Source organism: Poecilia reticulata, chromosome 5 (genome assembly GCF_904066995.2).
Source record: "Poecilia reticulata chromosome 5, P_reticulata-male-v2, whole genome shotgun sequence".
NCBI lineage: Eukaryota > Metazoa > Chordata > Actinopteri > Cyprinodontiformes > Poeciliidae > Poecilia > Poecilia reticulata.
Window position 1 is genome coordinate 32531634 of NC_088834.1, and position 136295 is coordinate 32667928.

The window sequence follows — 136295 nt, forward strand, 5'->3', positions numbered from 1 at the left end:
CAAAAACTTAGAATAATAGCAAGCAAAGATTTCTGACATGCGCAAATAAGTTTGTTTTGCAAATAATTTTTTTCACTTCATGAGACAAAAATGTGTGATTTTAATTTTTAATAAAAATTTTTTTAAGCAAAACTCAGTAGGCTTTTCTCATGGTGACATGCATTAACAATTACATTTTTGCTTTTTTTTTTCTGCAGTTCCACAATAAAGTTTGATGCAGCTCTGCTTTCCTGAATGGACCATCTTCATCTTCACTGCAAGTGTAGCAGACAGGAAGCTCTTTGTTTATAGATTACAGTCCACTAAAATGTTGCATTGTGCCCTTGTTTATATTTGTAATAGTGTAATTCTGTAAAGACAAAATATGTCTGGTGGTCTAGCTCTGATTTACATATCTTGCTAAATTGCCGGTTTGAATATTGCAATACTTTCCTATAACAAAATAGACCTGCAGAAAGAAATTACTCATAAAATATCTTACATATGCATAGTTGTATGCTCTATGTAGAGATTTTCCTTAGCTTTGATTGTATATCTCACACTTTTGTAATTTATCATTGTTTATTAAACTCTGAAAGCTGAGAGGCTTTGTTAATATTCTGTCCTAGAATGCGGTTAGATGTGCCCTTTTTTTGTTGAGCACCTGCCCCTTTAGTGGTCTCTGCACGGCCCTGCTTAACCTGCAGAACATATGAAAGTAAACTAAGTCAATTTCAGCTAAATTTGTATCCAGATTGATCAAGTAGAAACTGACAAGAACCGGATGAAACAACAAAAATGAAAACAAATTTATTTTCCAATACAAGATCAAAATGGTCCCACACTGCGGAAACATTTCTTTTGAAGCTGCTCCATAGCTGACAATGTTCTGTAAAAGATCAAGAATTCATTTGGCAAATGCATTTGACAGATTGACTGATCTGCTTCCTTATAAACAGTTTGGCGCGTTAATGTTATTTCGAAACAGTTTCTGTATCGGTCACGTCACTTGCTGAAACCAATACGCGCACCGACACGGGTTGTTGGTCTGTGGGCTTGACGCATGCGCCGGCGCATCGGTGTTGCCGGACCCATCACTAAGTCAAGTGATTTCCAAGACGGTGTTTTTCAACCCGGGTCCTCAAGGCGAACTGCCCTGCATGTTTTAGACGTTTCCCTGCTTCAGCGCACATGATTTCAATTGATGGCTGATGAACAGACTTCTGCCGAATTGCAAACATCCGAATGGGAAACATGTAAAACATGCAGGTAAATGTGCCTCGAGGACCAGAGTTGGGGAAACAACCAGAGTTGTTGACTTTACATAAAACAAAACAAAGCAAAAAAAAAAAAAAAATCTTGTCTCAGTTCTTAAACATTCCCCGAACCCATAAGAATGACATATAGTTATATGCAACTTTGTGTGCGCGCGCGTGTGTGTGTACGCGCGCGCGCGTGCGTGCGTGTGTGTTAAGGTTACATTTGCTACTTGCCGTATGCAATTAAGTGTTTCCAATAAGCTTTAAAACTATAAAACATTATTCCGTTGAAACGAAGCAGAAAGCTTTTACTGCGAAAATAAATCGGTTTCGATTCCGGTCTGCTGCTGCTGCTGCTGCTGTCTAAAACCGGTCCCTCTTTTGACTGAGCTGGATCATCAGGTGGTCGCTGGCTGACTGGCCGAACTGATCCCAGAACAGGCGGGTTTTTCAGCACCGCGGTCAGCTCCGAGCCCTGTCTCTCCCTCCTGCAGGCAGCGGAGCATCAATACATCATACATCTGCGACCCCTCCCCTTTTAAATGTGCTCTCCTGATAAATCCTTCTTATCTGTCACACGCTGCTGGAGTTACAAGGATTTGAACATCACGCAACCAACAAGACTCAACAGTATTTCCGGGTTTTTTTTTCTTTTCCTTTTTTCAAGCAGGGATCGACTGCAGATTTCCCCCCACCAGCAGCCTGTGGCGTTAATCAGGCACCGTTTGTGCCTCTTTCCTTCTGTGGCTCCAATTAATGCAGTTTTATTTAGCCTAACAGTAGTTTTATTTTAGACTCCAGCAGCATGTTGGATCCGTCTTCCAGTGAGGAAGAAGGGGATGAGGTGGTCGAGGTGGAGCGCAAAGAGGTGACCGCCTCGAAGAGCCTCGGAGGAGCCCGACGGCCACCGGGCCGATCCGCCGACGATCATGGCGGCGGAGGGCTTCAGCCCCGGGGCCGCGGCAGCGCCGGTGGCCGACCCTCCAGCCCCAGCCCTTCGGTGGGCAGCGACAAGGAAAAGGAGGACCTGGAGAAGATGCAGAGAGAGGAGGAGGAGAAGAAAAAGCGGCTCCAGCTGTATGTGTTTGTGATGCGCTGCATTGCTTATCCGTTCAACGCAAAGCAACCCACCGACATGGCCAGGAGACAGCAAAAGGTAAGACGGGCACGAGAAGAGAGAATAAATCTTCTTTAGTTGTGTGATTTAGATGGAAGCTGTAACACAGACATCACATGACACCAACTGTTGCTTCCTGAGGCGCACCATGTTGCGTTTTACATCAAAGGGGGGAGGGAAGGGGAAAAACATCTACTTCCGTTAGAAAAATGTTCCAGTCACTAATGAATCCTTTAATACTCCTCAGTTGTAACGCAACCGATAAAAATCAGGAGCTTTATTGACTATTTTTTTGCTGAGTGAATACAAACAATACAAGACATGCCTTTTTAAAAAAAAAAAAAAAAAAAAAAGCTAAATTGTATCCAGGAGCAAGTCTTGCTATTAATGAGAAAGACCTAACTGAAAAACAAAAAGGACAAGCAGCAGCAATAAAGGGAGAGAGAAGGTAAGGGAGACAGGATTTGCATTCATTATTTATTTATTTATTTATTTTACTATGCACTCTATTCATAAACCGTGTGTACTTGTAGCAGCAGAGTTTCCTCTACCTATTAGTAGCAACTGATATGGACAAGAGAGTGATCTTTGCCACACCAAGACATTCTGGGCCCAAAATGTTTCAATATTCAGATGGACTGTATTTTGGAGGCTTCGAAAGTTCAAACAAACACCAAAATATACGACTAGTACCGTTAAAAGGTAAATGTCACAAAGTGCTTTGGAACAAAAGAAAACTCAAAAGTAATGTTAAAAAAATTAGTTTCTCATTAAACGAGTCAACTCATCGACAAATTTGAAGCTTGGTGGGAAAATTCCAGAGCCTGGGTGGATCTGTGGTCAAAGCCCTACTAGCATTAAGCAGCAAAAGAATAAAACATATAAACAGAGTAATATTTAATTGTTTAAAGTATTGATTGAGCCATTCAGCCACTTGTTGCTCCAGACCTAAACACTGCAGATGAATACCAATCCCACCTCAACACAACTGAAGGTAGAAGTGCAACACCTTGATTTTTAAGTCATTGGTAAAGGAAAACTGTGAAGTTAAAACAAAATTTTCAGCATCATCTCTTCGGTATCAGGACCATTGTAGGGAACAGGACCAGTTATTAAAGAGCACTGGCTCCTGTTGGCAACTCAGGAAATGGCTGATGACAACAAAGGGAAAAAGTGAGCAGAATATGAATACAAAGATGATTTTTTTTGTATTCATTTTGTCATTGATGTATGTCTACAGGAAATCTGAAGTAACTGAATTCCTCTGGACAGATTTCACATCATTTCTAGTCAGCAGCATCCCGAGGTGAGGCAAAATAGCCAATCGTGTGTGGTTGCTAGAGAAAAATAATAGCTATTTGGCCAGTCAGCATCGCTGAATTTAATGCATTTGGAGTGCTGAAAATTTCATTTTTTCATTCTTTGGATTCCTATGGTGAAAAAGTTGAGGATGGTAAGCACGACCACCTGAGCTTAAACCAAAATTTCCATCTTGAATGACAGAGAAGAGGCGTCCAGAGACCAGCATTGATGTTTCGTCACATGACTTTCATGTGCTGAACGTGTCGTTGATGTAGAGTAGAGTGGATGTGGGTTTATTTTCCTGAAGCAAATCACCAGCTCCTTAGCTTTATCCACATTCAGGACCAAGTTGTTGTTGCTACACCACTATGTCACTTGGATCAACAATCTGACAAACAGACCACAATTTGTGACTGAAAGGTTGTGTGTCTGACCAGCACTGGAGCACCACAGGGCAGTGTACTCTCACCATTCCTTTCTGCTCTGAACACCTCAGACTTCCAGAGTCCTGTCATCTGAACACAAGTCAGATGACTCTTCACTGTTGGAACTGGACAAGAAGCCAAGTGCAGAGACTTGGTGGACCATTTGTGCATGATGTGGGAACAATCGTCTCATCTTAAACGTGAACAAAATAAAGGAGACAAAGCATGTCAAACTTCACCTGGACAACAGACTGGACCAGAAGCCTCTAAGCAATAGAAGCTAATATCTACAGCAGTGGTTCTTAACCTGGGTTCGATCGAACCCCAGGGGTTCGGTGAGTCGGTCTCAGGGGTTCGGCGGAGCCTCTGCCACGGAGATAAAGACACACTTGTGTAAAGTCAGAGCTGCAGAGGAGCCCTGATTGAAGGAGTTCCACTCAGCATGGATTTGAGCTTGTGTCTTTCAGCAAAACTCACCGTTTTTATCAAATTCTATAGTGTAAACCTGCTCCTTAGTCGCATCTTTTCGGTGACGTCAGGGTGGTTGGTAACACAGCTAATATAATTACATTACTAAATCAGAATACCGCCAAATATTTTGTGTGTTGGTGGGGGTATGGGGGAATAAGAAGGGTTCGGTGAATGCGCATATGAAACTGGGGGGTTCAGTACCTCAAAAAGGTTAAGAACCACTAATCTACAGTCTTTGCAAGCAAGTCAAGCAGACTCCTATTCAAGTATTGGTGTCAGCACTGCACTGTCTTTTGACTATTTTAGTTATGCTCTACCAACAAATAGGTGCATTTTTGCTAATAATGAGAAGCAACATTCCACAGAAAAATATGCAATTCCATGAATAATTAATATGCAGGGTTCTACTGTATGCATTTTCTTCGAACCAGTTTTAGAAATGTTCTCCTGGAATGTTTTAAAACGTTTGATAAAAATCTTTCTGACTTATAAACAGCTGCTTGCTCTGATCATGTCTGAGAAGGTCGCTGGGAAACAATTACAAATGTTCATTAAACAAGTTAGACTTTTAGTGACCATAAAACCCCACTACATTACATTGAGCATTACATTCAGCAGCAGGCTCCAGAAATAGATAGGTTTTTCAGTGAGCTATGCTGAATCAGCTATTCCTCTAGGCACACGTGGTCAATAGGTTCACAGCTTAAAGAAGAAGAATCTGACAGATACTGTCAGATGTTTATTTTGTAGTTGTTTGCTGATCTCTGATTCAGCCGCAAAAGACCAGTCTGTTAATTGGCGTCACATTAGGAAATGACTTTCACGGTGCGCTGAAGCAGCAAGCAAGGTGTCGACACTTTGTGCAATCAGAGCACATTGTGCAGCTGGGTAAGACAGCTCACAGACACACTTCATTAATACAGACACCGCAACTGAACCGAAAAAGTTTTAGTTATTTTTTATTAGCCTTTCTTTGTGACTAAGAGCCAATATTACACTTGTAAATTCCAGCATAAGCCATAAACCGTTAACCGCATAATGCCAGCCTCGGGCTGCACAATGCTCAGACTGTCAGGACTGTCTTCTCCCTGTAAGTAAGGCGTTACTGCAAACAGTTTTCTAAAGCTTCCCCCGAACTAAGGGCAATATCTGTAAACCAATCTGTTTTGGAAAGGCATTGATTGATTGGAGTAGTTTTACTTCAAGTTTTTTTTACTTTACTTGAGTAATATTGTGAACTATTGCTACTCTTACTTGAGTAGATTGATTTTTGTATTGAAAGAAATGGACCTCAGAGATTGGAAACATTCAATTCTTAAATTTCTGCTACATATGAGTGAATGTTTATGCTAATCTCTGCATAATTACTCAGTGTTTTCTACGCCACTGTTTACATCAGTGTTATTTATATTGTATTAATAAACGTGGTTATTTTATTTGAAAGGTAACATGAACAATTGTTTATGTAAATATATTGAATTAAAAGCCTGACTTCGCTTTCCCTCCCCAAAATAAGCCATTAGATATGCACCTAAAAATATGATGGTAAATTATTATATTTACCCCATTTCTCAGTAAATACACACAGAAACTGATATTCCGGATTGGTTCCTCTTCAGATTGAGAGCAGACGGCCTCTGGATATCAAATACAATGTGGGGTTTCAAAATGAAAGCTTTTAACAGGCTTTGAGATCAAACGTAAGGGCTGTTGTATTCACGATATCAGCAAACATAAACCGTCTCTTTTTTTTATTTATTTTTTTAGAACATTACAATATCACCTATAACTTCCTCTGGTTCCTCTTCAGAGGAGGAGTACAAACCCCATTTACTCTTGAAACATTTCCCTCATGTCTGAAGTGGGACATAAAAGTCAAAGCTTTGTGATAAGTGGAGCATTATTAAGAGTTGGGCTCAAAACTTTTGTACATTCTATAGATAAATGAACACTAAAAATATATTTTTACATTGTGCCCAACATGATTTTTCTGATAGAAGGTATAACTGCAGTGGCAATAAATCCCACCATTTTTAATGAAAAAAACTTAAGTTGTTGAAAGGCCCATTTCCAGACCATGGCTACATTATTTTGCCATTTCATGTTTTTTATTTAATATGCATATGTAAATATATATAGGCTACATATATATATTTTTGTTTGGTAAGGGGATGGAGGCATCAGGGTCTCCATATGGAACCAATAGCAGGGGGGAAAAACCAATACAACTGGGAATTTTAGTGGATGTTTGCAAAAATCTTCTCTTAAAATTTATTGTTGTGGTAATAAGTCAGAATTCTCATTACAGTAGACATTTTTTGTTGATTGTTGCTAATACAAAATGTTTGCCAGCTATTTTAACAAGTGTTTGATCGCTTAATTTTCTGTTGGAAGTGACCTGTCTCACTCTCACTGAGAATCAAACTTCTTTTTTTAGGAAGAAAATCACATTAAATCTAATTCTACCGAGGGGTTCATGACATACAAATAGATTTTAAAACTTTATTTCAAACTGTCTATGACGGATGAATGAGAGAACTATGTGATGTGGGCGTTATGAACTCAGCAGGTTTAGAGGGCGAATTCTGAATATTAAGCCATTATTTCAACAAGGCCAGACAGAATTTTAAATGATTATTGTAGAGAATGAACAGGCTGAACCAGAGGCAGGTATTGCGGTGTGTAAACATTAAATTACAAATCTGAAGCTAACCTTCATTTAAAGCAGCATTCGAGTTTTTCACCTGAACATGAATACAGTTAGCCATTTAACCTGCCGGTGATCATAATGTTGTGCATATGTGTGTATGCATGTGTGTGTGTGTGTGTGTGTGTGCGTGTGCGCGTGTGTGTGTGTGTGCTAGGGGGATGCTGGTCCTTGTTTGCACTTGTTGCAAGCAGCAGTTCAATAGTACGTGCATAATTCATGAGAACAGCATGTCGGTTGCTAATAATGATGAAAGCCTTTTTAGTTGGCCTGTTGCGTTCGTATGCAAACACACTCCCACACAGCGACACACACACACACACTCGCAGCACACATGAATGGGCGCCGTATGGTTTTCATGAATGCTGATTCTTACACATATTCACTCACACAATGCAGTGAGAGCGAGCGCTCTGCAATCACGGCTGGGGTGAGTCGATGTGCCAATTGAACCTATTCAGACTCTAATTTGTAAGAAACGTCCGTCTTTGCAGCATCATGAAGCTTTCATCGAGAGAGGCGTTTTGAGAAACCTCGATCACCTCTGATGTAACTTTTTGTGACGTCGACTTTGTCCTGCGATTCTGCTGCTGAATGAGAAACGAAGAGTAATTTAACGTACGACTATTAAAAACGCATTTGCTGGTGTGACATACAGCAGAGTTCCTCTATCAGAGTTTTGTGCCTGAACATCATTAGGGTTGAAATTGTAGCTTTTAAAAAAATCTGCAACACAATAATTTTACAGACAATTAAGATGGATACATAGTTTCTTTAATGTGACCCAGAAATGTTGTAATGAGACATCAGTTAAATCTTGAAGCACAAGGCACTATAGGTTGGAGATCAACTAATATTTCACTTTTAGACCAAACATATTAAATGTCTCTGAACAATGTGAACATTGTTTTGTCTTTTTCTGAAAGCATTTCAAATTACAGGTTTCCTTCTGTTTACAAAAAAAAACGAGAACCGTGTCTGCTCTTTATATCTGATTTTGAAAAGCATGGCTGAATCTGCTGAGCAGAGGAATTAAGAGGCAGGCAGATTTAAAAGATTTCTGGTTTAATCCCATCTCTGTCACTGTTAGATGAGTAAACTCTATCTAGATCTCAAGCTCTACTCGGTGTTGATGACATCTGTTAGAATCCTGAGATGTTTTGAAGTTTGTTTGGTCTGTATTCCTTAGTGTCTTTTTTTTTATTAGATCAGTCTCGTCTCGAATCCAACAAATCAACCCTAAATCATACAAAAGAATAAAACGAGCATAAGAAGCAAAAGAAGTAAAATAATGACAAAAATAGTGTTTTCAGTTGCTTTTCTTTTAGAAACCTCCAGAGTCAGCAATGCAAAGCTGTAGGAGAAAACTGTACCACAGCTTTGGGGCCTCTGACTGAGCTTAACCCTGGCCAACTCATGTAAAGTAACCCATGTTTTTGAAGTAGAAGTAATATAATACAATGCTTGCAAATAGGAGAACTTCATACTATACCATCCAGTTTGTGTGGAATTGTGTTCATGGTAAAGTACTGCCTGGAAACGTCTTCACCTCACAACAAGATTAGCAGAACAACAGAATGTAGCACCATGAAATAGAGGATTTAATGATTCAGATCATCCAGCGAATGGATGGACATTTGACTTTTACCTCTGTACCCCTGAAGAAAGACACCCAAGACCTACAAATAGGTGAAATGAAATGGCAGAAAGGTTTGGGTTTGTCTGGGCTTTCACATTGCTTGAGAAGCCTTAATGTTTCTGGACAAAACACTGAAAAGGTTAAATTGGGTGTATGTTCGTTACTTAATTCCTATTTTTTGGGTCATGATTTGTTTTGTTATTTTTGAAACGTAAAATGCTTTCTGCATCTCTCAGATCAGCAAGCTGCAGCTTCAGACCGTCAAAGATCGCTTTCAGGCATTCCTCAGTGGAGACACTCAGATTGTGGCTGATGAGGCTTTCATCAACGCTGTCCAGAGCTACTATGAGGTGAGTTTTACAGCAAAGCTGGCTTTCTCATCCCTCAAATTTAACATGATTATGTTTCAGATTGGATACCACATTTGTAAGCTGCACAGATATGAACACACACGCACACACGCACACACGCACGCACACACGCACACACGCACACACGCGCACACACACACACACACACACACACACACACACACACACACACACACACACACACTCCCCTCCAGGGTGTACAGTTCAGGTCAGGTGTACATTTTTATTTGCTGCTTTTTTTTCTAGAATGGAAATACACTCTACAAAAGAAGGATGTGTTCTGGAAACATGCACAGATCTCAATTTGTTTAGGGCACATTACAAAAAAAGTAAAGAAATTATATTGATTTCAAACTGTTTGCAATCCAGCCCATTTCATTTGACATAAATGCAACTTTGTCCAAGGATGTTCAACTTAGATTCAAATCCAATTATGTGTAGTCTTTAGGGCTGCAACTAACTGTGGTTATACTTGTCAATAATTCTATCATTTATTCTGACAATAAATCAATTATTCAGTTAAAAGAAAAACCCTTTTAGACAGGAAAACAGACACTTTATTGAATAAAATGCAATAACAGCATTCCTTTAATAACTTGATAGGTATGAACTTACTTGAAATCTCAAGCGTATAGCTTTAGCTTATTGTAAAACTGAGAGGCATAAAATGATAGTAACAGTGAAGAAAGACAGAGAAAAGGATAAACTAAGGCACTAAGACACTAAGAACATAATAACGAAGCGATATTTTGTTTTTCTAACTTGATTTCAGATCTTCCTGAAAAGTGACCGTGTGTCCCGCATGGTGCAGAGTGGTGGTTTCTCGGCGAGCGACTCTCGTGAGGTTTTTAAGAAGCACATCGAAAAGCGCGTGCGCAGTCTGCCCGAGATCGACGGCCTGAGCAAAGAGACCGTGCTGAGCTCGTGGATAGCCAAGTTCGACACCATCTACAGAGGGGAAGAAGACCTCCGGAAGCACCAGCAGAGGATGACTGCAAGCGCTGCCTCCGAGCTCATCCTCAGCAAAGACCAACTGTATGAAATGTTCCAGCAGATTCTGGGGATCAAGAAGTTTGAGCACCAGCTGCTCTACAATGCCTGTCAGGTTAGTGCATCAACACGCCTGTTTGTTTACTGTCATTACTATTCTCCAAAAGAAAAAAAGTAACTAGTGGTGTAATTGCCATTATAAAAAATCAGTGCTATTTATTTTAGATTTATTATTTTTTCCAAAATAGTACAAGATCAAAAAATTGACCTCACAGATTATTGTTCTCCAAGAGGCTCGTCTTAGTCCATGCTTAAGTAGGACATCCTGCCAAACATGGTGGCTCACATTCACACTGACTCATATTGCATTTAAAATCCATCCATCCATCCATTTTCTTCCGCTTATCCGGGGTCGGGTCGCGGGGGCAGCAGCTTCAGAAGGGAGGCCCAGACTTCCCTCTCCCCAGCCACTTCTTCCAGCTCCTCCAGGGGAACCCCAAGGCGTTCCCAGGCCAGCCGAGAGACGTAATCCCTCCAGCGTGTCCTGGGTCTTCCCCGAGTCCTCCTCCCGGGACACGCATTTAAAATTCTGAAGTAAAAGACTCGAGACTTGACTTGAACTTTTAATTTTTATTTTGTGCAATGAAGAGTGAAAGGAAGCTGGTGTGTGAGTTACAAACTGCAGCTGTAAAAGGATTTACTTGATTACCAGTGTATCTTTTTAAGAAAAGAAAATGAGAAAAATAGAAGTGACTCGGATAGGTAGCTAGAACTGATTACCGGTTTGGAAAAGTAATGTGTTAGATTTACTCTTTACTGAAGAAAGTGGGCATATTAGAGTAATGCATTACTAAGTAGGTATTAGATAAATTAGTTAATGTTTCTAAGTAACACATTGTCAGTATCCCTTACACACAAATGAGAATAAATGAACTAAGGATTAGCAAATGAACAATAAAATACTACAAATAAACAATAAAAAGAAAACAAAACCACTAACTCTTAACCCTTTTACTCAAATTCTAACCTTAACAAATTCTACAAAGGTCAGAATTGAAGTCTGAAGTCTGAAGTTTATCTTCAGGAAAATAATTTAATTTAAAAAATGAATCTAGAGGCTTCTAACTTAAATTTTGTGAACGACAGTCTTAAATCTTACCTTGAAGGTTACATGAACTCAGAAGCTCGACCTCTGAAGAAGCAGTGCTGAGAGTTGAGGCTGCCTCATCCTGCATAGCGTATCATTATTATGTGGTGCCTGATTTGCATGTCTGCGGCTTCCAGCAGTTACACTTGCATAACAAATCAAATTACAAACTAAGCTTTGTGAGATAGAGCACATTTCACGTCAGTTCCTGGCCGTTTAAGGTTTTGATTTCAAACGTAAAAAACGTTGGCTTGAAGCCAACGTTTTTTACGATTCAAAAAGCTCAACTGGCTCAAAGCAGGCAATACATATTTAGGTCATGTTCTACAGTTATTTCTAATGTAATTTCACCAACTCAAGAACATTGGCACATTTAATGGTACACATGGTTTGATTCCACGTTACAGCACACACATAATAGACACAAGCAGTAATAAACATTAAAAAAGAGAAAACGGCGGTTGACACAGTAAATAATAGTAGTAATTCGTAATGACAGCAAGTTTCTACATGTTTATGTCTCCTGCAATCAAGCGTTGTTTATGGTGAGTCTGCGCATTCCCAGTGCAGTTTGTCATGTCTCCGCTGGTATTGCTGCTGATCTGGAGAAATGCACTGCTCCCGACCAAAAACAACCAATCAGAGCCAGGCCATCAGTCAACTTTGTAAATGCGTTGGTAGGTGTGCCAATGGCAGAGAAACAGCTTACCATTAGAGGAAAACTGTTTATCTGCTGTCATTTGTTGTCATGCTAACTAGCTTTAGCATTCACGACAGGCTCTGCTGACGGGGAGACGCGGTAGCGAAGCAGAGAGCTTGGGAATTGGGACTGAGCGACATGCATGGGTATGATGGACAGCATTAAGACCCGCCCCTTTTTTCTCATTGGTTGTTTCTAGGTATCATTGGGAACACCGCGAGAATGCACAGGAGCTAGATTTATTTTCACAAATGATCTGTCTCAAACTACACTGTCATGACATAGTGACAGTTTGAATGAATATGTAAAAGTGACATACTGCAGCTGTTAAGACATGGGGACGTTGACAGCTGTCCTGAACGTGTTGATATCTTAAAAATTGCCAAGATCAGCGCCTGATGAAATCTGTCTGTTACATAGCTTGACACAAATGAGTGGGAAAACAAATGTGGATAACAATTTTCCTCTTTTTTTTAAATCTTTTTTTTAATTCTTTTTTTAAAATATTAATAGCAAGTGTGACTCAGTTGAAGTAAGCATCCCGCTGAATTCACCTCGTCTTGTTTGCCGAGGGCGTTCCGTTTAGCACAAAATAACAGGGTGGATGATGAGTCGGTTGTCCTGTTTAAGCTGGGGTGGTGATTTCCAGAGGGCTGGCAGGAAGGAAACTGCAGCAATTATAGGAAACAATAAAGTTCCAAGTACATTAATGAGATGTTTGCTTTCCAGTCATTAGTGCACATGGGGGAAAAAAAGGACTGGCATTTAAGGTGCAAGAACTTGATTCTGCCTATTAATGTAAAGCAATATATAAAACGATTGGCTTCTTAAAAGAAGAATTTTTTACTGCAAATACAGACCGAAACTCTTCTGGGTTTAAGAAATGACCATAATATAATGTTGAGATGCTTTCTCACAGCTGTTTCAAATAGCTCATATAGCTGATAATGCTTAGTTTAGCTGCTCTACTTCTAGACTCCCATTTGTAAGACCTGGTTTCAACTCCTTTAAGCTACAAAAAAAGTGATTTTAGAAATTATTCCTCTAAGCAATAAAAAAAAATCCTTTGCCATAAAAGCTTATGGTCACTCTTTGTACTTTGGCGACATGCATTCTGCTAAATCTGTGTAGCTATAGTGTGGATATATGTGACCGTGGCTGCAGCGTGTTCAGAGCTCAGGCAGGTAGAAGCCGAGGGGATGATATTTGTGTCCCTCTGTCGGCTTCCAAATGTGATTTGGTGTGGATGTGTTTGAAGAGGAGCCAGTTAAGCTTCCTTCCCTCCAAGGCCTTCCCCAGCATGTCCCTGCTCTCATTAGAGGAGTGACTGCTGTCTTGCCTCTCTGCAATAGGCCAGATGGTGAATGTCTTCATAGTCGAGCCCCAGAGGGAGGAAAATCTGCTAAGGTGTCTACGCTGGCTTTTCCCCGTTTCCTCTTTATCGCCGAACAGAGCAACGTTGCACAGCATGATCTGTTTTACGCAGACTATTCCATCGACTGCAGCTTGTTTCAGAGGGAATGTTTTACTGTTCCAGTGTTTTGCACGTTCGTTCTTAACAACTTCTGATTTTACATCAGACCTAGTCAAAACTGAATAAATACGCACTCCCTGTTTACCACCTAGATGTTCCTAAACTAATCTGAGCTCCAACAGCTAATGATTTATTTGTTCATCTCTCTTTTGTGAAATAAAGATTTTAAACTAGAGGTTATGATTGATGTTATGCATTTCATGATGTTTCAGTATCATTGTGTAGCATTTCCCCACCTCCCTAAAATAATGGATTAAGTAATTTTTTTGCCAAAAGTTATTTTCAGCGGAAGGAGGAAAAAAAAATCACCACCTCTTTATTTCCAAGCAATGTTGTAGGCAACAAAAAAAACAAAACACTTTTGTCAAAAATTGACATAGGCCATTATTTTAGGAGTGTGACAATTTGCCTTTGGTTGGCCTTTGGCAACTTATTTACATCCAATCCAAACAAAATATTAATGTTGGGTGCAATACCAATATTGGACTAGGCCCATCTCTTTAAAAGCAACACTGTTTTTTAACTGGTGCTGTTATTGGAGTGTTTTCACAGTTTCATTATCCAGAGGCACATTAGAAGGCTTAACGACGACGGACTTTAATGTTAAAACTGCATGCAGATTTTTTTTGTTAATATGAATGTCTTTTTTAACTTGTTTGCTGAAGTCACCATTGTCTTTTGATAAGACTGCTCTCTCTTATTGATTTTGCATTCAACAAATGCTTTTAAGTCTATTGAAGATTTGAACTGGCCTAATGGCATAATGCATCTGACAAAAAGAAAACAACAACCTCACTGTTCTCTCTGTGTTGTTCTGTAATTTAATTTGTATCTCAGCCTTTGTTACCATTGTTTACGGAGACTAGGCTTATGGAAAGATGCATGCACTGTCCAATGGCCAACCCTGCTGCTTTTTCAAGCAGAGATTTCAGCCTTTAAAATCACAGTTAACTCAGGTATTCTCTGGTCTTCTGTGTCAGTGGCAACGCCAACATGGCTGCACAGTGCATTCACTTATATGGCATAAAACAATGCATGAAAACTGTTTTAGTGGACAATAAACAACAAAACATCAAAGCTCGCCTAAATGCACTGACATCTGACTTAGTGTTATTTAACCCAGTGAGCATCGAAACCAAAGTTTTTTTGTTTCTTTTCATCTTTTATTGTTTAAACTAAATAATAAACCTGAATCCCATTTATCCACAAACAGTAAATTAACACAAACACAAAATAAGAAAATAAAATGGTGTGAAAACGTGCATCGGATGTAAATGGTACATTTTGACGCATAGATGTAATGCGGATCGGTCTGTACACAGAAAACACATGCAGATATATGGGCCACTTTTCTTCTCACACAAAAAGGAAACGGGTTTGGATCAGCTGTCCTTTTCTCCGAACGGTTTAGATTCGGTGATTCTTAAGGTGGACAAGACGATCACACATCATGATCGCCTTGTCCAGTGTCAGATCTATAGTATCTGACACTGTAGATCATATCTTCTTTATGAATCGACTTTAATAGATTAGTTTATCTGTAGAGGCTGTGAACTGGTACTCTAGTTGTTTATCATCTCCAAGTAACTTTTTGTACAAGTTTTCTTAATTCAGTCCAACAACCACAACCACTGTTATTGTAGATTGATTGCCACATATGTATTTTTGATCAACCCCTTCATCAATCTTGTTGGTAGTGAAATCCACCCAACATATCATGACTGCTAGCTACAGCGCTGTAAGATTTCACTAATTCAACTACAGACTCCACCCTTCAGTCAGCGCTTCACTCCTGTCGTTACTGTTTATCTAAGTGATGCGATACTGTCATTTACTTAGATGTCGACTGAAACTTTTATTTGTTTTTCATGTTTTCCTTTGTTGGTGATAATGCGGACCACGTACTGTCCAGAACATGCAGTTGCTGTTGCTCTGACTATGTGCATATTTGTTCTGATAACACATGAAAAGACCAAATAAGCTCTGACTATACTTCATTAAAGAACAGATGGTGTCCTGGTCAAACAGAGACCTTGAACAGTTTGAAGTCAGTCTCTCTGCTTCCATTCAGCTGTGCACGTGTGGACGTATGTGAAAGGAAAATGTTTGGTTTCTAATGATTCTAGTGCATCGAGTCATGTCTGAAACATAGCTTCTTGTGGAGGCTACATGTTCGTGCACAACCAAAAGAGATTCACAACTTGAAAACTGCTGTACCTACTCCCCACACTTGTTACCATGGAAACTGTATCCAAAGGCTAGTGTATCCCTTTAGTTGGCTAATGGAGGAAGTAATAGATGTTTTTTGTTTTTATAAAATCATTTTCAGTGTAGCCTGGTAATAAGTGACATTTGCTGTTGTTGAGTGTAATTTACTTTTAGTACAGTATGATTAAAATAGTGTTTTTTTTGTTGTTTTTTTTAAATTCATGGACATGAATGTGATTTTTAGTGGATGTCTAAGCAAACTGCTGCATGTCTGTGTTTTCCCAGCTGGACAATCCTGATGAACAGGCGGCTCAGATCAGAAGGGAGCTGGATGGACGGCTGCAGATGGCAGATCAAATCGCTCGGGTAAAAGGAAAAGACAGATGAGGGTTATGAAGGAAGATTAACCTGTAAAATGATAAGAGGCAACTGTAGGAGTGACCCTTAGTTTTACATGTATGATAAAGTTATTGGAATTCATTTGTATGCTTAAACGTAATTTGCATTTGAGAAGACTTTCTCCTGTTACATAATGTAGCAGTGTAAACACTTAACAAAATAAGCTAATTTGCTTTATCATTACTCAAGGACATTAATTTGATGTCCTTTGTGTAAAAAAAAAAGTCTAAATATTTTACAGACGTTTTTAAAGGAGAAATATTATGTCAGATTCACTTTGTTTTTAGTTTTACATCGTGCCACAGTGTTATTCCCTCATCAAAAACCCACCTGGAGTGTTAGCTTGATTCTTTAACAGATGTTTTAGAAATCCCCAAATCCTTTAATCTCCATGACAACCATTCAGGTGTGCAAAACACCTGAGTGGACCTTCAAGGACAAAGCTCCTCCTCAGAACTGCAGTTTCCAAGCTTCCAAGCTTCAGCCTCACAGAGCTCACTTCCCTCCTGACTCCACCTCTCAGCTCCTTCAGACTAGCCAGCAGCAATTAGCAAACACCTGGCGGAACTGGGCATCTGCTGAGCGCATTACATGAGTTAATTCTCAGTGTAGCGCTGGTAAAAATGTCATTCAAGGGTTAATGGAGAAGCAGTGCTGTGATCACTTCCTGAGGGCGGAGTTTCAGAATGAGCAGGAGTTCTGTCTCTGCAAGAGACAGACAAAAATGTCAAATGTCTTTTGAGTCATACTTGAAATATAACATTTTTAGAACAACTAAAGGTAACATAGTTACTTGATTGTGTTGCAAAATGATACTATGTGACTGGAAAACACATAATACTGCCCCTTTAAAAACTGACATGTAATGCAAAGCCAATACTGACAGAACAGGATGGACATAGAGACAGGAAGGTCCCTGAAATAAATGTAGACTATATCATTTTACAAGAATTGATACAGAATGCAAGTTGGTGATTAAATTCACGATCTCCTGTTTTGCTAAGCTCGGAGGAAGGTTTCCAAGGTTCGTTTCCAGAGAGATGGAGGCCATGTACATCGAGGAGCTGCGCTCGTCTGTCAACCTGCTGATGGCAAACCTGGAGAGCATGCCGGTCTCCAAGGGCGGCGAGTTCAAGCTGCAGAAGCTGAAACGAGGACACAACACCTCCATTATGGACATGGGTCAGGAGGATGAAAATCTGCTGTCCAAGTCAGACGTGGTCCTCTCATTCACTCTGGAGGTAAAGCACCTACCGCAGAAAACACTTCACAACTAAGCACTGAAATGCTTAGTTGTTTTGAAATAACTATTTCAAAACAACAATTTAAACAAACTTGGGGAAAAAAATAGGCAAGTTCAGAGACGAGAGACTTGAACTAGACTGTGTTTTTTTTTTTTTTGCTTAAAGTCTTAAGTGAGCTTTATCTTCCCTTCCTCCTGCTGTAGAGGAGCATCCTCCTTGGCTCTGTGTCTTTAGAGATTGTGATGACCTCACTACGCTTGACCTGAACGTTTTTTTCCCTCTACGGCAAGCGAGTCGTTCTTCTCCACACAGACTTCTTAATTTGTTCTTCAAAGCTTTCAGCTTTTAAAACGATCCCCCCACAGAAGCTGCTGGTGCCACTAATTGAGTTATTTACATCACCCTGAGCAGTCAACTTCCTGCAGATTAAATCAACTATTTCCAGAAAAAAAAAGGTTTAGAAATCCTTACATTACTAAGTACTTGTTGAGCGCAGTGCAAGTATATATGCACTCACCAAAATGGAAGAAAGGATGCATGAGAAACTTATGTAACTAAGTAATAAAGTAGTGAAGTCTCTACAACTTGTGTTTTGTTACGTGGTATAATACTATTTCATCTCTCTGGATGATTAACATTATTTTCCAGGTGGTGATAATGGAGGTTCAGGGTCTGAAGTCCTTGTCTTCAAACAGAATAGTTTACTGCACCATGGAGGTTGAAGGAGGACACAAACTGCAGACGGACCAAGCTGAGGCCTCCAAACCAATGTATGCACAATGCACAACTAAAGAAAGACGACAATCACAGCTGGAAGGACACTTAGTTCATTAAGATTGCATTCAAATTCATGATATGTCAGAGCAATAAAAGAGATAAAACATTCAAGGAAGTAAAGACTTTTGATGAGGGAACAGTACTGCATCAGAGTCCCACATAAGATGTTACCTATCATGAAGAAAAATCTAACTAAGACAAAACAGTGGGATTACAACCAGGAGACAGAGTATAATGTACAGAATGGGTAGAGTAACACAGACCCATTCTAGGAAGGGTTGTTAGAATAAGAATGAGGAGAATTTATTTCATGTATTTATTTGTTTGATGCAAACCCCTAAAAAAACAACAGAAAGTTCAGACTTCACAGAAGAAACTGGCCCATATATTAAAGATTCATTAGGAGTTTATTTTGACTAAAACCCTGAAAGTCCACAGAACTTCTTCACATGAAGAATGTGAAGCTCAGTGGACTTCATATGAAGTCCACTGAGCTTCAGATGAACAGACTATTAACAATAGATTAACAGAGAACAGCCTAGGGGGTAAGTTGGCATCACTAACCCTGAGATCCACCGTTTACCGCACAGACTTAACTTAATAAATCTGTTCTTGTTTGTAGTTGGGGAACCCAAGGTGACTTCACCACCACCCAGCCTCTGCCTGCTGTGAAGGTGAAGCTGTTCACTGAGAGCACAGGAGTGCTGGCTTTGGAGGATAAGGAGCTCGGAAGGGTGGGAGAACATTTCAAGCACTGGATTCATTTTTGTTTCCTCTCACACAGTTCGTCTGACTCGCAGCGTTTGCATGTGGCTGTTTCCAGGTTGTGCTTCACCCGACTCCCAACAGTCCCAAACAGTGTGAGCTCCATAAGATGGCAGTGTCTAAAGGCTGCCCAGACGAGCTCAAGATAAAACTAGCCATCCGCATGGATAAGCCACAGAACATGAAGCATTGTGGGTAAGTGGCAGTCGGGTTCTTCGTGTTGATGCCCCCCATCGGTGCGATCAATTTAAAGCATTTGTTGCGTCTGTCAGATTTCCATCTAAATACTTAAAAAGAAGTCTTCTGTGATGGGAATTCTGGGCTTTCTGTCCCTTTCATTTGGAAAAGTAGATTTTGGAAACAAGTTCTCATGTCTGCATTAGTTCAGACTGTTTCTTTTATTCATTTATATAATTTATGTCATTCAAGAGCAGTCGGTAGGAGTGTTCAGTATTGATAAAAATATATCTGGGTTTTTTTCCCCCCACTTTTGTGGCTTATAATTGAAAATATTTATCTGTGAGCTCAAATCACAAAGACTTCATTTTATTTCAATAAAGGTTATAGTAAAAGATGAATCATTTACCTTTCATATGGATGATAATTAATATCAATTTATTGACAGTCACTTAAGAGGTCATATTTATTACTATAATTTATCACATGTATTTCTTTAACCGTTTAAAACAGTAAACAGAATATTGTGTTGAATCAACATACAGTAACCCCCGGCAACCCTGCAACGATAAGCAGATTTAGATAAGTGATCAATTATATTTGAACCCCAAAAAATGAGTGAAACCACTCAGATTTTAACTGAAATGTGTTTCTGATGGGAAGTGAGGCAGCCATCTCTGCTAGGATGAACAATAGGAGCAGTTTTGGAAAAAAAAAAAGTGTTTATTAAAAATTATTCATGCCCTTCTCAACAAATCGTAGAAAACCTTACATTGATATAACAATAATAAATTTTTGGAATTGCTCATCAGCTTCTACATGTTTCCAAAAGAAACATGTAGAAACTGATGAGCTGCTACAAGAGAGAAGCAAATCTGGACCTTTGCTTCCCTCTTGTGGTCACTGATTGCTAAGTGGATGATAGTTGGTACATTTAAAAGTGAACACCTGTAGCTCAGTGTTTTACAACATGGATAGAATTATATATGTAGATTTAATGTTTGCCACTGTTGTTATGTAATTATTTTGGGGCACTTTTATGATTCTTGTGAGATTAACAGCCATTTTCCAAACTGGTTGTTTGTTTGGAACCAGAACACAAAGATACAGGGCTGTCATGTTTAGCTAAGCTCATGTTCAACCAACTTCCCAGCCTTTCTGCCAACAGAACAGACTATTTTCTTAGTTATTTCTACTTGTTTCGTCGAACAAACAGGAACAGAAGCATCATCCTCTTGGCTGGTGCAGATTGGTGTTTCATAATCTATTTATTTAATCTGTTGGAATCTTTTTTTCTTCCTGTTTAGCTGATGATGGATGTTCTTTGTTTTTGGATGTAAACCCAGTTTCATTTGACTGACCTCTCACAGTTTGGTCCCAAACACTGAGTTCTGTTGTTTCACTTTGCTCTAGTCTATATAGCTATTTTTAAAGAATTTTGCTTTGAATGTATTGATTTTATTTATTTTTTTGCTGCCTTTTAATCTCTCATATTGATTAGCCTAACATGTTTTTTGAATAGCTTTCTTCAGAAGGATACTTATTCCTCTCTAATCTAGTTTGGTGGCAGCAGATGTATAATAAATTAACTTGTAGTTTTACTAAATATCAAATCTTTTGTAATAAAAAAATTACAATGTGCTGTTAGAAAAATGTTGGGTTTGTAAGAGGCCGTGTATCTCCTTGCAGTGGCAGTATTCTGCCAGAAGAGGTCAGTGTTTGCACTAGTATTTTCACCTTGGTACATTGAATCTTTGTTGAACGTTGATAGCAGCATAAACTAACGCCAAAACAGCTTCACAAAAAAATTACTGTAAAACATTCTGTTAAATTCATTCCTTTTTTTTAAATTATTTTAAAAAACATTCTTTTTTTCCCCACAGGTATCTTTGGGCCATTGGCAAAAATGTGTGGAAAAGATGGAAGAAGAGATTCTTTGTCTTGGTACAGGTAGGCATATTTATGTTTTAGAAAAGAAAATATGAAAAAAGAAAGTATTATTATTATTAATAATAATAATTATAATTAATTAATACTAATAATTATTATTGTACCTAAAATGTTTGAAAGAAGATTTTGAAAGCTGCATCTCCAAATCATGAACACTGTCAAGGTTCTGATAAAAATGATATTTGATACTGATAAAAACTGACGACACATGACGATTTCTTCTGCTTGTTGTCGCGGGGGCTGTTGAGGCAATTTGCTGCTTCCTGGTTACGACCGACTAATTAGCATTGAAGTTTTTGCTCAATTTAAATTGCAGCCACACTGTAGTCTGATCATTATTCCCCCTTAATCGGCTATGGCAGACAAAACGTTTGATTAAGAAAAACTGGAAGCAAGTGTTTATTTATAATAGGTGATGATTTTTTGTTTGTATCGTTTCGTAGGTGAAGAAAATAACCAAAATTTGCCCTCTAACAATGTCTTTAAAAAAAAAAAAAGAATTGACAAAGAAGCAGGGATGCCTTTGACATGAGTGCTGCTTTATGCAAAGGAAATTTTTTGCCAACCACATGTTGTGGTGCGCTGTGAGAAAGAGAGATGCAGCCAAGCTGTCTTCTTTTGGTTGTCAGATGAATGATGGAGAGGTCAAGCAGGCTTTTGTCAGGAGATAGTTGTGGGGGGAGGGGGGGGCAGAAGGGTGTGGGAGATGAGGTGGTGGAGGCCATTTCCTGGTGGCTCTGCGTTGGGAGGTGGGCAGCAGGCAGTAGAGAAGGGGGTGGGCGGCAGTAGGCCTGTCTCCTATGCGTTAGGAAGGATATGTCTCAGAGCTACAAGTTGACAGGGGATTGACAAAGTCGAGTGAACACTAGCTGGTCTAACACTTGGAGCTACAAAAGCCTGAGCACCGCCAACTTGAAGCCTCTCACTTGCTCGCAGCTAAATATATAGCAAGTGACAAATACTGGTCAATAGACTGCACACTCATGTGTATGTGTTTGTTTTTATGTCTGTCTTTCGATGTGCATGAAGTTTGAATGGCGACACAAAGACCGCCGTGTGTTTGTTGGGTTGCTGTGTTACAGAGCTAACGACTCAGCGGATATTCTTTTGGCCACCAAAAAATCCAGAGCTTTATTGATTGCACAATTTGTTTGATTCAAATGTGTTAACTTTATAAAAACGTTCAACTCTGACAAAGGCAATATTCATTGTTAAAATGTCACAGGTAATTTTCTTACATTTTTTTTCTTTTTAGCTATTTCTAACAGTGATAAGGTTCATGATGTTGTCTGTTGCATATGCTATTTATTTTTACATGTCCAGTGTAAAAAAAACAAAAAAAACAAGGTGAAGCCAAACTGATTTGCTTTCACAAGTGGAGCATTACAGCCTTCATTGCAGAGCTCCTCTTGATGTATTTACAAACATTTTTATTAGAAATTGCATTGGGTTTATTTCAAATGAAATGGACAAGGAGACTGTAGAAGTCTGCTTCTACACCTGCAGAAAGAGGGATAAAAACAGAGAACTGAGAAACCATATGTGCATATTTAACAATACCAACACTGTCACTGAGCCTGTGATGAATTAGTACTTGGTACTAATTCATAGAAGATGTATTTAGAGGCAAACACTGCCCAACAAAGTGTCTCTGTAAACCTTTGAATCTGGACAACTCTTTGTGTGCGTATGTGTGTGTGAGCACGCTTGTGTATATAATATTTCTCCATGACAACGTTCTATAATGGGTGTGAAGAACCACAAACTGGGTCCCTAGGACTCAAGGTATCCTGGTAAAAACCAGCTCATTTTCTACGCTTTGCTTTGTACAGAAGGTTTGGACTTTTGGCTGCTGAGAAACAATTGCTTCCTGGAGTCGTGGACTGTGTTTAAGTTTTACATTTTTTCCAATTGATAACGTTTACCCGTGATGTATGTAATGCCTCTGTTCAACAATTTGAATCTGACCAGAAGTTGCTGGCTCTTCTGTGAAGAGAGAAATGCCGATCTGTTAATGTTAATTCAATATTTGGAAGAATGACCAACACACACCGAACGGCTTCGTTCAGTTCCTCCTCTGGCATTGCTAAAATTACAGTAAAACAGCAGAAAATTAACGTCATCGTTCACAATTTTTCCTTCTGTTCACTGATTAGCCAGGTTGAAATTCTTCTGGAGGAATCCAAGTTAATCAGAGAAAGCTGTGCTGTAAGCGAGATTTGAATCGAATGGAATAGCGCAGGAAGGCGATGTCAGGCTAGACCTAAGGAAGGCATTGGGAAAATTAGAGTCACAGACATCCAGAGGTCTCCTGGAGCACGGGGGTCCCTGGAGGATCACTGCAGGGACAGCTGCCAACCCCACACAGAAGGGAGCAAAGGAGAACTCCTGGGGAACCACACAGCAGCCGCGGCCTCTACTGCTCTTCTAGCAGCTTACACTAGCACTGTCTCAAGGTGCTCTATACACCAAACCCGATTGTGACCAGAGGTGGCTCCGACCTGGGGGCCAGAGCAGCAGGAGAAGCAGTGAAGGAGCGCCGGTGTAGCCAACCAAACACCTGGCATCCCACCAATCCCACACCACAGACCCACAGGGGCCCAAATCATGCTCAAAATCCAAACGACCCCCAGAGAATCGAAGCGCCAGGCCCAGCTACAGCTGACCCACTGCACCCAATGCCCAACTGCAGTACAGCCCCCCCATCACCTGGCCTGCTTCTCATCCCAGCCTACAACCTCAAATCACAGAGAATGGTGGTGTGAAAAGACCCCAAGTCTTTCTCCGCCCGCTAAAAAATTTAGTTGTTGCATGCAGTGATATAGTGAATTTAAAACAGGAGAGGTAGGGGGGCCACCTCAACATAAAAATGACCACCAGGGGAGTCAACTGTATTTAAGGACAGCATTTCCTCTCCTACATCTTGACCAACCAATGTTCTTCAAATGTTTGGTTGGTGGGGGACATCCTGCATTTTAGTTGCAGCTCTTTTCTTCGCAGCCCCTGTGGAGGTTTGCTCTGTCTGTCTGTCTATCTGGCTGCGCCGTACTGCGACTAAAAATGTTTCTTCACATTTGATTTAGTATTTTGGAGCTTGGTAGTTTGCAATGTTGGTTGGTTTGCTAGATTAGTGCAGTACTAAAATATTCTATGCATTTGTCATAAGTTGATTTCATAACAGTAGAAAAAGAAAAAAAATGACAGTTGACAGTAAAAAAGGTTTACGATAAATATCAATCCATGTTATTTGACGTAAGCCTAAAAACATTTTAAATGCAGCAAAAAAAATTGTTGTTCAATGCAAACTTTTAAGTTGTTCAACATGGTCGAACCTTTATAATTCTCCTGTAAGTACAACGACAACAAACACAACAGAAGAGAAAACTGGTCAAAGAACAACATGCTTAAAAAGCATCTTCTACAAGGTAGTGGAATATGTTTATTTATGTGCAAGATTTCAATCTATTCTTTCCAGACACATAAGATGAGATGATGATGATGATGTGATACATTTCCTAAGTCAGAAGACTTGTCTCTTATACATGGAAATCCTCATTTGAAGCGACTGTGGGATGGCGTTTCATAGCAGATCCAGGAAGTAAACACAATTGTTTTTGTTCATAAACCTGTTGATTGACATCCAATCTTTTTATGAGTGAAAATTAATTCTTATCATTATGGTTTCAATAGTTTTGAACCTTCATAAACTCCCCAAGTATAGCATTGTTAGTGATGTTTTAGATGGGAACATTTTGCCTGAAATTTCTCACAATAAAATTAGATGTTGCTAAAAAGGAAAAGCTTATCTTTTTTGCTATGCTTTACAGTAAAACATTAAGAGATGGTTTATAAAAACAATTATGTTAACATTGCAATACCCTTAAATGTATCATAGGAACTACTCCTCCTTATGTTCTAATTCTTCATCTTCATTTTAGCTGACTGACAGCTGAGCGAGTGTGAGTGGGAAAAGCAGACTGACAGGAAATTGTGTGTTTTAGGGTGGGTGGGTGGTGGTGGGGGGTAGCAGTGGGGAGGGGGGTGGCAGAGTACGTTAGATTTGCCTCTGTGGGGTCCTGGAGGCCAGGGAGCTGCTGCAGAGTTAGTCCAGCTTCTTCCATGATGGCCTTAGGTGTCATCAGTACTGTCTTAGGGAATCTCAGTTGTCACCAGCACAAGGGAAACCCAACATATAACCACCCACCCCGTCCCCCACCTAACTTTGCACACACACTCGCTACCACGCAAACACACAAACAGAGTGTGGCAGGAGCAAGAGTGAGAGCTGCCACTCGTGGCAGTAGTCACGGCAACAGCAGCCGACTGGCCACGCTCGCCGGTTCTTGACGATAGTCTGGCGTGACTGGCAAACTGCACTAATGTCAACTGGTTGACAAAAATAAAAAAATACCATCATCCTTGTATTTACAGCCAACAGATTGCAGTGATTTTGTTGTATCTAATTTGAACCAATTAAAATGCAGTTCAAGTGTCAGATATCAGTTCATAAACGAGTTCCCTTTTAACAAAACCAGTGAACAGTATCAAATTTTCCCTTTGCTGAAATCCCTCTAGCTGCGTAACCGTTGAAGGTTTTGGATTGAAACAACTGACTTTTACAGGAAAAACCCTCCAGGATATTTGGGCTCAGGACGGAACTGAGTGGATATTCAGGGGAGGATTTATATCCAGTTATGTCAGTTTGTTGTTGAAATTTGCTTTTGAGGTGTACATATGTGAGTAAAGCTGCTGGAGCACAAAGCTAGCATATTTAAAAAAATATTACAAGCTAAATGCAATTACAGGTGGAAAATCAATTTCTATATTTTTTATAGTTGTTACACAAATAATGGTTAATCCCTGCTGTTGGGAAAATAGAATATATCAAACTTAACTTTTACTGTAAATTTAGTGTTTATTAGCTGGTATTACAAATAGCTAAAATAATATGGCACTCCAAAAATACCACTTTGCATTTCAAAATTTTTTTAGTTTGTCACTCATGTAAAGTGAAAATCGATTGCCATGATACTGCTGGTATGACATTAGTCAATTATTAATTATGCTAATGGTTAGGGGCGTAGCGATACAATAATTTCACGATACTATATGCAATATGTGATATTCTGGTCATGATACGATATGTATCACGAAATTTGTTGAGCAATACAATTCGCTGCGATTCAGTGCTTTTTTTCGATTTTCTGAAAGATTTTAGGACAGAGTGATTTTAGTGACATTTTGTGTTCCATAGACTTGAATTTAGTTAACTGAAAACTGATTAAAAGCACCAACTACACAATACCTGAAACTAATTGGACAGTCTAACAGTCTGCAGCTGGACAAAATGAATCAAAGATGCAGTGAGAGAATTAGTTTCTGTGATTATTTATTTATACAGCCCTACTAATGGTAGTAGGTATGTTACACGCATAGAGTAGCTTAGGAATGACAGAGCATCTGATGTTGACGTGTTAGTATGGGGGGTCCCCAAATAAAAATCTGCATAGGGTCCTAAAAATGCTTGGGCCAGCCCTGTGTTCAGTCCTCAGCAATTTAAATGGAAATTTATTTTAGTTGTGGCTTGAATTTTGACGTTGAACACAAGCAGCAGACAACAAGAGAATCCCCAAGTCAACAAAGGAACACATTTTTCTCCTGAAGGAGTTTATAGTTTATCTAGGGAATGACCCCTCACACATCTTCTCACAAACCCAGAGCACAGCCAAATTCTGGAAGAATCAATGACATTAACTTCATCCCCATATTGTGATATTAGTTTCAGGATATTAGTTTATTTATTTGCTTCTGTCTGCACTCACATTGTGTGCTTTTCTGCTGATTTTCTTTATTTCCTGCTGGGAAATAAAGGTGGAAGCTGTACTAACTATGTTACTAAAATATCTTCAAGGGTCGGTGTTATGTAAAATTGACCTTTGTGAGCTTTACATCATGTTAGAATGTTATTCCTGCATCAAAAACACACATGCAGTGTTGCCTTATTTTATCCATGCATGTTTGAAAACTCCTCCCTTGGCAACCATTCAGCTGTGTAAAATGTCTGGTTTGCAGCGAGCCTCAGCTCCTCTTTGGAGCTGCAGTTTCCAAGCTTCTGCCTCACAGAGTTCATTTTCCCGTGACTCCCCCACTCAGCTCCTTCAGACTAGCCAGCAGGAATTGGCAAACAAATGGTGGAACTGCACATCTGCTGAGCTCATTGTAGGAGCTGCTTCTCGGTGCAACACTGGTAAAAACTTGGTTAAAGGGTTTATAAAGGAGCACTGCACCAAGAGCAGGAGGTTTTAGCAACAAAGGGACCCAATTTCAAGGTGTTAAATTGAGAAGCATATTCTCTTTTAAGTCATATTTGACATATGGTATTTACTTAACAATTGAAATTAACATAATTATTTGACTGTGCTATATAATGGCACTACGTAAAATACACATAATAAAGACTTAAGGCTCAATAGATGACTCAGTTTCTTTAATGCAGGAGTCGCATCAAATGGAATATTTTTTGTCGACAGTTTTAAAATGATGACGAAAAAAATCTGAAGGCCATGTGTCACTGTCAAAGATTACAATTCACACACTTGACCACTTGCTGAAATTTTTTAGCAAATAATTCATACCTTAAGTGCTATTGGGTCATTTTATTGTTCATATTACTGGAGCCACAGTCAGTCAAGTGAATCTGCATTGGTAATTTTAATGTTGTTGTCAATGTATTGTGTTTCTTTTTATGGCTTTATGTGGTAATTTAAAGCTGGATTGAGTTTTACATTAGTCTTTGTAGACTCTACAAAACAACTTGGTAGAAAAAAATCACTTAACATGTGTTTCATCTTCACTGTTTCTTTTCTTTCTATGTAGAAGTCACCAGAAATACTAATTCTCCATTTTAAATAAGTAATAACATTGTGTTTTAATATTTCAACTTGTTTTGTAGTATTTATCTTTATATAAAATGCATGTCCGCTCTGCATGGAGGAGTGGATTTAAAGGAGCTAACTATTTCTACACATCTACATTTAATAGGTTGGTAAGTTAACTTATTTAGTTGGTAAAACCAGCTTTGCAAAGGTTTCGTCGCTTTCATTAAAAATAAATAAAAAGGCTCGGGCTGTTATTTTTCGCTTCCAAACCTCCAAAGCTTTCATTAACACTGCTACATGGTTAGCCTTACCCCGTATCTGTCACCTCAGACTTCAGGCAATTCCTAATTTAAAAAAAAGAAAGTAAAAGAAAAAAAAAAAATCTGTAATAACCTCATACTCAAGTGCCAACCTGTTAACGCCACCGCCACACCCTGTAGGAACACATTCACACATGTATTATTTCTCACACTGCAAGAAACACATGTTTTTATATCTGTGTCATTCATACAGTACCGTGCAAGACGCTACCTTAAAAACAAACGTGGAACTGTGTGGTAAAATAATACCATAATAATAGATCACACTGTAAGGCAGATTTAGAAATACTTTGAATTTGTCACTCCAATAAAATCATAGATCCAAGGTTATAATGGGGAAAAATGTCTTGTTGTAAGTGAAATAATCTGCCAGTGGAACTAGTATTTTTTTCATCAATATTAAGGAACTATTAATAGTTCCTTAATATTGATGAAAAAAAATACTAGCAGTAGGAAAAATACAAGGAACTATTTATATTAAGGAACTATTAATAGTTTCTTAATATTAATAGTTTCTTGTTTTAACTCAGAGCTTGAGTTAACACAAGCTCTGATATATTGTTGAAAAGTTACTAGTAAGTTATTTTTGTCTTATTTCAAGTGTTCTGAGATATTTGTATTAGAAACTAGAGAAAAAAAATATTTAAGACTTTGCATCTTACCAGTAAGATTTAACATGAGTATGTTGTTTAAAAAAAATGAAATAAAAATTGGTGAATATTCTGTCTTGTTTGTCCTTTGCTTTCACTATTGTTATATGTGACTGGGTAATTATATAGCATAATGGTGTTCTGACCTGTGACTCAGGCTAACTGCTAAGAGACCATGTTGTCTGTGTGGTTAACTGGTGCAGGTGAGCCAGTACACCTTTGCGATGTGCAGCTACAGAGAGAAGAAGGCTGAGCCAGTGGAGCTTCTGCAGCTGGACGGCTACACTGTGGACTACACCGACCCTCAGCCAGGTGAGACGAGCCAACACCAACCAACAGCTAGACGGGGCGCTGCTGTAAAAACAACAGTAATAATAATAATAATAATAAAACATACATGTAGTAAAGAAAAAAAAATCAAAAGATTAGAGGAATAAAATGCAGCACCAACTGGAATCCTGCATTGCTGTGTATCAACACATGCACTGTTCTTTCAATTTAAACCGTTTGAAAACAGGAGCCGTCTGCAGAGGTGTAAAAGTAGGCTGATTTTAAAAGCGTTAAAAGAACATAATTATTAGGATTTCTACTTAAAAAAGTATTTCATAAAATAATTACATGTTACACAACTAATGAAAATGGATGCTAACCTTTCTAGTGTTTTTCTTTAATTACAGTTCAGGTATGCGATGTTGGGAAGTTAGCTCTGTTGACGGCACAAGCTGAAAGTAGAATAGGGGTTGTATCTTCAGATGGGTCTATTTCACTGTTTCTGTCATGTTTTGCACCTGAAACTGTTTGCACTGATATTTGAACAGCACTAAATATTCTCCAATATTGACCTTGGATTATTTCTGACAAGAGAAAACAGCTGTTCTATATGTTGTTTGGTGGGAGCATCATCTCCCTCTTTGTCTTGATTACTTGTGTTATTTGGATGTGACATGTGATGCAGGCCTGCTTTTATTCAGTGCTTAGCATCTGATTGTCTTAAGCTATCTATGTGAAAACAAAGCAAAGTTGCAAAAATAATGTTACACTAGCTTCAGTATGTTATTATACAGCTGCAATCCAACCCCTCCTATTCTGTCTTATTTCATGTTTTCTGCTGCAAATTAAAGTAAAGTAAAGTAAAGTAAAGTAAAGCATAATTGGTGTTTGAGCTATTAAAATTGGCAGGTCTAAGCGTTTTATGAGGTGGTCTCAAGTATTCATGGATATTAGCTAACAGTGGGCCGCTGTTTTCTCTGACCTCCACCATCACTGTACGCAGTGGAATGACACCGAACAGCTCTAATGACGAGCATTTCTGAACAGATTTCTGTTTAATATGACTAGGCCTGTCACAGCAAATAATAAATCAATCACATGATAATTTAAACTGAGCTTAATAATTTACATTTGCATGATTTTTATCTCTTTTCTCTCTTTCTACCAAAAACTGGATGATAAAAGTCTTCAGTCTGGCGTTTTGGTCTCAACTAGCTACTTAGTTTGAAGTACAGTTTTATTTACAGAGACTTCATAATTCATTTTATTTGTTGTTTCTGTTGTTTTGTTTATTTATTATGGATATTTAAAATGTTTTCCAGTTGTTAAATGTTCATTAGAGTTTACAGTTTATTGATCTCTGAGAACGTGTTCCTGCATTATTATCATGTACTCTGATATTATTTGACAATGGTCTCAAAACATCATTATCATTTATCGCAATAATGTCTGAAACAATGTATCGTCCGGCGAAATTTCTTTTCATGACAGGCCTAAATATGACCTTTACCAGTCTTATTTCAGGTTTGTGTAACACACACCCATGCTTTGTTTTTGCAGTGACAAAACCAACTGTTAGACGAATAACGTTGCTGCCACCTTCTGAGTGCCTCTGGCCATTTTTCAGGTCTGGAAGGTGCCCGGACGTTCTTCAACGCTGTGAAAGAGGGCGACACTGTGATATTTGCCAGCGACGACGAGCAGGACCGCATCTTATGGGTGCAGGCCATGTACAGGGCCACCGGTCAGTCCCACAAGCCGGTGCCCCCCACCCAGGTCCAGAAGCTGAATTCCAGGGGTGGCACTGCCCCGCAACTCGATGCGCCCATATCCCAGTTCTGTAAGTTTTTTTTTTTTTTTTTTTTTTTTTTTGGGGGGGGGGAGGATGTTAAACATCCATGTCTATTATGTGTATAATACCCAAACTCACAGCAATCGGTAAGCAAGTTTATGTTGAACCACTTGAAAGCTTTTTGGTTGTTGTGAGGTTTTAAGTCCATTCTGAAATGTTGTCTGTTTTCAGCACTTTCAGTTTTAGCACCTAATTGTTTTTCCCTTATTTGCCGCTTCCAGCCATTTGCTTATTAGCCAGTGGATTTGCTTCCTCTTCTTGTACACTCTAACCCTGCTGTCTTGTAGCTGGATTTAACTGCAAGTACTTCCTTCCGTTTTCTCTCTCTGCGCATCTTTTGATGCCCAACACTCAACCTTCAACCCTGTTTAAGTATTGTGCTACATATAGTATATTCAGTCAAAAACATTCCACATTGAGTCAGAGCGAATATGGCTTTATTTGGCTCTGTTCTCTTGTTTGGGCCGTGTGGTAGATACTTCATCAATGTCTAACAGGAAATAAGATTCAGCAAATGTTACACATGGAACAGCAATGAGGGGGGGGCAGAGAGGATTTTTAAAATATTTTTTCGTAATGGTCCAAAGAGTATACACATAAAAGAGAAATAAACGCAGGTTGGCTTATGAAGAAATACTCCTGCATTTGCGTAAGTGAATTTATTGAGAGAGCTGTTTTTGACACAACCTCTGGAGTCCCACTGAGACCCAGCAGCTGGTAATTACTAAGTTAAAAGTGCCAGGTCATGAATAATACAGTGTGGTTGCCACACAATTAAATTGGGCAGCATTCGCTCAATGTTACCAAATAACTGCGTGTCAGTTCGCACATGCATCAGTGCAATAATATAAGAGTGCGTCGCCTCTGACACCCGGCCACCGACTTCCCCACCAAACACTAAAACATCTCAACAATAAAGACACTGCTGAAAGCTTCGCTGTGCACATGTGAAATTAAGCTTTACAGTTTCCGTTTCCTACATTGACAGTTTTGCTTTGACACTTCGGAAGAAGATTACAGCTGTACTGTAGCTTTTGTGACAATAAGGAAAGTAGTCGTTCTGCTGCAGTGTTTTATTGATTTATACTAATAATTATAATATAATAATAATTGATTTAACCCCAGAAATGTTCTTCAGGTGAAGGATACGCCAGAAGGCTGACTTTGTAACTACCTCTCTGTGTCTCTGAATGTTCAGCCTGTAGTATTGCAGTGAGCACCGGACTGAACGACATCAAATCCATGCAGGTTGAAACGGTCCACTGATGAGGATTCAGGCGGTGAAGCTTTAGTCTTAGTAAACATCTGCTAGACATTTGAGCCGTTTTTGAAGGAATCTAAGCAAAAACCAGAACGTCTGTTCACACTTTCCGCTAATGGACCATGAAGTTGTTGGAGGTTTTGTGAGAAGCTTGTGGAACGTTAACCAGATTCATTTTGACCATTTAGACGGACCTTTTCTACCGTCATAACTGAACAACCTGGAATTTCTTTTATTTTTCCGTGATTTGAGTGGTCCATCAAAAGAAAAAGAAAAAAATACGAAGTCAAAAGCAAGCCAGACTTTAAATAGCGCAGAATGTTTGTGATTGACCAAAGCCAAGTCCGGGACACAGCCCCTCAGTTTGTCTTCGTCGGATCTATAAATGAATATCATCCATCAATCATTGCCAGGGCCATCCTTCTCCAGCCCAGACGGACGGGGGTGACTAATGTCACTGCATGTTACTGTCCAGCCCTCCCGCCTCCACTCCCGCTCACTCACATCAAATAGACCTGACAGCCCACCAGCTACAAACCAAAGGGGCACCACAATGTCACCTTTTTTGATTTTTAGGGGGGCGGGGAGGGTAACGGGGTGGGGTGCAGCGACTTGTTTAGGGGACAAAATCTGCTTCCAGCTCATTGTTTTGCTTGTTGACTGACAGCTGGGGTGTTTTCGATAGGCAGTGAAGAGGACGTTGGCTGACAAATCTCCTGATTGCCGTGTAGCTAAGTATAACCTCTGCTCACATCGACCCTCGGTGTGCGCCGTCTGATGGGGGAGAGCCTGTGTCCGCTATCCGTTCAGGACTAAATTTAAACAGGGTCCACCAACTAAAACTTTCTGGCTTTGTCACTGTCGCTTTGGACAAACAGGGAAGTATCCAACAGAGCCCTGATGACAATTAAAAAAAATGCTTCATAGATTCCAGGGGATTTGAAAAATGAACTGATCCTGACTGTGTTGTTTGGTAATTAGGATCAATTGGACTAAAAAGTATTATTCGACTGTAAGTCAATCTATAGGATTAGACTGAATTGACTTTTCTGTTTTTGTTTTAATTCAGTGCAAAGGAGTGTTGTGGATTGGCTCTATATAAATAGTTGGATAATAATTGAATTGGGCTTTATGCAGCTCTATTACTATTCTATATTATCAATATGTTCCTTTTGGTGTTCTTCTGATTATAGTATGTCTTTAAGGATAAGCTTGGATGTTTTTAATTAAGGTTCTGTTGAGAGATTATGTGCACTTAGTTTCCTGCCACTTTTATTAGGTTTATTTTGAAGAAGGAAAAGGAAATATCAGGAGGTAATTTTCACAAGATATAGAGAAATAGCACAAATGTGTATATGTAAATTGAGGCTAATGCGTATGTGTGTGCGGGGGGTATGGATGTATATTTAGACACATGTAAACCCAGATAAAATGGAAAATTAATTAACCTATGTTTATTTATTTATTTATTTATTTAGTTATGAGGGTGCATCTGAAAATATTGTATGAGTTTACAGGATAGGAGTTCATAAGTTTCTTACTTCTTCCTTCTGCTATTCGAGCATGTTAAGATTATTGTGGAGCAACAATATGTGTTTTTTGCACTCTTTGTTCATGTGTGTGATTCTATACTTCTATCGTGTTCGAAATCAAAATAAAATAAAAAATAAAGCAAAATGTATTTTACGCTAATTTTCACTGTTTCAAACAAGTTGAGTCTGAAATAATATCCCAGCAGTTTAGACAAACAACAGTTTCATAGGACTTGGAACTGCTGCTATATTTGCATATGGTAGATCTTCTGTGTTGATCCATCTAGAACATTTACTGCAATGTGTCAGAACAGAGTATAACTGTCTGAGACAAAAAACAAAAGCAAATGACGTGACGATTTTAAGATGAAGAAAACAACTGTTTTGAAATTTCAGATTGTTTTATAGTTGTTTCAAGGTGATATGAATGTGTCCAGACCCGCATTGTCTGTACATGTCAACTGTTACAAACCCACTCTGCTCTGGAATGAAAAGTCCAGTTGGTAGTTTTACTGAGCTGTTGTTGCACAGCCGGCTGTCAGTGCCTGTAATCCTTCAGGTTCTCACAGGTCCGGTCTTCTCGGTCTTGTGGACTTGTGCGTTGTTGACATCAGCCATGCAGTGAAGCAGCATGCCAGCAGCACAGCGGCAGCAGCTGTGGTCCCCTCCCACCCGTCGCCTGCGTCCAGCGCTTGGAATGCGTTCCGCTGATGCAGAGGATTTGTCCAATGTGAAGTCAGAACCTTTGTTTTGCATTGAAACTGAATATGTGGGGATTTCAAAATGACCTCCTGAAATCCTGAATGTCTTCCTGCCTGATTAGTCCAACTGGTGATACTCATAGGAAACCTACAGTAGACTCAATATGGGTTGCATAAGTGATTGAAACGTAAAGACGTCGTCCTTTGAGCGATCCAGGTTAATACTGAGACTGTGTTTGATATGGAAAATAAAGCTGGATGAGGATAACTTTGGTCTGTTTCACTTAAGATGAGTCAGAAAATAAATCTTTAGAACTGATAGTCCTGATTAGTCCTTCATATTTACAAAAGCTTTTACTCCAAATTTATTGGTGCCAATTTCCTTAATTTTGGGAGATCGGTGATCGGCTGATACTTACATATGAAGCCGATCTTATCCTCCAATCTTATCTACCTCAGCAAAGGTCTAAAAATCAACGGCTGTCCTCTTCTGCTCTCCCCTGAGAGGTTTGACTGTTAGCCCCGCCCACCAGGTCAGGTCTGCACGTTTGTAGTTAACAATAGTCATTCCACTGTTGCCAACTCTGCAATTTCTTTGCTCCATTTAGCGACATTTCAGACAAAAAGAATTATCAGTCAAAATTGGAATCAGCAGGTCAGGTTTTTTATAAAGATCGGTAATCGGCTGGAAAACTGCAGTTGGTGCACTTTTATTTTACCCATTGTAATAAAGCAGAGTTTTTACAATAAATGCGTAAACAGCTTTTACTGTTGTTATTTTTGATCTATTTATAAAACTATGCTTCCCGACGTCATTGCTGATTGTGTTGAAGCATGATAATCTAAGGTACATTATTTTGCCAGATTCTGACATTTGTCATCTCTTTCTGTTTCTTTCTTCCTGCCAATTTGCTCATCGGATGGTTTCGTTGTGAAATCGCACTCAGACGCTGACCGGGCCCAAAAGCACGGCATGGATGAGTTCATCTCGGCCAACCCGTGTAACTTTGACCACGCCTCCCTGTTTGAGTTAGTGCAACGCCTCACCTTGGACCACAGACTAAATGACTCCTACTCCTGCCTGGTAAGGAAAACTGTTTTTCAGGCTTTTGGATTCAGTTGAATGGACAAAAAAAGGTAGTAAACCAAAGCAGGATGGGGTAAATCAGATCTCATTATTAAAGTTTAAGATTCAACATCAGCCTGTCAAGACCATAGATAGGAATAGATTAGAGAGGGCGGGGATGATGAGACATTAATAATTCAATTAATAATTAAATTAAATTCATGATTTACTTCTCATGTTTCAAAACATTCATGCCAAAATGGAAGGTTTAAGGTGAAGTAAAAAAAAAAGATGACTATCCATACTTTCTAAACTGAAAACAAACAAAAAATTGTTTTCAGTTAAGAAGGTAAATTTTTTACATTTCAATGGAATATCATGGTTTCCTAAAAGCAGCAGCTTAGCTTGGACATTTTCAGGCACGCTTGCACCTCCAGAAGTCATAAAGAAGTGCTGTGTGTGTGCGTGTGTGTGCGTGTGTGTGCGCGTGTGTGTGCGTGTGTGTGTTTCCCACAGGGTTGGTTCAGTCCCGGCCAGGTGTTTGTCATGGATGAATATTGTGCCCGCTACGGCGTCAGAGGCTGCCATCGGCACTTATGTTACCTTAGTGATCTGCTGGAGAGGGCCGAGAATGGAGCCATGATTGACCCCACGCTGCTTCACTACAGCTATGCTTTCTGTGCCTCCCACGTACATGGAAACAGGTAAAGATCAAACTGCCTGCAGGTAGGGTTTTTTTCCCCCTAGTGCTACAAATTGATTCTGGAGAAATGAATTATCCTAGCGGTATCTTTAAAAGAAAAAAAAGAAGTGCTTGACCACATCCCAAAAAAATCTGGAGTAAAAAGTCGGACTTAAAAGCTTCCACAGCAGAGCTCTGGTTGTTTCTTTAACAACTGAATGCTTTATTAAACAATTTCATGATTTCTGTTCAATATCACGAGAACAAATTTGATATATTTTTTTTATTAGAAAAATTGCTAGCATTGTTGATTGTAGTGGAATTTAATGAGGGTTTTGAATTTTGGTTCTTTTTAAAACACACCGTTCCTATTTTGAACACAACTTTATATGCATATTATGTCATTTCTTTCATCCACTTTCATATTTCTATTTTTAAGTCTTTGTTTTTTACATTTTGCTGTTCTGTTTTGCCTGCATGCTCACCTCTGTGCTTTATCTTGTCTTTTCTCTCCCACATAACCTCTTACCGCATTTACAAAATGACTTCCCTTTCACCGTACCCTGAACCCTTAACCGCTTCCTCTTAACCGCACTTAGTCAACGTGTGTCTGAATTAATAAACCGGCCGATATGTCAGGCCGAACTCGAACACGCTCCGATCCCCTCCGCTCCCGACGCCCCTACTCAAACTGTAAAAAGAGAGCTCAAAATTATGGAGTTCATAAAGAAAAAGGACTTCAGAGCTGCGGTTCCCTCAGGACCTGGAAGGTAAGTGGCTTCATCATGCAGAGGCTACTTTACTCAACCGCAGTCAAGTCACAAATGTTGTTTTGTTTATGTGGATTATCATAGATGGTATACAAAGCAAATGTACAAACTCAGTTTTGAGAGGAATAAATATTAACCAGTTCAAGCTCAAACAATTGGGAGGAGATAGACATGTCTGCCAAAATGTATTCACACCCCTAGAACTTCTTTCAGATTATAGTTGGAACTTTAATGTATTTTGTTTTTGATTAGAAGATAAAAAAAGCACATATCATAAAATGGAAATATACAGTTTCTTATTTTCTTTCTTCTCTCTCTTTTTTCTCAAATATCTGAAAAGTGCGGCTTGCATTTGCGTTCAGGTCCCCTGAGTCGCTGCCGTATCGCTCCTTCAGCTTTATATAATTAGAAACTAACTTTTGTTCTTTCCAAACTAGCTAACCTTCAGTCTAACTGGATGGAGAGCATCTGTTTTCAACCCTTGCCACAGTTGGATTTAGGTCTGGTCTTTGACTCAACCATTTTAACAAATTACTAACCTTCAAACAAACTCATTAGATTTTACTGTATAAACTGTTGAAGCTCCATTCGCAATCTGGCAAGCTTTCCCATCCCTGATAAAGAAAGATTGTTGGAGAGCAGGTTGGTCTCACTGTCCTTCAGTTTCTTCTGACAGTAATGACATCCACCAGGTTTCATTTTGGGGGTGTTGAACAGAAAGGGTTAAATAGTTATGCATGTGACACTTCAGATTTATTTTGTTCTTTTGGAAAAAACATCAACAACCATCCAAGTACCATTTAAAAAAAAAAATTCTACCTCACAGTTGCTGGATTAGATAGTCGATCGCCCTCATCCTGATTTTTTCGCAAACCTATTACTGATGTTTCGACATTAAAGACATAAATAGTTTTTAATGTCTAATTTTATTTATTTATCTTTAATTAACAAAGATAATTAAATAGAAACTTAAATACATCATTAATACAGGGATGTTTTACGTTAAACCCATAGAATATCCCTCTTTTATGTCTTTAAAGTAAAACAGGAATGACATTTTCAACTCAAACCCAATTCTTCTGCTGCGCTCCATTTGGGGAAACTTCGGAGCTAAGCGGCGTATCTAAATAGAATCGATATTCAGCTGGACAAAAGTCAAATCCTGACACTTTAGCGGGGCCAGGGGGCCGGCCGAGTTCATCTCGGTGTGTGCCAGCACCTCCAGGCTCGGGTGAATGAGTAGTGGTGGTGAAACGGATGAGGTGTGTGCACAGTAGCACACATAGCAGCGCTGGCAGCTGGGACACTGGACCGTCACACATGACAGCCTGTCAACCTGTCACGTCCCGACCTCCAGGCACCGTCGCTGGACTTGGCAGAGCAGGTCTTTGCTTAACGCGTGTAGAAGTGGACTTCAGTATGTGGCGTATGAATTTGAACTAAACAATTATGTAGGTAATGTCATAATATTCACATCCTTTACATTATCCATAAGTATGAATGGGTAGATGGATGGATAATCAGTTCAGTTTATTTGTAAAGTTTATTTCAGCAACAAGGCAGTTCAAAGTGAGTTACATCATTGCTGTCAAACTCGTATTCATTTTGTGCCGAAACAAGATCTTGAATGTTCTTAAAGGGCCGGTTGTGCCAGAATGTATTGATAAAACATGTTTAAAAGGTAAAATATAAATACATTCTTACATTTTTTCAGTCACTCCAGGATTTCGCGATTGTCTTTGTGATTTTTTTGCAGTAAAAAAGTGTTAGTAACTTAGAAATATTTGTGCTTACATATGATGGTAAATTTGAGTATTTATTACTCGCCTTATCATTACGGATTACAACTTGACATTAAGTAAGGCTGAGGCAGAAGTAAGAAATACTGCCAAATAAAGGTGGGAGTAAACCATCACTTACATCCAATGTTTTTCACAATTTTTGTGAGAATTTGACAATGAACTCACCATTATGGACTAGCGCAAAAAAATGCAGGCAGTTGTTGATTTGGCGTGAATTTCCAAAATATTTCGCAAGAAAGTGGAGGGACTGATTGATACAATTTGGCAGTAAACAGATAAAAACTGCTTTGTATTGATTGATAAAATAATATTTAAGCACACTGTTATCGTGATGGTTCTATTTATGTGTCCCTTTAGAGTATTTTAGAGGGCCACATATCCCTTTAGAGGGCCACATAAAGAGCAATGTTGGGCCGGATTTGGCTCCTGGGCCTTGAGTTTGACTCATGTGCTTTACATCATAAATACACAAAAATACAAAGTCATAGAACATTGTTAAACATCAGAATGTTGGTCAGTGTTTCATTTGTTATGTTTCAAAAGCAACTCTTAACAGGTGAGCTTTTAGTTTAAATGTAAAGGAACTCAGTGTTTCGGATGTTTTGCAGTTTTTCGGAAGCTTGTTCCAGATTTGTGTTGCATAGAAGCTGAATGCTGCTTCTCCATATAGTATTTGGTTCTGGTTCTAGGGAATGCAGAACAGAACCAAAAGACCTGAGAGATCTGGAAGGTTGCTATGACAACAGCATGATGATAAAAGATGATGTTGCCTGCAGAGCAGTAAAAAGCTAGCTTTATCTTTACTACTGATGGCTCACTTTCTTGCTGTCATCGTTTGAGCAGTGAGGTCAACAGGTCAGACAAAACACGAAGGGGAAGAAAACCAGAGCCCTGCAGGAGTTTAATTAGTGTGAAATCTCCTTCTCCTTTCTTTTATAGTGACAAAAAAAGATAATAAAAAAAAAAAACATTTTTATCTTGATCCTGAAGACATTTTTATTTTGCTAATAACGTCCACTCATTTTTTATTATTTTTTTTATCACCTTTCATATTGAACCAACATTATTCCCAGAGTCTAAACAAAGCCCGGTGTTGAAAACGAACGGACCTAACGATCCGAAAGATTTTAAGGAGCGGATCAAAAAGTGGCACCTCTCCGAGTCTTAACGCAGCTCCCTCACAGCAGATACTTCCTCATTGTCCACTGAAATGACATGTGAGGGAAGGGGGGTGTCATGTCCTCTGCTTCTCATCATACTGTCATTGCCAACAGTCCGACGCCTGCTCTGTCACATGCACTCTGCTCACAGCCCACTCAGACACAACCGTGTCACAAACGATAAACATGCTAGAAGACTCGTGGAAACTTTAGATTATGTTGCGCCAACTGATCTGTGTTAAAAGAAAGATCATAAATGAGAAGAATACAATGTTTCACAGACGTGTGTACACTGCAAAAACACTAAATCTTACCAAGTACTGTCTAGTGCAAATATTTTGGTACAAAAAACGAACTTGCCAGTAACTTTTTAGTGAGCTATGGGAGCTTGTTTTAAGTCAATTATTTCTTAGTATGATAAAAAAATATTCTAGTTCCACTGTCAGATTATGTCACTTATAACATGGGGGAAAATGTCTTGTTGTAAGTTAAATAATCTGCCAATAGAACTAGCACTTTTTTTTAAATGAATATTAATGAATTATTGACTTAAAACAAGCTGTTGTATCTTGCTGAAAATGTACTTCTAAGTTAGTTTTTCTTATTTTAAGTGTACTAATATATTTGTACTAAAAACTAGACAAAGAGTACTTGCTAAGATGTTGTGTTTTTGCAGTGCATACCGTCGCACACTATATGTAAGACAGCCGAGTAGGGACGTTTTTGTGGACAGGTGTTTATATCTTGATAATATCTAGGAATTTTCATTTTGGTCTAAAGAAAAAGACTCAGTTTTACTGTGTCTTTAAAACTGTCTGTTTTAATAGTCTAGAAGCTGGAAGGAAGAAGATTGTAAGGATTGTTTTCTGCAGCCACTCATAGGCAGAGAAGAATAAAGCAAGCTCAGCAAGCAGGTCGAATTTTGTACCACAGGTCATCCATTATAAGATCTAGATTTTATTTCCTTTGGATTACCTTCTCATAGAAAAAGTGTTTGGTCAATCTCAGCTGAAGTCCAATTACGAAAGAAGCTTAGCAAACATCAGCAGTGGCCTCAGTAATTAAAACTAAAGAATCAGCCTATCACAGATTCTTTCCTCTTGGATTTTCCCTTTTATTGTTAACGTTTCAGAAAGTCATTGCCTCACCTAGACACATCTCCCTTTCCAATACTGCATTTGCATACAGCAACTGAGAAGAACATAACATAACCAATCATCTAACGTAATGTGTCGGAACTCCTCGCATGCTGCTCCACATTGTTGAAGCAGCTCAGCATGAGCCTCCCCCTCTGGTCTCACGCCATCCACATGCTAGTAGGAGTCAGACCGAATTACTGCTGATCCTGTGACACTTCGCTTTTCCTGTCACTCTCAAATGTTCTCACCTTTCCTCTGCTTTGACTGTCAAGTTACAAAAAAAATTCATTCAACTGTTTCATTTTTTTCTTTTTTTAGCTGAATGGTTTGCCTGTTCTTGTTTGGTAGATTATCCTGCTTTTTTGGTCTTTGGGTGACGTCTTTAGAGTTTCTACATTCTGTTAGTGGCACATGAATGGATATTTTCTTGAAGCCTGTGCTGTTATATTAATGCTTCCTTTCTTGTGCAGTACATTAGGTTTAAGCCTTGTCGGTACTCTCTGTGGTCTACTCGTTGTGGTTCTCGTTGTAATCGTCTTTCAGACCCGATGGGATCGGCACGGTGACGGTGGAGGAAAAGGAGCGTTTTGAAGAAATCAAAGAGAGACTACGAGTGCTTCTGGAGAACCAGATTACACATTTTAGGTAGAAATCGGATCAAAGACAACATGTCAAGACTTTGAAAACGTTTAGAATATTTGAGATTTTGAAAATGAAAAAAAATAAAAAAGTAACTCATTCTTTTGTTAGATACTGTTTTCCATTTGGACGACCAGAGGGAGCACTGAAAGCAACTCTGTCCTTGCTTGAACGGGTACGTTATATTTTACAAACACTAACATCATTGGTAAGAAATATATATGTTGTGCTGATCTGGAGAATTTGCTTTTGGTCCTCTGTTCTCTAATTGTTTGTATATTTTAGCCACATTGCTCTTATAGTTTTATTGTTCTTGTTTTTGACTCTTCTTGAAATTCTAGCTTTTTCCTTTTCCACCCCAGTTCTGGAGTGTCTTTGGTTGTCTATATACAGAGTTCTGGCACATTTTCATCCACTTTATGACAAGTAATCATGGAAAGCGTTGAGCTGCTAAAAGCTGAAAGAATGTTGAGAGTAAAATATTTTTTCTTTCTGGAAGACTGGAGCTATACAGACAGAAACTATAAAAAGAGCATCCGTTGAATCGTTTTATATTTTTATCACAGCATATTTTCTGTGTTCAGAATTTTCCATTCATACTGCTGGTCAGCTTTGTCTCAAGAGAACATCAAATGTTAGATTTATAAGTTTAAGTAAATCAAGACAACATCGCTATTGTTTATTTGAGCCACTTCACTATATTTTGACTCAAAGAACCATAATCTCATCTGCAACTATAACTTTTTTTTTAGACTCACATGAGGATAGGTTTGTGGTTCTGTGTGTAGGATGGACCACAATTATTGTACATATTTGGATCGGGATAGAAAAAATAAATAAATAACCAGATGGAAACCCTCTAATGCAAGTCAAACTTTCTTAGCAGGGGAAATGTCGTTACTTTAAAAGAACATTACTTTTGCAATTCAACTTTATTAACATGCATTTGCTTTGTATTTATGAGAAAAAAAATTAAAACATGTAACTATGTTGCAATCTTTATTTTGGGAAGGTTCTGATGAAAGACGTTGTGACACCGGTCCCACAAGAAGACGTCAAAGCTGTGATCAGGAAATGTCTGGAACAGGCCGCCATAGTCAACTACCAACGCCTGTCAGAGTACGCAAAACTGGAAGGTACGCTGAGTCTTCGTCGCTGTTTGTGTTGAAGTGACAATACAACACGCAAATGGTCTCACTGTTGTTGTAATGGTTTAAAATAAGAGCTCAGAGTCCAAATCCTTCTTGATCGCAGAGGATGAGTTGACTGATCTCCAGTGATGAGGTGGGAAGCCATGTCATCAACTGGTTCTGGTCCACTGGGTCAGTGCACTGATCTACCAGGACATTCTAGAGCTGTTCACACTTCTGTAGTTAGTTTCATTAACAAACAAACCCTCTCTTTTTGAGGCCAAGAAATCTAAATATGTTTACTATTTAATACAAAAGTCTGCATTGAAGTAAAAATGCATTCAACACTGTTTCTTTGCTAACTGTATTCCTGCCTCTTTCAGCAGAATTGCAATCTGCCTGCTTATCCCAGCTTGTTCATTCTTATATCTAAAGTCCTTCTGCTAGTTTTCTCTGTCTCCTCTTTCCTCGTTTGTATCTCTTTCATACCGTTTTTTTGTTTTTGTTTTTGTATTTTTAGACCCAAACAGCGAAAGAGCTGCTAAAGCCTATATTGCAACTTGAATGTTTATTTTATTTTATTTTTTTAATTTAAAAAAATGACTTGGCCATTTGGCTTACTTAGGCCTGTCTCCTTTTTTTTTCTTTTTTTCTTTTTTTTTTTTTACATTTTTTTTTACCAAAAACTGAACAATGAAAGTATTCAGTCTGGTGTTTTGGTCTCAACTAGTCCTTTATTTTTGAAAGATAATTTTGTTGACAGAGACTTTATAATTAATTGTAGTTGTTTCTGTTGTTTCTTTATCTTGGATATTTCAAGTGTCCTCCAGTTTCTGAATTTAAATGTTTACTAGAATATAAAGTTAATTGATCTTTCAGAATGTGTTCTTGCATTTTTATGCCATTATTACTATTATATTACTTCACAATGTTTTCAAAACAGCAATGTTATCGTTTATCGCAATAAGTTCTGGGACAATTTATCGTCTATCAAAATTTGTGATCGCGACAGGCCTAGGAGTCCTAAGCAAAATCCCATCAAACTTCACAAAACCAAGGTGACATCATGGACACAGAGCTGAACTTTTACAACCAAATAAAGTCTATTATAAAGCAACCTGACACCACCAGAATAAAGGGCTTTAGATTAAAAACATGACAGAATAATTGGTGGATGCATTTATTTTCACTAGATGATTGTAATGGCAAATACAGAAAACTTCATCCTGAGGTCTTTCTTTTTGATTTAGTTCTCCAGCATGTTTAGACCGATATTCAGTCACTTCTTAAAATGAAATCACAAATGTGTCTAATCACCAGTGTGAGCATGTTTCATGGTGAATTTTGAGGGAAGGAAGAACTTTTACACATTTTGGAATAAGACTGTAACACAACAAAATGTGGGAAAAAGAGAAGCTGGATGCGCTGTATGTTACTGAGCATGTCTACCTGGCTACAGTGTATTTACAGCCAAATTAAAGAAATAAAAGTTTGATATTCTGAGACCAGACCCTCTGAATGACAAGGTGAGTTTTTTTGTCCCCTACTTGACAGTTTTGTACAAGATTAACTTTGCATTGTTCTACAGATGCACGTTTATAGCTCGGTATTCTCGTACTCAAATAGAAGGGCATTATATAAATAACACGCCTTACTAACTACATTACCCAGTAAGTCAAACAGTATTCCACAACTATCATTCTGGTACTTTACCATCACACAGTAGTCCCCTGAGCCACCGGTCTTTCCTATGCTCATCCTCTCTGACCTTGGCCTCCTGCATGCCTTGGTATCCTTCCTCTGTTTGTAGGGAAAAAAAGAGAGATGTATGAGCATCCTGTCTTCTGCTTGGCGTCTCAAGTGATGGATTTAACTATTCGTGAGTATCTTTCGCTCGCTTTGTTTTGCCTTCTTATGGATTCTTGTATTGTTCCCGTTTTAGACAGAGTTTGTGCCAACCATCTCAAATGCTTCTTTTTTTTTATGCTGACTACCTTCTTTTGGTTTGATTGTACTCTGTTTATTAAGACTAACTTGTGATATTCTCTAGATTATGTTCCAAGAATCCTGCAGCAATTTTTCCACAACTGTCAAAAGTGCTTTATAGATTTCTTTACTTACTTACTTGCTTTATCTGTGTTGCCTGTCCTGCTTTTGCCTCCCATCTTCTGTCTGTCTGCGACTTGAATGCATTTTTACTTTGCTTTCGTGTAAATTGTTTCGAGTGTTAAAGCCATAGCAACAGCACATCTAAACAATGGTTTTGGACATTTTTAGGTCTCATTTTTGTTGACACAAACAACTATGTTTATGTGTAGAGCTTCAACTAGACTTTGGATCCGGATAATAGTTGCACATACCTGAAATTACACAAACCTGAAATAAAAAAATCATGTGTTTAATTTTCTTGTGGTTAATATTTAGAATGACGCCTTAAGAATAAACCTGCGGGTAGTAGGTTAAACATTTTTAAAAGTCTGTGTAAAATTGGCATTTATTGATGTATGTCTTCCTCTGTATTTTGCCTATGCTTTATGTACTTAATGTTCATGTCTTCTCTCTTACCCTGATCCTGATAACCCCCCCAATCTCATTCCTCCTCTTCTCCATCCTGGCGACCTGCTCTTTTAATTTACCTCACACCTAGTAGATAAATCTCAGAAAAAAGCAAAGGATCAAGGTGATGTCCTAAACATAACCTTATCTAGTGCATTACTCAGGAAACCTTGATCTCACAAACCTCTTATATTCTCAGTGTGGAGAGAAAAGTCAAGATAAATATGCTGATCAGCTTTTTGCAAAAGTTAGAAGCTAAAGTATCAGTAGAAGTCTTGCTAATGTCATGGCGAAGCTTCACATTAATAAGTACTATGATAAAAAGGAAACAAAATGATCAAATTCAGTCATTTCTAACTGAAAGAAACTTTTAACAACATGTCCGACTGCAAAACAGCAGTTTCGCAAAGTATCAGCATTTTAGCATTTCCGGGCAGAACCTGATAAAGATTACAGCTCGCTTCAGCTACGGGTGCTAGCTATGCAATTTAAAATAGAAACAATTTCTGATTTCATTAGTTATATTAGTTATTAATATAGCTAATGATATAACCTGTTTGTCAAACAGGTTGACAAACACTCCTTACACACCTGAACAATAATAAGCTGTCTCTGAAGCCAGCTTCCTGTCTGTTGCTGGACTTCCTTAGCAACAGACGGCCCGAATGGCAGAGTGCATCCTGACAGGTGTACCACAAGGGTGTGACTTTGGTCACCTGCTATTCTCATCATTCATACATGACTGTTTATAACAGCAAGATCACTGTCACTTGATGGTGGTACTGCCATCATATGTTTTTCTTTTTTAAGAAAACTCGTGAATCAGCCTCAGAATTGTAGTTCAGTGGGTGAATTAATATGAAATGACTTTGGAAGCCGGCGGTAAATGGATGAGACCCACCGTATTTGACTTGAATCTGATAATCTCCCATTAAATGTTTCTTTCTGCACTCTTCGTCTGAAAGCAGGCTGAGCAGCCTGGCTATTGTGTACTCTTCCTCTGAATGATCATCCAACCAAATTATTCCAGTCTCAAATAATTCAATTTTTACTTTTAGAGTCCTGGCCTGCCCTTTATGCCTGCTAACTTCACTGTCCCATTGTAAGTGATAAAACTTAACTTGCTCTTCTGATATATGAGCATAATGGATGAAGTGGAAGCACTTTGATTTGTGTTATAGTGTTTCTGCCTCAAATTCCATTATCTGCCTTATATACCTTATCAAAATCATCTGCATTCTAACACTTTTAAACTCATTCTCATCCTTATACCATGGCCTTTTACGTACAGATCTGTAAATCTACTCTGACTTACAAACACCGGTTAGTGGAACTTGTCCCAAGTTGATTCCACAAGGCTCTGTCAAACAAGAAGTTAGATTATTTTCTGGCCATAGTATAAATACACCTCTCACTGAACACAACGAAGGTGTGGAGGTCAAGCTTTCATTTAGTGTAGCCTGCAGTGATGAGCCAACATATTATGACCATTGCGGAGTAACACACTTGTTTGTCAGGACTTTGGAAACGTGTCAACATGAAACTAGCATCAAGCTGATTTTGAAAATAAATTTTAATTAACCAGACTTCCACCAGTATTATGAGATGGTCATCATCATCATCTTTCTCTGAATGGTCACAATGTTTTGGCTCATGTATTTATACATTTATTGTGAAATGTAAGTTCAACAGACACATTGCGACTTAGAACCTCTGGATAAAATCAAAAGATGACAACATTACTGCATGATAAGTGTTCAGTGTTGCTGCTTATGTTCCTCATCATGTCCATGCTTTTATTAGATGATGTCATCACTGTTCTGCAAAGGAACAACCCCTCACATATATCTATGTATCTACAGAGAGATTGATATAGATAGATAGATAGATAGATAGATAGATAGATAGATAGATAGATAGATACTTTTAAATCCAAAACTAACAAGTTTTGGTGTTAAACATGCATTGTGTGTGATTTTGCACAATGACCTTTAACCAAGGCAAATATGAATTGGTTTCAAATTGTACTTAAATGCCTGAACTCTGAAATAGAAGTCAATGTTCAGTGTTGTGCTCTGATTCCAGTCATAGTAAGAGGATATTTTATTCCTTCTTTTACTCAACCTGTTGTAAAACATGTATATATATACTAAAAACCTTTTCGTGTACATGTTTTGTATCAATTTAAGGTCAAATATGAACCACTTGAGAGACACCAGTTAAATCCAAATTCTTGAGTGACTGAAACCTATAGATTTAATGTGTAATCAATTTAACAGCATGCATGGTACTTCCCTTTGTTCATTAGGACACTTAGGTTGCATGCAAACATTATCCACAAAGCTGTGCCTCAGAGAGGAAAAAAAAAGTGATTGTTGATTTTTAACCCTTGTGCTTCAGAAAATGTAGGCCGGTTAGTCACCCCTGCCAAAAAGCTGGAGGATACTATCCGTTTGTCTGAGCTGGTTATCGAGGTGCTTCAGCAGAATGAGGAACACCATGCTGAGGTCAGTGGTCTGCTAAGCATCTTCATCTACTCACACACATACACGCACGCACACCACACACATGTGCACACACACACACCACACACCTGCAGACACACGCACGCACGCACACGCACACGCACACAGTGCATTCCCAGCTCCCTCAAATATGTCTTTTAGCTACTGATTTGTGTAATGCCCACAAGTACCATTATCATTAATAATGAAGACGTTTAAGCCAAGGAGATATTCAAAAGAAAAAATGTTCACACTCTAACAATCTTAATAGTATAAGGTCAATAATAACTACATTTGCAGTAACTGACCTTAAACTGAAAGGAGCCGCCTGTTAGCGTGTTAGCATGTTAGCTTCATAGGCCTTTTATTTCATATGCCTGTCTCTTTAATTATTTTCTGGCTTTATTGTGTGGTATGAAAGAAAATGTATTTACTTCCTTTCTGCTTTTTATTTCAACTGTTTATTTGATTTGCACGTTGCGTATATTGAGCAGGGAAAAGAGGTATGTAATTCAGCGTATTATCTCTGACCCTCTACCCTGACCCCTCCAGGCCCGCCGCATGCACATAATGATACAGCTGTTGTTGCAGAGGATCCTATATGCTTACCACATATCCACTGCTAGCCAAGTGCTTGTACCAGTACTTTGTATGATAAATGGGCCAAGCTGCATACAGAAGGACTGACAAGCACTTCAGCAGTGTTGAAAACAGACCTTTGCCCTGAGGACCCCCCCTCCCCTTCCCAAAAAAAAATTACAGAGTTGTCTGTTGCTGTTATTTGTTTTCAGGAATTTACCCTAAATCATTCCTTAATATGCCGACCTGTTTCCTGCTTACTGTTGCAAGCTAACTATAAAGAAAAAGGCACAGGAATAAAGTTCCTGTTGTTGAACGAGACGAGAAATGTGAGGCCTGCTTTCTATTGCCTGACGTCACACCTACAATTTTGCTCATTTTTTTGATATCCGTCTTCAATTCTACTCATGTTTACAACCCCCCTCCTCCTTGCCTCTTATGTAACCATTTGTTCAATTATCATCAGTGGATTGACATAAAATGGTCTTTCAAACAATGTCTATGAAATCTTGAAACCCACAAATGGAAGGCTAAATCTTTTCCTAAACGTTTTGGTAAAAGTGGATAAAAAAAATGGAAGGTTTTTCAGTTAGGAAATCTGTGGACAAACAAAGGTGGTGTCAAGAGATACTTCAAACCAAAAAACAGTACCATGTAATAGTTCTTCAATCCAAGGTATCTCAAATTAGCATTTACACATGTTTGCATATCTTGTAAAAGTATTTAGGCACAAATTTGTCATGTAACCAATATTCAGCAAGTTTTTACAATTTTGAAACAAAAACCTTTTAATGGCCTTAACTTTTATTTAGAAGTTTTAAGGTTTTCTATTCTAAAAAATATTTTACTGCAAGTCCAATTCATCTACATCTCATTTATCTATTATGTTTATGATGCTTTATTAAGGCCAAAATTAAGACTACTGTATTGTGGCTTCAGTGGTTGCCATGTCTTTGTTGCAGGAAGCTACTTAGATGTTTGGACACAAACGTTTTTCAAAGAAAACTTTATATTGATAAGAAAAATGATCAACCTAGAATTTGTAAACAACACACCCTGGATCAGCTGTACTGTATTTATCTCTGATTCGATCAGCTGAATATTTATGCATATAACCTAAAAGTAAAGGCAAGCTGTCCTTCTTTTTTTTATATATTTTTATTCATCCAGCAAAAACAGAACATTGATTACAGAAATATGCTAAGATTATTTTTCGAGCAAGGAGTCCAGATTTTGGCTTTTATACTGCGCCATGAAGCCAATTCTGCACCTTCATAGTGAATATAGCCAAAGCTCTACTGCTAGACATTTATGCAACGATGCATGTGCAATACAAAGTGTGTAGAAAACATCATTTTTCATAGCCCTGCTGAACATTTCATTCAGATGTTCTTTTTTTTATAGAACGTATTGCCACCTTTGTATGTTTAAATAACTGAATATACCTCACATGAAACTCATTCAAGTCAGAGCTAGTCGTCATCAGACGCCGTTACATGAGTGGCAACGACTTGTCCCTCTCTTCCCAACTTTTCCCACATCAAGTATTCGCTGCTAAGAGCTGCTATGGCAAGTGCATGAGCCCCTCATCCCCCTGTACCTCTCCCTCCACAACAAGTGCCATAGAAACTAGTGGGTACATTCACATTACAGTGCTAACAGCTTGATGTGAACACCACGGATCCTCAGAACTCTGTCCTAAGAGGCTCAGCAAGAGCAGCGGTGCATGGAGAATATTGTATTTTCGACGTGCATGAGAGTAGTGGGGTTACCAACACCTGCTCCACGGCATCTATTTGATTAAGAGATCTGTGTGCTCCTTTCTTCCGACCGACTGAGTGAAGGAGCTGTGGGTAAGTGTTTAAGTAGCTCCCTACCATGCTTGTCAAGGAGCTTCTGCTGCTCCCTCAGCGGGCCTTGAGGAAAGCATGTCGATCTCTGTGCCAAAAAACAGTTGTTTGTGCCCCAAGTTGTGAAGAAGCCTTCTCTTGAGATCCCACAATGAATTCTGTATTTTCAGCAGCTTAATTCCACGTGGTAATAAGTAAAAGAGAGAGCCAAGAGTCATTCCAGCAGATCAGTGAGGTTACATTTTATCGTTAGTTTTTTATTTAAGATTTAGCAACCACATATTAATAGAGGTTCACCTTCAATGACTATAGTTGTACATATTTTCCTCATTCTCAACATTTTGATTTCTCTTTGCTTTTTGGACTCTTGTTTGTCAATGTGCGCTCCATGCGAAGGCCTTTGCGTGGTGGTCGGACCTGATGGTGGAGCACGCCGAGACCTTCCTGTGTCTTTACTCGGCCGACATGGACGCAGCCCTTGAAATCCAGCCGCCTGATAGCTGGGACAGCTTCCCGCTTTTCCAGCTGCTCAACGACTTCCTGAGAGTCGATTGTGAGTGACTTAGAAATTAACAACAATCCCATGCAGACACAATGAAATGTATTTCTAATTAAGGTGGAACTGTGAGAGGAACTAGTGTAGTTACACGTTTTTGTTTTTTTTCAACCTGTAGATGTAGTTTGGCGGGGGCAGACAGCATGTTGAGCCCATAAGTGAGCTACTTCATTCAAGCAATTAACTTGTTTGTATGTAGAGGGAGTGACTGCACAGATGCCACTTGAATCATACTTTTGCGTTGCCAGATTGCAGAGACAGATGGGTCAGAGTTTTAGTAAACTCTGAACTGTGTGCACACACTCTGCATGGAATATGGAAGCTAGTGGTTGTAACGCTAAGTCCTTTCCAGTTAAGTCAACACATGTAAGAAGCAAACTGCCATTTTGTTTTACAGAGGGGTTAACAACATATAGAGTCACTTTGATTCTCTGAGCATTATATTTAATTGAGGTTTTATAAATGCAAAATATGACATCATCTGTATTACTTATGAAATGATTTTTCCAGCCTCGTTCACGTTTGAAAAGATCAGATACGTATATGTCCACTGGATCACAGTGGAAAAAAATCTGTCATGAAAAGATCAGATACAGGTTGCATTAAAGCAAAAAAAAAAATAAAAAAAATCTGAATCGGGTCACTTCAGGCTGCAGTGTGAATGTAACCTTTGATAGAACTAGATAGAATGCTGAGACCTCTTACACTCTCAGTATTGCTCATGCATTGGATTTCAATACTTATTAATAGATTACATTTTTCACTAAAGTTCCACTGGGTGTTTGCTAATTACTGCTGCCACTAGTTTGGAGGAACTGAGTGGAAAAGGTGGGGCAGGGCTGAAAGGGGAATGCTAGGCTGGAGACTTTAACTCTAAGCTTTGGTTAAATATTTGGGGCTTTGTATGGGCAAGCGCTTAGGCACCCCCGAATGGTTGCCACGGGAGATTGTAGGATTTCTCAAATACAGACGAAAGAATCAAAGCAACACTCCAGGTATGTTTTTGATGAGGGAATAGCATATAAATAATTTACGTAGTACATCCGCTTTAATGCTCTGGATGTTGTGGGGCTGTGTTGGTTGATGTATCTGCAATGTTGCATGGACATTAGTCATATGATTCAGTCAAAAAGCCTCTACAACTAAGCTACCAAACTCTAGTTGTGTTTTTGTTTAATAGAAAAATAACAGTGATGCTGATCTTTCTTACCTTGAGTTTCAACAATTGTAGAACCTATCAAAGAGAATCTACTTTTTTTCAATGTAAACATATTTAAAGGTCTTTAAAAAGAACTTGAGTTTTGGGCTGCCATATTTCTTAAACGTTAACTTTAGTCATAGCAGCCTGCTTGTCTCTGTTTGTGTTCTTTTTCTTCAGTACTCTAACCAGCACCTAGCAATGTCCTTGTTTTATGCTGCCTTGTGTAACCACGTCCATTGCTATGCACTTCAGTTGCTACTTTCACACAGCTGAAAATGTGAAGGAAAATCAGGAGGAGGCCAATTTGATAACACTAACAAGTGAGCATAACAAGCTATTTGCAGTCTTTTCAGTTACGCCAAATAAGTGGACGATGCTTCGCCTTCTCCTTGACTCCCGACTGGCAAACTAAAAAGGGGACACATTCCCAAGGGACAATTAGCACCTTCTAGATTGAGTCCACATTGTGAACACTGAAGTGTATCCTTTACAGGGCTGCACACTGCTCCTCAGTGTTCCTGCAGTCAAGAGCATGCAGTTCATTAAAGAGATGGCTGACCTGCAGCAACCAGAATCAAGTTTTGACCACATTATCAGACCCCCAAAAAACACACAAACACACACACACTACAGACATACAACATGGCTAGTAGGTTAAAAAGCAGGAAGTAAGTCTGGTTAATCCTCTGATTGTTACTCAGAGTAACAAACAATACGTCTTCCAACTAAACCCCATTTTGTCAGAATCCACATGGCCAAGAACTTTCTTCCACTTTCTTCCACTTGGAAGAAGACTGAAGCGAAGCTTTTTGGCCATCAGATGAGACGGTATTGTTGCCGAATGCCAAAGGCTGCACATCACCACAAACGCATCATCCTGCCTGTGAAGCATGGTGGTAGAAGCATCGTGCTTTTTGGTGATTCTTCTCTGCAGATGATCCAGGAAGGTTTGTGAACATGGGCCACAAAATACAGTAAATGCAGCAAAATCTAGAGAAATCCTAAAGCACAATTTGTTTCCATCTGTCAGAGAACTACGACTTCAGAGGACATTTATTTTCTAGCTAGATGATGACCCGAAGCATCCAGCTGAAGCTACACAGACTTCAAGACGAGAAGGTGGACGTTCTTGAGTGGTGTACTCAAAGCCCAGACGTCAGTCCAATAAAGAACATGACTAAAAGAGTGTTGTTCACAGCTAGTACCCACCAACCTCACAGAACTGGAACAGTTTTTTGAGGAAGATTGGAATTAAATAACAGTGTCCAGACATGCAAGCCTGGATGAGATTGATCCACACACACACACACACACACGCACACACACACACACACCCTTTGCTGGGATTACAGCCAGAATCATGAAGGAAGGACATTATTTGGAAATATTGAAGCAACATCCAAACTCTCATCCAGGAAGTTAAAGCTTGGGCACAAATAGGTCTTGGGACAACAGTCCTAAGCATAAAATCAAAATGATTCTGAAAAAGATGTGTGTGAATGAGGCAGCATACCAACCTGACTTAGTTCTATTGTAAGAATCTTGTGATAGAAAATCCAAAACGTTTGACCCAAGTAATACAGTTCAAAGGTGATGGTATGAAAGGCTGAGGAAAGACATACAAACTTCTAATCTTGATGACAATAATAAATCCATCTTTGATATATTCTCTCTATAAATATTATGACATTTATTGAATAGAAATAATTTAGATAATTCCAGCTGACCTGAAACAGGAGACGTTTGGTCAATGTCAGACAGTGAGGATAAAAAGGCTTATGTGTCTTTTTAGTGGGTGCACATGAGCTTCTGATGTCACCCGCATTGATAAAGGACTGAGGTTATTGCTGAATCAATAAAGTAATACCTGGCTACACCATTGACAGGTTATCATTATTGGCTTCATAACATTTCAAATGCTAGAATCATTAACTTATTGGTGATTATTTCATTATGAGTTGTCATAGACCATTAAAACAGGGTGTTCATTATCAGTAAATATGTACACCCAGAGCACTGTATCGGTATAAATCCCAGCAGAAGCTCTAACTGCCCAGACAGAGTAACTAGACGCATGAGTAAAATATATAATAGCAGGGACATCTTTACCGCAGAAGGTCATCTGTTCTGTTGCCCCACAGCGGTGCACTTATGCAGTAGTAAATAGCCATAGAACTAGACAGGCGCCAAAGTCGGGCTGCCATTCGAGGAGTTAATGAGGTCTAAAGCAGTGGTAGCTTCGCCGTGGCGAACCCTGCAAGCACACTCCTGGATACAACACATCAAAGTGGACAGCAGCCGCTCAAGTGGCTAATTTGGAGTGTGGCAATCAGGGAACACAACAAACATTGCACCTACTGTGTATCATCGACCTTGACTCAAATGCCAACACACAAACGCACAAACACATGCTCAGAGGGAGAGAGAAAAACAAAGAGGGAGAAGGAGAGAAAAAGCAGACACGCTGCATGGAGCCGTGAGGCATCACATTAGCACACACTGGCCTCCATTTTATCTCCTGTGGTCTTTGTCAGTGTTGCCTTTTTACCAGTTGGGAGTCAGCTGAGACTGGGGGAAATGTTTGTGATGTGTTTGATTTAGAAACACCCCAAGACTCTGACCTTTTGTTTGTCAAGAATAGGAGGGGAGGGGGGAGAAGAAATATTTCATTTGTATTAATGGAATAAAAAAAAATAGAAAATCAGTTTTCCCCAAAAATCTAGCTGTAAATTACATGTGAGATGAAACTTGATTTTTTTTTTTTTTTTATCGATGTATCTAAAATAAATAACTGGAAATCTTGACTGAATATCTCTTCCCTTACTTTTACTCCAAAAGAAAACATGTGCAATGGATAATAATAATGATAATAATAATAATATTAATGCATTTTATTTGAAGATGTCTTTCAAAGCACTCAAGGTCACCGAACATCAAATACAGAAGAACTAATAACAGAAAGAAGTGACTGTAAGCAGAATAAGCAAGTTTGGAAAAGGGAGGTTTAAGCTTAGATTTAAATGAAGACATAGAATCAGAATTACAGGTGAGCTGTGGAAGAGTGCCAAGTTATGGAGAGCTTAGAAGGTGAGAAGGAGAATCTTGAAGTTGATGCGGTATTTTATGGATAACCAGTCAAGATGTGTCCCTTTGAAGTAGTTCTGGTGATTATATTGTGCTTAATGTAATTTGCACACGAAGAAACATGCTTGACACGTTATTTCTCTTCTCCGGTTTGGTCTTACAGACAATCTGTGCAATGGAAAGTTCCACAAACACCTCCAGGACCTGTACGCCCCTCTGGTGGTGCGATACGTGGACCTGATGGAGTCGTCCATCGCTCAGTCCATCCACAGAGGCTTTGAGAGAGAGTGCTGGGAACCAGTAAAGTAAGCATTTACATTTTTTTCTTTTATCTTCTCTTATACTCTTTGTAGAATTACCTACACGTGGCTTATTTCATACAGTTGAGTCCAAAATAATACCAGCTTGTTGGAATCAGTTTCATAGCTTTTATTTTTAACTAGATATGTTAAAACGAACATGTTAATCCTGGATTAACTCAAATTCCTTGTAACAGCATACGTACATTTTTTTGTGTGTGCCATCAACACACAGACCCCTGTACTTTTATAATTATTTCCTTCACGTGTTTCATTTCCCTCCCATCCACCTCACATCCTTTTCTGCACTACACTGTGCGCCACTCACAGCGGAGAGGGACAGAGACAGAAACCCCAAAATTATTTTACTGTTGTAGACAGAAAGGAAAATGTACCAAAGCAATTATCTTGTGTGTGGTCAATGTTAAACTTCTATGAACAACTGAGAATCATGAAAAATAATATGCATCAAGAAAATACAGCATGAGAAAGCAGCACAAAAATAACATGTATGCTAACACCACTTTACAGGATGAGTCCTAGTTCTGCATTACGCTCTATTATTACATTTCATTCATTGTACTTTTTTGTTTCCCTGTTGTGATCTCACTTTAAATCTGTTACCTATATTAATTTTACCCCATTGCATGTAAAACAAGATCTTGTATAGTAGTATGTGCATAAAAAATACTTGTTGAAATTATTTGGAGAATGTGGTACCTTATAAATTTTTCTGTAGAATGGTGGTATCTCTAGTGTGTGTTTGCAGACTGTCTTTCAAAGGAGAAGCAGGTTCTCATTGTTTCTCACCTCAGTTTGACCTTTGATAGTTTTTTGTCCTTTGAAAGTTGTTCATTGGAATCAACTTTTGTGGCTACTTTTGTATTTTCTACCCTCATTACTGGATTGCTTCAAATTTAAGGATTGTGGATTTTGTTTTCTGACTCGTAAGCCTTTGTAGGCTTTATTCCCTGGGGTAGGGTGGCAAGCGTCATTCCAGGGGTGACCATGGCACCCCCTTGGGGGCGCCACTGCCCAACGCTCCAACAACATTTTTCTTTTGCATGTTCCACGTTGCCGAACTGAAGAAGGAAAGCAAGCTTTCAGTGTGATGCTCCTTCAGCCTGGAATCAGCTCCAGTCTGAACTCAAGATGTCAGAATTGATTTCACTGGACTCATTTCGAGTGATTCTTAAAAACAGGCAACGAGATTACAGTGTCACGGTTTTTAAATTATTTTATATTGTTTTATACTTGTGTATATGTATTAATCAATTTTGTAACCAGGTTGCTGTGCACTGCAGACTTCTGCCCAGGTCCCCCTTGAAAATGAGATCTGGATGTCAATGTGGTTTACCTGGTTAAATAAAGGAAATAAAATTTAAAAAAAGAGAATCATTGGACAATAGGGTGCCTGTGGCTGTCTATCATTAGCAGAACTGACTGTCAGAACGTGACTGCAAACTGATGAGGTCATTCAGTCATTTGATTCAGTCGTGTTGGCCAGGTTTGGCCAAGAAAACTTATATCAACGCTTGGTGAGAGCTTGCTTTCTTTTTTACCAGCTTCCTTTTTCTTGGTCTGATCTTGTGACGATGACGTTGGCTGCTAAAAAACTTTAGAACCGATCTACAGATATCTCCATCCATTATTATTTTTCTAAACAGTGCGCTGCTGTGTGGCTTCTACGTTTTTCTTCTGCGTACAGGTCGCTGAGTCGCTGTGGGGTTGTAAACCGTTTACACAGAAGTCCGATTGCAGTTGGGTTTAATTAGTAGTATGAATGATCGTGCAAAAAAAAAAAAAATCAGATCTTGGCAAAACATCAGAATTGAACATCGAGACCTTCTGTGTGGAAGGAACCCAGTGGATCTGCCTCTCATTCTACATCTAGAACCTGTAGGAACCAGTAAACCTGAAGTCTGAGAGCGAGGCAGACTGTGCAGTCGGTTCTAACTAGGCTTGTTGCAATAATTCAATTAAACGCCTGACAAATAAAAGCAAACTCAATAATTTCCATTTGCATGATTTAGCGTTTTTCTCTTTTCTCTCCCTTTCTACCAAATCTGGTCTTCAGTCTGGTGCTGTGGTCTTTATCCCAATGTTTGAAGGGAAGTTTTGTTTACAGAGACTCCATAATTCATTTTATTTGTTGCTTCTGCTGTTTTGTTTATTTATTCTGGATTTTTAAAATGTTGTCCAGTTGGAATTTAAAGTTTGTTGGTCTTTGAAAATGTCTTCTTGCATTATTATGCAATTACCATTATATCACTTGAAGCTAGAGGAGAAACCTCCTTTAGGTCCAGCCAGGCTGAAATACACTGAGCTTCACATTAACCTATCCCTTTGTCAGTTTACACAAACAATTAAATAGAAGCTACTTTATTTAATTCTACAAACAGCTGGGTGTGTTGTTTGTTAGATATATTTATCATAAAATGTCTATTGAGAATTAATTCATGATCAAATATTTTATATTGGCTAAATAAAACTGTAACTGATAGCCTGTCTGAGAATACAGTATGGATATATTGACTTTCTGGAATACAGTGAATTAAACACAACCAGTGAAATGATGGCGTTCGGTAGCCTGGTTTTACTCTAAAATTGAGAAAATAGTGGCATTTCTATAGTGCAGCGATATATTACATATTTATCAGCCCATTTCTTTTCATGGCTCCTAATATGTTTCTAAAAATGTCTTAATTGTGTCTTTAAGTAGGCCTCCACCATTCTATTGGTCATGTTGCTTTGTGTGCCTCTGTTGCTGCAGGCTTGACTGCAGATCCATGTCTTCTGTTATTCTCTCCACAGGAGCATAGCAAGCACTCTGCTGAGTGTCAACATCCAAATGCCCAAACTACCAAATGTAACAGGACCAAGTGTTAGCCTCCCACAAATACCCAACTTTTCTCCACCCAGTTGGATAACAGCTAATTGTGATTCAGAGTGTGTATTGCTCTTGCAGTGCCATAGCATGCACACGTGTTCTTGGCTATGGAGGGTGAAGCGTGCCAAATTAATAACAAATTATTTAAATGTGTGAACATTTTGCATATACAGAAACTATTTGAGATCTTTGAGTTCAGCTCATGAAAAAATGGAAACAAAAATAAAAGTGTTGTATTTGTGTTTTTGTTCAGTGTATTTCTAGCTCAGGAATGAACAAGTACATTTGTATTTGTTTGATCTCATCTCATTGACCCCGTGATTTTAATGACTTTGGATTTGGTTTTTCTGTGTATTCATTTAGGTTTCTGTGTCTATTGAGTCTCAGTGTTGTCCTCATTCTGTTCTGCCTGGATTTTGGATTATTGTGTTTATTTATCATTAAATTCATCATCAATCACTCTTCAGCCACGACATGGGTCTGCTGTGGCTTCCTCACCGCTACACATCATGACAGATACTGCTGTCGGTAATGGTTTTGGCACTCTTGTACATAATCAGAGTTTTATGCGACACTTGAATTTTAATGTCTTAACAAAGAACAGGTTTTCTTTTAACATCAAAACATGATTTTAAAAGAAAGTTGAACCCTAGGATCTGTGTAGTTATCAAAGTTATCATGTACATTTGTCTTTTGCTGTGTTCCTTCCTGAGTAGTCCTAATCTTTTGTAAATATATGCGTTGAAGAATGTTTCCTTTCTTTTTTCTGTCTTCTTTTATGTGAAAAGTTATTAAAAAAAGTCATTCTCACACATTTCCTAAATTTACCTTACATATACAGTGGCTGATGAACAACTACAATTTAGCTCTAGTTCCTGTTTAATGCATATGCCAGTTTTAATTTGTCAAATTATGCTTATGTGAATGCTTCATCAAGCAGATATCTTATTCAGATAATACCAGTGACTATGAAATTATTCATTTTTGACTCTGAAAATTGTAGCTACACAGGCTTGATGACTTCATTTCATTTCTTACCTTTTTTCTTGCACTTAATATGAATATTAGTACAAATATTATTGTATGAATAGAACAATTGAATAAGCAGGGAATGTTTTTTCGCTGTATCTCAGTTATCAGTTTGGATTTACATGACTCTGATCTGTGGTTCTGTAGCAATGGCTCAGCAACTTCAGAGGACCTGTTCTGGAAGCTGGACGCTCTGCAGACGTTCATCAGAGATCTCCACTGGCCGGAAGAAGAGTTCGGCAAGCACCTAGAAACCAGGCTGAAGCTGATGTCCAGTGACATGATAGAATCCTGTATAAAACGGTAACCACTTTTTGGACATGGGTATTCATATTGCTAGATTAATGTTTTAGGTCAGAGTTTCTTTTCTTAGCCTACGGGAGAATTGCTAATGCACCACCTGGCCAAAAGAAAGGGTCCCACGCTCTTAATATTTTGTTGGATCACCTTTAGCTTTGATTACAGCACATATTTGCTGTGGCATTGTTTCGAGAAACTTCTCCAATGTCACAAAATTTATTTCCTCCAACGATCCTCCTTCCTTGTTGTTCCTCCTCCTCGGCTTTGAGATCCTGATAGTGTCTGTGCATGTGCGTCAGAAAACTTAATACCATCATGACAGAAAGACAGTTCCCAACTATCCAGTTGGAGGCTCAGACATATTTATTCATTTAAATTCAGTGGGAACTTTTTTTTTTTGACCAGGGAGTGTGTATACATATAGTCACATATATCATATATCTGTTCAACATCAAAGTCACATATATCTTTATATAGATATATGTGGCTTTGATGTTGAACAGTCATACCGCTTTTTAAAGGACACGGGCAGCATTTGAGGCCAAGCTGCAGAGAAGCAGTCGGACCACAGATTTCCGCGTGCCTCAGTCCATCTGCACCATGTTTAATGTCATGGTAGATGCCAAGTCCCAGTCGGCCAAACTGTGTGCCGTGGACCTCGGTCAGGAGGTAAGGTTTCCCTTTCTGTTCTCTTCCATCTTCTCCTTTAATATTCTCACCCCAGTTTGAAACTGCTGCTGTGGTGGCCGGAGCACTTTTAAAGGCAAACGCCTACAGAGGTGTAAATGCATTTTTTTATTTTTGTTTTATGCGAGATGAACATTAGACTGCTTTTACATATCTGCTTTTTGTGTAATTTTGCATGTGGCATGCCATTTTCCTTTGCGACTTTTTCTGTTTACCGTCCCTCTTTACCGTATGGAGTTTGTCAGACAATGGGTAAGTGTGACCAAAATCTAAATGAAACTCCCGAGTCACACCACCCTCCTCCCAGCACCCAGGCCCCCCATTAATTCCCAAAGGAATAATTAGTCATCAGTTTTCACTGTCTGTCTTCCTTCATTTGAATTGTTTGGATTTCATTACCATATGTGTAGATAGTATTGAATATACATGGGATGAATGTGAGAGATCTCATGTTTTGCACAGTCTCCAGACTGATACTAATTACTGACGATGAATTCATTATTCCTAAGTCCTTCACAGTTTTGTCAGAGGAAAGAAGTCCTCTTGCAGTGTTTCTAAAACTCTCTGTAAAAGCAGATTATTTTTGCTGAATGAATGATTCTTAAGTTCTTTTCTGTTCTCTTTCCCTATGTGTGAAATAAATATCCACAGAACACATAATTAATTTACATATTTCACCTAAATTTGTATATTTTATTCTATAATGAATGACTAAAATAAAAGTACCGAGTGAGGTGAGTAATTCACTTTACCCCTTTCTCATTTGCATAACTTAAAACACGTTTTTACCAGAGCAATTCATAATGGTGCCCTTTTATACTTTGTTTTCCCCCAATTTGTATTACTACCATCATTGTGGTGGATTAAATAATGGTTATCTAATATACTTATTTAGTTTCATTGCATATAATTTTTATTTAGTATAAAAACAAAAACAATTTTGTAAAAACATAAGCACTTCTTTCTTAAGCACTCAAATAAAGCTAAAAAATGTTAAAATGAAAACATAAAATCAGCAATGGCTGGATAGATGGAGATCTATTGTTTAGAAACTTGCTGAGGAAATAAAAAAATGACACATGGACAGATGTCATTTTTCTTTCAGAAATGTTTATAAATGCAGATAAAATGCCTAATACTGTGTTTTCATCCGCAGAGACAATACCACTCCCAAATCGACCATCTGATTGAGGAGACAGTGAAGGAGATGATTACTCTTTTGGTTGCAAAGGTACTACACCACTGAGCATGCTTTTAGACCACATAACGTGAGAAAATGAAAGGAAAGACAAATTTGTTGGGATTCAAAGCAGTCCCTCAGATGTTTCCTTCTGGTGAATCGCCATGCTGACGAGAGGCTTGAGTACCCTTATCGCTGTTGGGGCTCCATTGTCTGGGCCATCGCTTTGTGGTCAGCATCTTCAATGGCAAATTGTCCTAAACGGATGGGGTCACACAAAGCTTGACTCAGTGACTTTGATTGAATTGCAGAACACAAAAAAGACAAACTTGTAAATTTGGACGAGAGAGACCAGGGCTGGGGAGTTCACCGATGAGAACCTGGTGGTCAGGCTTTGGCTTGAGTGGACTCTCTTCCCCTGAGCTCATCAAGTGCAGGTGTTACAAGTTCAGTGGCAGACAATCAAGGGGGGCCACGGAATAAGAGCCTAGCTGTCAAAGGTGCATGGTCTCACCTTCATGCACAGCTGGGGCTCTGGAATACAACTCACGAAAAGGCATTGGCCCATCTTGTACTCCAAAGATGTGTTGGACTTCTCTTTCTGATGGAAAGCAATTATCCACAGATATTTTTGTTGAGGGCTGCACAGTGGCGCAGTTGGTAGATCTGTTGCCTTGCAGCAAGAATGTTCTGGGTTTGATTCCCGGCTCCGGTCTTTCTGCATGGAGTTTGCATGTTCTCCCTGTGCATGGTGGGTTTTCTCTGGGTACTCCGGTTTCCTCCCACAGTCCAAAAACATGACTGTCAGGTTAATTGGCCTCTCCAAATTGCCCCTAAGTGTCAGTGTGTGTGTGCATGGTTGTGTGTCCTGTGTGTCTCTGTGTTGCCCTGCGACAGACTGACAACCTGTCCAGGGTGACCCCGCCTCTCGCCCGGAACGTTAGCTGGAGATAGGCACCAGCAACCCTCCTGACCCCACTGAGGGACAAGGGTGTAAGAAAATGGATGGATGGATGGATGGATATTTTTGTTGAATAAAACTTCAAATCAATTAACATTTAATATTTTTTGTACTTTTCAAATCCTTTGATTATCATGGTTTAATATTTCTCCTGTTTTGCTTTTAGTTTGTGGTCATTCTAGAGAGTGTGTTATCTAAACTCTCTAGATATGATGAAGGGACTCTCTTCTCTTCCTTCTTATCTTTCACAGTAAGTAGAACATCCTTTATTCATTCCTTCTGACAGTATTCACCATCTAAATTTCCATTATTAACATAATTCTTGCAAGTTTATCAGTTGCAGTGAATTTAAAAATCAGCCTGTTGATCGTAGGTCACCTTCTTGATCAACTGAAACATTGTAATTTGATAATCAGTCATTTTGGATTCAGAGCTGCTTGGTGTTTCTTGTCATACAGTTTGACCTTTTATGAAGGTGCTCTTACCATGAAATAGCTTAACATCTCAGCTGGATATCTGCAGTATTGTGGGGAAAAAAGGATATTGAATTAGCGAGTTCACGTTTGTTGCTAAATGCACTGCAAGTCACGGCTGCTAGTTCAGCAGGCACTAACCACTGTGCTATGTACAGCCTCAGCATAGTAGCCCTTCCTTTTAAAAGCATTTTCACAGTTAGAGTAATGATGCTAACCTCTTTCTATGCCTTTCTTTTAAAGGTAAAAGCTGCTTCAAAGTATGTGGATGTACCTGTAAGTATTAATACGTGTATCTGCTTTTTATGGTAGCCTGGCATAGTGTCTTTTAACAAGCAACTGAACACAAACAATGTGAAGAAAACTTAAGCTGTGAAGCCTTAACAAACTGGTTACGGGACAAGAGCTTTGATTGCTATACATATGTTGGCAACCGTGACTTTAGAGGTAGGAGTTTGTCCTGCAAGACAGGTTGTCGGTGTTCTATCAGTGCTACGTCGTCATATTTTCCTAGCATTGATGTGCACATTACCACAAGGTAGGACGGATTTACGGGTAGCACAGATAAACAGAACACCATACCTGGCTTGGTCCAGCTAGTTCTATCCCTGAAGTAGGTACGAAAATCCGAGAACTGACGGGCAGGATCTGGATCTGCTAATGGAAAATTAATCGGACCGGGACCGAACCGCTTAGAGGCAGTCTAGTGGAAAAACGTATAAAGGGAACACTTCTTTAGATAATTTGGCTCGAATTAGGTCCAGCATGGAGGAACTTTAAGCGAATATTTTAGTTTAGCAGTTTAGTAAATCCAGTTCTAGAGTGATGTCTTGAAAACTTCTGTAAAACTGAAAATCTCAGTGATCGAAGGGAATTTCCTCCTAAGCAGTTCTCATTGCATGTTTGTGTTTTTTTCCCCCATTGTGCATGTGTAAATATTTGACCATGATTTCACATGGAAAACCAGAATCCAGATGGTAGCTTTTGTCATATTTCTTTTTTGTCAAACGTCCCCATGTTTCCTCCCCAAATGACAATTCATTTGCATGTGGCCAGACACTGGCAGGCAGCCATGCCTCGTGCTTCGCTCTTTCAGTGCAACATACATCACGAGTCAGTGTTGGACAACACATGCCACTTCTGCTGTCAGGTTGGCGCTGAGGATTTGTGCATTTGACTGTGTTCACATCAGATTTCCATTCGCTGCCAACACTTCGGCCATTGCAACAAATTTTAAATTAATGCCTTGCAAATAGGCACTGTGTATGCTAGCAGGGGCTCACAGTTTCTGGCCTTGCATGCAAATCGTGTTACAGTTGTATCCCTGATGCATGAAAAGAGTTTCGCTGACAAAATTACTTCTTTTGATGTGTCTGTACAGGTTTGATTAGCAAAGGTTTTCAAACCTGAAGGAATCCCAGATTTAAATGGAGTAATAATGTCTATTGTAGTGAGGTGTTCAGCGATGAATTTGTCCTTGATGTTCGGTGGTGTTTTCAAAGTTGGTCCTGGAGGGCCAGCATCCTGCATGTTTTAGTTCTCTCCCTGGTTTAACGCACCTGAATCAAATGAAGGTTCTGTAGAAAGCTTAAAAAGAACATTTACCTGCTGAAAAGGTTGTTACTACCACCAGGGAGGGAACTCAAACATACAGGGTTCTGGCCCTCGAAGACCGACTTTGGGCACCACTGTTCAAAGTCGGTCTTTTGTCAGGATTCAGGGTTCCGGGTATTGTGCAAATTGAATTTAGGTTCATGCGTAATTTTAGGCACGTACAGGAAATAGGTAAAGCCTTTCTCTAGACAAAGAGAAGTCGATACAGTATCCTGAACTTGTGTGGTCCGCAAAAGCAAATAATAGGTTCTGTGCAGATTTTTTGACTTGTTGAAGGTCGGGATTTAAGAAAAGAGAACTGTTTTGGTAGAGAAGTTAGAGTTAAATGTTTGGAAATCATCCAGCAGTCTGAGTGAGGGCTCAGAATTTTGTTTGTTGCAGAAAAACATCTCAGGTGAACAAATACTCGTATATTTTTTTTGGTTGGATTCATGTCTTGGTTAGTAAGACCAGGCCGTCTTGCTGACCATCCTTCCTTCCATCTATCCATCGTCTTTGGCTTCTCTAATATCACGATGAGTTGGTGACAGTTCCAGGGAGGTTAAATTGGTAAAAAGTTTTTTATCTAAGAAAAACACATCAGGTTGCATCAACTTACTATCTTGCAGTGTTCACGCCTCCTGAATGAGCACGGGTTAGATTTGAGCAATTCCATGTGTCAATATGGTTCTTTTTCAGTCCATACCTAAATTCAATTGGGAATCCAGGGCAGCACTAGAAAACTGATTTGCACAGATCCTTTTCATTAGACCTGAAAGAAATGACAAATTACAAAGAAGAATGGAGAAACAAAAAATATCTGAAGATATGTAAAACTCGTAGATACGCTGTGTTTCAGTGTGTTCACATCAACATATTCAGTGTTTAAAGGAATTGTTCTGGTCAAGAGATGGTAGTAAATTTATGTCAACCAGGGGAGGCGACTGACTGAGCAGTTTGTTGCAAAGGTGTATTTAAACTGACATACAAAAACTGAAAGTCAGCCAGACTTTTTCGTCAAGATACAGCATACGTAAGATACCAGTGATGAATATTAGTCCATGCACAGAGCCTTGTGGAACTTGAACTACCTAGTGAATAAAAAAGATTTGTACTCAAATGAGTTCCCTGAAAAATCAGCTTCATACCAACCTGTTGTCATTTTGTCTGCTCAGCCTCTGTAGAGTAATTTTGTTTTACTGCCACACTGAGACCGAGCGGGACCAGCGTAGAAACAAGTCTGTTTATGCTGCAATGATATCCTCAGTAAATTTTCAAAGCTTTTTTGGTGTAATGATGATAGCATGCATTAAAACTTCCAGATTATTTTGATATACATGTTCACTCAACTAAATTGGCTAGGATTTCTGTTTTATCTGTTTTTTTTAAAATAGCATTTTAATTAAACCACCTTTGAAAGTATGAGGTACATATCCACTTCCCTAAGGATAAATTAATTAGATCCAAAAAAAGGGAGTGTTAATCAAATATCCGATGTTTATTTAAAAAGGGAAAAGAACATCGAGGTTTAAGTGCATCTTCATCTCTATCTGTGTGTGTCTTTATTTGCTGTCTTGCAGAAGCCAGGGATGGATGTTGCAGACTGCTATGTCACTTTTGTTCGTCATTCCCAGGACATGCTGCGCGAGAAGGTCAACGAGGAGATTTACGTTGAGAGACTTTTTGACGTACGTAAGCTGCAGCACCTGCTTTCTGTACAAATCCACACCCACACTTTACTCAGCAACCGAGTTATGAATGATAGAAACATCGAAATACTTTTGTGAAGCTTTTTTTATCTTAATAAATTTTCATTTTTTTTATTTCTATATATATATATATATATATATATATATAATTAAAACAGGCAAATTTTGTTGAATTTTTCTCTTTCACTCAAATTTGACCATTTCTTAAATGAAAATTACAGCGCAGGGCATTTTTAGCAAGAATCATAGTGTAGAAGTGGCTCATTACATGTCAAATGTTAGCAACTGGGTAAAATTTAAAACTTTACAACATTCCTACTGAAAAGGGCCAGCAGCTTTAAATGTTGTTTTAAGTCGACTGAATATGTAAAGTTGCTCACCTTAATAAATGGGTTACATGTATCAAACAGTGGGTCTGTGGCGACTCCCTTCAGGGGGAGTTTGAAAAGACAGAAACTATTAGCCATGACAGCCAAACATCTGAAATCAAGCAGTACTTCCGTGTATTGACCTCTTCTGACTGCAAGAAATAATGTTTCATCAAAATGTTCATGTTGGAACATGTGAACCTTAACTCAGCGGTTTTATGTAGAGAACCATGCACAAAACAGAATTCAGCTTTAGTTAGTGTGTGCTAACATTGAAACTAGTTCCTGTGAAGGCTGAGCTTCCCTGCAGCTCTTCTCAAACTGTATGTTCATCGGCCTGCCTCTTTCCATGTGTACCGCTGTGTTGAATTTAGGCCTTAGGTTTGTGCCTTTCTCATTTTGTCTCAGTCCCTGTTTGTGTGACTGTTGTTGATGGAGAGGTGTCTGACACTTGACCGCTGTCTTGCCATGTAGCCTTTTTTTCCCCTCACCTAGAAGACTGCTGCTGAAATTTGTGTTCGCTTTAGTTTCTTTGTTGTCATTCCAGATCAGTTCTTCCCTCAGCACCAAAGAGGCGTGTGAAGGTGTCAGCAACCGCTCTCTGCGGCCCTGTTGTGCTTTTTTACAATCCATTCTTTTTTCAGATGTTTTTCTTTTTCTTCCCTTTTTCCTTCTGTTTGGTTCAACATGGCAGGAACAATATCAGATTAGCATTTAAGTCAAGTCATGTGGGCTTTTATAAGCCTGTTAAATGACTGCTAAAAGCATTTCTCGTACAGGTAAAAGCATTTTTGGTTTCATCACTCTGTACTTATACATATGTAATGACAACAAAGGTGAATTAAATTGAATCTAATTTAATCTAAACTAAATGCCAGAACATGTATATAATCTTTCATACCGTGGTGGTTATGTTATATCTACATATTACATGACAGTCAAGTTGTTCACTAAAATATCAATATTAAAATAAGTCTTTACTTTTAAATGTCATCATACTTTTTTTTTATTCAACACTTTAACATCTTTAACTGTCTTCAAAATATTTAATGTTTGTCAAATGATGACCAAAATCCACTAAGATTGATCAGCTTTTAAATTCAGCAATATAGTAAAAACCAAGTTGGGATCAGGAAAGTCGACCCAGTCTTAATCTAAACATTTATGGAAGCAATATATAATATATATGGTAAAGGTTTGACTATCACTATGATTATAATTATCATTTTCATTTGTAGCTAAGTATTCATTCTTATATATTGAGTGACTGAATGTTTTTACTTGGAGAATTGCACCAAGTCTTAGTTCATTGTTAGGACGCACTAAGAATCTGTGCCTTCCCAGTGGGGACAGTGTGACAGCTTAGGATGCAGTAAAACTCTGTTTCTGAACATCAGCAATGTGTAATTTGCTGCTCAGGTTTTCCACATGGGAAAATGTCCAGTTGAAAATGGCTGTGGTCTAAATACTCCACTCCTTTATAGGATGTATTAGAGAGATATTCAGCTTATAAGAGAGAAGTACATAATAAGAGACATAAAAGACATGACTTCTTAATATCTCTCCATCTCAAATGTGGATAAGTTGCAACAAATGAGCATTAACATCTACCATCACATGGCATCACTTTCAGCAGTTTTCTGTCTGTTTGGGTATCTTTAAAATAGGGTCAACATGGGCTCCCACTAATCCTTGCTCTATAAGGGAACTCATTCCCTCCCTTTGTATTTTTTTCTTTTTTTCACTAACCAAACGAACACCTACCTCCTGAGCCGTCGTTGCCCAAAGGTTTAAAAAAAAAACAATAACATGCTCAGAAAACAGTTTTTGCTCAACATTTTACAATCCATACTGACTTTTCAAGAATGGATCTGTTTTTACCCAGCAGAATACTCATCTTGTCACTGACTGACAAGATTAGAGTTTTTAAAGCCGTGGTGCAGAATAAGAGGGCGCCATTCAAAAGAGATTATATTTCTAATCAAATCAAGACAGTAAGTCCTCAAAGAGCCGTTTACTTCACTCATTCCTACTAAATCAGACTTGTTTTCTGTGTGTCGTCACACTCGGCTCTGCAAAACTTTCATGTTTCCATAAAACTAAAAGTTTAAGAATGGAGCTCAGACACTGAGGATCAGCGATGCTGGCAACGCATTGCTCTAATATGACTACTATTACTATTTCCAAACCAGTAATCAAATTAAAGTTACTTAAACAAGTCACTGTCCATTTCTATTTTCGTCATCTTTCTTTGTAAACTGATATATTTTCAGTCTTCTTGTGTCGTGTTGAGTGGCGTCACACATCACATTATCAGCATAACTCACGTCTATTGGGAATAATTTTGCTGGATGTTGGCGCAGATACTAAATGCTCTCATTGACCATAACGGGTTGTTATTGTGTAGTCCGTTCTGTGGTGAACCGCAGATGCAAGCAGTGTAAATTAGGGCCAACCCCCGATTTGCACACCACGTTTGCACTGCATCACACCTCCATTCTGTAAAATTTGTACGAAGCATTTAGCAACACAACCACACACAACAACGGAGGGGGGAAACAGATCGTGCTTTTCGCTGGACAAGCCATCACTGTTTTGAGTTTGTGTCAGCTAAAGATGATGGTATTAATGTTTGCTGAACATTCTGCGCTGGTGACAAAGTCCTACCTAACTTCAGAAACACTGTCAAATTTGAAAATAAAACAAAAACATTTTGAGTCGCAGCAGGCAAACAGAGAAAGTTAAACCAGGTACTGCGAGGAAAAGAGCTGCGACTAACGCCGGATGGATGTTCCCCACCAACCAAACTACACAAACTGGATTTTGGTGCAAAACCAGCCATTTTTTTGGATTGTAAAAAAACAATACAAAAAAAGAAATATGGCCTTTACTTAATTTTTCATCAAAATACGTTTTCTTTAAGAAACATTTTTTAAGATAAACAGATGTCAGACGAAACATTGTTAATGCACTTCATATAAAGTGAGTATTTGTAAGACTCATTTTATTGGTGGGAATGGGGGGTGGATTATAAGACTCTAGGTCAATTTAATTAACTCTAACCATGTGTGGCTGCCATTGTCTATACTGTGTGTCACTTTATTTAGGCTTTTGTCATGCATTCAGTGTCAGCCACAGAAAGGTGATTATTGTAAAAGAACCTATTAGTGCCAGTTTATGTGTCAGTGCTCCCATCAGGCTGACGGGTGTAAGACTGAATCTTTTCAAAGCAGCATGTGTAGGGATGCAGGCATATTGACCTTAAATATTCTCTCAGAGATTCCAGAGTGAAGGAGGGGCACATCGGAGGAAATTTTTTTAAAACAAGTTTTTGGGGAAGTGTGTGTGTCTGATTGTGTGTTATTTGTTCGTGAGTGGGGGTAGGTGTGCATGTGAGTGTGTGTACTTGTATATACCACGTATAGGGGACCGTTTTCATACATTTACCAACAACAGGAGGTCATTTGTGTAAAGTGAGGACTTTTTCCCAGTCCTCACTTTATTTTGCAGTTCTGCTGTGCTCCACTAGTTAGATTTAGAGTTAAGGTATGAATTAAGCTTTGATGGAGTTAGAAATAGACTGGTAATGGTTAGGGCTGAGAAAAATATTTGGGTGGTTAGTCATAAATGCAGTTACTAAAATGAGTGGAATTCTGCATAGAAGTACAATGATGTGTGTGTGTGTGTGTGGGTGTGTGTGCGTGTGTGGGTGTGTGCGTGTGTGTGTGTGTGCGTGTGCGTGTGTGTGTGTGTGTAGGGGTGTGTATTCGTGTGTGTGTGGACGTGTTTTGAAAGAGATAGAGTGATAAAAAGAGAGAGAGATGTCCAAGAATGACTCATCCTTTCATCGGCAGCTTAGAAATGTGTTAATCCAATCATTCCACTATATATTTTGCAGTTTTGTGAGATTGCACTGAAAACAGGTGTGTGAGGCACAATGATTAAACCCTAAATGCGCCTCTGAAATCCCCTTAGCTGCTATGAAGTTGTTTTCTTTGCGATCTATCATATCCCAAGGTCTTTTTTTTTTTTGAGGAATTTTGTCTCTGAACTGAACAGCTTTCATCCACTGATTAACAAAAAGAGAGGACAAATATATTGATCACATTTTAAAATGATACTTTACACTCTTGTGTAAAGTATCATTTTACACAAGAGTGTAAGATAACTTTAGAAAAAGTTATCTCTTTTTCTAAAGCTTTTGAAGTTGAAACCTGCTTAACTTCACATGTCGAATCCGTAAGAGCACGCTAGCTTGATTTGGTCAGAAATAAAAATACTTTGCAACAATACCATGTTATCAGTGACAGAGGATGGAGCTCATTCAGCAGCAGAGCAGGAAGTCCTGGATTTGTCCTGGAACTGGTGGGTTGCTGGTTCGAAACTGCTGTAGTCAGTCTGCCTACAGCTGTGGCTACAATGTAGCTCATCACCATCAGCGTGTGAAAGAATTGGTGAATAACTGAATGTAGTGTGAAGCGCGTTGGAGTCTTCGGACTTGATAAAGTGCTAAACAATTTGTGTGACATTCTAGATGTCTTAATATTGAAGCAGATGCCCGAAACATGTACAGTTTGCAACCTTTATTTGTTTTACTGCAGTTTTTCATTGTAGAGAAAAATAATGTTAGTCAGGCTTTGGAAGAATTTTGATTTCTTATGGTAATTTCTTTCTTTGATCTAATTATCAATACTGTGACTTTTTGGCTACTATTCAAAGGTTTATAATAACGATGACTTGCAATAATTCTCTAAAGATGTGTGTGTCTATAACTCATTTACATGTGTCAAAAGAATAGGCAAAACATTTATTTTGTTTTTGTCTGCTGCACCCTCACTTGCTCTCAAAACGGTCGCCAGAGGCTCAGATTAAAGCAGATGTACTTAAATTGATGGGGGTGGTGGGGTGGGGGGGAATTTAGCATTGCACAGACTGGGGATCGCTGATTAAAAAAAAAAAAAAGCTCTACGTTTAGTCTGAGCCAAATCCAGCCTCACACTGATACACCACAGCTGTAAAACTGATACCCCTCCCTCCTCCACCCCTTGCAATCATCTCAGTGTGCAAGCCAAGCAGGTAGGGGAAATGCAGAGGGGAAAAAAAGCAAGTTAAGAATGAGGAATACACAGATGAGGCTGTTGGCCAGTAAATCTTTGAGCCACCTCGTCCCTCCCCCCCCCTCCCCTTTGCCTCCCGCCCCCTGGAGCTGCAGATACTGGGATTACATCGGTCAATTATACACTTAATCTGTCTTTGCCCAGAGAGGATTAGGAGTGCGGCTCATTGATTGATTTGAAGTATTTCCGTTGACCTTGGATGGTTATCAGACTCGCAAGTGTGGCAAAATTGCACTTGTGCGTTAAATCACTTTCGGTTGCTGATGCTCCCGCTTGTCTCGCTGCGTTCGCCGACTCGATGCGTGCCACGGAGCAGAAGGGGTCAGATCAAGTTTCAGATGGGACAATTAAAGGTTGTCGTTTCTGCCGCTGCTCTGGTTGTGCCGGGGTCGGGGTGGGGGGTTGATAATTACTGGGTGGTGTGGCACAGAATGCCAGCAGACAGTCGGCTGCCGTCACTTGGCTGTCCGGGGACACTTCACCGCTTCACTGTCTTCTGAACTGCCAGCTAACAGCAAAGAGAACAATTTTATAAAACTGATGTTGGGTCACATCACTTGACTTCACTCGTGTTTGTAAATACAGATCACGTCATTGGACACCCTTATCTCAGCGATAAGGCAAAGTTGCACTAAAAGTTGTTTTAAAAGTCCATTAAAAGTGTCAACTTTGAATTAAAAGTGTCATTATTTACCGAATGACACTTCATGACAACAGTCAGAAACCTCCTTCATTTTCATAACATGTTATGTATGTCATGTTTATGACAGTGTCATGTCAGTCTTATGCACAGCCCAAATAAAGTGCCACCACAGAATTATAATTCTTAAATCTTAAAAGCTATATATTTCTTTTTATTTCATTTTGTTCATGATGAACACAAAAAGCACATATGTTGTTTTCTGTACTTTATTTAACTTTCTCACAGTCTTTCCACTGGCTGCCTGTAGCTCAGAGAATAGACTTTAAAATACTGTTTACTAGTTTATAAATCACTGAACGCCTTAGCACCAAAATACATCAATTATCTGTTGTTGTTGAATCAACCTTCTAGACCTCTTTAGGTCTTCTGGTTCTAGTCTACTCTTCATCCCCAGAATAAACAACTTACTCTGAAGTTTCAGCTAATCCACTCGTCTGATGGCTTCAACCATTTTTTTCATGGAGAAGCAAAATTCAGTTCTCATGCTCCTTTAATCTGCAACAAACTTCCAGAAAAATGCAAAAATGCTGAGTTGCTTTAAATGAAGGCTAAGAACTCATTTGCTTATAACTGCCTTTGACTAATAATAGGTGGAACATCATGAGTTTTAATCTGGATTATAACTTTTTATAACTTCTCTTTATTTGCTTCTGCAATGTGCCGTTCTCTGTTTATTTGTTATGTTTTTGACTTTAATTGGCATGTTGTTGAAACGATGATGATGATGATTTTGAATGTCACAGATGCAAGCTAGTTCCAAGACCTTGGATATTCTGCTATAAAACTGATTTTTCTTTGAGATTAATGTCCCTGTCCAGAAAAGTGACCGTGGACCCCAGGGGTTAGGAACAACAACCTGCAAATAGTTAAAATCTGTGAATACTTGAGGCTCCTCAAATACACTTAGAACTTCCTATTTTATTAATTCAAACACCAAATATATGTTAATATGAATAAATATTTACGATGAAAAAGGGTCTTGTAAATACTACAGAAGCTTATGTGTACTCTCCCTCATTTCTTCTCCTGGGGTTTAGCCAATCATCTGCAAGAAAAATGAATGACGCGCCAGGATTGGCTGCTTTGCAAACGCCGGCCAGTAGTATGTAGTATTTCACCTTTTCCAGCTGCATTACTTTAACTTTCCCATGAATAATTTGGCGTTAAATTTTACGTGAAACTCTTTGAATGAGTGAATCCACAAATACTAAACATCTGGATATGGAAACAAAATTATCTCCATTTCAGTAACTGTGTATGGCTTAAGATTTAACCATTTAGCTTTACGAAATGCAGGAATGAATCAAAGTGTTCTTAAATTTTAGACCTGAACAGAATGACTTTTTTTGTTTAGTTTTTCCCGCCTGCGATTAATTAATTGTTTCCTATTAAAATTATTACTGTAACGAGATTACATCACCAAACACCTGAAAAAATGTGTTATAGGCTGAGTTTACAACAACAAAGAAAACATATCCAGCTGTTCGACTGTATGTGACTATTCAAAACAATCACAAAAGGTTTCACTTCCATTTAATGAAGTCTCTAAGCAGCTTAGTGTGTTTTGTAATTACTGAGAGAATGCATTTTGTTTTCTGCCGTCGTTTTTCTTTAGGGGTGGGGGGTGCAGCTAAATCCTCCGCTAGTATTCCCAGATCTGCGCTGCTGTGAGGAAGCGGCTAAGAACACTAAAACCTTGATCATCCCGAGAGGAGGAAAATACAAGTTTAATGGCAACTTATCCTTTGTCGCGCTCCCACTCATTTATTGATGCGGGCAGGCGAGATGAATTGATCGAAGACACACATGTCATCTCTACGGTCTCTATCACCCTTTCACAGTTCCCCTCCATTCCTCTTCCCTCTGCCTTATTAAAAAGGGTGGTACGGTGGCATTTGTTTGATTAACTTGTCTGACAAAAGTGACAGCTGCTCATGGGTGTATGTGGATGAGTGGCCCAGCGCCGCTCCTTCTTTGTACATCTGTCAGAGCCGGAGCAGGGCGAGTGGGGTGAAAAGAGACAAATTGGACCCAAAAAGAAGGCCATTCACCTTCCCCAGACCCCCCTCGGTCACTACACCCCTCTATCCCATTCAGGTTCTCGGCGGGGCCCTCAAGTGCTTGCTGGCTTATTCCATTTTCACTCCCCCTATAGAGTTCCCTGAGCCCACAAGTGTTTTAGCCTTCTTTTTTCTTTCCTCAATCCACCCCTAAGCGGCTTTTTGTAAGTAGAATGGCTCACTTTTCTCAGGGCCTGAAGCTGGCAGCTTTTTTTCCCTTTTATTGTCAACCACAGAGCTTTTCTGTAGCTCATTGTATATTTACTCAATGACTGGTTGCTGACCGTAATTCCAACTGTTTAGTTCCTCACAACATGGCCCCTCAACCCAACCACCCATTGCCCCGATATACAGCCATTCATTCTTCAAGGCACCGTGTTTTTATAAAGTTGCTCTTTATTGAGTCTCACTTGCCCGTTGAACTGACACTTGCAGGTAGAGTTCTGAAAGAGACCCAGATTGCCAGCCTGAAATGAAACTCGGATCTGAGATAAACATTTACTTTTCTCCTACGATGCCGTTTCTGAGGTGGCCGGCCATCCTTTTTCCCCTCAGCGCTCCTCCAGCCAGCTGCATGGACGCGATGCCCACAAAGCCCATTTTGTTGCCATTCAACTGTGCTCAAACAGCAATAAATTATCAGTTTTGATTGTGCTTTTGATATAAAGGGCAAGAGCTGACCAAGAGCTTTGAGTACACTGAGCCCAACACTAATATTTTTATCACTCTTCAGCCAGGAAATGTAAATATTTTAAGTATTTAATTAAAAAACCAAAATTGTTATTCCTATAATGTCCAACAGGAGTTTGTGTAAAAGTATTTTACAACTTTACTTGTTAAAATAAGAGCCAAATGAGTCGTTTGTCCACAAGGTACGATTCTACTGTTAAAACTTTAACAATCTCAAACGCATCATACCAATTGTCTAACATGGTAAAGAAGTAAATATGAGTTAGGAAGGTTCGACTCTTTCAGAGCACATGCTGCGTTTGTATGTTTTATTCAACGTAGTGACTCAATTTTAAATCCATCGTCCATAACTGACTGCTAAGCGTGACGAACATTTTAATAGTATGTTCCAGATGTTAGTTTTACAATATATTCAACGACTCTAATGCAAAAAGTCTCTCATAGATTCAGAGAAATGCTCTGCAGTTCCAATAAATGAAGAAATAAATATCCATCCATCCATCCATTTTCTTACACCCTTGTCCCTCAGTGGGGTCAGGAGGGGTGCTGGTGCCTATCTCCAGCTAACGTTCCGGGCGAGAAGAAATAAATATATAAAATCTAATTAAAAACATAAATAAGTGATCAGTTATATACTGTTATGGTGTGTAAGATATATTTATTCTCAGTAGTAGATGTGGTCTCAACAAACCCATTGCACTTCAACAATATTATTTTACCTTTTATCTGGAAATAGTGTCTGTTTATTCTTGCCATACAGTCCTCGGTATTAATTATTGCTGAAAATGTCTTGCCATACAAGTTTATTCCTCTGTATTTACTTTAGTTTCTTAGTTCATTTTTGCATTTTGTTCTTCATTAATTTCCATTTAGTTTCATTTGATTAGTTTTATCCTCTCTTGGTTTATTGCTATGTCCACTTTAGTTTCTTTCCTGTTGCTAGATTTATTTTATCTAGCAACAGGAAAGATCACCATCAGTGATCTTCACTCATCACTTGCTGCGCCGCCTAATCGTTATGTTTCACATCATGTGTTGAATTTTCACTATTCAGTGTCAGATTCTCTGTTTTTATGCCATAATTCACATCCAGTTCGTCGCTCCGTTTTATGTCCCGCTTCTCCTGTTTCAGAGTTTTGGGCAATGTGCGCGTCGTTTTTTTTATTTTTTAACCCCCTAAGGTGCAGGGCGGTCGGAAAGCGTATCGATGGGGAAAAGGCAGACTGACATAAATCTTTTAAAACAACGGAAACAATTTCGGTATTCTGATTATTGAAATTTAAAAGTGCTGTGTTGTTCTATCACACTCGTTTCATACCGGACCACTTACAGCACCGGTGTTAACGCTATAAAATGAACGCCCTCTATTGTGGTATCACCCGTGGAGGGATTTCTTTATTTAAATAAAGAAATGCCTCCATTCTTTATTTAAAGAATGGAGGGACACAAAGTCAGGGTATCGTGATTTTAGTAATTACATGTTTATAAGAGCGATTTTCTGTTGTCCTTCCATGGAAGCGGGCAGCTTTCAAACGGAAATAAAACACTTTTTAATATAAGTTGCTGTTTTGACATAATCACAGAACTGCCAAAACATATGTACAAAAATACCAGACAAAGTGAATCACAGCAACGTCATCAGCCAGTGTAACGCTGAACTGATGTGGTGAAGCTACCAGTAGCAGGAGAACGAAGCTGTGCCAAGAAGCTACAAACACTGAATAGAAGAAGAGCTGCCATCGATAACGTTGCAGCCAAGTATGATTTAATGTTACAAAATACAGTTTTACCAAGTTGCTCAAAGTCTAAACTGGTATTGTTGTGCATTTAAGGTGTAAAGTTTATGTGTAAACGTCCCCCAAAGAAATCCCAGCGCCCCTTTTGTAAAAATTTCCGCCAGCGCCCCCTGCCGTCCTCTGAACACTCCCCCGGGGGCGGTACCGCCCACATTGAGGACCGCTAGTGTAGAATAAGAATATCGCCCAGTGCCCAGTCCAGAGTCCTTTTCAACTTCTACGCAGAGCTCTGTTCTCCGGGGGTCAAGATTGGTTCTGCTGAACATACCTGGAGAGACAAGAGCCTGTTGGTGTTGTTAAGGTCAGAGGGGGCCTGGCTGATGGCTTGTAGATCGTTGCAAAAAGCTATAGTAGATGTACATCATCAACGAACTCTTACTTGTGAGCAGGTACTTCGGACTAGAAAGCAATGGAGGCTGTAAGGCAGCATGGGTAGCGTTACACAACATCTTTGTCCATATTTAAGCCTCCTCCCTCACTAACCTTAATAACTATTATGTTTTTTTTCTTTTATCTGTGTGTGACTCTACATGGGGTTGTGTGTGTACACTGGTGTTAGCATGTGTGTAGTGAAAGTGCCAAAGAAAAAAACAGTGTTGCTTTGTGGGACTCAGCAGCCTTCCCCTCTCCTTCACAAGGAAGCCTGTCACTTGGCATTAGCATTGCCGCACCAGCAATCATCATTCCATGCCTCCTGCTAATTGCAGACACAGCTGGGTCTCAGCAGGACATGCTCTCTCTCTGTCTCTCTTGCTCTCTTTCTCCCACTCTCTCTCTCTTCCTCTTTGCTGTACTCTCTCATAGAGGCTGAAACACAAACACACCCGAAACATATTCTGCTTTAGTTTGTCAATGACGAAACGCACACTGACTCACCCAGAAAAAGAACTTGATGGTAACTTGCTAACTTCAAAACATTTGACATTGGTGCAGTTAAATTAATAGAAACAAACAGAAATAGTCACCCTTTTTTAGACTCTGTTTATAGATAGATCTCTACATTAAAATTGATTTATTAAAATCTACAGAATAACTGTTCTTTAAAAAGAATACGATATGGCTAAGTTGGTGAAACAATGTTGATATGAACAGTATACATTTGTCGATCATTTTGAAGTGCAGCGCTTGAAAAACGAGCATCATAGTGACTAATACAGTGTCGTAATGCACTTCTACAGGTACTCTGTTGAATATCGTCAGTTTATGAGGTCATTATGTATAATCTTGTGTTATTTATTGACATATTGATCTATCTATTGTGTGTTTTAAGATCCCCATGACATCACATAATTTCCTTCCTGAAACTCCTCTTCCTACTGCTGGGATCAAAGTGAGTTAAGTCAGTACAGTGTCAATCAAATAGTTATACCAGCCTCCTGCAGGTTCTGTCCTCCTTGGCTGGAGGCATAAAATATTTGAATGCAACTTGACATGCTGCTACTTGACTATTCAGGCTGATGTTTGCAGAGTAGCCAATCGAAGAGCGACATTCATTTACTTTGGTGCTGATTGGATGTACACAGAAGACTGTAGACGTTAGCTTCTGTGATGGTGCTAAGATGGCTTCCGCCAATAACACATATTACAGTATGCTTGCTGTTTGAATTTTTAAAGGGGTGGGTATTATGCTAAATCGACTCGGAGTGTTGCTTTGGCTCATTCATTGATGTTTGAGAAATCTTTGAAACTCCCATGGCTCATACAATGTGCAGCCTGTGTACCCACCCCCATTGAGCACCCCTTTCCCACATCTCCCTCACACAGTTCCATCAGACTAGTGGCAGCAGCAATTGACAAACACCTGGTGGAGCTGTGTGTCTACTGAGCTCCAAAGAATGGTAGAAAACGGGATCAATGGACAGCATTGAAGTGTTGGAAAGATGTCAAATAAAGCTACAATGCAAAGTCAAACTTCCTTTGTCTTTGATATTTACAGCATTTTCATAGCAACTGAAGGTAACATAATCACTTTATTGTGCTATAAAATGGCTCTACGTTCCTTTTACATTGATCACATTGGCCCAGCTGCATTTCCAAGTATCCACACACTGATTTGTGTGACGATAACGTCTTTGCTCAGGGACACATCAACAGGTTGGAAGTGAACCCACAACTTTTTGATTTCAAGACATTGTGTCTTCAGGTACTTTAAATTATTTATCTTTATATGGAAACCATTTACTGGTTACTCGTGTCCTCTATCACTCAAGGGTGGATGATTTTTCCAGTATTGTTCAGCCTTGAGTCCAGACATCATCAGCTGGACTACAGGCTGTATGACCATGAAATGCTAGGCTGGACTCCAAACACACACAGTTACTCTTAAAATAAGTTGATAAGGTCAGGTCCCCCTGAAATTTTTGATCCATAAATGGAAGTGGAATTACTTAATACACAAAAATCAAACCAAAAAAAAAAGAACAAGATGTTTTAAATTATTTATGCTGTCTGCATTTGAACAGAAGTAAACATAATTAGCTCATTTTGGCCAAATAAAGACATAATCTTGCATGTTCAGCTCCAGTATACTTAATTAAAACTTCCCCTGTTCCCTTTATAAGAATAGTGCACTGGCCCTAATTTACACCAAATAATGTTTGCTCATCTTGGAGCTTCTCATAAATCCTTATACAACTGTGCACTCCATAGATTCAGTGATTTTTTTTTTTACTCAGGAAAGTTTCAAATGAGGTCCTAAAATAACTAAACACATAAACAGACACACATGATTAGCAGAGGCAGAAAGAGGTAGAGTCCCAGGTTGGTTGTAATCCCTCTGTGCTCCCTGCAGTGAGGCCCCTCCTTACCGCTAACATTCCTGGCTTTCACAACACAAAAGCTCCATAGTAGCCCCACAAAGGAGAGCCTCTGACCAAACAAATCACTTGCCTTTTATGAGATTCTGTAAGTGTGTGTGCATGTCTTTAAAGGCCATTTCATGGTCTGTTTTAACACGTTTAAGAGTAATCTGTGTTAGAAGCGTTCGCGGTGGATGGTAGAATGAAATGCCAGCCCTATTTAGCATTCATTTTATTTAGACAAGGAAAGTAGGTTTTTTTTTTTTACACCTGTTAGTCTATTCATACTAGCTTTTAAACTGAATGAGGTCATTTTTGTGTTCAACAAGAGATTAAATGTTTGTTTCTTCTTGCGCGTCATCCATTTACATTTATCAACATATATGGACAGTCATTATCAATGGATTTTGTTGAAAAGTTTGTTTCAGTAATTCACTACGTGAAATGGATCATTTCAGATTAATCACCCTCAGGCTGATGATGTCGTAGCTTTTGTTCCTGTTTATTGCCAGGCTTTTCTGTTTACAGCCAATGAAAACACAACATTTAAAATGTGGGTTTGTCGTTAGTACCTGATTAATGGTTATGATTTTCAGAATGTACTTTTAATCTCACAAATGAGCCTCATGGAAATGCATATTTTAATTAACTGAATATAATTATATAATTGGGCATAGAGGATACAGTAGATCAATATCCTGCACAGTTGTGTTTCACTTAAGAGAGTTTCTAAAGCTGTCAGCATCCCTCTATCTGTTTCTAATCAGTGCTCTGCTTTTAAGAGAAAAAAATATTGGTGTCTCTGTATCTGTATTTCTTAATGATAGTTTTGTTTGCATTCTTTTTACAACTGCCCGTTTCTGCTGTCTACAGAAGCATTGAAACATTTCTAGATGTTTGTTCATTACAATGAACTGGGAATAAGTAAATAAATCCATTGGTTTGCACGACCAGTTGCATTTAGTATTTTGTAGAAAATGTATTAATCTGTTGCATTTCATCTGCGTAAATGCTACAAGTCTGAGGTACAGAGTCATCTGGAGCTGGTTTTCATCCAGGATGTCTGCATTCATCTTTCCTTCTATCCAGATCAGTCTGCCAATTCCTGCCACTGTAAATTATCCCAGTAGCATGATGCTGCCACCACCGTTCTCAACTGTAGAGATGGTTCTTGGGCACCCCCCTAAGGCTCTTCCCTGCCAAACACTCAGTTCAGATGGCTGGGAAGAGTCTTGATGGTTTATAACTTCTTCCATTGACCAACAATGTAGGCCACTGAGCTCTGGATTCTCACCCTGTGACTCAGGACAGTCCTGTCTCAGAGGTCTACAGACAATCCTTTGACTTCATGCTTGGTGTTTGACGGTACTGTCCACCATGGGAGCTCATATAGTCGGGCTTGTGCTTTTCCAACCAAAGTCCAAGCAACTGAATTTACCACAAGTGGACGACATTTAAGCTATGGAAGCTCCTCAAGGATGATTAGCAACGTCTCAATTTTGAGTTTCTTGGCGAAGGCTGTGAATGTTTACAATTCCATGATTTTCTTTTTTTTTTTATAAAGTTGCATACATCAAAATACATTTTCCACAACAACATTTGGGGTATCTGTGCAAAATAATTTTGAGGAGCGAGATTAATTTAAAACAATTTGAAATAAGGCTGTAAGATAAAGTGAAAATGTTCCAGATGCGCAGTAATTTAACTCAAGAGGCCACTGCTTACGCTGCAAACTATATTTACCCCTGACTGAAGCCATCAGCAGAGTACTTGAAAGCACACTTGGAGCACTAACGTATGTGTGCCCACCAAACACATGGGCACATTGGATCTCTGATTAACTTTGGTTGTCATATTGATCTAATAATCTGCAGACTTCCTGTTATCCTGTTAGGACTGACATCAGGCCATCTAAAAGAGATTAGAGGGATGTGGGGAGGAAGATGGAGAGGTGTATCTTTTTTTTTTTTTTTTTTGCATCATGATCCCTCCCCCTTTCCCCAAGACTAAAGTGCTGTGTGAAGATTTGGGTGTGAAAACAAGTGAGGTTTCGGTGTGTGGCTGCATCTTGGGGTTTCAGTAGGAGCTATGAGCTGGTGTCAGATGGGGGCAGGAGGTCGCTTTCCCAGCTCTCACTCTAAGGGGGATGGACTAGCAGATGTAGATTTGTGTATGTGACAGTGTGTGTGTGTATGCGTGCTCTGTCATTTCTCACCTTGTAAGGCCCATTTATGATGCTAATACTACATTATGAGGACCAACTGCTCCTTATGGAGTCGTCATAAAAAAGAAGTGCTGTTTTTGGGTTAGGGGTTATGTTTTTATTACTAAAGTGTGAATTGAACTTAGGTTGGGTTTAGCATTAGGCATGTACTGGTAGTGGTTAGATTTAGGATAAAGGTCAGGGTTAGGCTATAGAAATGAAGGAAACATGAATGGATGTCAATGCAAAGTCCTTGTGAAAATAGAAAGACATACTCCGTGCGTGCGTGCATGCATGTGTGCGTGCATGCGTGCGTGGGTGCGCGTGTGTGTGGGTGTTGCAACGGCATGTATCTCGCCTGTGTATAGGTAGGGTTTCATCACAATGTTGTGAAGTGTCAAAACACACAAATGCACACACAGAGAACGCGGCTGAAGACGCATGGAAGCTTCCCTCAGATGGAGCTTGTTAGAATGTCACAGATTTGATCCCTGTCGGGTTATGGCATTATTTATTCAGAGCCATATTACGCTTGTTTTGGCTGACAGGAAGTGCTAGCCCCCTGCTGATCTTCATGAGGCCTGTTTAATACAACATCAGATAATTTCTCTGCCCCCATGTGAATATCTTTATTTCTTAATGTCATCCCATTGTTCATATTATTTTTATTTATTGTATGTACATGTATACAAATGTATGTAGTTGCGGGGGGCTTGACTGTCTATTAAGAACAGTTTAGGAAAGTCTAGCTTCCACATGTGAAGAAAGTTGGCTTTAGATTATCACGTAACACAAACAATTTTATATATAAAAAAAAATATCAAATAATCTTTAGTGTGAAATGTAAAATAACAACTTGGGCCAATTCTTAAATCCATCAAACTATTACTATAGCACGAACCAGCTAAACTGTGACAAAATCATAAATGAAGGTATGACATCATAGCAAATTAATCTAGAAATCAAATTCATCTCTGAAAGAATCATTCATGTGTTTCTGTGTCAGTTTTTTTCTCTCTGTGTTGGCAGTTTTGGTTATGGAGACAAATATTTTGAAATTTCTCCCTGACACCAAAATGTTTAATTATACAAAATGTTAAATTATATCAAATGCAAGAAAAAAGTTGATACACTTAAAAGGGATAGGGCATCCGTCAGTGAAAGATCCAGGAGATACTTATGTATGTGTGTTTGTGTGTGTTTGTGTTTGTGTGTGAAAATGACATAATTCTAAAATATTTCTTCTGAAACACACACATTTGAGATGTGATTACTTCACTGATTAATTAGACATTTTATACTTTCATTCTAAGAGAAACTACTCGTAGAAAAGGAAAAACAAAATGTACATCTATGGCCAATGTCTAAGACATCTTCCATTCTGCAGACTGCAGATAGAACCGATTGAAAAGCGACACATTAAATCTAACGTAACATTTGCTTGAGATTGTTTGGAAAAAAGAGGCCCGCTTCCATGTAAAATACAAAACGCTGAAAACCACGAGCACAAAATGGCTGCTGTAAAAAATGGCTGCAGATGGGAGCTGCGTGGCAAGGTGCAAAAATCTACAGAAAAAGCAGGGAAGGAGGAGTGGGTAACGGGAAGAGGGAGAGCAGCCAGTCAGTGGATCAGTCACTCCAGGCCTGGCCTCTCAGCAGGGGGTTGTGCTCGGGGCGCGATCACAGGCCTGCTGCCACGCTGAAGCCTTCACAGGCACACAGTGACAGATAGGAGGCTGCTGGCACCAGGTCACTTCACTGATTCACCCCGGCACTGCTTCATCATAGCAGTTCTCTCTTATGGTCCTTTAAGCAAGCCTGACCTCCATGTAGGCATCATCAGTTCATTTCCAGGTATACAGTAAGATTCTAGCTATGGCTTGTGTGTGATTAAAAATGTTTCTGCCACAGAATCCTGAAGACCTGTGAAGTCTTGTGAAGACCAACTATGAGGGACTGTACTACCGCGTCTCTTCAACTTTAGCCATTTCTTTTTCTCTTTCTTTTTTTTGCATACATAACCGTACTCACTACGTGCTTCACGGTCTCTTTATTAGGACAAAATCTTTGACGCATGTCTTGCCAGAAGAGTTGTCCCACTTAGGTTTTATTTTCCTGATCCTGAGTCCCCAGCACAGTATGTCTTTAAAATCAATGACATTTTTATGTTTGAAAACTCGATGGCTTTTATAGAGCAGGAAAATAACATGGTACATTTATTCTAGACATTTTTTAAACCCTGACTGTTTTAACACTGCATTATCCTACTTTCAGAGGTGGGCAGAGTACAGAAATTGTACTCGAGTAAGAGAAGCACTTCTTCAACAGAAATTTACTCAAGTAAAAGGGAAAGGTAACCGTCCAATGAATGACTCAAGTAAGACTAAAAAAGGGTTTTTGGTGAAAAGGCGACACAGGTACTGAGTAACTAATGAAATTATCAGGCATTTAATATTTAAAAATTACCCAATCAATTGGACTAAAATATAAAGTTAGTGCAAATTCTGATATTTTAAAGATGTAAATGACAGTAATTCTTATAAGTAACAAAAGAATAACATTAGCTTGTTTACTCTATGTTTCAATATGACTTGTGTATTTAAGCTCATGACATTTTGAGCTTAAAGTGGTTTGGTTTGGAAGTGGTTTACGAACAAATCCCACATAAAGGCCTGTTGTCATAAATTTAGCTTTTTCCTTTAAACTTCAAAAATGTTGTTTCATCTGCGCACTCCACAGGTTTCTTTTCCAGCATACCAAGCAAATTTAAATGTCCCTCATAACTTGTTGACATTCTGTCTAAGTCTACGCAGGATTTGTGTTTGGCATTCGATTGCCAAAAATCATAACTGAGTCAAAGAAGGGATCTGGATTGATGATCAAAATGTATAGTTTTGAGGATGCAGCATGTTTGCATGAAAATGGTTGAAGAGGCTGTAGTTAACAGACATTTTACCATCCTCACTTTGACTCCACTAAAATGTAAGGACTTTGTCTCTGCTTAACATTGTTAAATATTCATTAATTTTCAAGAATGTTTAACCCTACAATATCAAACAAATCGCTTACTGACAGTAATTAATAATAATGAACAGATAGAGCAGACCTTAGAACCATCTTCAGTGCTTTTGTTTAATCACGTCAGACTTAACACAGATATATCAATACTCCTTTGTCCGTCACGTTTTGTATTTTGCTGCGTACATCATGTGAAGATTCCATTCTGCTCTCTGTTTTTCTGTGTCTTTGCTCCAGCAATGGTACACCAGCAGTATGAATCTCATTGGAACATGGCTGACTGACCGTATGGACCTGCAGCTGCATGTCTACCAACTGAAGATACTCATCAGGATTGTCAAAGTGAGAGCGATGCACCAATGTCTGAATACATGACAATTTTGTAAACTAATCACATGATTATGTGAATATTCATGAGAATATTCAGGTATGAAACAAAAATTAAAGCATAAATTAATATTCACTTTTTTTCTAAATAATAATATCACCATAATAAAAACAACATTTTAAGCCGTCCTACAATTATGGGCCTACATAACACACCAAATGTCTCCTGCATCCGACTGCTGATGGAAACTTCCCAAATTTCACCCCCACACAAGTCAGCTCTTTGATTGTGCAGCAGCCTGTCGACATTAATCACTAGTTGTTTTTTTTTTTTTTGTAGAAGAACTAAATCTTTTTTTTTTTTCTTTTACTCAAAGTAAGAATGTCCTATTTGTGACAAAGGAAAAAGTTTCAAAAATATAATTTCATCAGTGTCTTTACTGTCTGTTGTTCTTTGTGACAGAAAAAGTACCGTGATTTCCGTCTCCAGGGAGTTCTGGACTCAACATTGAACTGTAAGATGTATGAGACCGTAAGAAATCGACTGACCTTAGAAGAAGCTACAGCTTCGGTGAGGGAAGGAGGGATGCAAGGCATTACAATGAGAGACAGCGATGAAGATGATAATGATGACTAGATCAAAGATCCAGTTGCTACCAGAATGTCAAAATGGTATGGAACATTCCAGTAACCCCAAGTTGTCTTTTCTTGAGTTCAGAACAGATTGTCCAGTCAGTCTGCATTTTTTTTTTTTTTACTAAATGTCACATTCTAATGGTCAATTAAAAAACGTTTCTGTAAAAGTTATTACAAAATGAGAACGCTTTGTGCTGATCTAAAACTGTTATCAAAATATAAACAGTGCATCATCTCTCACTATGCTGGCCAACCTTTCATCGGTCTCTGAAACACAAAGCAGCTGATGAAATATGAAGTCCTTTTCACCTGTTTCTGCTACTGAAACTTGAAAACCCCTTAATAGCAATCCACGAACAAGTGATTGGTGTCTTTAAAAAAAACAACTGATAATTGATATTCATCCCTGAAGTAAATGGCTCGGCAGTTGTCATGGCACCTATTATCAGTAATGGAAAGCATGACACAGTGCTAAAAATGTTGATTTAGAGGTCGTAAAGACTCGTCGCTTTCACTGGTAACTTACCTGATTGACTCTCAGACCCGAATCTCTGCTATATTTGCTTCATTTGATGTGAACATTTGCCGTCTCAGATGAGGCCCCCAAACCATAGAAACCATCAGGACTAAGTGTAACAGCTCATAAACAACAGCTAGTTCACTCCAGAAAATGTTATATTGGTTAAAGTAACTCCAGAGGAGACACACACAAAAAAGAAATGAGTAACTTAGATGGTAGACCTGACCATAGGTCTCACACACATTCAGATCCTTCCTAACTTTGAAAGCAACAAATATCAAAACATTATTAAGGGTTGTGGTTGGATTACTCATCCAACTACTGATGAGTGTGAATAATCCAGAAAATGAATTGACAGTATTCAGCTCTTAGATCAAATTGTGACAAAAACACCCAGAGGTGAGAGAAAACTGTTCTCTTGCTATCATTTATGTTTATCAGACATCTGTCCCCCTAGCAAGATTTGGAAAAACGTCAACAAAATGAGCGATACCAAGTTTAAAAAAGAATCTGGGACACAGAACCCATCTCCTTCCTTTTACTGTGCTTTTCTTTGACATTTATGTCAATTTTTGTGACATTGTCATACAGCCAAAAACGTATATTGTGATCTTGACTTTTTAAGAACCAAACTTGAATCTATTCGTATTTAAAGTTCTTTCAGCCAAATTTCTTGAAATTTCCCAACCATGTTCATTTAGTGATGTGTCTAGTTACAGTTTAAACTAGAAATTTACATACAGCAAATAAAAAAAGACATACACATTGTTTCTCACTGTTTGCAGCCAAATCGGACCAAACCTCTCTTGTTTTGGGTCGGTTAGAATTACAAAAAGTATTTGTATTTGCTAAATGCCAGAAAGCTCAGCAATAACATTTTTCAAATATTGTTTTGTAACTTTTTTTTAATTTAGAAGTTTAGTTATATCTGATCAAAATCAAAGACATTTGTCTGGAATCTGTATGAATTGGGCCAAATCTTTTAGGACTCCTTCCACACTAATTTGAAAGAGTTCTGGTTCATTCTGCCTGATAGAAAAGCATAACTCTACCAGGTTTGTAAGCCGTCTCACAAATTCTCCGCAGGACTGAGATTGGGTCTTTGTGACGGCCGCACCAAAAAACTCTTTGTTGTCTTTGGCTTTTCTTCTGGGGTCAATCTGCACATTTTGGTCCAAAAGACATCCATCTCTGGGACACAGAACCCGTCTCCTTCCTGATCTGTATGATGGCTGGACATTCCCATCATGTCTATACTTGCATGTAATTAATTGTCTGAACAGATGAACGCGACACCTTCAAGCATCTAGAAATTGTTCCTAAGGATGAACCAGACCGGTGCAATTACACAGTTTTCTTCTTGACATCTTGGCTGATTTCTTTTTACTTTCCTATCGGATCAAAGGTGAAAGCCGTGTGATTCAGGTGTGGCCTTAAAATACATCCACAAGTGTCCCTGTGGGAAACCCAAAAGGTTTGACTCAAGTCGTGAAGTTTAAAAGACAAATATCAATGATACTGGGCTAACATATGTAAACTTCTAAGTTGCAAAAATCTCTAAAAATATATCCTGATAAAGTTTAGGCATTTAGCAGATAAATATCATTTTGGTAATTCTAAAGACCCCCACATACTTACATTAGGGGAACATCAACCAGGCGTTCTTAAGGCAGACTGAATGCCGACTCAAAGTGGATGTCCGGTGTAGCACAGCAAACTGCAGGAAAGCGTTTTCACATTGAATCGTTTTGTATACAACCCTGAACTGATGAGGTTGAGAGAGCGACCAGGACACCAAGCAGGTAGATTGCCATTACAGTGTGCTTTGGCTGCCCTGGTGGAGGAGAAACGGGGCTCAGCGCCCAACTAGATCATCAAACTTATTAGTATCCATTCGGATTGTGGGACTTGAAGGAATTAGTCAGGAAGAACATAAGCGGTCGGTAAGCTTGACTATGAAATCTCAACCGTCCACAGTGTGTGCAGAATCCATGTGGTCCACAGGATATACAAAGTAGGTCAAAGTACCGGAGCCTCAACTATCCAAAAATAAAAAAGGATTGGTCCGATTCAGCTTCAGTGAGGAAAAAATTATTATTATTTTTTTTTATTTTAGATGTAAATATTTAGTTCCAACTGTATTTGATAAAGTAAATTCTAGTTTCATCATAGAAAACGTTTCTGGTCTACTTTAAGCGAGGGGTTGGGATAGTTAAAATGTTTTTCTTTTATTATAAAATGATTTAGGTGATGATGATGGTTGATTAATGTGTGAAACGTTGAGCTTTTTGATGTTAGCCTGACTTTCATTTAATTACAAACTTCTGTGGTTAAAAGTTGGTGAAATCAATTCCTTTGTTGAAGTTACAAAATTTAGGTTATGGGAAATCAATCTGGAGCCTGCACAGATGAAATAAATTCAACTTCATAAAAACACACTTTTTTTAAAGTCTGTTTCCATTAGATGTTCAGTTGTATATTTGGTTCGGACGTATTTGTTCCTTGTAGCTGTGAAGTTAAAGTTAGAGAGAAAAATCCTGTAGGAGTTTTGTAATTGTATGTTTTTTTCAGTCTTTCACAAATAGAAAACATCTCTTTCAAAAAGGCAACGTTATGTAAAATCTTCTCTTCAGACCTGCAGTTTCTAAACTTCGGCCTCACAGAGCTCTCCCCCACTCAGCTCCTTCAGACTAGCCAGCAGCAATTAGCAAACACCAGGTGGAGCGCCGCCTCTACTGAGCTCATAAAAGTTGCTTCTCAGAACATCACCATTAAAAACATTATTAAAGGGTTAATAAAGGAGCCTTGTTGCGATGACTTCCTAAAGGCTGAGTGTCAGAAAGAGCAGGAGAGAGACTGTCTTAAAGAGACAGAGGCCCAATTTTAAATGACAAATGCTATTATCTTTGACGTCACATTTGACAAATATGCAGCATTTTTACATCAACGGAAGATTCTTGATTGTGTTATAAACTGGCACTATGTGTCTGGAAAATACACAACAGCCTTTACATTATTAAGTACAAGTATACAAATTATATTCTTTGAGTGATGTTTTTAAAAGAAAAGATACAAAACTTCAACTTCACAGTTACAAGACACAAATACTTTGTGCCAAATATACCTTCATATAGACGCTGTGAAATACTAAGTTAGGTCCGCAGGTTTTTAAATTTGTTCTTGTAAGAACATGTGACAACCTCTGCTTAAACCTGTGGCCAACAGTGGGTTTGTTCCGGGCACAGATCCATGGTTTAATAGCATTTTTCTCAATTAGTATTCTAACTCTAAACTTTGCTCTTGTGATGTCGATATCACCACTGCAAAACAGGCAGGAATATAATAAATCTCCCTATAAATTTACAGATAACATTGATTAAAAATAAGCTGCCTTTTGTCAGAAATCGTTAAACCTTGGAGATGATTGCGTCTGTGTTCTGTTTCCCTCCTTCTCCTGTCTTTTTTTATTAAATGGATATGTTAGCAAGGTAATATGATTGGAATCTTGTTTTTATTACATTAATGTATTCAATTTTTTCACATTTATCATTTGAAAGCAAATGTCTTATTTCATATAAAATACCTTTTACATGATTGAAGTAGTTCCCATTTCTGATGTACATTTTTCTACATGCCCTTTGCTTCGTTCCAGGGTGTACGACGTGGCTTCCACGCCTTGTATTGGATTATTGTAAGTGAAGTTTTGCCAGTAGTTTCCTCATATCAGCTGTTTTCTAACCATGTTCTTCTTGAGCTTTGTGTCATCCTGTGTAAAAGTACTGCATGTAGCTGGTGTCCACGCCTCAAAGTGATTTTGCTTCATGTGTTGAAATCACTGGAAACTTGGGTTTGGCCTTCTCGAAGTGCCCATTATTTCCGAGAACATTTAAATAAAAGGTAAATAAAATGTGGAAACGGCTGTCAGCTCAATTATTTTACTTTTTTTGAAAAGAAAAGAGCAATAAGTGCATCTTCTATGACGGAGTATTAGGGCCACACTAAGGAAAAATAAGAAATACAATTATGAGGATAAAGTTAGAATATCCATCTATCCATTTATTTCCGAGAGGCGGGGTTACACCCTGTACAGGTCGCCAGTCCATTGCAGACTTTAGAATATTATGAAAATAAATTAGTATGGATTTATATCATGTGAATAAATCCAGGTGTTTTGCGAAGCTGATTGGTTGCCATGGGAGAAGAATCAAAGCAACACTCCAGCTATGATTTTGATAAGGAAATAATATCATAACATGATGTGAAGCTCAGAAAAAGTCAATTTTTACATAAAACGACCCCTTTAAGAGAAGAAAACTTGCTATGTGATTTGTGAAATGTTTCTTTGTATTGGCTGCAAAAAAAATTAATACAAACTGTTCAGCTACTCTATGTTCCAGATTTCAGAAGGAGTGGACACTGGAAGTGCACAGGGATTTTACCCTGTGAGTCTGCAAAAAATACATATTTGTTAATCTGTGAGCATGATCTCCTTCCTTCATCCACTGCAGTGTTTTCTTAAAACGGACTCGGAGATTAATCCTGCGGATTAAAGCATCACTCGTGTCGCATCCAGAAGAAGATTGAAAGAATTGTCACAGATCAAATCTTCAATGACTAAATTAAAATCCAGAGATCTGAGTCTCAAAATTAAAATAATATAGAGACCCAGACAAAAGTCAAGAGGATTATGCATATTATAGTCTCAAAAGAAGGGCAGATATATCTTAATTATTTGTAGAACGGGGGAAACAAATCCTTCTAAGAAACAAGGTTTTAGATGAAGATGGATGAAATGAGTTCAATATTATTGCCAGTGCCGTTTTATTTTCCGCCTTTTGTTCAGGGTTAGCTGTAAATGATACTGTCACTTATTTGGCTGTTTTCTTTAGATTGAACAGGTTTCATGTTTACATTAGATTAAAGAAATAAATCGTGTAAAGCATCATTTCAAAAACAAGGCAATAAAAACAAAGAAAAGGACCATAATGAGAAAGAGCAGTAATCATACAGTAATACGATGCTTCCAGTCTGTTGGTTTTACAATTTTTTTTATCATTAATTTTACAATTATTTTCTTTTTTTTACAATGTACAGATGTCTTTACATTTTGTTTAGTATTGAAATACATTACAGATCCTCTAGAACACCATCGACCAACGAGAAAAAATAATCATCAGGACATGACGATTATAAACACTTTAAATGATTTAATCCAATGCACTTAGGGATGGATGATTTATTTGTAAAAATTAAAAAAAACTAATTGAATGATCGCAGCATGAGTAAAGACATAATGATTAGTTTCTCTCTTAATTAGTTAATTATTGAATGAACATTTCAGACAAATGTCCTGGTGAAAAATGTACAACTCACTGGAAATAAAGGTGACTTGTAAGCCCTTATTTACACTCTAATAACCATCTGGTTATTAGAAGATGAGTACATTTGGCTTGCTTGTTTTACCACTATATGTGCTGTACAATGGCTGCTGGAAAAGGATACGTTCTTTGTTGTTGACTTAGCAGTTAAAAACCTCTTTCTGTGTCCTTGATGGTTGTGCAGGAGGCTCCACTTCAGCTTCTGGGTCTGACTCTGAGTTAAAGATGTACAGTTTACAATTGGGCATCTGTTTGCAGCCATTTTCATGTGGATAAAGACGATGTACTGATGTGTAAACATGGAGTTGGAAGGGTGTGGCCAACAAAAGCTCATTTGTATAAAAGTGACAGAGTCCTAAACACCCAGCAGCTCAAAATAGGCAGGACTCAGCCTATCGTCATCGTCATCTGAAAGTGATTTTGTGCAAAAAACAAAATGTCATGAACATGTTTGGTGTCGGCCATAGACCAATTCTAACTTTACAGCTGCAGTGTATATCTTTTATTTTATTTTAATTTTAAATCTGTTGTTAAAAATAATTTTTAAATTGTCGTTATGTTATGACAGTATAATGAGACAAATGATCTGTGAAAAAAGTCGAACCCTCTCCCTTCTCCCAGTAACAATTTTGGAAATACCCCACTCAGTGAGAAACAACCAATCAGAGCCAGGAGGAGGATCTTAGCGCTGTCAATCATTCTGGTGCTCATTCCCTCCCCCTTCTCTCTGCTAGACTACAGCTGGTTCACCACAACGTAGCCTGCCGAGGATGCTAAGTCTAATTAGCTTAGTCAACGATGACGACGGATAAACAGTTTTCCTGGAATGGTAAGTTGTTTCTCCTGCATTAGCATTGATTCACTTAGACCAGAGGATACTTACTCATACTTATCTACCAACCCTGAATAGGAGTATCTATTTACTCTGGATCAACATTATGAACTTTATCTTCTTTTGCTCTTTCTATTGGTTTATTTTGTTTGCATTTCCTTTTAAATCTTGTAAAGCACTTTGTATTGCCTTGTTGCTGAAAATGTCCTATATAAATAAAATTACCTTTACCTTCACAGCACTAAACCCGTCCTCCTGGCTCTGATTGGTTGTTTCTGAGCAGGGCGGAACATTTCTTCAGACAGCAGTAGCAGTTCAGGGAGGAAGTGGAGGAGATCAATCTTTTCACATTGTCTAAAATATTACACCATCATGACATGGTGACAGTTTTAACAAATATGGAAAAACATATTTTTGTTGTAAAGTAAAACAATAAAAAAGTATTTACAATTTTTTACACTATACTGAAATAAAACAGGTTTTTTTCTGTGATGAGATGAGACATTAAATCCACAAATATTACATTACAAATGGTAATCATTTATCACCATGCTACGTTCCAAATTTGGTCATGAAGCACGTTGGCTTTGGTGTTTCTGATCAGTGAAGAGTTTTAATTGGATTCTGGAGATACATCTGGTTCTGGTTCATACTGGTATAATTGCATATTATTTATTACAAAAAATAAATATACAAATCATTGCTTCAGTGATAGCGGACAGTTAACCCCAGCTCCCAAAACCCCCCCAACCTCTATTTATTGTCATAAACGCTAAAAATAAGTTATTTAATTTTAAGCTCAGATAAATGGATGGATCCCTGGAATGTTTTATTGTAGTGTTTCACAAAATGATATTCATGCAACATCAACACTTTGAGTTATTTCAATTCTCCTTTAAAAACCCAAAAAATATATCAGAAACAGAACTTTATTTAAAGAGTTAGAGTGAGGTGTATTTGAGTAATATTCCACTGGTAATTCATCAACAGAAATAAAGACATCAGCTGTATTGATGGGGGGATGGGAAGTAATAAAGAAATGTCAAAGAACTATTTGATAGAGGAAAATAAAGAAACAAAACAAAACATGATCTTGACCTTAACTGTCTCTGCAGAGGCCATGGATTCCTTCATATCCAATACACGGAGAAAAAAAATAAATAATCAACACACAGCTTCCAAAGCAGCATACCTATTTCACCATCCAATCTGCTCTGGGGGTGAGCTCGTTCTGAATGTCATTCATTTAATTTCCCCATGAATATCCAGACACGATTGGGCAGTTCTGTGCAAGACACGACACCAGGGCGGATTAATGGGCCTGGAGATTTATGTTGGCACGATCTGAGCTGCTTTGGCTTTTAAGCTTCAATCAAGCGCGGAAATGGGAAATGATAACGGTATGAAAATAAAAAAGAATCTCCAACTGACCATCACAGTGAGAGCTGGCCTGTAGTCTGAGGAGCTGGCAGACCGCCGCTGTGCTCTGCTGAATCCCGCCGTATGTTTTGCCCATCAAGACGCTTCTTTTATGATGCGGGCGCATAATAGCGGAAGGGGAAAAAAACAAAACAAAAATGAGGTCTGAAATCAGATAGCAGCACAGACAAGCAGGCTGACGAAAATAAATTGTTTTGTGATTTGTATTTTATTCACAGTGTCCTTCAGGACGCCGACGTCAACAGAACAAAGCAGGAGTTAGGCCAGGCGGTGTGTGTGTGTGTGTGTGTGTGTGTGTGGGTGTGTGTGTGTGTGTGTGTGTGTGTGTGTGTGTGTGTGTGTGTGTGTGTGTGTGTGTGTGTGTGTGCGTGTGCGCGTGTGCGTGTGTGTGTGTGTGTGCGTGAGTGTGCGCGTGCGTTTGTTTGTAATACCTTATAGGGACCATTTTCCTGACACATACTACGTTGTGGGGACCCACTGCTCAGGTTTCGATCCCCACAAGGGGAAACGTTGTTTTGGGGTCAAGGGTTAGATTTAGGACTAAGGTGTGAATTGAGTTTTGGTTAGGGTTAGCATAAGGTTTAGGTTGTAGAAATGAATGGATGTCAATAGAAAGTCCCCTCAAAGATAGCTACGCAGACATCTGTGTGTGCATGTGTGTTTGTTTATGGACAATTAGTTTGCGAGGTGGTGTTATGGAAATTGCCTGTCATTTGGGATCGCAGGTAGATGTCAGATCCTTTTAATAAATCCGGACTTTAAAGCCTCTTATAGCTCCCGTCTCCGCGCACAAACCTTCTTATCGTGGCTTAACGAAGGGACAACCAGCCTACTGATTACTTTTAGATTCTTTTTTTTTTCCCTGAAAACAGTAGCTTACTATTTAAAGCAATCTTACACAATGCTCAGGCAAAACAGATAAGCAGATTGTGTGTTATCTCAGGGAGCAAAATTTCACCAGATGGTTTCTCCTGTTTCACCACTGTACACAGTGGAATCGCTCCGCCCAAGCTCATATTGGCAATCATAGTAAGCAATATATTTAAATAAAACGTGATACGAAATATGAAAGTAACAAAACTAGTACTGTCCTTTGATTTCAGAAAATTTATTAAATATTATTGTCCAGTCATTTCAGTTCAAAATGAAATCGAGCATGTCTAATCTTTGACGTGGCTGATCGACTTTTATATTTATACAGTAAATGCGGTGCAGTAATTGGCAAAACAGTGATGCAGAGTGACTGTGGGTGGATACAACACTTCCATACTTGACACACTTTCAGGGGACTGGTCAATAGTCTGTGGGTAAAAAAACCCCAAAAGTTTCTGTTTGGGGTGTTCAAGGCCACCTGCAGGCCTTTATAAGGAAGTACATCTGGAATGAGATGACTTCAACTCAACTTCAATTCAAAATTCATCCCAAAGGGAAATTAAATGGTGTTACAACTCATATTAATTCAGATTCTTCAAAGAGTTATTGTAGACAGTGACGGTTGTTGGCAGGAAAGATCTCCTGTAGCGGTCTGTATTACAGTTAATTTGAAGAAGCCTCTGACTGAAGACACTCTGTTTTTCTAAGTCAGTCTCATGAAGTGGATGGTCAGGGTTGTCCATAACTTTCTTAATTTTGTGAAAAATCCTTTGCATCGTCACCTCCAGAGGTTCCACAGTCGTCCCCAGAACCGAACTAGATTGTTGAGCCTTCTTAGGTCCCTGGCTCTGATGCTGCTGCCAAAATATAACGGCAAAAGAGATGACACTCTCAGCAACAGTCTGATAGAAGATATACAGCATGTTGCTAACTTCCTCCAGTCTGCTCTGTCCCTTCTAGACAGTTTCACTGTTGCGTCTCCAGTCCAGTCTGTTGTCTGGTGAAAACTGAGGTATTTATAATTCTCAGGGACCTCCACTTCCTCTGCAGTGATGGAAATGGGGTTTGATCCAACCCCGTTCCTCCTGAAATCAACAATCATCTCCTTTGCTTGGTTTACATTTAAGATGAGATGATTGTTCCCTCCATGTCACAAAGCGCTCCACCAGATCTCTGTACTCAGCCTCTCGTCCATCTCTGATACAACTGACAACTGCAGAGTCATCTTAGTGTTTCTGGAGATGACAGAAGTCAGACTTGTGCTGGAAGTTGGAAGTGATCGAAGAGAGAGAAAGAGAGACTGAAAAGGAATGGAGAGTACAGAGCCCTGTGGTGCTCCTGTGTTACTGACCCACCTGGTTAGACACACAGTCCGTCAGTCTCACAAACTGTGAGGTAGTAATAGATCCAGGCGATTGTTGAGGCCTCCACCTAAGTCTTCTGGTAGTTTCTGACAAAGCAGATCAGGCTGAATTGTGTTAAATGAACAAAATGAAAGAACATGATTCTCACAGTGCTGTATGTGTCCAGAAATAAAATATTAACAAAGGTTTTGTTGAAGAAGGTGCATGATGGCATCTTCAACTCCACAGCGATAAGAAAACTCCTGATGCATGCGTGTCTGCTTGTTCATGTCGGCTAACAGAAGTCTCTAAAGAACGTGAGACTTCAGAGGGCAACACGTTTCTGATCAGTGTTTATGTTTGAGTTTCCTTCGGTACCGAAACCAAGCAGGACGTCTTCCACAGCAACGCAACCTTCTCTTGGGTCAGGCTAATGTTGAAGAGACCTCTGCAGAGCCAGAGGCTCCAAACATGGACATCCATTAGAATTGTATATGAAATCATGTAGAGCTTGTATAAACCTCCACTGATGCAGAAATGAAAAAATGGGTCACACATCTTTTGAACATTCACCAGAATGCCCCGTGGAGCAGAATTCTCAAACATCCCACTTTGTTTCTTACTTCCTCTGATCAAAGTCTGAGATTCACACTGCTGATTGAGTGAATGTGAGTGTAATGTGGCGGCGGTATTCAAAGGTGACAAACGCCTTGCAGTCATTAGAATGCCGCGAAAGTGGCTACAAACCTAAAATACTCGTAAGCGACTGACATCTTATTCTGCGTGCCTCCTTGTGAGGTTGCCGGGGCAGTTTAGGATGTTCAGTTGTTTGTCTCTCTGGGCTACATTCAACGCAACGCTAGCATTCAAGGAGACGTGGGAATCAGAAGCTGGTTTGCCGCTCTCCTTTTGCTCTCACTCGGCCATGGGCCTGTCTGATTGACGACCCGGAAGGGGAAAAAAACGGGGTCAAAAATTAGAGGGTTGTTCCTCTGGGTAACAGAAAGGAGCGGTAAATATGCAGAGAGGGTGAAAGAAGCTGGAGGAGATTGTTGGGGGGGAAATCTGCTGACAATCTACTGGTGAGCCGAGAAGCAGGTTGTTTTGCAAGGTGCTTCCTGTTATCTGTCCACTCACATTTCACGCGAAGCGAAATTACCAACGCAATGTCAATTTTGGGCAGTTAGGAACCGTTTAATAAAAACAAATGCGACGGTGAGTCACTTTGACAGACTGAAATGGATTCAGCGACGGCTGCAGCGATAATGAGGAAACCTGGACGTAAACGTTACCGGTGGAAACAGTGGAACAAATATGTGCTGGGATTTGTGGGCTGACGGAGGTGAGGCGATGTGACAGGTATCGCCGCGGGGCGAGAGAGGTTGGAAGCGCTCGGCCGGCCAGGTAGAGACGTGACAGTCGTCCCTCTGCAGAGCGTCGGGATGGAAATGCTTCTTGACAAAAAGACTCACGTCGGAATCCAGTCAAGCGGTCACTTCTGCTGTTCCCAGCATAAAGCCGCAGTCCTGAGGTGCCACACCAAGACACGACGCATCCATAGCCGCAAACTTTCCGCTTTTTTTCTTTTTTTTTTTTAAGAGCAGCGCTGAGCCATGACGGGAGAGAGGTCCTGTCATCCAATCAGCACAAAAACCGTTGTTCCATTTTTGAGACTCTTTCAAGTTCATCTGAAAGTTTGACTTGGAAAACATTTCAATCATTTATTTTCTGGTCTGTGAGAAATTTTTGCAATGAAAAAAAATCATTATTGGATGTTATGATTCTATGCAGTTTAAAGTGCAAAAAAGGATTTTGTCTAAAATCAAGAAAATTCTGGACAACCCTGACCATCCTCTTTATGTCTTCAGTCAGAGGCTTCTTCAGAGTCACTGTATTATTAGTACAGACCACTACAGGAGATCTTTCCTGCCAACAATCATCACTATTTACAAGTAATGTAAATACTTGTAAATAGTATTTACATTACTTGTATTTAAAATACAAGTAATGTAAATAGCGATGTTGTAAAGTATGAATCACTTTACAACATTTTAATTTCCCTCTGGGATCAATAAAGTATTTTTTGAATTTGTACATTTCATACAAACACAATGACTTCTTTTTTGTCTTCATCAAATTGGTTTGAATCACAAAACAAACAATACCCAACGAAGTTGAAGAGTCAGATAATGACAGAATTTTTTTTTCAGTATAATCTCTTCTAATTCCAGCAAAATCAAGACATAGTTGAATGTCTTACATCTCAAACTGTGTTACAATAAACACATGTAAATAGTAAGAAACATTTTTCAAAGCAAGCAAAAACAAATTCATATTTCAAACTTTAAAAAATGTATAAAAGCTTGAAGAAGGGTGGCATAATGTGATAAACTGTTCAAATATAATAGCTGTTTCTGTATTCAGTGAGTACGTCTTAAAATGAAATAATATTGAACATCTTTTCACAGTGATAAAAAAATTAAAACTGACTTGATTCGACTGATAAAATAATATTTAAGCGCACAACTGTTATCTTGAAGTTCCATTTATGTGGCCCTCTAAAGTCCTGAGGGCCACAGAAATGTCTACGCCGGATGTTACTGTATGACTGTGGGATTTTCTTTGTGAAATAATCGTTTAAAGGGAAACGAAAAGCTTCCCTCCAAATTCCATCAGTGGTGACTCAGTAGATAATGAGCCTCCAATGAAGAGCTAAAATCCACACATACTTGAAACCTTTCTAATGTTTATTTTCCTTAGTTTAATACTTAAAACATAATATTCCTTCATATGCATTAACACCCACAGTGGAAACCATGTTAGCACAAAAATACATTGGAAGTTTACCAGACCTCAGTTCTTAGGTGTTCAGCCAATCAGCACCAAAGGAAATGAGTGGTTCTCCTGGATTGGCTGCTTTGCAAACCCCAGCCAATAGTGCGTCGCATACCATTACATTGAACTGGTTCAGTTTCCCAGCTGGAATTTCTTAAAATATGCTCTACGAAAAAAATTCACAACTAGACGGATTTTTCGTGAAAAATTTGGAGCAACAATCCTGAGAAAAATCTCCAAATTCTGAATGACGAGGAGGAGAGCCGCTGCAATACAAGAGTTTAATTTAACCATAGTTATTATTTTCTTTTCTGGTAACAAAAGAACAGCTGCTGTGAGAGTTCAGCCTTTACAAAATGCAGCTCATAGGAGCAGAGAATGATTATTTGTCACAACGCATCATCTTTAATTTATAATAAAACATAACACATAATCAGTTCAGTTTAACCTGGCTGGACTGACTTCACATCTAGTTCTTGTTATTCACTAACTGGAACATTTTGTGTTACTAAATGTAAAGTTAATCCATTAAGCAGAGACATTTTACTTCATTAACTCAGGTCGGATGTACAGATGCTTGCTGATCACTCTGGTCTGTCGTCACAAACGGCCGTGTCTAATTTAGGGTCGGCTGGTGAGGGGGACAGACTTCAGGTTCTAAGTGCCACAGATGATCAGGATCAAGCAGAGATTTTTTCCCCAAGGGGTCCGTATTCATTTCAGTAGACCAGAGCCAGACCTCGTTCTGCACATCGTCCAGAGAGAATGTTTCCCAGACTGACTCTGCAAGGATCATAAAAAATAATCAACAAAAAGAAAAATCGGTCCATAAGTAACACACACATTTTAATAGACTTTTTTTTCATTAAAAAGTGTCAACTTTTGGTTCTACTTTTTTTGTTTGTTTGTTTTTTTATTTCAAAACCCAACTTTAGCTTTAAAAGGTTGCAATGTGTTTATAGTCAGCATTGCTCAGCACGAGTTTCCACTTACTCAAGGAAAATGGCGTGTTAAACAGCGTCTCTTTAACTTTGAGTTGGAATCATTCCCTCTCCGGGGTAGAGAAAAAGATTCACATTACACATTCAAGAATTGGAAGAGACGTTGTTTCAACTTTTGAATCCACTGCTATTTTCAGGTTTGAGCGATTGCTTCATAACAGACGTAGCAGTTTGTTGGGAATGTCTAAAAATAAGTTATAGCTACAGATCCGGATCAGGCTCCAAAACTATAAATCCTGCTGCTCTTCCCTCTGGACTCCTTCTTCAGTCTTTTAGACACAAAAAAATATTGGTATTTGCCTAAATCAAAATTGGCAGGTCAGGCTTTTTAAAGATCAGTAATCAGCAATTGATCAGAAAACTGCAATCGGTGCCGTGCAACAAGAATATTATTTTTTACTAAAGTGAGTGAGCATTTACAGTATTCATATTCTGGCAGTTGTTGGTTTGATCTGTACTTCAACCTATTTTACTCAATGAAGAGTAAAAAAAAATATTGGTAAAAAGTCTACTGAAGTACTGAATAACTGATCAGTCATTTAATATTTAAAAATGACATTATCTGATGGACCAAAATATAAATGTTGGTGGAAATGATGGTGTTTTAATGACCAAAATGACAATAATTCATGGAAGTAACAGAAAAATAACACAATCAGGCAGATTTTTTTTTTCTAAATCAGTTTCTCTCAATAATAATAATAAAAAAAACTTCTGAAACTGCAGCTGTGTGTCTGGTGAATTTTTGGTTAAAACATGTTTGAACTTCATTCAGTAGGTTGAGAATCCAGAAATTCTCAAGTAAGAGCAGAAATACTTCAAAATAAAATCACTCAAGTAAAAGTAAAAAGTACAGTGTAGTAAAAATACTCCTAAAAGTACATGTTTTTTTTAAATTACTCAAGTAAATGTAATTGAGTAAATGTAACTAGTTACTACCTAACTCTAGTAACAGTGCAGCTACACTGACTGTGTTTTTGCTAGTGGGGCTGTGACCAATCCAACTGGTCCATACTGCTATAGTGGTGTAGTGATGGGATGCAGCTACTTTTCCAACCTCAACAGTTCTGCACAACTCATCATAATCGATTTTACAAACCAGTTTGACTTGGATGATAGAAGAAGTAACCAGTCTCCTCTTCACCACAGCTATGGCACAAAGACCGGAAAAACCTTTACTCCATTTCTCCTACGTCTTGCTCTACAGATCACCATGCAACCTCTCCAGTTATTTAATTTTGTCAGTAAGAAATCTAACGAGTGACACAACGACTGGGAACTCAAGAAAGCAAACATGCATTTACCGATGAATAGCAGGGTAAAGCAGAGAACTGACAAGACTAAAGTGAGCTGTGTTTGTAGGAGAATCCCTCCCCAGTGTCTCGGTCTCATCTCATTTTCTCAGGTTTAACGTCAGTGAAAGTTGTCACCACAGTCAGAAAGTGTGACGACAACTGTCTGTGATTTCCTGTACGGAAATGTGTGATGCTGAAGTCGGGCCCTGTTGCCAGCATGTTATTTCATTAACAATCAACTGACATTAAGGTTGCTGTGCGTACTCTGTAGTGTCAACGTTTGCTTTAAATCTGCAGTATTGAGTGAAGTATGTGCAGTTGAAATTGAACAGAAATGATAATGACTTGCTTTTTTATTTCCATAGAATTTATTTCAGGCCTTTCCAGATGTTATTGTGTTTATACAAAACATGTTTAATTCATCACTGAAATTACAAACATAAATCGCTTCATCTTTTGGTTTACGGAAAATTATGAGCAAAGTTCTGTGTTTGTTATCCAACATGAAAATAAAAGACTTTTATGAGGTTTTTGTGAACGACTGGATAAATTTTCCTCTTAAAAATAAAGTTATGAGTTTTTGTCTTTGGATTATCTAAGATGGAGTCTCTGCCTTATCAGATCCAAGATTTAAACTTAAGCTGTAGTTTTATTTTTAAATCCTGTACCAACATATCACTTCCTAATGTTAACTAACAATTTTATCCCATTATTCAGGGAAAAATGAGAGTTAAAGTTAATTAACCGTGTTGAGGTAATTGTGAAATCTCTCTGGTAGATTTACAAACAGGGTCTTAGATTCACCTCAAAAGTCTTAAATCTGGAAGACTGCACACAGGAACTCCCTCATCGCCTTAACCCATGAATGAACGAATGCAGACGTTCCCTTAATTATTCATTTGCGTGTAAAAATGGTGTTTGCACCACAAGTTATTAGACATGGCAATGAAAACAACAGCAAAGTAGAAGTGCTATTACACTGAAAGTGAAAATGAGACCCTCGTGAAGCAAAGACAAGCACATGTGTTTTATTCGTATTTCGTTTCTGGAATAACAGACCGATGGAAAACTATTGAATGGAAGTAAAAAAATATATAATAATAATAAATGTGGCCTTTGGTTCTGTGAGCTCAAGAATAAAAAAACATTAAAAAATAGAAACAATAACTCAGACATCCCGAGTGTCTGGAAGTTTGACCAAAGAAATATTTTCTCAAAAAAATAATTACATGCTGGTTTGTTTTCAATGAGTTTTATGGAATATTATTTTGCTTTTAAAATGCTCACCCTATAACACCGACCACTATGAGTGTTATGCATTATGACCATGAGACTCAGACGTCTCATATCAGGTATTACTCTGAGTGTTGCTGAGTACGGCTCATGTTCACCAAGTACAAAAATTTAGGCTTTTATTGCCGTTTCCAAATTACATTTTTATTTACTTGTATTCTGAACAGCTGCAGAAAAAAGAAACCCACTTGTTAAGAACCGCACAGTGTTTTGGTAAAACTCAACATGAAAACCCTTGGAAGGGGAAGATGGAGAGAATGTGGGAGGTTTAGATGTCAATCATTCCATTCAGCCAAACGTTTATCATCGATTAATCAGAAATTTTTATTAATACGACACAAAATAATGAAATCCATCTGGGCCTTTTGAGGGTATCAACTTAAAGTGGACCATAAATAAATAACTGTGCCTTTATAGAAAATATTTTAACAGCACTAGTTTATTAGAGCAGCGTTATTTTTCTTGATCTGGTTCCTTTTTGTTGAGAAGGTGCTTTACTGTGTATTATTCTTCAAATTATTATTGTCTATAAATTACTATTTATAGACAAAGTTTATAAAGGCCCACAAAGTGACAGAATATAGTACTTTATCACCATTAGTGTGTGACTATGTGTGTGAAAAGGGATGGAGAGAGAACAGAGCCCTGTGGTGCTCCTGCTACCACCTGGTCAGAGACACTGTCCTTCAGTTCACGCTATACAAGGACAGACCATTTAGTTCTTAGATATTGTTTCACAAATGTGTCATAGTGATGACTGATGAGCTCACCTGCTTACGTCAAGGGTTGTGGTATGTTCTCTTATACAAATGTTTGGCACAACGCCATGGAAAGAGACACTTCTATTGAAGACACGACAAGAGGTGACCAAGACACTTACTGGTCAATCAGCACAGGGGACTGGTTCCTGACATGTTGTGTTATGCACCACAAATGCCTTAGAGGCATTAAAAGTTTTATGCTTCCAGAAATATCATGAAAAAATAAAATAAAATATATATATATATATATATATATATATATATATATATATATATATATATATATATAATTTTTTTTTATACCGTTTGAACTTCATTGGACTGTGTCACATTTTAAAGGCAAACATTACCCTGGTTCACTCTCACAGGATCACCAGTGTGACGATCTATCTTATCTCAATGACACGTACATAAGGAGCACATGTAGAAAAAAAGATTCTTCCAAACAAGCCAAACAACAATATTTTTTCCTTTATGTATTAAATATGTCTTTGCCTCTGCTTTCAGCCTCGCTCCACACGAGGAAACACTCCCAATATTTTTATCAGCTCATCGGCAAAAATGAAAAGTTGCAGGGTTCTGTACAAACGCCTGGCATTATACAAATTAATTTGAACATCCACATCTCGGCAGGTTCGGGCAGAAAGAATCATGTATTATAAATCTACGGTAAGTGTGTTTTTGCACCGAGTACTTTAGCCTGATCACAGCAAGAGCCTGAAACCTTACATTGTTCTCTGTGAGTCATAACTGTGTTTAAAAACCCCAGAGCTGCTGCTCACGCTTTCCCCCTCACTGTCATCCTCCTCCCTCCTCATTGCTATTCACGCTTCGAGCTTGATAGACAAATACAGTTTAAATCTGAACAGCAATGTTTAAGATTAAAGTCTGTCTCACAGCGGCTGCATCCACAACATTCTGCTGGAAGTCGTATCCACGGAGATCATGGATTGGTTATCCCACTCAGAGGGCTACGTTGGGTCAGAGATACATAATCTATAAGACTCTCTTATGTGGCACCCAAAAGAAAAACAGATTCTGCTCCGTGTCCAGACTGAGTGTGGACCTGTCCAAAGCTGAATTAATGCTGTTCTTCCTGACCAGACAAGGACAAAAAACAAACAAATGATCTATGAGGCCCGAGGTTTTTTTTGTTTTAGTTGCTGGTAAGAAGGTGAATGAAGATGTGTCACTACACATGACACTGCAAGTTAAATCAGGTTGGAGACCAGAGAATGTGATCCAACTACTGCACTTTTTCCTTCCACTTAACCTTCTGTGAGGATATAGCACTGTGAACAACAAGCAGGAACTGTCTTCTGGACAACTATCCAGTTAGCCTGTTGACCCAGACTGAGAGACCAGTTAGAGGCTCAGAAATGTTTACAGGTGTTGTGAGTTAATTAGGTGATTACCTAAGCATGCACTGTAAAAAAAAATAAAAAAACTCCTGCAAGAGTTAAAATGACCAGAAAATGTAAAAAAGGAGGACGCCTTGTAGACCCAATCCACCTTGGACAACCTGTTTGTTTCTGTTTTTTATTTCTTTTTTTTCCAAATGTTTCTACGTGTTGGTTTGTTTTTGATCAAATAAAATAAAAAAAAAACCATGATATTTTTTGTCCTGGTGTTATCCTTTCTAATTTTGTGCTTGTTTAACTTGCTACACCAGCTGTATTTGAATTTATTTATTTTATTTATTTTTACCACAAATGTTTAAGAACTGAGAAAAAAAAGAGGATCTCTTTACTTAAGATGTTTTCCACATGTGCTTTGCATATGCATTGTCCCTCTGTGTCGGTGGGTCGTAACCTCTCCTGTCTCTCAGACGCCCTCAGGTATAAAATTTAAAAAAAAGGCCTACAAGCTCAAGGCTGTTCCGTCAACGAAGTGGATCCCAGCAAATTCCTTCTAAACAATGTAGAGAAAGCGAGAGGGGGGGGGGATACCCTCTTACTATTTTCTCTTTTAACATGTCACTAACTTAAATCTTTTATTTTCTCCTCTCTCCCTCTTTAATCCCTCTCTTCTATTTCAACGACAAAAAAAACCACGTTCACGCAGTGCTTTAGTTGCGAAAAGTAAATGAGCTTCTGTTGTTTTTTTCTCTCTCTCTTTCTTTTTCTGTCTCTTTCTCTGTGAATCGCGCTGGAAAATTGCTTCCTTACAATCGAGTGGAGGAACAGCGTTTAGGATCTGCGCGCTTTAAACAGGTGGAAATTGGAGGTCCGATTTCGTAAGTGAGGATGTGAGCCGGCGAGTAAAAAAAAAAAGAGAGAGAGAGAGAGAGGAATCCCATCTCAGAGGATTAGCAACTTTCTCTTGAAAAAAAAAAAAATCCCAAACTGAAGCACAAAAACAGAGATTACTCTGTTGTTAACCAAATGAAAGCAGCTCCTCTCCTGTTGTTTAATGAGCGTAGTCAGAACGTGTTTACACATTTTCCTCCTCAGGTAAGAGACAAAAAAAAAAAAAAGAAAAAGAAAAAAGAAAAGAAAAGAAAGAAAGAGAGTCGTTTGTGTCTATAGGCTCCAGCCCCTCAACTTTCCTGATTTGATGGCGCGCAGGTTGATGAGGGCGTTTCCTGGTCGGCCGGTGGAGGCTGCGCTGCTGCCCGCTGATGTCAGGACCGGCGCTGAGGAGGGGGCGGGCGCTGCCAGCGTGCGGCTCTCCAGTCATCTGAGCATTAAAGAGGTAACCTCTAACTCACACTTAACTCCGCGCTCCTGCATCCTCCTGGAGCTCCCACATTTTTTTTCCGTTTTCTTCTTCTTCAGGTTCTGCTGTCCTCCCTCTGTTTTTTTTCTTCTTCTTCTTTGGTTATTGACTCGAAAATGTCCCGTTAATTTTCCGCGCAAAAGTTAATGAGGATTAACCAATTACCCCTGGACGCCGCTGTTTGCATGGGGGTTTGGGGGAAGGCGTTGGGGGGGGAGGATGACACTCTGACAGCAAGGTGCGCATCAAACTGATGGTTCCTGTATCCGCTGCTGCTGCTGGGAACTCAGAGGAGTGACAAAACAGGAACGCTCGGACTTTCCAACAAGTTCAGCTGCGAACGGCAAGAATTCTTTTTTTCTTTTTCTTTTTTTTTTCTTTTTCTTCTTTTTTTTAATGGCAAGTTCTGCCTCTCTGGAGACGGTGATGTCCTGCGGCAGGACCGGGCCCTCCGGGGCTCCGAAGAGCCTGGCCTTCTCTATCGACCGGATCATGTCCAAGAGCTCGGAGCCGAGGAGCGGCGCGGAGGAGCGCTCGGAGGGGAAAAAGTTGCTCGGCCTCTGCTCCCCCATCCCCTGCATGATCCCGCTGCAGCCGTTCAGCTACGACCTGCAGGCCAAGGCGCTGATGAACTACTCGGAGCTCTGGAGAGCCAGCCTCAGGGGAACGTTCTGCGGATCGGCGGTCGCGCCATGCAAAGGGAACTGCGGCGTGTGCGCCAGAGCGGACTCCACGTTGAAGCAACCGGTGCCGACCACCGGCAGCAGGGTGGTGAAGCCGCAAGTCATCCACCAGGCCGTGGCCGTGCCCAGCGTGGGCTCACTTTACTACCTGAATTACCTGGACTCTGCGTACCAGCAGTCAGAGCTCCTGGCCGGACACTGGCTTTCCACCTCCCAGGCCCAGGCGTCCCTGTCGGCGCACCACAGACTCTTGCTGCTGGAGAACGCCAAGCTAGCCGGCGCTGGCTCCGAGAAGCTCCCCACTCCCCAGTACCCACACAAGGAGCATCTGCCGGGCCAGCTGGACCAGATAGTGAAGGAGAACCACGCTCTGATTGGCGAGAAGAACGGCGTCAAGACGCACAGCAAGCTCAGCTCCGGAGGCTGCAGCGCGGACGGCAAGCACAAAAACTTCACGTGTGAAGTTTGTGGGAAGGTAAACTTTTAGGAACGACAGTTATCCGCTCCGAGACAAACCAGAGAGCGTTACTAGAGCACACATGTTAACAGGATCGTCTGTGTGTGTGTGTGTGTGTGTGTGTGTGTGTGTGTGTGTGTGTGTGTGTGTGTGTGTGTGTGTGTGTGTGTGTGTGTGTGTGTGTGTGTGTGTGTGTGTGTGTTTTCTTTTCTCTCGTAGGTTTTTAACGCGCATTATAACCTGACCAGACACATGCCGGTGCACACCGGGGCCCGGCCGTTTGTGTGCAAAGTGTGCGGCAAAGGCTTCCGACAGGCCAGCACGCTCTGCAGGCACAAGATCATCCACACTCAGGTGAGACACACCTGCAGGCCGGCCTTTGCTGCCTCACACACACACACGCACACGCACACACACACACACACGCATACACACACACAGAGAGAGAGCGAGCGAGAGAGAGACAAACACACACTTCATTTGCTTTCAACTGCTCCGTAAACCTATTTTCTCCAAATATCTTCCACCTAGGAGAAGCCGCACAAATGCAACCAGTGCGGCAAGGCGTTCAACAGGAGCTCCACGCTCAACACGCACGTGCGCATCCACGCCGGATACAAGCCGTTTGTGTGCGAGTTCTGCGGGAAAGGTTTCCACCAGAAAGGTGCGTTTCATGAAGCCTCACGCCGTCACTAACGAGGTGAATGTACTCAATCGGTTTTTTGTTTTACGCATTAGCTTTAATATGTGTGACCTAGCTAAACTATATATATTATATTAAAAAACACACGTGACAAGCATTAGAACCAAAACGCTTAACGTTTAAAAGTAACTTTAAAAGAGGGAATTGTCCTCGATTGTACCTTTATTATTATTATTATTATTATTATTATTATTATTATTATACACGTGGTAGTTTTATTTTGGTCTGGCGCTTGAATTAGGTCAATAAAGTAAATAAAGCAGACAGTCTGAAGTAAGTTAGCGCTTTCCGTGGTTGAATTGATATTTTTACTTCAGTAGTTTACGCAGAAAAAAAAAATTAAGAAAGAGAAGCTCAGTAAGCGCGATAACTTATTTGCGTTTCGCAAAATCAGTACAGGCCGATTTAAAAAAAAAATGTATTTATTTATTTTTTGTTCGCGTCGCGAACGCCGACAGGCTCCCGCATGTTTTGTTGGTGATGCGGGAAGCGAAGCCGCGTTGTGGTAAATATCTGCAGGCTCACCGAAAACCATCAGCACAAATAGGACGTGGCACTTTCCACGGACTAATTCTTTCCTGAAGACGGCAGCATTTGCTCTGGGTCAGCTGCTTGAACTCCAGAAAAGTTGGCTTTTTTTCTCCCGTTTCTTTTCTTTTCTTTTTGAATTTTTGCCACAGCGCTTGATTCTGACAAAGTTTGACAACTTCTCGACCTTAACACGCAAAAAAAAAAAAAAAAAAAAAAAAGAAAAAGAAAAAAGAAAATAGAGAATGTAATTAAGGGCAGGAGACTCCGCGCAGGGTCCGGCTTCACGGTGGATCTCTGCGCATGCAGAGGGATTTTTAATCCTCACTTTGCTCACCGCTTTACTCTTGAAATGATAAAATATGTACCTAAAATTACTCGACTACTAAAGTAAACTACTGAAATAAATGAAAGGTTTAACTGACGAATTGTTTAATATATTTATGAGTTTTTGTAGCATAAAAATGTCACTAACCTCCCACATTTACATTTTTTTAATAGAATAATTTGCAGCATGTTGATATAAACGACAATATAGAGTCGGTTTATGTTTTTGCTGAGAAAAGACAATATGCTTACCTTTAAATAAAACCAGATTGATTATTTTTACATTTTGATGTTTGTCCACTCAATTTTACAAACTTGATTTAAAAAGAAACTAATTAACCCTTGTTTTATATTTAAAGGAAATGTTTTTTGTTTTTTTTTAAATAATGAATAAAAATAAAAGATGGTGTATTTTATCGGTGGTTTGAAATGGATTTTTTTCACCTGACTGTAGTTTCACACATATATAAATAAACCGTTATGTCATTTTTTTCTGGAAGTCACAGGAAGTGGCAGCAGGTTGATGTGATGACTAATAAGTCACATAACATTTAGTGTTGGAGTGTTTCTCTGTAGTCAGGAGGAATGTTCAGAAATACTGACAAAGAAAAATGACAACCAGCTTTATTAGCTGTACCTGCTACATGATTTTTTTTTTTTCTGTTGCACTGGACACTTTTTGTTTTCTTTTAACTTCAGGGTTGCTCTGTTCATTCAATTTTCTTTTTGTTTGTTTGTATGTTTTTAGGGAACTACAAGAACCACAAGTTGACGCACAGCGGGGAGAAGCAGTACAAGTGCTCCATCTGCAACAAGGCCTTCCATCAGATCTACAACTTGACGTTTCACATGCACACGCACAACGACAAGAAGCCGTTCACCTGCGCCACCTGCGGCAAAGGCTTCTGCCGCAACTTTGACTTGAAGAAGCACATCAGGAAGCTCCACGAGAGTGGCTTTTCTGCCGTCTCGGAGGCCCTGAGAGAGCCGCAGAGCTGAGGTCTGCTGAGAGGACGGGGCTGGCTGATGGCGGGCTCTCTGAGGTCACTATGACTGGTGTTCTTGGGAGAAAAAAAAAAAAATCCAGGCCTGAGGTGAGAAAGCCCCCTGAGACTGGACTCAAATGGGTGTGGCGAGTCTTAGGGGCCCCGTGCACTAACACAGAGGGGACGAATGAGCCGACCAGACCCAAGAAGAGCGAGCTAATAGGAACATAGTAGGGATTTCTTTTCTTTGTCATCTAGCATTCTTCCTCCTGTATGGGGAACACAGGGCCGAAGCACCAGACCGATGTACAGAACAGGTCAAAAAGTTGCTATTTAAATATGAGTTGCCATGTTATGTATTTTACTGGAAAGTGTTAATGTGAATAAATAACTTATAACTTATAATGAAAGCTCACAGTCTCAGCCATGTTATTTCAATTCATATATATATAAATATATGTATATGTAAAAGATATCACCTGAAGGTTTGACATATTTCAGGTGGCAGAAAATGTTCAGCATTCACAACAGAAGTCATTCTGATAACTAAAGCAAGTCTAAAGAAGTCTAAAGCAAACAACAACCAGTTCACATAAACACCCAGATTCATGACGTACAACCACTTTCACTTTTATGCATTTGCTTGTTCTCGCCTGTCTGTCTTATAGTTCCAGTTTTATTGTGGCAGCAGGATGAATTCTGCTGGGCTTACAGGCCTGCCAGGTGAGGGCCACTTCCTGAAAGTAATCTGTGCAGGTGACGCGTTTCCACGTGCACGGGGAAAAAGCGACAGACCAGCATGCTCTGCGTGAACTTTACTTCAACATTTATTGACAGACACGATTTTAATAAAGCCACATTTACACTTGACTCGGGGAAATAATGGCGCAAATGATGGGAGATAACACAGCCCTTGAAAGCAAATTACATTAAGCAGCTAAACGGCCCCGGGGGTCCGACAGCATGCGGGGGGGGCGGGGGGAGGGAGCGTGCGCGTCTCATCCGGAGCCACTCATCAGAACTGGAGATAATGGAGCACTCAGGCCGCAGCTCGTCATCTGGGCCCCCGTGTTAATAAAGTCTGGGTCATTCTGCGCACGTCTCCTGGAACAATATTATCCCGGCGCACATTCTGCGGAGAGTCGCAACGTGCTCCCAAATGGCTCCGTTTCTATTAACAGCTAATTAACGCGCTCGGCCGGCCCTGGAATAACCTGGCAAGGCCAATATTGGCAGATGACGCCCTGCTCACCTTCACCCCGTCAGCACCCCTCTGCAAAAGCACGAAGTTCGCACAGAGATGTCTTGGAGTTTTTAACTTCCAGAGACAGATCGCACGTGGCGTAGAAGCTGGTCTTATAGACCAAGTTAGAGAAGATATCTATCTGTTGTGATCACAGAAAAGTTCGACTTTTGGACTCGGAGGGACGAGGATCCGAAGTGACACTCTGTCTTCTTTTCTTGGATCATCTCTCTGTGTCAGACTGCAGAAACGCATTCAGCGGTTTTCTCAGTAGAAAGTGGGATGTGGAATAGTGCAGGATTCTCTTCCTAAAGCTCACGAAGCAAGAATTTTGATCAAAATAGGGGGGAAACTAGAGGAATGAGTATTTTAAACAAAAAATAAATAAATACCTGCACAAGTCAATATGAGCCTGCCGACATGAGTCTTTTTGGTCCCCCCCCAAAAAAAACAGCTTGTCTCCTGAGAACATAGAAAGGATTTTTTGTTGTTTTTTTTTTTTATCTCTGAAGAAGGATATTCACGCAGCCATGATGGCTTGAATCCACAAGAAATCTGGTAATGAAAATAGAAAAACAAAAAGGGAAAAGGCCAAAGAGAAAGCGCAGACGTGAATCACCAGACTGCTCTAGAGCATAAAGTGATGTTGGAACTTTAACTTTAACCAGGTCCGGCGGAGCACCGGCAGTGTTGAGCAAATAACCCCACTTCCACGGACCAGAAGAGACGAAAGCCAAACTATGTGAAGCTGATGTCCGAGCTTTCAACACATCTCTCGTTAAATAGACGGTGTTGCTAATGAAGTCCGTTTCCGGGATGAGTGTGAATTCTGTCGCAGAGATAAATCGTGTTCACGTACCATGGATCTCAGCCACTAACACGATAGAAAACGGCCATTTAAATGCTACGAAGATGAATTGTCAATGATACAGTTTGAACAAGAGTTCTTCTTGATGGGTAGGTCCATGTCTCAAATGATGCAAGCTGTTAAAAACTTAGGGGACCGTAGGAAGAAATGTTTTTTTTTTTTTATTTTACATTTTTCATTCTCTCTGTACTTTACAAAGAAGGCTGTGGATCAACTGGAAGATTTCTATGGCAATCAAAAGATTACGAGTTTCAGCATGTGTCTTTCTCCGACACATGCTGAAGTGTCCTATTTTTACACTGTAAAATTACATCTGAAAGACGTTTCTGTGAAACACGAAACACAGTCGTTTCGTGCCACGCGACATCTGACTGTTATTGCTGCAAAACAAATGACGATTTCAAACATTTAAGACAGCTGAGATTGAGAGATGCTACATCCCTATTGGTAATTGTTCAGTGTTTTATTACTCCAACAAATGAAAATCATATAATCGGATGGAGACATTTTTTAAAGGAATCTGTCTCTTATTCTTATTTGGTTAGATTTTGTGGTCATTCCAAAGCGTCTATCTGGTGAAATAACAACACATTCTCACTCCCAACTCGTCACATATTGACGTTTTTTCAGGTACCCTCGGCGTCACATATTGACGCCGAGGGTACCCCCTTGGCGTCAATATGTGACTTGAAGGGTTCTCCCATTGAATGTTGTACGGTTCCCTGAGCGTCCGATATTTACGACTTAGGAACGAATAAGATGACGTATCTATTTTTTAAAAAACCTTTATTTACAATGTGTGTGCTAGTTTGAACAGGATATTAATAATATTTACTACATAAACGTTCATAAAACTTTAATTTGGTATTTTAAAATAACTCAGTAAAATATAAAACCGGAGGGTTTTTGTTGTGGTTGTTGTTAAGTTGATTTAAAAGCTTTTATTTATTTTTTTTTTTTAACTTGATTTAAAATCCTTTATTTTAAATTTACCAACTTAATTTAAGAAAAAATAAGAATTATTTTCTTTTGTGATTTCATGCAAACAGTTCTGTGAACGTTTTAATATTTTTGATTGAAATAATAAAAATAAGTACGTATCCGGCAAAAACCCATGAAGAAGAAGACGCTGACGTCATCGCATGCGACGCTGTGAGTACAAACCTGAATCTGTCCAAAATGTTTCTGTACTATAAAACTAAAAAATAACTAGAGTGTTGCGTTATAAAGTTGATGATTGCAGTTTTAGGACTTAATGGCAGTCGGACTGTGCCGCGAGTGGTTGAAGACATTTAGACACGTTTGTAACATTTATAAAAGAAATTTACCGGAAGAACTGGGCGGGAAGCTAGCTACATTAGCCTCTTGGAGTCCATAAGCTTCAACTGAACCTGCACTTAATACATTTAATTAGCCATGCTAGAGTCACAGAATTCTTTATAGTCATGCTTGTTGTAAAATTTGAGGATCGATATAAACGCCAGTGACCCTAGGCTGTAATGATCCTTAAAAGTTTGTCTATGAGCCCCTGTCTGTTTGCAGCTAGGCCATTTACTTCCAATTAAAACGAACTTGGATCATTACAGGGAAAGATCTCTCCACCTGTCTATTTTGTTTATTGCTGTTGCAACTTATAAAGAGAAATCAAGAACTTCCGAAATCTGAACATTTCTTTTTTTTATGTCAACAGGTTCTTCTTTGATCTCATCACCTCACCTCACCTATATTTCTGCTCTTTTATATAGCACCCACAAAAGGCACTTTTAAGAGCCACATCTGTTTTATCTGTTCATCATCTTTGTGTCCTTAATTTGTCTATTCTTAACTTGTCAACAGTACTGTCTGTCCGTCCGTCCGTCCGTCTGTCTGTCTGTCATTCTGTCTGTCTGTCTGTCTGTTTGTTTCTCCATCTGAAGTCTTTGTTGTTTTGTTGTTGTTTTTTTTGCACTTTGCCATTGTTTTTTAAGTATGACACGGCCCAAATTCAGGCCATGCCCAAAGTGTGAAACGCCTAACCAGGCAAACAGAAAAACTTGTTTTGTCAGCTACCAGAGTCTTTCCACCAAAAAAATCTAAAAGAAAAGCTGCAGATTTTTGACGATCAGTGGAGGGAAGCTGTTTTAAAGAACAGAAACGTTTCCAGAGTAATATGTTCTGCACAAATCGCAGTAAGTATACATTTTTAGACTGAAAAAGTTCTGTTAATGAGCAAAATGTACCCCGTACTCCTCTTGTTAACTTAAACATTCTTCTCTGACTTTTCCATATGAAATAGTTGAGATGTTAACACCACAAAACACACATGACTTTGAAAATATAAATTATTTTATCAATATGTTGCTAAAGATGAAAAACAACTGCTCTAATAGGATGGTGTGTTTAAGTAATTTGTTACATGTTCTTATCAATCGCAGGTACGCAAACTCCATGCTTTAGGCTTCAAGCCCATTTTATTTTTCGCGAAGCAACAATCATCTTCAAGCAAGTGGGTTGCTGACATAACTACACATTTGGAGACCACGGATACTACAAAAAATTTTTTGGATAAGATGCAGAGGGCTTATGAATTTCTTCTCTCTGTTGGTAATGCATGTATGTTTGTGTGAGAGTGTGTACACCTGTAGTGCCTTATATCAGAGAGCAAGCAATACTTATGTATTTTTTCTTTAAAATTATGTCTTTCCTAGGCACACCTGTACCAGTCCAGCCCCAAACTTCTACAGAAGATGCTTTTACACACAAAGAGCAATTGACTGGTAAAAACGCTGAGGACTTCATTAATGAACCAAAGGAGACCACAGCTGAGGAGCAGATAAAGACCTCACCACAAAACCAAGAAGAAACTGTGATTGTGCTTGATCTGGTTCCTGTTCCTCCTCCTCCTATTGTTCCATCCTCATCAGCTTTCCAGACGAAAAGGGCCCGAAGCCCCTCTCCAGCTGCCTCTCCCATAGACCAGCCAGATCAGGAGTCATCTCAATCACCTGCTGCTAATGCCATCTCATCAACTCAGGGTGGCCTATGTGACACTGACAGTAAGAAGAGAAAGCGTAAGTTTTGTTTTCCTCAGTCCTGTGTCTATTGCTTTTACATCCATTGATTTTCTTACACCGGGGGGACCAACTACCTACTTAAGGAGTTCAGCACTAAAATGCTGCTGCTGCCTATCTCCAGCTAGAGGAGGGGGTCACCCTGGACAGGTCGCCAGTCTGTCCAGGGTGGTGACCAGGGCAACACAGAGACAGACAGGACAAACAACCATGCACACACACACACACACACACACACACACACACATCTAGGGACAATTTGGAGAGACCAACTAACATGACAGTCATGTTTTTGGACCGTGGAAGGAAACCAGAGTACCCGGAGAAAACCCACGCATGCAGAAAGACCCAGGGCCAGGAATCAAAACCAGAACTTCTTCTATCAACTGTGCCACTGTGCATTTAATGTACATTTCAGCTATACTAACTTCAAATTCTCAATTAATAATGATGCTTGTCTTGACCTTGTTTGTGAACCTGTGGACAAGTACACTGTATTTGTTAGTTAAACAAGTTTAACTAAACAAGTTTAACTAACTGTCCTGAAATCATAAACCAAGCCTTTGCAAATTTTACACAAGTGGGGAGAAGGAAAAGACACTGCTGGAGATGGAGATTAACAAAGATAGCGACAAAGCTTATCCACTTTGTTGCTATGTTCATTGATTTTTTCCTGACTCTTCTACTGACTGGTCAAAACATCTAGTGATATATGTAGCAACTCTTTTTTGTTGTTGTTTTGCAGTCTCTTAAATCAGCATTGCTCTGTCATAAGCAAGTAGCATAGGATGCTTAGATTCCCCCTTGCTCCTAAAAGGACCTACAGTCAGTCTAACAGTTGTCTGTCCTGCAGAATTCCTTTGGCAGTAATCAGAGCAGAGCAGGCCCATTCCAATTTTGTCAATATTACAAAGAAACATTTGCAAATGAGAATAATGCTACTATCAATACAGTCTACAACACTTGCTATTCCAACTCATCTCCCCACTGCCCCGCTGCACCGTGTGGGGCAGTGGGACTGAAAGAGATCGCCATATACCAGAATGAGTGCTGAGTGACATGGCTGTGGTATTATTTCATATTTTAATGTTAATGAATTTCACTGTAACTATTAGAAAAACCCAACTACCAACTTGAGGAGTCAAGTATTGAAGTGTCAAATTTTCACAGAATCAGAAAATAATTATACAGTTTATAAGTGACAAAACTTATTTTGGGTTTAGTTACACTTTAAGTATTATTTTTCAATTTCTTTGGCCAATAGTTAAATAATATTTAACTATTAGTTAAAATTATATTTATACTAATAGTTAAATAATATACTATTAGTAGTTAAAAATTAGTAATATTTAACTACTAATAATATAACTTTAACCTCTGAAATAATTAGAGAAAATGTGTAAGTCCATGTAAAGAAGATTAAAGTTTAGAATGATTAAAAGTCACCACACTAGTTTTCAGTTTTTCATTGTACACACTTAGGCTGTATTTCATGTTTTGTTTTTATAATTTTTTTCTTTTCTTGTCATTAAGGTTGCCGGAAATGTAGTAGACAAAAGGTGTTCCTCTTTGACTCAATCACCGGGCATAGGACAAATGCGGTAAGACGAAAATTGTTACTAATACACCCTCTCAAAGTACATTCCCATCCTAGTCAAAAATGCCATGATACACCAAGAGACATTGCCACATGTGGAGATGAGTAGATGGGGGCAGGGGTGATAATTGGGACTGGTCTGCAAAAATAAGCACATTTGTTTACTCATAAACTTTTTGATCATATTTACTTACTCTCAAGACTCAATTGCTTTCTATTTTTCTTTTTTTATTATAAGGATAAAAAGGGGCATTACAATAAGTCAGAGCAAAACAATTTCACACAAAAAAGTCAGCATTGGCACAGTAACAGAAGCATAGAGATGGAACACCAAATCACATAATTAGGCATTTTATTATAAAAGCCATGATTCACCACTCATCCTTCAATACTGACTGAAGACTCCTTCCACGCTTAAGTATTTTAGAAACACTTTATGGACATGTTTTTGATGATTGCTTTAATTAATTGATTTCTCTTTTATTTATATGCTGTGTAGGGAAAAGAGGAAGTAAAAATTCATTGGTTACCCTGCTCTGCTTGGTGAGAAGTGTTTTTTGCACCTATTAGAAATATAATCTTGCTATGTCATGGGGAAATATAATGGAAATGTAAAATTTGGAGATGTATATTACGTTATAATGTCATCAAGCTTTTGTGGCCTTTTGTCACAAGAGCTTTTCCTTAGGTTTCAGTCTAGCTGAGATGGCGCCCTACCTCCCCTGATGCAATCCCTTAAGGCTAATGGCAGCTGCAATTAGCAAACGCCTGCAGGACCAGCTCTGCTGAGCTCATTTTGGGGATTGCTTCTCAGTCCAACGCTACTGAAATGGCTGTAAACCACTTAATGAAGGTGTGATGACATCCTAAAGCCAGTGTCAGAAGAGGAGGTGCTTCTTAGAGAAACAGTGACCCATTTTGAAAATGGGTCTCCAGTAGACATTGGCTTAAACATGGCTACTCTTCCTGGGTTCTATACATTAAAGTGTGTAAATGACAAAGTGACATTTCTTTTAAGTCTTATTTGATATGTACAACATTTGTATAACAACTGAAGGTAACAGTCTTACTTTATTATATTATGAAAAGGCACTATGGTCCTAGAAATTATTTAAACTGTTCTTTTATAATTGATACAAGCTGGAAATTAAATCTGAAACTGTCACTTTCTTTGAGTTAGGATTTTGGTAGAATTTTTTCAAAAACTAAACCACTATGAGAGATTTTTCTTGTTTGTGTAGTGGTGAAATTATGTGCAGTCAGTTTGTCATCGGACACTTAATAATTCAAGATAATATTGTTTGGGACACAACAAGATCCTGTTGTGTCCCAATAAGCTGTTAATTGGGGCAGGGGGTGATTTAGTCAGGGAAAGTATTTAGCTACAGAAACTCTCTTTTAGAAAGAGAAAAATGTTTACCTTGCAGTACATAAAAATTCCATAACTTGATTTTACTGTTCATCTTTTCTAGTGGGAAAATCTGGGAAGACACGTGGGAACCTGCATGTCAGTTCTCACATGTTGCTGTCCCTCAAGAAGAGCCACTTCCTTCAGACAACAAACAAGCGGATGATGTTGCTTTTTCTTTTTTCTTTTTTTTGTATTACAAAGTTCTAATTTTCATTTTTTTCTATAACTGCAGTTTCACTTTAGTGAGACGTTTTTTGTTTTATATTGTTTTTGTCATTCACTGAAATAAATGTTACTGTTGTAATGCAGTAGTAATACGATCATCTTGGGCTGTTCATTGATACGTTTTTGTCATATTCTGTAAAAGCCTTAAGACATGCTGTGACTGGCTGAGTCACTGCATGAACTATTTACTTTGCCTGTATAGAGGTTTAAAATTTTGAATAGGACTGTTTTTACATAGTAAAAGTTGACAGTCTTAAATCCTTTAAACATGGCATTTTACACATTTGTTTTGAGTGTTTTGAAGGTTGATGTGGAATTCCAAATTCAAGTCCATAAAATTTTGTTAAAAAAACATTAATTTCAATATAACTTCTTGGAAGTGTTTTATGCCAAGAAGCTATAATTTCACCATCTGCTTTTTTGTATCATGTATGTTGTCTATCAATATTGTATTTGTAAAATGCTTTAATAAAATTGCTTTCAAATGCAGTACATTTATTTTTGAACACAGCTGCTTTAAGTGCAGTTACTGATGAAGTGGACATTAAAATACCTTTTTAATGTCCAGATCAACTGACCATATAACACATCACACATATATAAATTTAAATAAACCTATGTTGCAAATGTCATGAACATGTTGAAGAACACACATTAATTACTAAGCCTGTAATATATATATTAACCATTCCTGCTCTGACCTGTAACTACCAAAAGAAGTCCTTTTTTAAGTCCCGGATGTTGCTGGCTACATTTCCTTAAATGATCCAATGTTATCAGCGCCAGTTTAAATAAAGCTGTTTAGACAAAAGTACCTTGAGGAGAAAACTTTTCAAACCTGATCTTCCATAATGAAATATAGTTAACCACACAAAATATTTTGAAACATCACAGCTCCGCAAACTTCTATAAATTCTTACACGGCTGCTCTGCGGGAATTTGAAATGGAATTCAGCCATTGTACGGCAGACAGAGTAAAAGAATAAAGGGACACATCGCGCTCCATCAACACATTGTACCTTACAAGACTATCTCGGGGACAGGGCACAAATATCTTTGACAACTTTATGTGTCGGTTGTAAATCAATTTAGTGGTCAACGAGAAACTGAAATGTTCCCTCAAACGAAGTAAAATGTGCATTTGTTATAGTAAGAGTCATAAAGGGATTTATAAACTTTTTTTTGCGTTTGCCCTTCTCAGTGCCTGTCAAGCAGGCCGCCGTTCGAAGTTGGTCAAGTTGCCATATGTATTGTCTTGAAGGCATGAAGCCAGATTAACTCTACAACCGATTGATTTCCTCTACACTTGCAGTAGTGTGTGAAGCTATGTTATGTGTTTCATAGATAGAGGATTAGTCACCAGTCTTTGTTGAAGAAGGAAAGAAATTAAATCATAGATCGTGGGAAGTGCAGAGCGAAAACTAATCAAACTAATCACACATCAAATGGTAGTCTAAAAACATCACTATCAATCAATATAAGAAAAATATCTGTAAGAGTATAATTTGTGATCTCTGGAGCAGGCGCTTTGGAGCATCTTGCGCAGTTGATGCGCTTCTGCGATCATTTTCTCCTGCTGTGGAGTGTGTGCGGCATCAGGTCTTATCGACTTCTGATTACTTCATTTTGTAAATAAACCTTTTTGAAATGTTACCCGATCTCAAAAATATTCTTATTGTACAGAAAAAAAAATTTCAGCTTGGCGACTACAGTATTGAAATAAAATGCACTTAGTGACTCTGAATCATCTGATGTTTCAATGCCTTATGGTGTTCCGCAGGGCTCAATTTTGGGCCCTCTGCTTTTCTCTCTATTTACTGCCTCTGGGTTCTATCCTTAGGATACATGGGATGATTGTCAGATTTATTTGCCCATGAAGCAGAAGGATGTACATTCTATAAACATCTCTTTGCATGTCTAGGTGCTCTCACAACTGAAGCTGGTTAGGATGCTGCTGCACGACTTTTGACAGGAACTCGAAAAGGGAGCATGTGACTCCTGTCCCGGCCTCACTTCATTGCCTGCCTCTATATTTAGGATTCATTTAAAAATTCTAATGTTTGCTTCGAAATCACTGCATAATCTTCCCCCGGCTTACCTCTCAGAGCTTCTTCACCCCTAAATACACTATCGGTCACTCAGGTCAGCAGATCAGCTGCTCTTGGAGGTACCAATATCTAGGAGGAAGCTTAGAGGGGGCAGGGCTTTCTCTGTCATAGGTCCTAAGTTATGGAACGACTTGCCTTTGCAGGTCAGAGAGGCCCCTTCACTGTCCACTTTTAAAGCTCGTCTTAAACCCATCTATTCTACTTGGCTTTCAAATCAAGCACAATCTAGTTTTTAATTGTACGTTCTTGTTTTTAAATTGTAAGTTTTTATTTTTTTTATTGTTATATTGTATTTAATGTACAGCACTTTGTATCAGCTGTGGTTGTTTTAAAATGTTTCATAAATAAAGTTGGTATGGTATGGAATGGTTAAAAGCCATCATTGTCTGACGCACTACAAAAAATGTATCTGCTCCAAATGAACATTTTAAACCTTCTGTCCCTTCTTCATTTGTTTTTTCTTTTTAAGATGGAGGATCAGAAAATAACTTATTGGAGTTTTATAATCAACACCTGGCATGAAGTGTGCTTTATCTTCTGAGTTGCACCGCAACACAAGAGGAACATCCAGCAGAACTGTATTGGCTCGCTTTTATGAGAACAATTATAATGGAGGCTCTCGCATCTGTTACAAATCAACTTATATTATCACATGGCCTTAGTTTTATACATTTTATTTGTATGTATGTCTTTAAAATAATCTATCTATGCAATTATAACTAATTTTAAAATGTTCTCAAAAAGTACATAAAAGCTGAAAAACAAATTTCTTGAAATCAGTTTTTTTTTTACAAACATTTTAATGTGCTCCATTACTGGCTTTTAATAAAGCCAGTAATAAATTAATTTATTCAGTAATAATAAATTCATCAGATATCCTACTTAGTAAAGTGTCCACAAAGGTAGATCCATTTTAGTTTATTAAATCATGCTTGACCATTTTTGTGTAAATGCATTTCATTAAAAATCAGAACCATGAGTACTAAATTATCACTGACAAGTACTAAAACTTTGTTACTCATTTTTCTTTTTAATACTGAAATTGTCAGAAAAATTGGAACAGCGCCGATGTCACCAAAGACAAGAAATCGTTCAACCACTATACACTTTGTTTTTTCATTGACTTCAGAAATAACTCAGAGCTGCACATGTTCATAAAAAAAGAAAAGAAAATTAGAACATCCAGAAATATGTTTCTGTTATGATGGTACAGAATCACTGGGACTGCTAAGTGTAGTCTTGTAGTCATTTTTTAAACTGCTAAACAGAAACACAAAAGTTATTACTCCATTTATAGTTAAAATAGGAAATAAAACAATTACATACAGAAAAATCACTTTTACTATTACATGTAAATACAGTAGACACTCAGAAACAAAAGTGAAAAAAAAAAGAATGACATGCCAGCCTATGTAATCACAGCTCTATTAAGCCTTTGTAGAAAATAAAAAGGCACAAACATATTAACTATTTATAAAGAAAAAGGATAAACAAAATGAAACAATACCAATTTGTAAACATGAAAGCATAACAACAAATTGGATGGTATGTTTTGGTGATTTATAAGCAAACAAACCTTACATGTGACATATGAGTCAATCAGAAGGAGCTGAACACTGTCACACCAGTGCAGGTCTTTGTCAGCTGTATATGCAGAAATGATTACAAACTATTATCAGAAGCTTCTGAGTCACTATCAAAGTCATCATCAGAAGTATCGTCAAAGCTAACACTCTCTGCTCCAGACAAAGTCTGTAGATAATATTCTCTTGCCTGCAGCTTCATCTGTTTTAAGTGCTGCAGCTCTCTAAGGATGATGCTATGGAGACCTCTTAGACCTTCATCGGTTAGGGCACAGGACGGACCTTTAAAGTTGAACATAAGTAAAAATAACAATTAATAAATTTTTTAGATGCTTTAACTATTAATATGTTTATACATCTCTTAAACACATACTTTTAAATTTGCCTCTCGATGACAGGTGGGAAAGGTCCTTCAGAGTGTCTTCTTGGGATAATAGAGATTTCCAATGATGGTCCATCTCTCCTACAAGGATGCTCTTTTCCTCTTCCAGTCTCTTTACTTTCATGAGGCCATCGAATGCCCTTCTTTTTGTGGAAAGACTGACAGAGTCTGAAATACATTCATGAAAAAGACAAATCAACTCAGTTTGAATTTGTAATTGAGTTTAGGTTTACACCTGGAGTATGTACTGACATTATCTGTCAGGTATGATGACAGTATAAAACATATTAGTGTATGTTTACATACCACTGTGTGATTGCTGCCATGGTAATGTTGTGTCGCCGGACAGGATGTCTTCCAAAGACAGTGCTTCTGTGCCTGCAACAGTCTTGTTGTATTCTTCCAAAGCCAATGCTAAAATGTTTTTCTCATGTTGTATTTTGCGACGAGCCTTGGCACGAGCTTTGTTTCCGTCTGTGTCTTTGTAAAGACGTTGAGATCGCCTTTTGATGCTTGCAGCCAGAACCTCGATTCTGCCTGCCAACGAGTCTGGATCAGTTGTTGTAGATGTTGCTGATGATGATAAATAACAGAGATGCAGTTACATATAAGTACTTTTGGAATGTACTCTAATTTTTAATCTGTAAAAGCTCACCTTCTGCCCACTTCTTAATATCATTGACCCAGTCATCAAGTTGCATGTCAGTCACTGAAAGCTCAGTTTTTAAGGACACCAGATTGTGATGCTGTTTTTGAAGAGCTTTTGTGGCCTGCATTGACAATTTCAAGTAAAAAAAAAAAATCAGAGCACAGCAATTATAGGAATGAACAAAAATCAAATATTTCACTACCTTCTGGTATCGATGAGTTAGTGAGGTGGCCAAGTTGTCATGTTTTTGCTGGTTCCAGCGCATGGCCATAAGGGTCAGCATGTCTGTCCGTCCTGTAAACAGAAAGAAGCCCACAATAGTAGAGTTTTCAGTTATCATAGTTACTTATAATTTCAGGAAACCAATCTTTGGTCTTCTCACCAGCTTTTGACATATGTTTTGTCGTAACAGCGATCCTTGAAAGAAATGCATTGCACTGTTCAACTTCTTCCCCTAGAGTCAAACCAGCACCCTCTTGATATGCTCCACTCCATTTAACCTAAATAAAAGCATGCAAACACAAACAATTTCAACAGTCAAAGATGTTCATGCATTTATGCAAGGTTATTCAATGGCTATTCAGTGTTCCTTACCTCACATTTGAAGTCATGGGCTTTGGCATGGAACACTGAGAGAAATGGCTTCATTTGAAGCAGGTGTTGGAGCTCAGGACAGCTTTTAGATACTTTTTGAAGATATGGCCAGTACTTGCATGTTACATCCATGCAAAAAATGTGATCTGTCTGTTGGCCAACCTTTGCTGCAGGTACAAGGGGTATGCAAATATCTCACCCCTATACATGTTCAGGGCACAAAGTAGGACCCCATGTCTACACACTGCTAGCTCCAATCCCTCCTCGTCCAGCTTGCTGCTGGATCTGTGAGACATCTCCCTGGCTGCTGACCATTGCCCACCACAAACACCTCTTCCAGAAATCTAGAATGCATAAAATTAAATCAGACATGCTGTCATTACAGGGTATAAGGTTACTGTCATTATAAAGTTATAATCTGCAGTCTTACATGTTTGGTTGATTTGTGTATATAGTCCACAAATTTTACTACATCTTCATCCTTGGCTATGAAAAGGTCCTTAAATATAGCCTGTTCCTCCGATCTGGGGAAAAAAAGGAATAAAAACACTATATAGGTGTTATGGTCCACAGGTAGTGAACATCACTAACTTATACAAAGAATTGTTATATTGCACACATTATACAATACCCTGATGCATTCTTGAAACGGTAATGCTTGCGGTTTCCATCCACTGAAAGTGCAAGCATATCTGGGGTACAAGCTTGACATTTGAAGGGATCCTTTCTTAACATTTTATCTAACTCATGTCTTACAGCTTCCCACTCGAAAAAACTTTTCAGGAAGCTGTCAGCCGAGATCTTTCCTGTCTGATTTAAGATGAGAGACAAATTTAAAAAAGAAAAATTACACAAGGACATAGGTGACCAAATCCAAGGCATCAAGAATAGGTGTTCTTCAAGTTCTAGGTGTGTCCTTTGCTAAAAACAACTCATTCAATCAATTTTGATGTTACCAGGACTTCCGATGATCTGAATGCTGAATGAATGAGGTGATATTGATTCAAGTGTATGTAACCAGTGACATCAAAATGTTGAAGAACATAAAAAATGGAGTCAGACAGACCATCTGGGATATGTACGTTAAAGTACTCACACGGCCAAAGCGGACGGTTCGTTGGTCCAACATTTTTAGAAATGCTTGACAGGAGAGACCTGGTGCTGCCATCTTCATTTCTTCAAATGTAAAAAGCACATCAGTTGCATATAGAGTGGAAAAGTGAAGGGTAGCTGGCCAGTAATCAGTTAAATTTAGGTCATGTACTCCACATGTCCAACTAGCCTCACATCCCTCACAACCCAGCTCTGGCATGCTGAGATCATAACGACCTAAAACACCAAAAAAAATGTAAAAGTTGTAATATTTGGTTATTGTAATGTCAGGTTGACATTGTGTCACAAACAATTTCTTATGGTCTGCAAAAAAATTACTAAATAATTACATTTTGCTAACATTGGTTTTTAATTATATTTTGGTTTTGATTCATGAAAAAAATGAAGTTATTCATACCATTGATTGTGACCACAGTGACTGCCTTTCCTGGTTTGATCCTCAAACACTCTGATGGACAATCACAAATTCTAACTGGGATCTCCACAGGTACGAATCGTGCTAAAGAGATTGACATGTTTAAAATATGAATTCACATAATCTGCATATAAGATATGTAGAACCAGATGAACAAAAAAACAGAACATTCAAAATACAGTCAAAAGTTAACAGTAAGAAAAACACTCTGAAGAGTGTTTAAACAGTACAAATAAAAAGCTTACCATCATTGCAAAGAGTTGTATTTAAAACATAGGTAGTTGGAGGTAATGGCTGGAAGAACCCAGCTATGATGGTTTCTCTGTTGTGGAAGACATGTCTGGTGTGCATCATCACATCACATTTTTCACAAAAGAAGGGGTGTGGTAGGCAATCACGACACCGAAGTGCAGATGGATTTTTTCCACATTGTTGGCAAAAAGGGGCTGACACACTGTGCTGAGCTGCTATGGTGTTAACCAGGCGGGGTCTTTCTGCTTTCCAACTCTCTGAAAATATGCTTTTTCTTGTGCTCCAGTTAGTGGAAGCCAGAGGAACTTTTGGCACTAGTGGTTGACCTGCAGCATCATTCAGCGAGCTCTGGAGTTCTTGTAGAAAAGACTCTTTTAAAAAATAAAAACATTTTTTAGATGTTACAAAAGTATAGCACATAGAAGCTTATTATATAGAAAAAATAAAATAAGATGTACTACTGACATACCAACAGTCTCTGGAGCAAAGGCAGCCTCACACTGAATGTTAGAGGGATGAGAGGGACATCTGGTCTTCTCACTGTGGGACGCTATAATAATGAATTAAACAAATATAAAAGTAAGGAGTATATCTAACATCTTACTTAAATCCACATTTGGATGTCCAATTCCAATTTAATAACTGTCTTAAATTCCCATATCTCAAGATTCAAATTTGTAGTAGAAACTATTAACTAAAAATTAAGAAAGTAATTTAGATTGTCAGACAAATGGAGGAAAAACACATTTGTTTGTAACCTTTTGTAATAAGGTATGGTTAATGGATAGTGAACCATTTAAATTATGTTGCCTAAATTATCCAAATGTGTAGGCTATTTTTTGTAAATTATTTAAAGGATGTTGCAGACTGTTTAATAATATTTCTCTATTTTGATGAGAACTGGTGGTTTGTATTTTGTTTTGTTTAACTGTATTTGCACTTTGTAAAGTTTTTTTTGTGTGTTATGTACCTCACGGGCTGCCGTAGCTAAATGAGGGCAGGTCCAATAAAAGCTGGCAGAATCACTGTATCAATGAACATTCAATGACTTGAATGAACTGTCAAAAGTGCTTGGCACTATCAACACTTAGTCGTCCCCGGTGAAAGCAGAAAGTTTTCACGGTGACTAAAGTAATCAAGGTGACTATGGTGATCAAAATGATTGAGTTGACCGATGATCCACATCAAAGAAAATAAAAAAAAACTTGAAAATTAATACAAGTGCTGGGGGGCTGCTATGACTAAATACATGTACATCAACTGCTGGAAAAGCACTCACTCTGTTGCAACCACATTGTACTGTGTGTCAAAACAGTAAAACTCCTCATTTTTGTTATATAACTAACCTGTTCTTTGTTATTGAGTAATTTCTAGTCAACATACTCTTACCGTATAATTAAAAACAATTTTGTGTTGGGGAAAGATATCAAGCCTTTAACAGATAAATGTTTTACATCCACTTCTCTGGATGTAAAAGCAAACAGAATTAATTACTTGTTAGAAGAAATATATTTTGCCAAAGTATCAATTAGCATTAATTTACTAATATGTGTAAAAAATAGTCTACATGTGTCAGTGATCATGTTTTGAAAGAAGTACTTACTCTTAGGTAATTGATTTCTTGTTGATCTTGCCCTTTTATAAAGTTTGTTACCATCTTTATTCCTTTTTCTCCACCTTACTGTTGGTTCAGGTATCTGCATAGGTACTTGATCTTCATCTTTCTTAAGCTCAACAAGCAAGTCATCAAGTTGTTGAAGCTCGAGATTTATATTTTGCTGTTGTATCTCAGCATCTAGGACCATTAATGGATCAGATATGTTTGAGACACTCATGGTGAAGGACAGACAGACGGACGGACGGACAGACAGTACTGTTGACAAGTTAAGAATAGACAAATTAAGGACACAAAGATGATGAACAGATAAAACAGATGTGGCTCTTAAAAGTGCCTTTTGTGGGTGCTATATAAAAGAGCAGAAATATACGTGAGGTGATGAGATCAAAGAAGAACCTGTTGACATAAAAAAAAGAAATGTTCAGATTTCGGAAGTTCTTGATTTCTCTTTATAAGTTGCAACAGCAATAAACAAAATAGACAGGTGGAGAGATCTTTCCCTGTAATGATCCAAGTTCGTTTTAATTGGAAGTAAATGGCCTAGCTGCAAACAGACAGGGGCTCATAGACAAAACTTTAAGGATCATTACAGCCTAGGGTCACTGGCGTTTATATCGATCCTCAAATTTTACAACAAGCATGACTATAAAGAATTCTGTGACTCTAGCATGGCTAATTAAATGTATTAAGTGCAGGTTCAGTTGAAGCTTATGGACTCCAAGAGGCTAATGTAGCTAGCTTCCCGCCCAGTTCTTCCGGTAAATTTCTTTTATAAATGTTACAAACGTGTCTAAATGTCTTCAACCACTCGCGGCACAGTCCGACTGCCATTAAGTCCTAAAACTGCAATCATCAACTTTATAACGCAACACTCTAGTTATTTTTTAGTTTTATAGTACAGAAACATTTTGGACAGATTCAGGTTTGTACTCACAGCGTCGCATGCGATGACGTCAGCGTCTTCTTCTTCATGGGTTTTTGCCGGATACGTACTTATTTTTATTATTTCAATCAAAAATATTAAAACGTTCACAGAACTGTTTGCATGCAATCACAAAAGAAAATAATTCTTATTTTTTCTTAAATTAAGTTGGTAAATTTAAAATAAAGGATTTTAAATCAAGTTTTTTAAATCAACCTAACAACAACCACAACAAAAACCCTCCGGTTTTATATTTTACTGAGTTATTTTTAAATACCAAATTAAAGTTTTATGAACGTTTATGTAGTAAATATTATTAATATCCTGTTCAAACTAGCACACACATTGTAAATAAAGGTTTTTAAAAAAATTTAGATACGTCATCTTATTCGTTCCTAAGTCGTAAATATCGGACGCTCAGGGAACCGTACAACATTCAATGGGAGAACCCTTCAAGTCACATATTGACGCCAAGGGGGTACCCTCGGCGTCAATATGTGACGCCGAGGGTACCTGAAAAAACGTCAATATGTGACGAGTTGGGAGTGAGAATGTGTTGAAATAGTTGGTGCTAAAACAATATTTCAGTACCATGATTTAGCTTCCATACACCGATTTAAAAATGAAAGACAAAAATTAAACAATAAAATGTACAATATGTTTTAATCAGTATTTCTGAGCATAAATTATGTAAGATATCTTCAAAACATTGCAATAAAATAAGAACATTCAAACTGATTTTTATTTTTTATGTTTACTCAACTAAGTTAGTTTAAACTACTCTATCATTTTGCCATTCTGGTATCTTTTTCTACAGTAAAAACGAGACAAAACAAGGTTAGGTTTCTCCACCCAGTAAAACAATGTTTAAATATAGTAATAAACATATTTCTAATACATTAGACACAAAAAAGAGAATTACTTTTTTTTTTTAATTTAACCTGTTTTGCCCTATTGAGATAACAGATCTCGTTTACAAACCTGAGAAAGATAGCAGCAGCATAGTTCAATAAGATTTCACAACAGAGTGGTAAATTAATAAAGGTCTGGAAACACTTTCACAGAGACTCAGCCACCACAGCTTTAAATTAATCAGAAATATTTTTTGCCGATGCGGTTAGTCCAAGATTTTTCCAAGCGTCGGATGTCGAAAACCCAAAAGCTTTCTTTTGCACTTCATAGACTTGGAATGACCGTTTTCAAAAAATGTCCATTGAACAATGAATGTACTTTGTGTATTCATATTTCAAAAGGGCTGTTTAAAGAGCATCCAGAACCAGCAAGGTGGACATAACGACCACTGACGATATCGGTCCACTTCTGTCTTCTGTCGAAAACCAATGAAAACGTCTAGGAGAAAATGTATAATCAAATCACAGTAACTGATATTATTATAATCGAACCGCTGTGAAACATGACTAGAAATGCAGGACGCTTAAAAAGTAACTTATTATGACATGTATTTTTACAGTGAACTCCACAGAACAATTATTTGCATGATATGACCGCTAAGTTCGCTGTTGGCGGAAATAAGTTAGAAGTGGTACATATCTTACATAATAAGCTTATTGTTTGTTATTCGATCGCAGGTAGTGCACCGTATCCTTGATATTGTCTTTGACCGCTGCAGGCTCAGAGGGGAGTCTGACCATTTGAACCACTCGCCTGAAAGCCTCCTCGACTCCGAACCCCGTCGAAGCGGAACAAGGCTGAACGAGCCAGTCCCGACCCACGCACATCTTCCTCAAGTTGAACCTGTCCTTCATCTCGGTGACGGTCAACGCACCGCTCACGTCCTGCTTGTTGGCGAGCAGAACGACCGGGCAGCCCCGCAGATGGTCGCTGCGCAGCGCCCTCTCCATCTCACTGCGCGCCTCATCCATGCGCCCAAAGTCCGAGGCGTCCACCACGAACACGACGGCTGCCGCGTTTTGGTAATAGTCCTGCCAGTGTTCGCGCATCTTGCCCTGACCACCGACGTCCCACACGGTCACGGAGATGCTCTTCCGGTTTTTTCTGGCGTCCAACATCTCCACGTTAAAGCCGATCGTCGGGACGGTGGAGACGCTGACATTGTGTTTCAGTTTGTAGAGAAGAGTGGATTTCCCAGCGTTGTCCAGGCCCAGAAGAAGGACTTGAACCTGTGGTTTGGAGACCTGGTGGCCCATGGCGGTGTGAATTCACACAGACGTTTTAGTGGTGTGAGGGGCAGCCGCATAACCGGCCAGGTGTAATGTTTGCATAATGCGTTGCCCGGAGTTTAATAGATAAGCTATTATCTCTGTGCTGACTATGATTCACTGTACACTGATAAGTCGCGGAAACGGGGGCAAAGTTTCGACCTATCCTTCATTCGGAGTCACACGATTTTTGACCACGTTTCTTTCAAATGTAATCATTTAGCTTACATGCTGCTGAACCTATTAAAAATATGTATTTAGACAGAATATTTTTATGGGAACATTACGCAGGGATGGGCGATTAGCTATTTGTTTAACAGTAGTGACGGTTGTTGAATAAATAAATGACATCCTACCATCCTCTTTGTGGTCATAAAAGCAAGACTATTGCTTTTTGAACTTCACAAATCGAAACTGTGTTTCGAACAGTCTGTAATAATTCAAGTTTGAGCGCCCTAAATATTATAGCTTTTATACTTTTCTGTATCTATTGTGATCGAAACACCTGAACAAGCAACTGAACGTTCCCTTTTCTCACAACAAAATCAATTGGGATTTTATTCACTTTACAGCATGTTTTAGAAAATGTATGCATACAGAACAATATACTTCAACTCAGCAGTTAATTTGAAACCACAAAAGTAAAAAAAAACAAACAAACAAAAAAAAACACCAGATTCCATCAAAAAAGAAAAAAACTGTGTTTTTATTTATAACTGGAATCAGTAAATGTGATGCTAATTTCAGCAATTAAAGCACTGTCGGTGTGCAGACATATCAAACAGCCATTTGGGGGTAAACAAACATCTCTCTTCTGCCCCTCCGTGTCAGAAAGTACTATAGTTAACATGGGCTGTGACAATAAATATAATTTTTTTAACAATTTAAAGATCCACTCAACTTAATGAAAAATCCAAGTATTCATAAAATATTTTAAATATAAGCAACATTTGACCATCATGATACAAGACTATAAATCTTTACACCTTCCCCTGATTGAGTATAAATCAAGCTGCATTAGGCAGTTAAACTTGAATGAAGTGTCGAAAATGTTATTCATGGAGTCTGTATACTCAAATGCTAAAATGTTCAATGTAGACACTGGTGTCAGACACACCACATCTTTCAGTAAGAAATAATAAAAAAAAATAAAACAACATATGCACAAATAATAAATAAAGTAAAAAGAAATGTGGTCTGACTTAAAAAAAAAGCACCAGTTTTAATTATCAAGCAGGGTCGCAACTACATATTATTCAGGTAGATGCGAACACATAAATCGCCCCCCTCCCCCCCCCCGCCCCCACTTCCCCCGAAGAGGTACGTGAAGGCGAAGGAGCACACGCGCTACATTTCTCAGGTGGATGCGTAGAAAACATACGCTCGCTCTCCACCCCTCCTCCCCTCCCCCGACACGAAAGTACGTGAAGGTAAAACTCACTAGATTTACCCCGTTATGTGCGTGAGGTGAAGGAGCATAAGGGTGCTCAAGTGTATCATCGGCGCGCCGCCCCCTCCAGACGGGGTTTTGACGCCCCCCTCTGGGGCAGCGCCCCTATGCGTTGCATGCCCTGCATGCCCACTTTTTGCGCCACTGTTCTCAAGGTTTTACATTCAAACTAAAATATCAAAACATAATAAACACAAATCAGTTGTATTTTTTTTCTCTTTTCAGTGCTCTAGCAATGAATATAAATAAATAAAAAGGAGATAAAAATAAATAAAACTCAGGTCAGACTTTGGAAGGTTCAGATACACATCCCAATCAAAGTGGTTCAAGCACTTTATCCGACTTGACTTCTCTTGTTGCTTTGACTTCTTTTTTTAATTAATAAAGTATATTTCACTCAAACGATTGTATCCATTGCAAAATCTAATGGATCAATGGCCAGTAGTACACATGCAACACCGAGTTTGTAAACGCAGGCTTCTGCTTGCTCAGCAAAACCCACAGATCGGTGTACAACCTGCTCCCCAGAGACTAACAGGCCTTCACGCCCGCCCCGCTCCACAAGCTGCGGTGTAGCTGAACATCAGCTTTAGGGAACCCAAATGAAAGGAACCTTGAACACAAAGGTATTCAGTCACGGCTCGACTGATTCTTCCAGTAGAATCAATGGCGTTCCATTGATCGAATTCTCTTCCCATCAGGATCTGGTCCATTTTTCCCTCGGCTTCACCCAGACGCCACCAGTTGGGTTATCCATCACATACACCAGTCCCTCTGTGCCACCGCGACTCAGAGGCCAGGAGTGGGCGGAGGATTTCTCCGTGGTCCGGGCAGAATGGCGTAGACATCTCATCGGAGACGGCACCTTCCTCTGAATGTGGACGACGGAGGACGGAGTAGGGGATGGGTCCATTTTCAGGCTCATGTCTTCTGGACAACAGCGGTGGAAAATAACGCGGGCTTCGACAGAGGCTTTGGATTCGTGTTGTCCCATGCTGGTTGAAAACTCACGTGACTTATTGACAGCTCCCAAAATGAAGTAAATGTTGTTCTTTCTTCCCACAGGCACTGTTCCTCTGTACCCTGTCAACACCCTTCTGTTCTTTCGCTTATATTTGCCAAGTATACACGGCAAAGTAAAGTGTTCCGGTAACACTGAAGTGTGACACGTTTTGCTTATAGGGCTGTTAGACGCCAATGCGGAGGGGGCGAGGGCATTGCAATAAGATCATGTTCAAGCTATATTGAGTCAGTCCACCTGCTGCACGCCGTCTCCGACCTTGAGTCAGAGGTGCCACCAAGGGGGACAATGTCCACCCCTATAAATAAATATGAAAAGGCTTGTTCCAGTTATTTTTTTTTCCCCATGGTACAGAGTACAGTTACTTGCGAAAGTATTCACCTCCTTTAGATTGTTCTGCGTTTTGCCACCTCTCAACCTGGAATTAAAATGGAACATTTTAGGATGTGCATCATTTCATCAACACAAAAACTACAACTTTGAACATTTCAGTTTCTTCTTTTTTGAGTTTGCTTCGTTTGATGCGTCACCCCAAGATTGCTAGCCCTTGCCTTCTCATTTGGGCCCACTTACAAAACTTATTGAGGTGCTGGAAGAGGCATAAGGAGTTGTGTACTCTCCTTTCAGGGCGAGTTATCTTGCATGGATGACATTGAGAAGAAGCTATTTCTAACCCAACGGCAGCATAGCTGGTGCAGTCCGACAAGCTCGTGTGTTTCCCAGCTTTAGCTCACCAGTAGTGACTCATGTAGGAGCCACAGTAAACTGACCGATTTACAACCATGTGTTTATTTAGACACACCGTCCTTGTTATGAGCACACAGCTCATTCAAACTCCAGAAAAGGTGACGAAAAGCACGACAGGACGCCTTTATCTGATGACAACTGCTTATGTTTTCATGTTTTGTGCTCTTGAGCAAGGTACTTAGAACTACCACATTCTAAATACCTGTTATCTTGCACGTGCTTTTTATCTTGCCACGTGCGAGATAAAAACATGTATATAAACACTGATATGTAAAGTTCTGGAAATTATTTTTTCTGGCTTCTGGTATTACAGACTTGCTATAAAAGATGCATATTTCATATAAATGAGCATGGTTTAAAGACTCAGAATTCAAACTTCTCAAGAGTAAAATGTTTTTATTGTAAACTTCTACTGAGGTACAGAAGGACAGAGATTAAACATACAGTATGCAGATCTCGTCGATCTGCCAGAGACATCCAAGAACTCAATAAATAAGGCATCAGGTAACCTGTTAAATAATAATAATAATAATAAAAATAGTTCTTATGGTTGCTCTCAGATGATAACATAGTCATGGTGTACAGTGTAGGAAGTGAAAGCAGTAGTAAATCAAGTGTGGCTTGCTGGAACTTTCTCTGACATGTCGCTGCTGCTCGTGAAGTCAGCTGCATTGCTTCGAGAGCATATCCGCTTCATTACCAGCAGCTATTCCCTTTATAGGCAAGAAGTTCACGATGAATCATCAGTTAATTTGTTTCATCACCCAAAGTCTTGTGTGTTCATCTGGTCAAAAACGACACGAGAACACTTTAAGTACAGTACTTTGTTCATTAACAATGAGATGCTGCAGATGGTGAAAACATTGAAAAGATGTAGATTTCAGACACCGAGTCAGGTTTTATAAACATAAAAATCTTTTAATATTACCAAGGGTAGTGTTACTATTGGCTGATATGTCCAAATAACCATTAAAAATTGCAAGCACTCTGAAAAATCACTTTGTTTTCCCAGCTTTTATGTGCATGTTTAATAAATGAACTAGGCATTTTGGCCATAATTTCTCTTTGAGTATCACCCACCTTCTGCAGACTTGAAAGAGTTAAAACAATCCGGGGGGAAAAAAAAGTCATTTTCGTGAAATTAGATTTCAGTAGGGGTCATTCTGCAAAGGAAAAGGAGAAAGAAAATTGACGGAAACCTTTTAAACAACTCCATCAAAGCCTTTTCACAGAAAAAAAAAAATCCCATTTACATCGACGATCTCAGCTTTGCAAATGCTATTTGCGGTCACTTCCAGGAAAATCAGCAACATAAACATTAGTGAGAAACAACAGCCCAAATGTGCATCAGCTTACACAAAACAACCAACGCTTTCTTTTTTTTATATGTGACAAAACTAACGTTGGAGTCACGATCATCAAGAACCTCTGCCATGCTGTTTTTTATCCAGGCTTGAATATATGTGCATCTAAAGAATGCATCTTACATGAGTCTGAACAGATAGAAATGTAGTGTATTTTGTGAAAAATCAGAATGTGTTACACCTATGTAGTATGTGTGGTTTGAGGCAGCCCCACTTTGTATAATCACCGTTTCCTTTTGATTCCAGTTTTTCCTGACTCTCTGAGAATGGAGGCACACTTCCCTAAAAACTGTCCGCAAGTGTCATAAAGTGGTCAAATGATTATTAGCCGAAACAATTAGAGCAGCTGGAGTCACTTAAAGCACTCAGCTGAGGCAATGAAATCTACTTCAGCCTAGATGGAGTGTCTGCATATTGTAGGTTGAAATGTTACAAACGACAAATGATAGCAACAAACGATAGCATAATTGTTATATGGACTTTGTGAAATCTTAGATTACATATTAGGATAAAAAAAAAACTAAGATTATTAAAAAATAATCAAATGCAAATTCTATTTTGTTTGAAAAAAACAAAAAACAATTAGCTATTTAATTTTTCATTTCAGAATTTGCAATAAAGAGGCTTCCCTTTTATCATTTACACTTTTTTTTTTTTTGGAAGACAGCTTACAGATGTAGAAACATGTGCTTCTTAAGAGTTCGATAAGTAAAGGACCTCCAAAGTCACAGCGCGAGCGCTGTGTCGTCTGACGCCCTACCGGTCGTGTCGACAGCTTATTTATTAGAATCCATGCAGTTCAGCATGCATTAATGCTGAATGCATGCTGAGGGCGAGACTGTCAACACTAAACGGGAACCATTCAAGTATGCAGGGGGTAAGTTTCGTACACTCAAAGGTTAGATCTGTGCACAGCGTTGCTTCAAGTTAATTAAGTCTATTGGATCTGCTGCAGCCTTGTTGTTTAATATGACAAATTGCTTCTGTTCAGTAAGAAAGACTAGATACGTACAATTCAGAGCATCATCGTATTACCACAAGCCCGTGGTTTTGCATTTACAGTTTTAGCACCTTCCTATAGTAACACAGTTTTTCCTTAAAGCATCCCGTAAAAAGCTTCCGGTGGAGTTGAACAGTCCATGTGCAATATACAGTAAACAGAAGTAAAGCAGTCACAGTCTGGTATGTGCTGGTTAAGAGAAAATCCCCTGTGTCTGTAGTAGTTCTGTACTAACTCTGCACTTGTGTTTTTTTTGTTTTTGTTTTTTTCCCCAAGAATTGATCATTCATACAAAGGTTAGTTACAGTATGTTTAAATGTCCTTTTCTGAATAAATTGACAATTGAAAAA

The 136295-nt window shown here is 38.8% G+C and overlaps 4 protein-coding genes and 2 long non-coding RNA genes across 17 annotated transcripts; 3 read left to right on the top strand and 3 right to left on the bottom strand.

Moving 5' to 3' along the window:
• The first annotated feature begins 1396 nt into the window (after nt 1-1396).
• cadpsa (Ca2+-dependent activator protein for secretion a) lies at nt 1397-90615 on the top strand. Of its 4 annotated transcripts, none has more exons than XM_081607507.1 (29): nt 1397-2394; nt 9136-9249; nt 10043-10375; nt 16135-16215; nt 17253-17489; nt 18141-18262; nt 18892-19003; nt 19093-19229; nt 21095-21161; nt 29213-29321; nt 30907-31119; nt 35573-35709; nt 36208-36395; nt 41788-41889; nt 41995-42058; nt 42896-43019; nt 44824-44892; nt 47970-48076; nt 50899-51055; nt 55507-55648; nt 58457-58591; nt 59709-59864; nt 60383-60530; nt 61705-61779; nt 62856-62939; nt 63406-63438; nt 66336-66443; nt 85455-85559; nt 86008-90615. In XM_081607507.1, exons 1-29 carry the CDS (start codon nt 2044-2046, stop codon nt 86179-86181), a joined length of 3984 nt encoding a protein of 1327 aa, XP_081463633.1. In that variant the 5' UTR covers nt 1397-2043; the 3' UTR covers nt 86182-90615. The 4 variants fall into 4 exon arrangements, with proteins under 4 accessions (XP_081463633.1, XP_008408572.1, XP_081463632.1 ...); XM_081607506.1 differs by lacking the exon at nt 58457-58591 and having other exon boundaries at nt 1412-2394; nt 86008-86216; nt 90353-90615; XM_008410349.3 differs by lacking the exon at nt 58457-58591 and having other exon boundaries at nt 1412-2394.
• Nucleotides 90616-105994: 15379 nt separating this feature from the next.
• Nucleotides 105995-110563, top strand: fezf2 (FEZ family zinc finger 2). 4 transcript variants are annotated; one of them, XM_081607516.1, is made up of 5 exons: nt 105995-106445; nt 106529-107627; nt 107829-107963; nt 108141-108273; nt 109916-110563. In XM_081607516.1, exons 2-5 carry the CDS (start codon nt 106866-106868, stop codon nt 110164-110166), a joined length of 1281 nt encoding a protein of 426 aa, XP_081463642.1. In that variant the 5' UTR covers nt 105995-106445; nt 106529-106865; the 3' UTR covers nt 110167-110563. The 4 variants fall into 4 exon arrangements, with proteins under 4 accessions (XP_081463642.1, XP_081463640.1, XP_081463641.1 ...); XM_081607514.1 differs by having other exon boundaries at nt 105995-106204; nt 106280-107627; XM_081607515.1 differs by having other exon boundaries at nt 105995-106204; nt 106319-107627.
• A 2282-nt stretch (nt 110564-112845) lies between these two features.
• On the top strand, nt 112846-118829 carry LOC145551775 (uncharacterized). 2 transcript variants are annotated; one of them, XR_014087692.1, is made up of 6 exons: nt 112846-114432; nt 114679-114847; nt 114952-115314; nt 116848-116915; nt 117411-117454; nt 118384-118829. It is a non-coding gene; the product is annotated as an uncharacterized LOC145551775 (long non-coding RNA). The 2 variants fall into 2 exon arrangements; XR_014087691.1 differs by having other exon boundaries at nt 112846-114847.
• Nucleotides 118830-121558: 2729 nt separating this feature from the next.
• On the bottom strand, nt 121559-128379 carry LOC145551772 (uncharacterized). 5 transcript variants are annotated; one of them, XR_014087689.1, is made up of 14 exons: nt 127247-128379; nt 126113-126193; nt 125637-126014; nt 125374-125475; nt 124960-125192; nt 124495-124673; nt 124294-124412; nt 123864-124207; nt 123652-123769; nt 123472-123563; nt 123276-123390; nt 122927-123193; nt 122612-122788; nt 121559-122520 (listed from the first exon to the last, which is right to left on the bottom strand). XR_014087689.1 is itself a non-coding variant. In XM_081607509.1 (14 exons), exons 8-14 carry the CDS (start codon nt 123993-123995, stop codon nt 122318-122320), a joined length of 1104 nt encoding a protein of 367 aa, XP_081463635.1. In that variant the 5' UTR covers nt 123996-124207; nt 124294-124387; nt 124495-124673; nt 124960-125192; nt 125374-125475; nt 125637-126014; nt 126113-126193; nt 127247-128377; the 3' UTR covers nt 121559-122317. The 5 variants fall into 5 exon arrangements, 4 of the variants coding, with proteins under 4 accessions (XP_081463635.1, XP_081463636.1, XP_081463634.1 ...); XM_081607509.1 differs by having other exon boundaries at nt 124294-124387; nt 127247-128377; XM_081607510.1 differs by having other exon boundaries at nt 124294-124387; nt 126113-128377.
• A 450-nt stretch (nt 128380-128829) lies between these two features.
• On the bottom strand, nt 128830-133406 carry arl14 (ADP-ribosylation factor-like 14). The gene has a single exon (XM_081607512.1). It carries the CDS (start codon nt 130349-130351, stop codon nt 129749-129751), a length of 603 nt encoding a protein of 200 aa, XP_081463638.1. The 5' UTR covers nt 130352-133406; the 3' UTR covers nt 128830-129748.
• A 551-nt stretch (nt 133407-133957) lies between these two features.
• On the bottom strand, nt 133958-136289 carry LOC145551773 (uncharacterized). Its single transcript, XR_014087690.1, has 2 exons — nt 134662-136289; nt 133958-134365 (listed from the first exon to the last, which is right to left on the bottom strand). It is a non-coding gene; the product is annotated as an uncharacterized LOC145551773 (long non-coding RNA).
• Between the last annotated feature and the right edge of the window lie 6 nt (nt 136290-136295).

Bases quoted from the DNA above. Each gene is read 5' to 3' on its own strand.
- cadpsa (XM_081607507.1), top strand. From the start codon at position 2,044: ATGTTGGATCCGTCTTCCAGTGAGGAAGAAGGGGATGAGGTGGTCGAG. The intron at 62,940-63,405 runs GTAAGTAGAACA...TTTCTTTTAAAG, and splicing joins CTTCCTTCTTATCTTTCACA to GTAAAAGCTGCTTCAAAGTA. The intron at 66,444-85,454 runs GTACGTAAGCTG...TCTTTGCTCCAG, and splicing joins ACGTTGAGAGACTTTTTGAC to CAATGGTACACCAGCAGTAT.
- fezf2 (XM_017304810.2), top strand. From the start codon at position 106,866: ATGGCAAGTTCTGCCTCTCTGGAGACGGTGATGTCCTGCGGCAGGACC. The intron at 107,628-107,828 runs GTAAACTTTTAG...TTTCTCTCGTAG, and splicing joins CGTGTGAAGTTTGTGGGAAG to GTTTTTAACGCGCATTATAA. The intron at 108,274-109,915 runs GTGCGTTTCATG...GTATGTTTTTAG, and splicing joins GAAAGGTTTCCACCAGAAAG to GGAACTACAAGAACCACAAG.
- LOC145551772 (XM_081607508.1), bottom strand. From the start codon at position 127,478: ATGAGTGTCTCAAACATATCTGATCCATTAATGGTCCTAGATGCTGAG. The intron at 123,194-123,275 runs GTGAGCTTTTAC...TATCATCATCAG, and splicing joins TATTAAGAAGTGGGCAGAAG to CAACATCTACAACAACTGAT. The intron at 122,521-122,611 runs GTATGTGTTTAA...TCAACTTTAAAG, and splicing joins ATCGAGAGGCAAATTTAAAA to GTCCGTCCTGTGCCCTAACC.
- arl14 (XM_081607512.1), bottom strand. From the start codon at position 130,351: ATGGGCCACCAGGTCTCCAAACCACAGGTTCAAGTCCTTCTTCTGGGC.